Source organism: Peromyscus eremicus, chromosome 5, assembly GCF_949786415.1.
Source record: "Peromyscus eremicus chromosome 5, PerEre_H2_v1, whole genome shotgun sequence".
Taxonomy (NCBI): Eukaryota; Metazoa; Chordata; class Mammalia; order Rodentia; family Cricetidae; genus Peromyscus; species Peromyscus eremicus.
This window is the reverse complement of record NC_081420.1, coordinates 50,356,313-50,478,208: the sequence shown is the minus strand read 5'-3', so window position 1 is coordinate 50,478,208 and position 121,896 is coordinate 50,356,313. Positions and strand designations below refer to the sequence as shown.

Here is a 121,896-nt window from a genome sequence, read left to right as displayed (position 1 = left end):
CAAAAACAAAAAAAAAAAAAAAGGTAAGCTTCTTGTTTAGAGACAGAGACAAAGACAAAAATGAAGTGAATAGAATATTCTGTGAGGACTGTTGGAAGCTTCAGAATCGTACAGTAAGTTCAAAGCTAAACCATCTCATCCCAACTATGATACTACTACAGGATGTCAGTGAGAAAACCACACAGAAAACTACATGCAGACAGGTTAACATTGGTGTGAAAGCTGCAGACTAGTAAAATCATACCCACCTGTCATACCAAGTGAGAACAGGATGGCCCTGCCTGCTCAGCACTCCAGTCAAGAGCAGATATGAGCACATGATCTCATCCTTTTCTTTCTGAGAAATGACCCTCGTAATCCAAGGTAAATGTTGAGGTGAAGAATTGAACAGAACATGCTTATTTTTTTTTTACATTTATGTGTATGAAAGTGTTACCTTCATAATATGTGCACCATTTGTGTGCCTGGTGCCCACAGAGGTCCGAGAGAGCATTTTGTCCCTAGAACAGGAGTTACAGAGGCTGTGAACTGCCATGTGGGAATCAAACTCAGGTCCTCTGCAAGAGCAGCTAGTGCTCTTAACTGCGGAGCCATCTCTCCAGCTCCCCACACTGGTTTAATAGTCCCCACAAGCAACCCACCGCTTTTGAATGACCTTCAGGTCTTATGTCTGGTACATGACACTGGACTAAAGCACATTATTAACAAGAATTGTTGTTGTTTTTTTAAATACATTTATTAACCAATGTTAACACAGTAAATGAAATCTATATATTGCTAGTCAGAGCAGCTTACAAAATGCCAGAATGCATCATAGAACTGGACAGCCACGATGGGTACTTACAATGTGCAGAGTGGCTTAACTCAACACCTTGATATAGCTTTATGATTGCAGAAAATTTTAATGATTCCTAAAACAATCAATTGTAATTTTACCTAAAACTTTTACAAAACCAGGCCACAATCTTTTTTTAATTTTGTTTTTTTTTTTTTGTTTTTTGTTTTTTGTTTTTTTAAAACACACAGTTTTCACACTGTAGTAACTTGGAAATGTGCAGCCGTGTCGACAGAGACAAGAAGCCAAAGTAACAGGAACCTCACTTTCATGCAGCTATCAGGTAAATAGTACATACTCTGGAATGATTTTACACCAAAAATATTCCCACAATAACTTGCTTTCACAGGGTGGATCGAAGTTTGAAAACCTGAAAACAAAGACTGTCAGTGTCCTTGGTTAGGGCAGCGGCACAGCGAGGAGGGAGCGGCGGTGGTGCTGGCTACTGCGGTTACTGCAGAGCCTGGAGGAGGTGATGGCTCCTGGTGGTTTTCTAGAAAAAGAGTGTGCTCCGATTGGCAGTAGTTTGTCAATTAACTTGTGTTACCACCATCTGCACCAGCAGCAGGCCTGATGGAGGAGGTTTCACAGAAGACTCCTTAGCTTTCACTTTAGAGTGACCCTGATGGACCGGAGAAAACTTTTTTAAAAGGCTTTTCTCCCGACTCTTTCACTTCTGTTGTGAGTAATTCCTTTAATAAATATCAAAGGTCTAAATAAATATTTACAAATTATTTCTCTAACCTCAAAAAATAACTAAAGGATAAAGTGGGAATTTGGTTTGGTCTATGATCGGTCTTGGGGGGGAGGAACCAATTGTTTTAAAGAAATTTAATTTTCCTGGTTGTCTTTTATATATCTATGTATATATAAAAATGTTATTCAACTATCGATCCATTCCTACTGGTAATGCTTCTTAACCAGACATCCCGCAAAATACAGACTTTGTACAAATCACGGCATCTTTAATACAAGAAAAGGAACATGCATTATTCACTGTGTACAGCGACGGAGTTCGTTAGTAGCAATGACCCTTCCCTACACACAACGGCTTCTGTGAGACCTAAGTGCTTTCTCTCTCTGAGCAGTAACTTCCACTCGAGGAGACACAGGGAGTAAGGTTAGGGTGGCCCTGGGGAGGGGGCGCTCAGTGAAGAGACTCCATGTCTCAGCTGTATTCCACGTTCTGAGCACAGGTAGTTTTTGGCTTTTGATTTTTGTTTTTGCTGCTGATTTTGTTACAAGCACTCATGTCAGGACAAAGATGAAATGTGCAAACTTTAAAATTTAAATATTCATTTTTCTCTAAGATCCAGCTCAGTAAAAGATTACCCCAGTTTCCCTGCAATTTTAAACTACAAGATCAAAGCTAATAATTTGTTATAAAAGTTATATATTGAAAAGAAATAATGAAAACACAATTGGGAAATATTTAAGAAAAAATATGCAGGGCTAGCCCTGCTGTGTCAACCCTGTTCCCTATATTCAATCACATGCCGCCAGCACGGCCACAGGCAAGGCCTGTGAACAGTGAGCAAGCTGCACAAAACCAGCTCAGCAAGGTCACGGCCAGGTCACGGCCAGGTAGTCTGTTTTCTTCTGAAGCGTCTGCCGCTCTTACATTCAGCTCTGTTCCGTCCTTGTTAGACTCACTCGTATTCACCTGTTGTTGTTGTTGTTGTTGTTGTTGTTGCTGTTGTTTTAAGATGTTGTTTAAAGGTTAAAATCTCTGTAAAACCTAAAAATGCTTTAAAATTTGCTGAAAATGCAACAAATCTTCAATTAGAATTTATTTAGAGTAATACCCTCCATTGATGTTACTTCAGCCCCCGAAAAATGCCGGAGGAGCATTAACAAAAGATTTAAACTACTGTGCAAAATTTCACCACGAAAAGTGTTTAAAGGCTGGTGCAAAATGGGAAGCAAATTCTACACAATTTTGGCTTCTTGGAAAGAAAAACCGCTGCGTGTGAGGGCGGCGAGCGGGCTCATCTCTTCCGGCGGCAGGTGCGCTTGTGCTCGGCGTGCCAGTGCTCCTGCTGGCACTTGATGGAGCAGTAGGATGTGTTCCAGCAGCAGTGGTACATGGCCTCTTCCTCACAGTTGTAGCACTGCAGGGCGGGAGGCACACATGAGACCAGGAGCCGACAGCTCAGGCCCGCTAAGTTCCTAAGGCTGCGCTTGCAAAGCTCTCTCTGGCTCAGGGTAGCCTACAGGCACATGCATGTGCATTGCGAGTAGCACATGTGAAAGGACAGGAAGCCAGGGTGAGGGCTCAGGCATCTCCCCCACACTTCATCCCTGTGTTTCTATAGGCTTGTTCATGTCCACCAGCTCCAGCATCAACTGTCTCCTCCCTCAGGCTGCCCTGACTCCCTAAGGACAGGCATTTGTAGTTCTGTTCTCCCACGATCAATCCCTCCACTGCACATCTATGAAGGAAGTCCTAGCTTGGCCTTTTCAGGGAGAAGTCACTCTTGACACTAGAAGTTCTCACAATGGCCAGCTGGGTCAAAAAGTGCCTAGTGTTGAGGCTAGACCTTTAGACATGGGAGAAGAAATGAGGGAAAGTTCATGCTTGAGTTTTTGTTATTTTGTCTTCTTTTTTTTTTTTTTTTTCAGAGCTGAGGATCGAACCTAGGGCCTTAAGCAAGCGCTCTACCACTGAGCTAAATCCCCAACCCCATGCTTGAGTTTTAAGTAGGGCTGGTGAGCTAGCAGCTGCACTGCTGTAGATGCCTGCAAAGAGGATGAGCAGGAGAGACCAGACTGAGCTTATAACCCACAAGACTATATAGAGTTGTACTCTGCACCCAGGCTGACAGACACGGTGAGGACCCAGAACACTCGGGTTGGTAAAAATTTAAAATTCAACCTTCCAGTTTTCTTTTTGGTTGCATATTTGTTTTATTTTCTGTTGAAATTAGTATTTTGAGTTTGGTGATTTTGCTACATCAACAATGGCAACTTCTACCATATTGCTCCTGGGAAGGTGAAGAGAGTCATGTCTTCAATAAATCTAGCGTCTTATGTAAGACAGAAGTACCAATGTGGTGTCTGGGCCTTCTGGAGCTTGCTGGAGCACACCTTAGCCCCTGTCTAGCCCTGTCTCCCTAGCCAGCAGTTCTGCTCACCAAGCTGTCCATACAGACTTCTGCATATGTGCCAAGATGCCCTTGTCATTTCTGCTAAATCTTTATAACAATTCTTTCTTACCACAGACTTCATGAAAACTTTACATATATATACAGAATCTTCATAATAGAAGCTGGGTAAAAGGAAGAACTATCATGACATGCTATATAGAATATTATTTAAATTGAAACCAAGTTAGGAGCATAAGGAGACTTGTTCCCACCAGGTAGTTCCCTCAGGGCTATGGGGCTCTGTGCAGGAGTCCCAAAAGGAGGAACGGCTTAGGACCAGGACTCAGTGCCACTTGCAGGCAGGTGGAAGGAAGGGCACTTACCGAGCAATGACATGCTCTTATCTAAGCAAAAGGAAGCAATTTCTGTAAGCTACTATAACAGGAAATGTCTAGGACAGGGACATCACTTGTTGGGACACATGTGCAGCTTTTCAGCTTGGCTACCATTAGACATCTCCAGATTGAAGCCGAGACCAGACAACCACAGTGTCTGCGCACTCTGCCCAGGAGGGGTTCTAGTTACTCTTGCAGGGGCCCTTCTGTGTGCACTGCACCTCTTTTTCTAAGCTGACCTCAGCACAGCAGATCACATTCCCAGGAGCAGTGGGGACAGTGTCTACTCACCCACTGCTTCTTCTTGGTCTGAGAGATGAGCTGCTTGTGTTGTGTCGCTAGCTTCTTGATCTCCTCTACAAATTCTTCCTTACACTTTTCCTTCACCTGCTTACACTTTCTGTCCATCTCACCCTGCACGTTGGCTACAGCTTTATTTACAGCTTGTCTCTTTTCTTCTTCCATTTCAGAACGCAGCTGAAATGAAGACAGTAACAGACAGGATACACAGGTAAGTGAGGCCTTCCTGCTGAGATTAGGCTCTGTTCCCACTACTTCAGTACACATAAAAGATGCTGGCAAGAAGGCCTTACTAACTACAACAGTGTACGGAATATTGGCTCAGCCGCTCCTATGAGAGGCTGTCCACTCTCCACCGCCCCCCAGCAATGCACAGCCCCACCTTTTCCAGCGCCTCACGGACCACTCTTTCTGTTTCACGCTTGTGGTCTGACTTCATCCTGTCTTTAAAGTCATTAAAGATTTTGGTGTACTTGTCGTGGCACATGCTCTGACAGACGCCATCACTAGTCGTCTGGGTGCTTCGATGCAGCATTCTTGGGGAGGAGGCACTTAACTTCTTGGTCTGGGTTGACACCGACACCTTCTCAATTGGCTGAGGCATTGTGGGGATTTCCTGGCTGGAACTTACTGCTTCTGTTTCTGGCTCTGGTTCCTACAGTGTTTAGAAGCAAAACAGGGCAATGTAACTCACACAGCACAGTTAAGAGAAAAATTCAGTGTATGTGCACGTTCAAGCTCACATGTTCTCTCTCTCTCTCTCTCTCTCTCTCTCTCTCTCTCTCTCTCTCTCTCTCTCTCTCTTTCACACACACACACACACACACAAATGGCTGTTAACAAGCAAGTAATGCTGGTATCTTGTTATACTTTGTCACAAATAAATCCTCCCCAAACACAACCAGTAAATGAAAAGTTAAACCATTAATAGCTTAAGAAAAGTCTAAACAAAAATTTCATTTATGATTTCACTATATACTTTTAAAATAAAGTTTTTGGTTTATAAAATATAAAATCATTATCAACTATCAACAGATTTCCTAGAATCATAAATCACACCTTACGGAATGTGTCTGGCATGTAGCCAGATCTACAATTTTAAAACATGCTCAGTTCACACAAAAAAGGAAGCTTGACCATGGTCTCCTTGTTTTTAAAGCTGGCATGACGGGCTCATCAGATAACTGCTCTGTTTCACACAACACCATGAAAACCACCAGGTTCTCAGGAACCGCAGCAGCACCCTGCTCGCTCCCCGGACTCTGCTCCACGGCTGCTTACTGGGGACGGAGGAGACTGTGCACTCGTGTGCTGGTCGAGCAGCAGTCCACAACGACAGGAGTCGGGAGACTGGGCCTTAACTTGACGGACATTACTTGACTGTCTTGACCGAACTGTGAGACTCTTTCCTCTTTCCACTGCCACCTGGACACTGTGAGGTGGGCAACTTACTTCCTTTTTGGGCTCCACACTCTGATTACGTCGTCCTTTCTTTGCTCTTGGTTCTTGAGTGACCTTCAGCTGTGGGCATTATAAAAGTAACATCTTATTATTCGGCACACTAGGAAATAGCTCTGTGCTGAAAGTACTTGTAGGGGACACGCAGCAGAGAATGGAGTCCTTCCATCCGCGAAGCAGCACATGCTTCGTTATCGCTGTGGGTTGGTGATCAAAGGGCCAGTGGAGCTGCAGAGCCAAGCAGCACACTTACTCTCCTCCCACCGGCTGGGTCAGGCTCCAAGGTGCTTCTACCCACTCACATCTTTGCACTGGTTTGCTTACTTGGGCAGAGCACTTTACAGATGTTTGTATGAAAGGGAAAGAAGATGTCAAAACCTGTTTATGACAGTGACGAGTGTACACAGAGGTTTCTGCATTGAAAAATCAGAATCAGCAGGACCTTCTTACCGAGACATCACTCACCTGTTCATTACTGGTGGAGGAGATACTGGATTCTGCCTCTTCCTCACCTCGGTCCTCATTCTTAGACTTCCAGAACCGGCCTTCACGGAGGAACCGCTGGTGCAGTTCCAACTCATCACAGGCTTTTTTCCAGCCCATACTGCGCTTCACATGCAGTCGGTGAACATTGACTGTGATATCTTGAATGTTTTCAGAAGGAATCCAGGCCCTATGGGAAGTATTGGGAGGTGTAGTTAGAGACAGCCACTGTGGTGGGAAGGGTTAAGAGCATGGTGTGGACTCTGCCTACTGGAAAGAATATCTGCAACAACAACTTGACAGAGGCTCACACTCAGGCTTACCAAACTCTTAGCCAGTAGACAAGAAGTGAGGAGCCAGTTCCCAGGCCACGGTGATTTACTCACTGTCCTCTTTAGTCACTTCAGCTTGCCATGTTCAGAGAGACATTTGTAAGTCTTTTAAAAAAATATTATCTATGTTTTGGATAATGTAAGCTAGCAGGACCCATCCAGCTACATTCTGATCAGCATTACGGAACCATTTCAAAATGCACATAATTTTTTTTTTTTTGTGTGTGTGTGTGTATGTGTACCTACATACAATGAGGGTACCTTTTATTAACTAAGTTACACTTCTGCTATGCCCCTATGCTTTAGACAAACCAAATTAACACATGGAACTGAATCTGTATTCTTTAGCAATAATGCAAGCCCTCAGAAGTGCATCTGAGTTACAACATGTACCAGAGATTTCAAAGAAAGGAATAGGGGTGTGTGTGTGTGTGTGTGTGTGTGTGTGTGTGTGTGTGTGTGTGTATGCCAGTGCGTGAGTGCATGTACGCACACTGACTGGTAACTGGGAGCATGTGATGCATGCTCCTGATACATAGTGTCTCTGCCTTTATGACTAAGCTAAAGATAAGAGGTGACAGGAGGCAAAGGTGATCTAGAACATGGAAATCATGTGCTCCTGTTGCACAAGAGCAGTCAGCAAAAGTGTGAGAGTATGCTGCTTCAGTGAGGATCCTGTGACAAGGTGTGCAGAGTGGGCTGGTCACCTACCAGGATAGATGCTCCTTCCCTTACATTCTCAACACAATTTAAAACATTTCCATGCATAGGTGTCAGTTTAAATTAACACTGGGTACTCTGAGCTAAAAAAAAAAAAAAAGAAGAAGAAGTAAAGACATCCCACAATTTAAGGCTAGTATAATAAAGTAAAGATGTATGAACTGATTCTGTGACTTATTACAAATTATTCAACGACTTTCTTGCTGGCTGCCTACTGGGGTCATGCCATCTCCAGCAACTTACAGCAAAAAGGTCTAGCTGCGTTAAGGAAGCTGACTGGTCCAAAGCAACTGACCATCTTGCAGATTCTAGATAGATCCACTACCACAGGTCCTATGTACAGGTAACTGGTTTCTTCTGCTGGCTAAGTCAGCTTCACAGTCTAGGTGAAGCGAGTCCAAAATTATTTGCTTAATTTTTTCTGCCTCTCATGTGTAATACAATATACTATCAAAAAACACATCCCTCAAAACTAGCTACTAGTGCCTTCTCATGAGCCATAGTCTTTTGATGCTTAATTCATGATTACAATTTCTGTTTATTTTCAATACATCAAATACTTGAATATAATAGAATTTTTACAGTATCTCCTAAGCAATCATTCATGTCATACTCTATCCAGATCAATGATTCTGCATTACGTGATGGAATAGCAGTCTACTGAGAGACCTATCTATCTGGAAGTTAAAAAACAATTCCCCTTCCCCATTCTCCCTATAGTGGCTTTATAACTCATCACTTTGTGGACTGCCACAACCAGCTAGGTGCTATGCTTATGTCTGTATCAAGCTTGCATGAGGAGTGAGGCCCCAGCTTTGCCAAAGCTCAGAGAGCCTGGCTAGTGTGTCTGGGTGACAGAGTTAGTGCAGAGACTTGGATACACGCTGACAGACACTGACTTACCCCACTGGATGTGTACAGTGCCCCCTTGTGAGAACCTGAAACTAACTAGATGTGATGCATGAAGCTTGTCATGCTAAAATTTACCTATTCATCAAAAGCTAAAATGTTCACTCTGTATTAAAATTGTACATTGTGTTTTTAGTTTATGTTTCTTAACATAACAGTGTCTGCTAGGTGTGTCTATATGAATGAGAAAACAGGCATTTAAAGTACTCACAGGTTATCTAAGACAAATTTAAACCAGGAGGGAAAATACAGTCCTTTGTTTTGAAGCTTCTCGTACTGACCTTTGCTCCAGACACTAAGATCTACGGAGATATTCAGAGTACACGCACGGCTGACTTTCAGCATGATTCCCATTCCTTTCCTATCTGTTACAGGAACCTTTTCTGACTTTATCACTGGACTCATTAATCTGAATCCAATGGTACTTCTCAAAAGTTGAATTCACCTTTCTAATCCAAACTAATGGTGACAACACTTTATGACGATACTGTTAACATCCTAATTTTAATGTTCAATGTTATCAGGGCCATAACTCACACTGAGAACAGTATTGTAAGCATGCCATCCTATAGGTTGGTATCTTTCTATGAAATATATGAAGTAATTTTCTATCAGCTTCTTTGTATGTATTCCGCATATGGAAGTTTTTAAACCTGGGAGTGGAGACGATGCTCTGCAACTGTACGCTGTCTCTCCACACTCACTGTGCTTGTCCACAGTCTTAGACTGATGCTATAATTAAGTTGTTTTTGTCTGTTAAAGGCTTACAGAGAAGACTCAAATATGTGCGCATCTTTACAGTGTGGAATGGACATGCCTGTGGACACCCCCCACCACACACACACACACACACACACACACACACACACACACCACACACACACACGCCCTACATGATGGGTTCAATCTCAGCACAGTGTGCTCCGCTGAGGACCAAGCATCCCACTGAAATGTCCTTTTTACAATAATATTGGAAAACCTGCATAAATTATTACCAGCTCCGGACGTGTGCTGTATTTGAAACAAGCATGGCCCTCACTGTCTCTAAGAGCCGTCAGCACACATGTACGCAGCTCTTGCTACTGCGTGTGTTTGGGATTACCTCTGGTGGTGGTGGCCAAAGAAGCGTACATCAACTTGATTGTCTTCTTTCTGCATGACTTTGGCTGGCCAAAACCCAAAACCTTTCATTTTAGCCCAAACCAGCTCATGATTAGGTATCTGAAAGTGAAATGTTATTTCTTTTAATATTGAACTACTTAAATAGAGAAGCATGGATTAAGTAAGACATAATCCATTTGGATAATATTTCCTTTTAACTCTGAAACACATACAAGTGTTTTATTTTGTTTTCCTTTTGCCATAAAGAAAACCAATTCATATGCTTAAGAGAAAGTAGAATTATGGACTATTTCCCAGATGAGGTAGGAACTAGAATAAGGTCACCTCTAAAGTCAAGGGCCCTGTGCACGACAGCAGTAAACAGGGTGCCCTGACTTTGCTCCTGTCCCAGCATCACCTGGGTACTTGTCAGAAAGAGGAGAATTTTGGGTCCCACACAGACTCTCTGATTGTAAGATCCCCTAAGTCCACCCAATGTCCGTGTCACTGGGGATACTGCCCTCAAATACCCAGAGGCCTTTTTCCATTTCAAAGGAAATGATGGAGCTACAGATAGAAGCAAAGCCACAGGTCTCTTGTTGAAAATGATAAGAAAAGCAAAGACTCAGTCTCCTATCAGAGGATCCAGTCTTACTAAGTACTCTGTTTGAGATTCAGAAAAGCAATTAGTGTTACTTTCTCATGTTTCACTTGTGCATATTCATTAAGACCACATGTACTATGATGCAGAGAACTATAATTCACAGGTATTATCATCCCCAAGGAAACAGGAAGTCAATATGATCAAACAGTACTCTATAGATGAAAATGACAAAATTCCACATACGCAAGGATAGCAGAACCAGTTGTCGGGCCGTGCGTTTGATAGATAGAAGCAGGTCTTGCAAAGCTGCAGCTCATCCAGCTGAAAAGCAAAGCAACATCTGAGCCACACAGCTAACCAGTGCGGCTGCGTGCGACTGACAGGAGCTCTCCGTCAGCTCCTCACTTAATCTAGTATACTTCAAATCTTCTAGGATGACGGAAGGTCCTGCTATGGCTGGACTCTGCCATCACACTGAGCAGCATGTGGAAGCCACGCCTGGGTGACAGTACCCTTCCCTTGCTCTGCCCACTGGCGGATCCCTCACTTGCACACTATTCTCTTCATCACTGTAAAGGTCACTTGTATTTTTTTTTCATATGTCAATATCTCTTCAGAAGACAGCCCTCCATATACCGGAGTCTATACCTACATCATCATTTCATTCCTTCTAACACACAGCCGACATTCAACAAAATATTCATTTAATAACTAAAAAGGAAGAGTCAAATTTGAAATGAACTGAAGAAATCACACTTCTTCTATGAGAATTTTTACAAAAACCGTCTTTGCAGGGGCTTCACTTACTGTCTGCCTATACACTTTGTTCTCTCCTGTACTGGTTTGCCCACTGGTCTATTTATTGGGGGCATGTGTGAACCCCATTCCAAGACGTGGCTGTGGCTGCCACAGAGTGCAGTTTGTTCACATCCTACCATCTCACCAACACTCCCAAGAGCAACTAGCAGTGCTTGAAAGTTACCAAATCTGCCATAACATTCTTTGTCAGCTTTTTCAGAAATATTTTGTTTACTTACTTTCCATGTATGCCAAACATGAAAATCAAATTACTTTCAAAGGAAATGCCACAATTAAAATGTGGCAAGGAAGGCCAGCAGCCTTAAATAAATTTGGACTATAGCAGGTTTAATGATTAGGTGTGAATGGTAAGTACCTCGTGACATGTGTCTTTATATAGCATCCTCGCAATGTCTGCTTGTTCACTGTCTGCTGTAATTGAAGAGAAACAGAAACTATCATCAATACTCAGAAACTGCCACCAGCAAGTCCATGACCCCACAGTCATTTCAGTTTACCAAATGGAGACACATTCATCAAAACACATTTTATAGAATGTTCAGGTGACAAAATAAATTCTACAGGCAACTTTCATTTTCACACTTAATACAACCACTAATTCTCTAGGTAGAGAATGACCTCTTGACTTTAAGAATGAGATCTTAGTGGGAAAGTATCAGACTTAATGAAATGCCTGGATGGACAACCCTGTTAGCCAAGATAAAGCATGTGAATGTAAAGAGTACATTTCACTGAGGATCTAGTTCAGTGGTAGTGTTTAATTAGCATGCACAAGGCCCTGGGCTAGCTCCTCATCCTCAGCACCATTAAAAAAAAAAAAGTGAAAGAATGTTTCCCCCACACCACTGGTCATCACCTCTGTAAACCACACCAGCAAGCAGCCATCAGTTTAAATTCTAACATAATTACTCATGTATGGATAACAAGGAACTGGGACAGATATTCTCAACATGGAATTTAACATTTTCAAAACTATACACAAAAGACAAAAAGAACTGAACCTCCATAGAAAATCACTGTGTTGTGAAGAAGCAGCTGTGCGTCAGCTTTAAATTCCTCGTAACTCCGGTATTTCCCCTCATTCACTTTCTGTGGGGGTAAAAGACAGAAGGACAAATGTGTTGTGAGTGACAGGCCTTAAGGGGACACAACAGAATCTGTCCAGATGACATCAGGACTCTTCCTGCTGGCCCCACCAGAAGTGACAGGGCCACAAGTAGCACTGTGCCCATTGTGCTAACTCCCACAGTGGACTGCACAGCTGCCACACCTCATCTGCAGCAGTGGTGGACTGCACAGCTGCCACACCTCATCTGCAGCAGTGGTGGACTGCACAGCGGCCACACCTCATCTGCAGCGGTGGTGGACTGCACAGCTGCCACACCTCATCTGCAGCAGTGGTGGACTGCACAGCTGCCACACCTCATCTGCAGTGGTGGTGGACTGCACAGCTGCCACACCTCATCTGCAGCAGTGGTGGACTGCACAGCTGCCACACCTTATCTGCAGCGGTGGTAGCAGCTGCTGCTGAGCTTTGTCAGAAAAAGCAGGACCACACATGCCTGCCCTCTTTCTAACAGCTGGATGAAGACAGGAAAAAGGAGCCCTTCGCCTCCACAGTAGTCACCAAACCTCTAAGACAGTGACTCTCAATCTTCCTAATGCTGTGACCCTTTAATACAGTTCCTCATGTTGTGGTGACCCCAACCATAAAATTATTCCATTGCTACTTCTTAACTGCAATTTTGCTACTGTTATAAATCATAATGTAAATATCTGATAGGCAACCCACAGGTTGAGAACCACTGCTCTAAGGCACAGACACTAGCTTGCAGTGAAGTTTTGAGAGTTCCTCTGCAGACCAAGGCAATGCACAGCTTTCTCTACATGGATGAGACACAGAAAAGGACTCCTTCAATGCACTCTCTGTAGCTCTACTGTTGGTAGCCAAAGAGGATTACAGAATAATTTGGAGGGCTTTTCCCTCCTTGTAGAAAGGAGCCCAAACTTTTTCAAGTAGTGTGTATGTAGCTAAGCTACCTGGAAACAGCAAGAGAACATTTCTGAATTCCAGTGATCTTGGCCTAAAAATGGCTTGGAAGGCCAAGGCCAAGGCCTTTAAAGAATGCTCACACCCCATACCCCTCCCGTGTGCCTCACCTCTTTGCTCCTACAGCTTCTTTCCTGTATAACCCTAGTTCAACTGCCCTTCCTTCAGTGAAGATTCCCACTTCTTACATCAACACATCACACGTGAAGTTACAGGCCATGTGGCACATCCCAGCTTTGACGCTTGCCTTCCCTCCTTACATTCCTGCCTCTGAAAAGCTGGGGTACATCAGCCTATACAGGGCCTTGCCCAGGCTAATAAGTACCTCCTTACAGCACCCCTAAAGTGTCTCCTGTTGAGTTATGCTCTGAACCATGATTCATATTTTGGATTTTAAACTGATAAAATCATAAAAATCTTGTCTTTCTATTAATTTTCCTTTCAGGACTTCTCATTTTATGCAAGGCCAAAGTATTAAACCAGCTAGCATCAGCCCATTTCACAGGGAGCCTTACAGGATCCAGAAGCCCTCGGGGAGGGATGATGGCAGTGGGGTCTAGAGGGTTTTGGCAGGAAGGAACTATAGGAGCCCAAGCACAGGGTGTGTGGTGGTGGTGGTGGGGCTGTGTCTTTACATCCTTATACCTTATACTGTAGCACAAAGACAAGACCAAAGCCCAAGATGTATGGGCAGCACAAGTTGGACTTGATGGGTTTTTAAAGAAAGGAGGGTATAAAGTTGGGTGGGTGGAAAGAGGGGTTAGGTGTGAGAGGAGTTGGGGGAGACGGTGAACATAGTCAAAACTCACTATTTGCCATTCTCAAAGATATAAGAATTACTTCTTTTAGATTTGACTCTAGTTTTGTTCCTTTTATGGTTTCCCAAGATACTAAATCGATTCTACATCCTAAGTCTGACCTAAAACTCCCAAGCACACTGCTAAAATAGAAAGGCATGTTCAGAAATCATACTTTACATACAAAATGTCAAGCTGCCCAGGCTGGAATATCTTCCTGTAATCAACAAATATCAAGAAGCTAGCTGTCAGTGGTGGAAAGTCTTGTCTTTTAAAATTTGCATTAGAAAGCATGAATGCACAACATCATGACACCACAGCCACCTCCGCTGTGCCATGACTTCCTCTCTAACCTGACAGTTAAAGACACACGGACATGAAATAAAAGGAGCCAAGTTACCTCTTGTATGGTAGGGACGTCAACAGCTGAATGGACCAGCCTCCGGTACATGGGATGTTTACTGTCCTTTCCTTTTTTATTAAGGTCTATAGCCTAAAAGGTTGTTAAATACATAAAAGGATATGTAAAGCATCAATTCCTAAAACTCAACATATCTTATAATCTCACAAGATGTCCTTTATAATGAATGGAGAATGTGTACAGTTAATGTAATGTGGCATTCTTCAAGGTTTGACAGAACAGCTATTTGAGAAATTCCATTTCACTTTAAGTAGCAATAACCAAAGCAAATGTTTGTTTGATAAATTAATTTTTAAACTGTGTTTTAACTGAATGTCGTCAACAAAATGCTTATGTCTAACAAAACAAAACACAGAGTCCAGTCCAGTACAAAAACATTAGTTGTAGAAAATGAATAAAACAGCAACCAAATTTGGTAGTACAGGCCTATAATCCCAGCACTCAGGAGACTGAGGCAAGAGGGTCACAAATTCAAGTCCACTTCTGGGCTACCAATTGAGACCTTGTCTTGGAAACCAAGTTAGATCAAAGCCAAATATGCCCTCAGAAGTTGCTATGGTTCCCAGTGTGAGAACCACAGTGCGAAGAGCCAGACCAAAGCAAGCCTGGCAAGATGCCGGGACTCAGCAGCACTCACCCGCTCCTTCATGCGGGAGACAATGAACCGCAGGTAGGTGCCCATCTCCTGCTTGTTTGAATGCTTCTTCTTAATGCTCTGGGGAAGAAAGAAGAGGCCAAACAAGTCCATCATTTATGTGTCCATGTGTAAAAGACAGGAAACTAAAAAGGACTAAAGACTTTGTTAGATTAATTCCAACATTTGATAAGGTCTGTGGTATTTGCATAACATGAGTAAAATTTCTCTCAATAAGGAGGGAATTGAAAAATATGTTGTCCTTGACATAATGCTTAAGAAATGAAAATTTTATCTTTTCTTGGAATTTTAAAACTTCAAAGCATTTTCTCAGAAAGAGAAATAATATATGTAACAGAGAATCTCTAAGTTTACTAAAGATCAGTGGTTAAAGTCTTTTAGGGAACACTGTAAATTGATACTACCAAAGAGACAATTTCAATATATCATATTTGTTAAAACATTAAAAAATAATCTGTTGATGAACTGCGCATGGTGAGTACACTAACATATCTGTTTTTCATGCTATAGACATGTTTATCTCATATGCCAGATTAATGGAAATAGAAATGATTGCTAATTAGAATTGATTTATCTCTCGAGAAAACCGGATTTCACATTTCATGTCCTTTCTAGACAGCTAAGATACTAAGACAAATGTCCCTTTGTCAGAACAAAGGCACATGCCAGGCCAAAGGTGGCACTGTTACATCATACTGCAGAGAGATGAATGGGTCTAGCTCTATTTTAATGGATGTCACAACTTTTCAGCCACTAGATTATGATTTTTCCACAGTTAATATCATTTCTACTGGAAAGCTTTACACACAGGAAGTTATTTACACACAGAAAGTTATTTTAATATGCTAAGCCTGGAGAGAAAAACAAATATTTTCAGATTCATTACATATGCATATTAAAATATCTAATAAAAAGTTGACAATTTACTATCTAGAAATAATCTCAGATAATTCTTCCATTTCTTGACATAGGGCCTCATTATATAGATAAGATTGGCCTGGAACTTGCTATGTAGCTAGCCTGGCATTGGTACTCATCTGACTGAGTGCTGGTATTATAGGCATGTGTCATACTTTGCTCAGACATTTACCACTTAAGACCTAGCTTTCCTTCTATTTACGTTTCTCACCTGGACTCTTTGGCAAAGAGAAGGCACACTCCATGTTTCCCCTCTCAGCCTGATGGACTATGCCATCATCTAACACAAACAGATGGTAAGTGGTTAGATACAGAGGTGAAGAGGGGAGACAAGTGCCTCTTTTCCCAGCATGCAGGCAAACAAGTCTACATCCTTTAAAAAGAAGGGAGCATGGAAACACGTGCTCCTAGCCAGGTACCCTGTCTGGTCTTCTCTATACACCATGGACACATCATTAACACTGCTGAACTCAAATGAGAAACGTCCATACAGTCATCTACAATAGCAGCAGATACCCGACAGAAGTCTTGAAATGCTATTGACCAGATTACAGTCTATAGGCAGGTAACTCATTTCAAGGAAATACACATTCAACCCTTCATACAGTACTAAAATACGCTCACTGAATACTGAACCTAGCCTTGCACAAACCAAACATCTGTCCTCTTTGCACCCTCCTTTGAGTTACTCAAGCCCGACTGGGCTGTCTGCGGCCACCTGGCTGGCAACAGTGGCCTCGGCTCTTTGGACTCTTAAGCACCTATGTTCTAAACATAAACCAATGGTATGGTTCACTCTATTGGCTTGAAGCTCTTTTGATGCCAGTGCTGCACAAAATAAAGTAATACAATGTTTTCCTATGTGCAAAACTCAGATGGAACTGGAATATCACTACAGCTGAAACATCTCCACCAGATTCTTCTGTCTCTAAAACACTTTGTAACAGCATGGGAATCATACTGAGGCTCAGGGAAGTCCTTCTCCCACTTGCTCCCATCATCACCTAGCTTCAACAGAATCTGAGTTCAGTTCTTTCTGGCTTTATCTGGGAGATCAGGGCTACTGATCTGCGCAGGCCATACACAGCAACATTACTGGAAAAAGAATGGGAGTGTGGCGCTTTCTTGGAATACACAGTAGGACAGAGGGTGACAACTAGTTCTTACACTGTGAAAGTTTGTTTGCAGCCAGGTGGCTGGAGGACTTAAGTGCAATTACAAGTGCAGATCTCATAAGCCTAGAAAAGTAACTATTCCAGAAGAGTGTGACAGGAAATAGCTAAATGGCTTCCCCTCCTTAGCTATGTCCAGTGGAAACTGGCCAAATGCTTTAAATACAACCTTCATATATTACTCCAAGAAACTCTTACCCTTGCCTGAAAAGTTCTTCTTGGGTTTAGACATTCCACTTTAGTCTATCACATGAAAACCAGCTAGAAGCCTTGAGAAATGATGCCAGTGTGCATTTCTATGAAGTCCTAGAACAAGTAAACTCTCCAGTGACAGATGATGGGAAGGGACAAGAGCCAGCTGTGCTGAAACATGCCCCATGTGGTCCTCAGATGCCACACAGGGACCTGTGTGTGCCCTTCTAACATAAATCTTTCCTTTAATGACAACTGCCAATGTCTATAAGCCACTCCCAGGGTTCTGATCGAGCTGGGTGAAGGACAAGACTTAAGTGGTCACAGTCTATAATGCTGTCCTGTGTGACCTACTGCCTAGGCTCATTAAAAAACAAAACAAAAACCAAAAACAGTAGGCACATACTGGGGCAGCAATTGAAATTTCACTTTTTGCTGCCCTACTGAGTAAGTGTGAAGTGGTGAGTCTTCAAAAGCTCCTTTGGAAGGTTACTTCACAGGCCGCCTGAGTCTGTTTTTTTCAATCCTCACCCAGCTTCTTCGGTGTGCTGCTCATAAAAGGAAGTGCCTCCTCTCACTGTGTGCATCAAATCACTGTGGAGGTTGGTTATATTTTAAGCATTTGTGGCTACTATGGCTACAGCTTCAGTGTCCTCAGCCATATGGGACTGACCCAAAGGGATTTCACAGGCAAACCAGGTCAGTTTGTGGAGTGTGTAGTTTTTACTGGAAACTCAAGCCCTCTTTTCTGCTGACAAACAGGGAACTCTGCTCCAGATCCTGAAGCTGCTGTCCAGCCTTCTGCTGCACATTCCCACTCCTGCTGGTCATTGTCTGCTGCTAGTGACCACAGAGCTGTGTCTGGACCCAGAGAGTGATGGGATCTCCCTCCCACAAAAGAGGCCTTCTCAACAGAAGCAGAACCTCTCTTGGGGATGTATGAGAACAAAATGTGGGCTGCAAGATATTTTTATACCTGAGGGGCTTGTAGGTTTTCTCCCATTACCAGGTATATTTCAGATTTACTATTTCATAAAAGAAACCCACAGAAGCTGTGTGTGGTGGCACATGCCTTTAATTCCAGGACTGGGGAGACAGAGGCAGAAGATCTTTGTGAGTTTGAGGAGAGCCTGGTCTACATAGGGAGTTTCAGAAGGACAGCCAGGACTATATAGAAAAACCTTGTCTCAAAAACCAAAAGAAAAGAAAAATCCACAGAGCAAGACTTCTGGGGTAGCTTTAGGAAACAGAGAGGGCTGCCCACTAAGGCACAGACACAGTGTGGCAGTGTGTGACCATTAGGCCATGCACAAATCTGAGTAGCCTGAGAAAAGCTACTCCAACCCATGGAGGAATAGCTTTTAAAGTAAGCATGATTGTCAGAATCACTAAACAGACAGCTCCTGACCAGGTCCAAGTACTGCTGAGCCCAACACACACCAAACACAGAAACACACACCCAACTCAGAGTGCCACCTATCCCAACACACTACACACACACACACACACACACACACACACACACACACACACACACCCCTCAACTCCTTCACAGTTTTGAAGATTATGCTTGTTTTCACTGGCAGGCCTTAGCCTTCTTCAATTAAAATGAATTAAGAATCCATGGGCATGGCCTTCCCTGGTCAAGAGGCCAGTCCTGCCAAATTATCAAACACAGCACTAACACACAGAGCGATTAAAGGATAACTTAAGAGAGTTAGTTCTCTCCCTCCACCATGTTAGGTTCTAGAGATGGAACACAGGTCCCTAAGCTTGACAACTGAGCTCTCTTGCCAGCCTTCCTTTTCTGTTTTGTGCCAAGGCACACCCAACCACTTGTCCTGTTTTTAAGAAGGAAAGCATGCAGACAGTGAGACTTCTGTCCATGTAGTTCCACATCCCTCCCACCCTATACCATGTATTTTACAGTGTGGACAAGAGGAAATTATATACTTTCTGTTCTTCAACACTACAAAAACTAAAAAGTTTTGCTTCAGATCATACCCATCTGTACAGGAGTCAGCCTTGTTCAGTCAGTCAGTGTTCCCTTCTCAGATCTTGAGCATTATAATAAGCTTCATGGGGCTCAGTGGTTTTCTTTATTAAGAGTTTTTATCCTGGTAAGGACCTGGGTTTGATTCCAAGGACCCACATGATGGCTCACAACCATCTGTAACTCCAGTTTCAGGATATCCAATGCTCTCCTCTGATATCTGTGGGTTCCAGGTATGCATGTGGTGGGTGTACAGATATACATGCAGGCAAAACACCCATATGTACTAAATAAAAATAAATCTAAAAAGTTCAGTTAAGTGCTAACCAGCCTCTGAAAGAAAAGTCACAAGAATCTAATACACTACTGCCCAAAACATGTTACACAGGCATCAGTCATTTCCAAGCCTGTTTACTGTAAAACTGTTACATTTACCACAGAAATGCAATATAGTAATCATGCTATTTCTTTTCTTATGGGGTGGGCTTAGGTAGCTTCTACAGTGATTAGATAACTATATGCAGGATTTTACAGTTTCCGTCTTGGACTTAATTTGAACAGCTTCTTCATTTTCAGAGTTCTCATTGCTTTTTTGTATGGCTAAGCCCATACCAAGCAACAAAGTCACCTGATGACAGTACATGGTTCAGGCAGCATCATGTTAAAAGTAAATTTCTACTTCTGTTTTAATTAAATTTATAGGATGCTGGTGTCTTTAAAAACAAAAATGTGACCAATGTTCATTATTTTCAGTATTATGATTACTTACCATTAAAAAAATAATGTAAAAGTCAAATTGATAAGGCTTTTGAATCCCCAGTTGTGAGTTTATCCACCAATGCAATAAGCCAAATCGAGCCAAATTAAAAGTCCAGGTTTAATGAGCAAAGCATTCCCAGGTGATCTTGGGGAAGGAGAAATCACACGTCTGCTCCCAAGGAGGGGCCTTAAAGACCCTGTAGGTGAGGTCTTTGAGCAGCTCCAGAGGAGGAGCCACTACTTGGTGGGCTTTCTGAGGGCGGGGTCTGGAGAGAGAGGAGTGGGGCCCAAGCAAAGTTCCCAGCTAAACACAAATCTCCATTCTACATTTGTTAATATGGAGCTTGAAAGCAAAGGTATTTACTTTAGGGTGAAGATATTAATAAATTGCTCATATTCATAAAAGTGGACTAACCAAAGAACAAGAGTAGCTATTTCAAAGCAGACACATAAAAGAAATTTGCATATAAACCACTTTCACTTATCATTTGGTCTCATTTCATTATGAGCATTAATTGCATACCACTCTACTTCAGGAATTAGAAAACACTATACATCCCCAAAGCATGCAAAAAGTACAGATGCAACCACCAACTCTTTCCGTGAGACAGCTTCCAAGTGCCTCAACGCTGTAGTCAGTGTGGCTTACCCACACCAGGTACTCTGAGCAGTCAGTGACTCCCTGATGCTCCCTCATGTAGACACTCTGTGGTTAGTTTGAATAGTAAACAAATTCTGTTCCTTTGATTTCCATCTACCTAATGGGCACACTGCAACCCGAGTGGGACAGAAAAAGCAGCAGGGGCTGGCTTGACATAGGACTTAAAAGTTAATTTTAAAAGGCTGGTGCCTGAGGAAGCCAGAGACACCAGGTGCCCTGGAGCTGGAGTTGCAAGTGGCTATGCTCTGCCTAGATGAGTGCTGGGAATTGAACCTGGATCCTCTGAAAGAACAGTATATGCTCTGAAACACTGTGCCATGTCTCCAGCTCTTCACTAAGTTCGCTTCTCAAGTCTTTGTCCATTTGTTTGGTAAACCTGTCCCTTCTGTGCACATTCAGAAGAAGCTTGGGAGACTTTGAAAGCCATTCCCACAGGACAGAGGCCTTAAAAGGAGCTTTCTCAGACCTCAGTGGACTTTTTAGAGGTGAGGTCAAGGGTCAGGGAGTCACATGCTACAAACCTAAGAGTGCTTTATAAGCCAGGCCCAGGATATTATATGATGATGATATTCTCCAACGTCCATCTTTTTTTGTTTTCTTATCTGTATTTCCTATGTATCCATAATTTACTACTGAGCTACATTCATTCACCATGCAATTCATACACAAACATAAATTTTTCAAAGAGAAAAATGCCACGTGGATATTTGAGAAGGGACGAATATTTTCCAGTTTTTAAAAAGACATACTGTAACAATTGTATCTTTTGTTGCTTAAGAGGATCCTTTCACTCAAAAGCAGTGTGTGATAAATGTGGTGTGTGTATATAGTGTCTAGTGTCTGGTGTGTGATGTCTGGTGTAGTGTGTGGTGTCTGATATGCTTGGTGTGTTGTGGTGTCTGGTGTAGAGTGTGTGTGTGTGTGTGTGTGTGTATGGTAATAGTAGTAGTAGTATGTATGTGTGTGTGTGTGTGTGTGTGTGTGTATGAACACCACATGATATGTAAAGTGATGTAGAGTTTAGTCAGATGAGGTGATGAATAGTTATGTGGCACTGTTATTATCCCTTGTGGGCAAAATCTCAGAGCGGTATTCCACCTGAGGCCCAGATAAAAAGATGAGAGGAAGGGACTCACCATGACTTCTAATTATTCCCTTCCTGAGATTCACTGACTATGCAAGCGTGGTCACACTTGGTGTCCTAACTGCTGCTCATGGTACATTACAGTCACAGATGAAAACTGTATGAATTTAAACTGGCACTAACATGAATCTACAACTTGTCCATGTCAAAAAACAAAAACAAAACAAAAAACCAAGACAAAACAAACCTCCCCCGTAGAGGAGGGTGAGCACAGTGAAGGGAGGAGGAGAAGACGGGGCCCACTCTGGAACCCGGTCTCTGTCATTCACTGGCAAGTACCGAGTGTCTGGAAAGGAGACATTTCACTTGCTTGATGGTTCTGCTCCCCTTGTTAATGTTCTGATACTTTATGAGGTATTAGAGAGCAAATGTCACACTCTCAGATATTAAAATCACTGCTCTCACAGAGAGGGCTTGCTACAGAATCTGTACACTGGGAAGAGGAGGTCTGTGCAGACCATTCCTTTAGAATTCTTAAAGTAATAGCAGAGTCTGACGAGGAGACAAAGGCTAAAGCACTCTGATGAAGGTGACATTTTACATTGGAAGATGCTTCTCTTGGGACTGTACAGGGTTCAGAATATGACTTTTGAAAAAAAACACTGTCTGCTGTGGTAGCCAGAGCTACATGTGGCTGGAGGTTCACACTGGACAGCACCAGAGACCACCACCACCACCACTACCACCACAGAATGCCAGGGAACACCATGCCAAAAGGCAGCATGGTGCCACCCTAGCAGGTGGTTGTGTAGTTTTAATAATAGATGACCTTGCCTGTATGTTAAAACAATGCTCAAAATTTCCTTATTAGGATCTCTAACTATCCTATATTTTTTTCAAACTTTAAGAGGAAAAAGTAGACTGGAAAGTTGATTCTGATTGTAAGCATAATTCCTGATTTTAGGCTAATGATTCCCAATTCTCTTAGTCCAAGAATAATGTTCACAGGTATCACTCCAACAGTTCTGTGATTTTTTTCCTCCCCCAAAGCTTATAGGCTAACAAGAATGCAGTACACGCACAGACACGGACACACACGCGTACCACAAACCCTGACACCAAGAGGTACATGACTTTGCAATCTGGAACCGACATACCAACATGAAGTGAAGTAAAAATGAGACACGTGACGAAGTCCAAAGGGTCAATGAAAACAGCTGCCGTGCGCTGTGATGTGAGTGGGCGGGCGCTCTTTGAAGGGCACGTGGTCGTCTTAATAAATAATAGAAATGTCTATACTTGTCATATTGAAGAATTGTAGTCAGTGAACTCATCTTACTAGAACTGACCAGACAGAATCATGCATATACACACAATACAATACACACACATGCTTTTCGAAAAGTACCATGAACTATGTTATATTTTAAAGGTACTTCCTTTATGTAAATAAAATCTTCAAAGGAGTTTTCAAAACAGGATTTTTTTTTAAGTTTTGCTTAGTAAATTCATGATCATTTCATGAAAATAAAATGTAAATCAGCTTCATGAAGAAATAAATAGGGAGCACAGTCTTCAGAAGCTGAAACTGGGTATGATTTCAAACACAGCACTGTGAACGTCATCTTTGACAAGCTGTCAGTGGAGAAAAGACGGGCAGCACATGAATACACATTTAGAAGAATTGGTCAGGTGAGGGACCCGTGGCTTTTCTCTACTGTAAGGTGTACAAATAGGATGTCTAGGACACAGCTGACTGGAGACAAGCTGACTGTATCAATAGTGCATGTCACTCACATACAAACACATATGCACAACACAAGAAGCCTGAAGAATATTCACCTACAGAAAAGGAATTCTATGAATTTGCTTTTCTTATTTTACTTTAATTCTTTACAACACAGTTTTTGAAAATATTTTCTAAATTAGTAAGTTCACAGGAATGAGTATATAACGATGAGGATACTTTTCTCAAAGTAAAATCTACTTAGATATCCATGGGCTACTCTTTAAAAACAATTAGCTGTGTCTGCAAAGATACATCCATTGTTTGGAAAGCAGGCATCTAAAGGGGTTCTTGGCAATGCGAGATTCCTAAAGTAATCTGAAAACTGGGAAATGACTTTGGCTGGGAAAGGTGCACATTGTCCTCTCAACCTTCAGACCTGAGACACAAGGTGACTGGTGTGACAGTGAAGTTCACAGCGGGGAGAGAGCAGTGTTTCCAAACACCTGGGACCTATAGCAGAAAAGTCTTTAGCTCTCTACCGGTTATTAGAGCATGTTGCTTTAAACTTCAATTTTTGTAAGGATGACTGAATTGTCTGCTATTTTTGCCTGACTGGAAATAAGGTTCTTTTCTACAAAATTCTTTGTCTGTATACGTAACTATCCTACTTAACTGTCCGACATATTCCACAGAGGGAAAGAGACTAGGAAGTTTATTCTAATCGGAACCACAGTTTTAGTCTGTAACCCACGCTCTCTTAGTCCAGGAATATTTCAATAGGGATACTCATTTGTTAAATATTAAAGAAGGCTTTTATTGAAATTTATTTTGTTTTAAAAACTAAATTTCACCTGATACACATTTAAAATTCCATTACAACTTTCAGGTTATTATTTCTTTTCATACTAGAGAAAGAATCATTAGCAATTACCTTTTCTTGAACATAACTATTAAATCAACAGAACAGACCTAACTTAACAAATGATGGTTTCTTTGGAGGCTTCAGAGATGAAGGTAAAATTCCCCATATTCAGCCTCAAACACAGGCTTTCTGAGTCTTACTGGAGGCTAGTTCATATACTATACTATACAAACACAGTTTAGGTTTTTTTATGTGACTTACAGTATCATTTGCATAAGTACAATTATGTCCTTGTATCATAAACACATCCAAACTGAATAAGGGAAAACAAAAGAAAAAAATGGGATGAGGTGGCCATGCATTTGAGTCAACTGACAATGAAATATTAAAAAAACAAAAACAAAACAAAGAACAACAACAGAACCTAATCAGAACCCAGCAGAGCAACTGTGAATGAGAAACAGAAACAGAACCTCATGCATACTATTTTCTTTAAAGTATGATTCCTTTTCTATCTCTTGTATGAATAACGCAAAACCCTGACTGTGTTCACCCTGCCTCAAAACTCTCAGTCTTTTACTTCAACTCCTTCTAGGAAGTAAGAACTGAACATCAACTGTAACAACCTGAAGGTGTGGGTGGGTGTCCCGCTCCCTTGTTCCTGGGGTTCACTGGTGTGCTTTCACTTTTCCCTCTCTCAGGGATTGAATCCAGGCTCTCCCACATGCTAGGAGAGCTGGTCAGGAATCTACTGCTGAGCTATATATACAAGTCATCTTTAGTTTTTTACTTGCTTGCTTGTTTTTGCAGACAGGGCCTCTCTGATTTTTCTAGTTTGGCCCTGAACTTACTCTGTAGCCCAAGCAGTCCTGAGTAGCTGGGATTAGAGGCCTGTGCCACCAGGCCCAGCTCTTCCTCTTAAGAGATCAAGTTTTTACTTCCTAGAATATAGGAGAGATGTATTTGCTTTTAAGAGGCATGATCCAAATCTGTGAAAACAGAACACAAGTGACTCCAGCCCCTGCTCAGAATGGTGACCTGCATGCCTGTACTAACTCCACGTGGACATCACATGCTGCTGAAGATATAGAAGAAATCTACAGCCTCAGCTTTGACACTGATGCAGCCAGATTTATTTATTGATTCTGTCTCACCTTTCCCGATAAGTCACCTGAAACAGGTCTCCAATGTTGTCCTAATTGCCTTTTGTATACTTCTTAAGCTAAGTGGGCTCAGGTAATCAAGACCTCAGTTCCCAAGGGAGGACTGGGTAGAGAGCCCATTTAATTCAAGCCCTTGCTTACAAAGTGACAACCAGGTGAGGTGGGCTCAAGTAATTCAAGGCCTCAATTAGCAAGGAACCTCTGGGTGAAATGGGCTCAGGTAATCAAGACCTCACTCAGCTCCTAAGGAAACACTGCACCAAGTGTGCTCAGGTAACCAAGGACTCAGCTACTATGGAGGATAGGTCTGGACATTCACTGATCATGCCCAGATGAAGTCTTTGACTGATATTAAAGAGGAGAAAATAACATAAATAAAATTTTGAGAAATTAAACATTCAAATTACTAAAGCATTATTTAAGACATACTCAGAATCTGAACTCATGGGTAACTGGGACAATGTCATGATTCCAGCTAAGTTGCTGAGTAATACAAATTATAAAACAATAGTACGTGCAACCAAACAAGTTCGTACCATCACCATCAGTGCCCTGTGAAATGCAGTATTTAGTCAGCACACATCGCTCATATGCAGACGCACTACAATCTCACAGCATGCATATTCTTCAGTGAGAAAAATGAGGGAAAATTATTGTGCAAATATGTATTTTACCAACCGCACAATGCATTTTACAAGTAATTGGAATTCTTAATGTGCAAATGTCCCATCCTTCCACCCTCCACATAAAGTATAAGCAAAGAATAAACTAAGTCATGATGACAGAAAAGTAACTTCCACAGCTCTAAGACAGGAAGCTCATCACGAATACTCCCCATACTCTGCCTTTTGCCCATGTGTATTTTCAGTAGCATCAACTCTGCCACAAACTACAAGATCATTATTGAACAGAACTCCATGTGGCAAGTAGTTCATATTTTGAAAAGCTATCCTTTTAAAGCAGTCACATAATCTAGAAATAGGTGTAAAATATGGGAAGAGAAGATATTTTCATGTGACTAAAATTCTCTGAAATGTAAACCCTGAAACATGGGGTATGCTTTGTATGTGCATTTATGAGTGTTGTGTTCATTTGTCACAGTAATTTCAGCAGATAACCCCCACCCTCCAGGATTTATCTGGGGTATCTTGGTGACACTATATTCATAAATTTCAACCCTCTGACCAGCACATGAAAGCTCATAGGTACTCACCCTGCAAACTGGGCACTGCCAGTGACTACTGCTGTCTCTAAGCCTGAACTCATCAGACAAACACTTGGAATGATACACACGAAAACACAGGTCACATATCAACACCTCTCCAGGCAAATGGCATTCAAAACAATACCAGTCATGAGTTTCTGTTTCCCAGTCCTACAAAAAATACAAAATAATTTCGTATGATATTTTGTCAATATCTTCAATAACTAACAACAAAATTGAAACTAAAGTCCATCACAAGTTAGGCATTATAAACAATTTAAGACATTTAATGTTTTAAAACAAGAGAGAAAATATCTAGAAATTGACTTCTTTAAAACTTGGATTCTCTCCTATGTAGTATCAATACTCAGAAATACCTTAACGTGATCTGATAGCAAACAGCTCCAAAGTGAATTATGCCCAAAGCCAAACCCAGGTCTAATATTATCTTTCATTTAAAACTACAATATAAGAAATGGTGTCTTTTATAAGCTGAGTGCCCCACACCAACTGGCAGCTTAATATTTCAAACAGACAAACCTGTGTTTTGTCCTGCTTTTTACAGATTATAAACTGAGTGCTGCCATACTGCGGGGACGGGGTGCATAGTCCTGAGTGGTGGAGCTCACTGTGCTCGTCTCTCATCCACAATATTTGATGCTTAACTGAAAATAACAACTAATCAAAATGCCCAAGTCCCGACAGGTCGCCAAATATTCAGGGTCTGTTGAATTTAGAAAAATAAATTGAAAATATGAAACTAAAGGTTTAGTCACACTATCTGAAAGAGATTGATTACCATATGAAACAGAAGGAAGCAGGCTCGCTTCTTGATGTGGCTAGTCCTAGCAATCAATGAACACAAAGGCTTGACGAGCATTCTTCAACAGGTCTGACTAGTGAGGTCTCTGAATAGCCAGGGCAGGCGGAGTAGAGACAGAAAGACTCAGACTTGCTTTTAGCTTAGAATTCATTCTTTCTAAATGTTACTCTTCGCTTTTTCTAAAGTATACTTCAGAGTAAAGGTTAACTCTTGACCTTCTTTTGTAGATGTGGAAGTCAAATGAACAAAGGGAAAACTTAACAACACCAAGGCTACTTCCAGTGGGGATCCTGACATTCCACATTTGGGTTTAGCTAGCCATTATTTTTATGTATATCCACACTCTTTCCAAGGTTGAGTGGCTTCCTCATTTTCTCAGATGCTAATATTATCCCAGCAAATGGGGTTCAAGCTAGTATTCAATAAGCATTGATTACTTCAACCACATTTGAATGCCAACATCCACTCACAAAGAGCATAGTCAGTCACTAATGTTCACAGTGTATGTCCAACCCACATCCAGAGCCATGGTGAGGACAGAGTAGTCAATTCTGTAGAAATCTAAACTTTCTGGGTTAACATTTCATTAAGAAATTGATGGTCTTCACTGACCAGAACAATAATGTACACTCATCTGATGGAGCGATCCATTTGAACTGCAATCATGAAGTACTAATTTTACATAAAACTCAGAAAAAAGTATCTACACTACCAAGTTTGACTGAGGTACACCAAAGACATGTATGTGGTGCTTAGCTGAATTAAAATTAAAGTGAGAGTCACATTTCAGATAGACAGCTTATACACACATTGTATATCAGCTATTTCATTTTCATATTCAAAATTTTTAATATAAATAAGCTTCAGAATTCTAGTCTATTTTTTAATTAAAGAACTTGCTCTAAGCAGTTAGACAAATATTTTATTCTCATGGCTGTTTGGAAATATTTTAAAGGACATTAATGATTTATATATATTGACTAATAATAGAAACTGCCATCCTTCATGATTTAATTTCTTATTTTAATTCATCTTCACATGATGGGTCAAACAGTAGTTACTGGGATGGTTAAAAGGGCAGGAAGAACACAGTTCCAGCTCGTCCACATCAACGCCTTCCTCTTTCCACTGCATGCTTTTTACCTACTTATGAAATGGATACTGAGATGAATCTGTCCTTGTTGTGTGCTTAACTCTACACTTTGAAAAATATTTGCAGGAATGCAACCATAACTTAAGTGAAGCAAAGTACAGAAACTTTTTAAATTAATTTGCTTGATATTATTAACTTTTTTTAAAACTACTTTTGTATTTTCTTTTATAAGATAAGTTCTCACTAGCAGGCCTGGAACCCACTGTGTAGACCAGACTGGCCTGGAACTCACTGTGTAAAACATCTTAGCCTGGAACCCATAGAGATATGCCTCTCAAGTGCTAGAATTACAGGCGTGTGCCTCTGTACCTGGATTGGGTATGTTTTTCATATGGATATCACTAACTCTGTCATCACATGGATTAAAGAAGACAATGCTTCTTGTTATTTTAATCATGGCAAGAGCTATTCATAACACACCAAACACACAAACATCACTAATTCAGAAACTATGAAAATTTTTCTGAGGTGTAAATGAGTCATGTGGACCATGACCAAGCTGCCTCCAGTTTGTCTTTAGTGAACAGAAATTAAATAGTGAGGCTGACACACATCTGTCACTATGCCAATAAGCCAAGTTTACATTTGAACTGGATGTCACCAGAAGTCATCAGCTGCTCTAGATACAGCCTAGTTAGCAGCATGTGTAAAATGCTATTTCAGAACAAGAATGCTTTAAAAAGCAAACCCACTAACACAAAGTTCAAAACTGGAAGCAGTGTAAAGACTTTACAATTTTCACAAACAAGTCTAGCAAGAGTTAACTGAGCTAACCTAAACAAGCTAGAACTCCATTACAAAAAAAAAAAAAAAAAAAAAAAAAAAAGCAGAATTAAAATAAAACACCATAGTGCAAAATTAGTTCACCTTGTCTGGGGCTGCTGTCCTGGAGAAAGGCTGCATACTGTAGGCCTTTCAAAATAAAAACAAGGTCATCTTGGTCTCTCTACCACAATTTTGCTCATATCAGATAATATACAGGGCTAAAGGGATTTCACACATGGTTTATTACTTGAAGTACAATTCATACTACTTGGCTGACACTATTAACAAAAGTCTATTCATGAGCTCATCATTAATGAGAAGATGGTAGCATGCAAACTTAAGAGTTGTCACTGACTGTAGAAGAAGGTTATGGATAGACAATGAGAAATCTCTCGGGGAACTCATGTGCCATGAAATGTACAGTCATGTCAGGAAAACATCTTACTAGCAAAGTCTGTGCCACCCATACCTGTACACTACCAGGAATGCATGTCTCATTGGTCTGAAACTGGATTACACTGAACTGTTTAAAAATCAGAATAATGGATGTGAGAGTGGTAAACTCAATCTCTCACCACAGCATGAAATCTATACAGGCTGCCCTCAGATCCTAGGAGCAAACACCAGCAGCAGCCTGATACACATTCGGTTAGCACACTGGAACCAGGCTGGTTCAAATCCTAGCCCTGACACTCATGGCCATATAGTCTTGGGCAGAATGCTTAGCTTCTCTGTATGTCATTTTCTATCTGTAAAATGAACAGAATGACAGTACCTGTTTCCTGTGGCTTGGTAAGAATCAAATGAGTTCATATGTACACAGTGCACAGAAGAGTGTCTGGCACAGCCGGATCACTCAGGAGATGTCAGCCAGTGTTATTATCTATGTATTGCACAAAACAGGAACGAAGCTGCCACAAATGAATAACATGCTTCTAATCACATGAGTATATTTCTCTCCAAGCACTTCAGAACTCATTATCATATCTGATTTTCACAACATTTCTCTGAGCAAGGCAGAACAGAAAATATAATTAGCTCCAATTCAGGGATAAAAAGGAAGCTCAGAAAGATGTTTGGCCATGTACCAAGGGAGGCGTTTGAAGAACTGTTGGAAAAAAGATATTCAAAATTCTGATCAAGGCTCTTCAATAATCAAAGGCAATTTTATCTTTTGAACTCCCTATGTCTTCATGAGCAGACCCACATTACACTACTAAGCATGCGTATGACAGTGTGCTTTAATGCAGATACAATGTGAAGTGAGTCCTCCACCATTCTAGGTTTAATTTAATTCTGTTAACAAATTCAGCTAATCATTTACATGGGAGGATATGATGGTTACATATCTTTAGTGATTTTAAGTATAGAAAATAAGTTACAATATTGCTCAGTGAAACAGACTTCAGAAGGAGAAAGGGCCAAACAGCAGGAGCTCACACACACAATCCACCAACACATGAGGAGAAGGATAGACCCACCCAAAATGTTTGCTCACCCACTGAGCAAACAGACTCTTAACGGAGTCACTTCTCAGTAAATCACGGCTTCAAATCACAGAATACTCTAGTGTAACTGGTTTCTAGTTAACAATCGCCAGCATTTACTTACTAGTTAATAAATAAAGGACTGTTTACTTCTTTTTGTAACCAAGGTTGGGAATGAATATTCAAAGAAAAAAAATATATATAATATACATACATAAATGACATAAAGATAATAAAAACATTTCAATTTTTAAACACAAACAGCATCAACGTACACTGAAATTTGTGTTTAGGGTATTTAAAACAACGAACAAGACAGGCAGTGGTGGCGCACGCCTTTAATCCAGCACTCAGGAAACACAGACAGGTGGATCTCTGTGAGTTCGAGGCCAGCCTGGTCTATAGAGCTACTTCCATAGTTCCGGGACAGCCAAGACTACACAGAGAAACTCTGTGTCAAACCCCTGCTCCCCCAAAAAAGAAAAATGAAACAAAAGTCTAATGACAAATATAACTATAACAAAAAAGGGCAAAAATCTAAATTGTTTTTAAAATTAATTCTTAAATTTACATACTTTATATATGCAATGTACTGGAATGTCTAGTTAGGTTGAATTCAGCAGCCTCTCAACTTGTTTCCTCAAGAATGAAGCCAGGGAAGCCCCTCTTGCTGTGGCTTCAGGCTGTAAGGTCTGTGAGGAACAAGGCCATCAATTCTAATCCAATGTTTTACCTAAGAGGCATGAACTTAGCTAAATTTCAAGATAAATATAAATCAACCCTTCTTACAAGCTGGCATTTGAGTTGGAAATAACAGATGATGGCACTCCCTCAAAGCGTCCATCTTGCCCCACTGGGGGTGGGATTTCAGCCCATTCATTGCTAAGATAATATGCTCATTTCTTTAGGAAACCACAAAATACGTATTTCCATTAATTATGCTTTTAAAAAAATATCAAAAACCTAAGACAATTGAGAAGTGAAAAATACAGAGAGAAAAATGTAGACTGCCCCTTTTCATTTAGAATGATGCTCTCAGGCCCGAGAGCAGCTTGAAGTCCTGATGTTAGGAATGATTCACTTGAAAGTGCAGCACTTAGTCTGGACTCACTGCAGGAAAACAAGAGAGCAGAGGATTCTACATAAAACTGCAATCTGTGGCTCTCAGCAGATGCCTGATCCCTATACTGCCATGAACTATGAAAGAAATGAGGTCCTGAGTCCAAATCCAGCAGGTCCATAGACAGAGAAAGGAGTTTTACAAGCAACATCATTTTTATAAAAGATTTTTAAGCCATAGTCAACACTAGCAACCAATTCTTTACTATCAGATCAAAATCACTTACAAATAAAAGTGTGGCCTTGTCCTGGGAACTGTCAATAAAGTTGGAACTCACCAACAGTTCATAATAATCACCTGGTTTCAAGATACATTTGTATATATTTTATCTGCAAATGATCCAAAACTCAAGGTTGCCTGCTTCCTATGTTAAAATAAGTATTATGGAAACACCTTCCTACCCTTGCTGAGCACTTTATAAACCAAAGGCTAATTTGTAAGACATTAACTTATTGATTACAAAGACAACTCGTAAATCTTAAACTTCGGTCCTCTAGCAAGTGGTAAAACTCTGCCCAAGAAATATAGTTCTCAAAATTTAAGAATAAAGGGGATGTAATATTGGAAATATGGCCTCCCATCATGTGTACTTTAGAGTAAGCAGATGATAAAGCATTCTATGAACATGAGCATGTATGCATGCATGTATGGCATATATACATTCAAGCATGTGTGTGTGTGCATGTATATGTATGCATTCATTAATTATTTTGCAATACTGGGCCAGTCTTGCATAGAATGCCAAAAAAAAAAAAAAAAGTGCACTCTGCTAGCTTTAAAAACTGAAAAGAGAAAAGGTGTCGACATGACAAAGTATTAAATGTTCAGACAGCAAAAAGGCACTCCATGTCTTCTCACCAACAGAACTTCAAAAGCTAAGAAAACCATGTTTATAAGAACTACTCAGACCCTATCAGTTAATGTAATGTTATTACCAGTCTAGGAGTTTTCAGATGACCACAAAAATTCCCATGTGTTTTTCAAGTACTGTGGATATGTCATTTAGAAAACAGATTGATGTGTATACTTATTTATCGACTACTGTGTAAGCAGGCCATTTAGAAATAGGAGTAGTCTTGTTGTGAATGATTGCTGTTTTATTCCACCACCTCATATACACATATGGGAATCAACATGAAGATACTTAGACACTAAACATTTTGACCATAGTTTCTCCAACAGAATTGGGCTTACACAGGGAGTTGCAAATTGTGTATGAGATCACCAATGAAAAACGGCTGAAAATATGCTAGAAGGAGGAATTTTAGTAACACGGGGCCTCTGCCTTTGCACTATAATATACTGGCTTCCTCAAAGACAGATATAGTTTCATATAGGACAGGGAGCTTTTAGGACATGATTGCTGTACTTAATAAAAATCATGGTGCAGAGATGCATGTTTTTTGATTGTTTCAAGTTCTAAAATTGACCATTAGAGAAAAAGAGGTAGTAGGAGTGTATTAACAATGTAATACCAACAAACTGACTTTTAAGCTCCTTTTACCATAGCTGTGTTGGAGAAAGGAAAACTATACTAATTGGCTTCTCTTTCTCCACACATTGATGGGAGTAAAGACAAGCATCGACCAACTCCTGCTACAGAAAGTAATTCAGGAGACAAAGCCTGTAAGACTCAAGAATTAATCCTGTTTACCCACTTCCAATACTACAGCTTCTCTCTTCAGAGGAATAAGAAGAAGAGCATTAGCACCTATTCTTAAATAACAGAACCCCCTCACTAAAGCCTATCGTAACCTGAACGATGTGTTCAACATACACACTGCACTCTAAAACTCAAGTTTGTAGGGCACCAAAGCAACTGAAACCACAAAGTGGTGAAACTATAAAGCCCCAAATGCCCTGGCCCACAGAACTTTGTATAAATTAGAAAAGGTGGCCCTTCCTTCCATCAAACATTCTTGAGGTATACTTTTTATTCAGGAGAGAACTTTTAAATAACGTACATAGCGTTTGTGGTGTGGAGGGCATTTACTAACTTGTCAGTTCACAGTTTAGACCTGCCTCCTGCACAGATGACAGAGTTAATTAAAAAAAAAAAAATACACAAAGGCTGGGCAGTGCGGAATCTCCTACTGTGATATAGGTGACACGGTTAATCACATGAGCTTGTGGGGTATCACAGGGCATGAGGACACTTACTGCCAAGTCAGGGGTGTTACCAGCCCAGGTAGGAAGATACTCATTTCATCAGGCAGCTTCACTGTTTTATACCTTCAACAGGAGCTACCTTTTCCAGGGCAAGCTCTTCACAGTATTTATATTGGAGAATACTGTTACAAAGTAAATAGTATAAAAAGACTGCTTATAGCTAGTAAAAAAACCTGATGCTTTTACTTTACTGTCTACAGACACTTATTTTAATCATTTTAAAGTTTTAATTTTTAAGTAATAACTACAACTTTCTAGGGTAAGTGTGATGCCTTGATACATACACACACACACACACACACACACACACACACACACACACACATATATACATATATAGTGGAATGACCACATTAGGCTAATTAACATATCCATTTAAAGTCCATTTCTTAGCTGTTTTGAAATATACACCATATTATTATTAACTTTATTACCTTTCTGCACAAGAGGTCATTACTAAGTATACTTATTTACTGGTCAAAACACTTGCTTTGAATATATTTGTGTATATATTCACTGCTGAATGAACATATTTTCATTTAATCCTTGTGGTGGTTTGAATGAGAATGGCCACCACAGGCTCATATATTTGCACGCTTGGTTCCCAGTTGGTGAACTGTTTAGGAAGGATAGGAAGGTGTTGCCTTGTTTGAAGTGTGTCACTGGGGGTGGGCTTTGAAGTTTCACAAGCCCCCACCAGGCCCAGTGTCTTTCTTTGTCTGCCTGTCTGCCTGTGAGTCAGGATGTAAGCTCTCAGCCCCTTGCTTGCCTGCCTGACACCATGCTCCCTGCCATGAAGATAATGGACTAACCCTCTGAAACTATAAACAAGCCTCCAACTAAATACTTTCCTTTATAAGAAAGCCTTGTCTTAGTCATGATGTCTCTTAATCTTTGATTAAATGAAATAAATATTAATATGCCCACATTACAGCTGAGGACTGAATCAATGATGTTTAAACAATTCTAGACATGTAAGCAAGGAATGCTTAAGATGGACATTATCTCATTCCACATACTACTTTATCCTTGAGTCTTTATGGTTATATATTTTATAACGTAAGCAGAAGTTTGACATACTCAGTTATATTACATGTGCATATTGAGTATAAAACTGCTGTGAATAAGGACTAATTAGCATTAAACCTGTATAGTTGCTGTTTAATATACTTTAAGATTTCATTTAGTAAAAAAGAGATGGAAAGACGACTATAAATACGTGCAAAAAACCATGTACAAATAAAAAGAAATATAAAGTCTAACACTGTAGGAAACATTTAATAAGCTAGTTAGCTGCTTGAGGAATTAAAGAAATTTTAGTCTAAGGAAGAACAAAGTATATAAAAAAAAACCCACCAATTTTAAAGGAGCAAACAAACCCAAAGGAATGTGCACATGACCCACAACTCCAAGCCCTGTGTGTCAGCTCAGTCATCAGTTACACTCCCATTGCACACCTTCTCTGGGTCTACTGAATTTCTAAGTGTCCACGTGCTTGGGACAGGATATACCATCTTATCTGGACTGTGCCGAGTCACTGGACTCTCACTTTCTACCTTTGCTCTATCTTGGCTAAAGCCATCTTGGCTATTGCACCGACGGACGAAGCTTCCAGATGCAGCAGGGACTGGAAAGGAAACTGCTCTGGTGGCAACAGTTACACTTCTCAGGAACAGTTCCGGTGAACAAACTAATCACACTGATACAAGTAATAACAATACCCCCAGGTTTTCTGAGGCTTTGACATATAAATAAAATGGATAAAACTGTCAGGCCTGGATAGCTTCCTACATTTAGAATTATCAGAGACACTTGGTGGTGGTCCTTCAGCCTCACTGAACCCATGGGTTTGTCTGTCATATCACCAGAAAAATGAAATGAAGCAAAAACTTTCAGGAAATTTTCCCACAATGAACCAGTTTTTAAGATTTTATGAAATTTTCAAAATTTTAGATTTTAGAGAATTATTAAGTCCCCCAAAACATACATTTAAAAGCTATTATCTGAAATGATGTTTATTATAATAACTAAGACATTTCCAATTAGTTGGTTAAAATATCAAAAAATATAATGGGGAGACAGAAATACCACACATGAAATCAATCTTTATGCAAGAAGAAAGGATTTCTCTATGTGCTTCTCAAGCATAAAGCCATGTCCTGAAAGGACACAATCATGCAAAGCACACCCCTATAAGAGACATCACAGCTGGAGCTAAATGAAGGTACAAAAGAAGTAACTTTATATCCATCCTGATTGACTTATGCTTAGGGCCGGAAGCCTGCCAGTAGTCACTGGTCAGTGTGGACCAGGGCCAGTCAGCTAACATCTGGGACCTTTGTATTGTGCATGAAAACTCTGCCGTAAGCCTGAATTGGGATTTGATGCCATCCAAGTGAGCATTCCTAAATAAGCAATGTGTCCCTTTCCATCTATCTAGGCAGTATAAACACTGTCCTGCACTGAAACATTTTTTAAACTAATATTAGTTGAAGAAAGCACCAAAAGTACCATGATTTATATGCACATTTAGTTTTATTTTTTAGATGTAAGACAACAGACAGAATAGCAGGATTTTTGTAAAAGTTAGTTTTCTCCTAAGGAATCACAAGGAAGCTATCAATACAGAGCTTTAGTGTTAATAAAAATGTTAAGAATTGTTAAATTTCTGACAATGGATTTCTATAGGTTATATTAATATTCAAAAAACCCAAAAGTCCAAATTTCTGAATTTATCAAATTAAATATACTTACAATCTCATCACCTGGTAACCAATATCCTTCTTGCTCAATACCAGCTTTTGAGCCTTTGCAGCCCACTGTTAGAGTTTCGACAATAAGACCATCTTTCACAGCTAAGCTCAGCTGACGGGTGGTCTCTTTGGGATGCATACCGTGGACTCGGGACATATACCTGAACACAGAGGAAACACAAAGTTAGAAATTTCCAGAGATGCCAACTAAAAAGGAGTAAAAACAAGAAAAGGAAGGACCATTTGTTCCTACTTTATTATGACATATATTTATGGAAGGAACAAAGGAAGGGAAGTAGAGAAGAATGGGGGAAGGAGGGGAAGGCAGGGAAGGGAGGAAGGGAGGGAGACAGGGAGGAAGAGAAGAGAGGAAGGGAGGGAGGGAGGGAGGGAGGGAGGGAGGGAGACAGGGAGGAAGAGAAGAGAGGAAGGGAGGGAGGGAGGGAGGGAGGGAGGGAGGAAGGAGGGAAGGAAGGAAGGAAGGAAGGAAGGAAGGAAGGAAGGAAGGAAGGAAAGAGGAAAAGTATCCCTCAACTCCATTATGCTATTTTTTTTTCATGGAAAATGATGAATTAGGCAAAGATTTTATTTCCAAGCTCTTCAAAGATTATTACAAACACAAAGTTTCCTTCTAAGTGTCCCAAGTTAAATCAAAAGCACATCACCCTAATAAAGTACTTGTGACATGAGTTGTTTTAGGTTGCAATATTTTAACATTTTGTTTTTAGCCATTTGCAATGTTCTGAATTACATCACAATTTAAACATTTTCAAAGACATAAACATTTTTTAAAGGTATAAGTACATTTTTTTAAAACTACAAACACAATTATAAAGTAAAGGAACTAGAGGAAAAGATCAAATCAGCTTCACCCAAGATGGGGTAATTTAACAATCCACTGGTCCTTTCAGATAGGCTTGCTAAGGAGCATATGGTACTGTATGTTTGGACCAACAGTGGCTCAAAACAGTCCCAATTAACAATACAAATCACTGGGCAGACTTGGGTCAAACAAGCAATTTAATTTTTGCATTACTGCCTTTACTCTGCAGACTCTAAAGACAGGTTCTCATAATCCTCCATCAAAGACTTTAGAATACTTTTAATACTTTTCAAAAGAACTTATACTCAAAACTCAGGAAATGGTGCTAGTGAGTGTGTGAGATTATATGAATGGTTGTTAGACAAAGAACATGGACACACGCCATCACCAGAAACACAATGTACACACTTATGGAAGTCCCCACTGGTACCTGTCAGTGGAGATTTCTCCCAGAGTCCAGAATAGATGCTATCAGCGGCTGAGAATTAATCTGAGGGATGTCAAAAGAATCTAAGCACATCGAGCTCTTTAGTCCATTCACTTTATTCTTCTAGGTCAAATCTACCTACATAGCTTCTTTTCTGTTCTCATACTTAGCTCCTCTCTGTCCCTTCTGCTGCTGTTCTCTCATTGTTCTTAGTTCTTTGCATCTTTGTTCTCCCCATCTTTGTTCTCCCCCTAGTCTCTGAAGCTTCCAGTTTATATACACATACAATCACCAATTCTCTGGCTGCACCACTTTCTAGTAGGGTAGGGGAAGTTTACTCAGTTGCTAGGAACCTGTGTCACAATGTGTAGTATTTGGTTAGTAAAAGCACTTTCACTCTGAGTTAACTGCTAACAGGGGAATCTTTAGAACTAGGAATAACACCTGGGCTGAGATAAAAGAGGGAGGATTAAAGCTTGATTTGCACAAGAAACGAAGCTTGGCACCTATCATCTACCTGGCCTTGTTGTAGTCTCCTTGGATCAGTGGAAATAATTACCTTATTTCAGTAACTAGCAGATGTCCAAAACACCATCTCAGAATAGTAAGTGGTAAATCTCTTAAATTAGGGTCTTGTGTTAATAAACTGGGGTGAAGGTAAGGAGTTAAGAATTTAATTGTCAGTGGTTATTTTCTCTTATCTGTAGGCAAGATGAGCTAATGCTTATCTTTCTGCAGTTTGTCCTTGGATGTAGGAGAAGTGTCTCAGATGAAATACTTTTGTCCAGAGAATGGCCCTGGCCAGATGTTTGCTAATGAATAATAAACACAGCTGGGGAATGTTATCCAAAATACCCCAATAATATAAGGGAAGTTGTGCCCAGTAAATGATCAAGCACATTGTTAGAAGTTCTTGGGGAAAGAATCAAATGGGAAAGTTATAAAACACACAAGAAATTCACTGCAGGAAACTGCTAAGACATTCAAAAGCCAGTGTCACCAGTACTTCTTGAGTCTTGGCTTCCCTCTGGAAGAGTCCTTGACCCTTTCAGGTAATAGCTTTGCCACAGTCAGTGGAATTCCTACTTCATATTTCTGTGGCTCGCAGCACACACTAGTGCTAACTGATTTACATATTTATGGTATTTTAAAAATAAAAGGTAAAAAGGTGAAACATTATAAACCTCCCCTGAACCACAAAAAATAACAGTAGTTCCTATGCTATGTTCACCAGCTACACTTACTCCAACATTTCACTATTTGCTTATGTCCATCTGTACTTCATTTGGTTTAATCTTTATTATTGGTTTTATTACAAACAAAATGCTATATATTTCTTCTATTTTTATTCATTTAAAAAAGAAAAAAAACCAGAAAACATCAACATTTTGTTTCCCTATAAATTAGTGGTCTCCAAAGAGCCCTTTGCCAATCTAGATAAAAACAGAGCACATATGGATGCTGTCCTGTAATCCCAGCACTCAGGAGGCATCAAGAGTTTGAGCTCAAGGGCAGGTTGGACTACAAAGCCTCCACAGCAAGTATGAAGCTAGCGTAAGGTACAAAGTGAGACTTTGCCTCAAAACAACAACAACAAAAAAAAATCAAATTATGAGACAAATCAGAAAGGCCTCAGCATCTTCCCAGGAATATCCTATGTAAGAAAAGAAAGTAACACAACAAATCTTAAGAAATAAGTAAAATAAAATAAGAGAAAATAAAACAGGACATAATACATTTTATCAGCCAGGCAGTGGTGGCGCACGCCTTTAATCCCAGCACTCGGGAGGCAGAGGTAGGCGGATCTCTGTGAATTCAAGGCCAGCCTGGTCTACAAAGCAAGTTCCAGGACAGGCTCCAAACCTACACAGAGAAACTCTGTCTCGAAAAACCAAAAAAAAAAAAAAGAAAGAAAGAAAGAAAGAAAGAAATTTTATCATGATTTTGAAAATGGAAAAGAAAACTACCAAAACCCAGCATTTAAGGACCTTCTTGATTCAAAAGATGAATTTTTGTCTTTTTTTTTTCTGGGAAAGCCCAGATGAGCCCAGCAAAAGATGTTCTGCCAAGCCCTGCATTTTCAGCATGGGGAAGATGGTGACTTTCTGTTTAGGAGGCAGCTAACTTACAGATTTCCTTTTTCTGTCATAAAATTAACTGAAGGACTAAGACAGAAAGATATGGAGATTATGATTAGAGAACAGAACAGAACATTAACTCTGACAATGGAGACGCTGTAATTAACAAATAAGAATGTGTCAGGGAGGAAGATGAAGTGCGAGCATACTAATTCTGCCACATTCTCAGTCAACAGCTTTTAAAAGCAACCTTAGAGATTATTTAAATTTATAAATAACTTAGAACAAAAAAGTCTCTTAATTATCACACAAAACACCATATATAGTGAAACACAAAAACAAAAGAATCAATAAAAATGGAAAGCACATCCAATGTGACAAGATGAAAAACAAGCACTGCAGAAAGACGGAAAATGAACGCAAAACACACTGCAGGAGATCTGGGAGGAGAAGGAGGGCGGGGCATAGGTCAAAATGCAATACACAAAATTGTCAAAGGATAAAATACTTTAAAAATTCAATACAGAATAGTCATACAGTATAATATTGCCAGACAATTAAAAAAACAACAATGATGTAAAAACATAAACATGAGTAAGATCAGGGTCTCAGTGTACAGGATTTGGAACCTGGAGCAACTGCGCTGAAAAAAGTCGTTAGAAACTCTCAAGACCTAGACAGGTATAATACAAAACCTGTGAGGAATAAATGAAGTGCTGGCAAAAATAGGGAGCTGGAGACATTAGTTCCCTTCTCTGAGTTCACACCTGGGAAATATCTACAGAAAACAGAACATGGATCTAGAGACTTAACAGATCTGGGACCTAAACTAAATACGAACAAGGGGTGCACAGGACTGAGTACAGAGATGGCCCAGGTAGATTCCAAAGGTGACACACTTTGTCAGTCATGCAGCTGGAACAGACAATGGTAAAACAGGAACATCACAGAGATCCCAGTCAGGCAAGGCTAAGGCCACTGAGTCAGAAGAACAGCCTGAGAGTATTAACTTAGAAGTTCTTTCTTGGGAAAAAACACAAAGACTTATGACTAGCTAATTGAATTCACAGTGAAGAACCATGCAAACCAGACCTATCTAGAGGGCACAGGCACACACAAAAAGGAAATCCCCAGAGTCCTAAGCGGCTACTTTTCTCAGGTCTTCACAAATAATAGATACTATAGTCTTCTAAGAAAATGTTAAATGACCAAATGTAGTTATCTGATCAATTAAAATATCCAGTTTCCAAAGATATAAAGAAAAAGTGAGCAAAAAAAAGCTTCCTTGGAAAAAACACCACTGGGGACATGGTCAGAAGTTGACTTTGCCATACTTTCAGTGACCAGATTCTCTTCTAGCCCATAAGTAATAAAGGTAGGCAAGGGTACTGGTATATAATGATTATTAAAAAAAAAAAAACCTTACAAAACAACATGCAAAATAAAAACTAGTATACCAAAGGAAAGCTCATGCACAATTTTAACAAAAGATATTTGAATATACAGTCTAATATTATATCTGTTTGTGCATGTTAACACATTTATATAATTCAAATATCAAAAGCAAATACCACAGCCAAATGTTCACTGAAAAGTTAATATTGAGAACTATAAATACAAAATTTATTTATTAAGAGAATAAAAGTAAAACAAATCATTAAAAATGTAACTCAGGGGGCCAGAGAGATGGCACAGTGGTTTAGAGCTCACGCTGCTCTCTTGGGGAACCCATATGGTGGCTCACAACTACCTGCAACTATGGCTCCAGGGATCAGAGGCTTTTCTGGCCTCCATGGGCACCTGTGCTCTTGTGTGCATCCCTACACCCAGACACACAACCTAAAAAATGTAATCCAGGTTGAAAGGGACTTAATGAAATTCAACACCCAGCCCCGTCAGGACATAGGAATGAGCAGGTACTTCTGTAATGGGACCGGCTATGCAAGACATCTCCTGCTGCTGCTGCTGCTCTCCAAGACACTGAAAGGAGAGAACAAGACAGCTGAAAGGGCCCCAAAATCCAACAAGGGTCAACAGAATCTTCATTCACAAACCACATCTTTAGAACCTAGATATTCAGCTGACAAACGAAGTACGTTCACAAATTCTTCTGGGAAACAAATGAAGATATTAAAAATAGAAGAATTGATATACCACAATCAGGTGTTTGTTTTCATTAGTTAGTCGATGGGTCAGGTATTAAGGGCTGACTAAGTACCTTGTGCACGCCCAGCCCACACTCTAGCAGTAATCTAAACCTGAGTCCCAAACAGTGAGAGTTAAAGAGTAGTAGCTGGTGGATAAGCACCTGAAATACCACTCAGGAAGATGAGCAAAACAAGAACTGAGAGAAACAGAAAAGTATGAATCAGGACAATTTTGACAGCCATGGATACTAAAGATAGCATGTCAGGAATGCAGGCTATGCAAAGGAGCACTCAGATCACTGGTAGAAAGGTCAGCTATCACTGCATGGCCTGAGGATACCTGACTGCTGGGATGGGGTTGGAGGAAGAAGCCCTGTGTTCATCTGTGCCCATAAGCAAATCCTAACAGATCAAGTTTAACAGTCAAAACAAAACCACCAAGCATTCAAAGAGAAACACTAGAGACTTTCTTATACTGCTGTGAGAATACCTTCTAAGCATGGAACAAAGCCACAAGTGACACTACCAATGGACAGATTTACACAAAAGTAGCCATTTTAACATGGGGTTGGGAGGGGCACAATAACCTCAGTTAAAATGTAGCATATAAGCTGGGAAGCAACGTACATCCTAAAGACCTAGTGTGTCCTACACAGTCCTAAGAACCCCCGCACATACATGCTGACCTCCCTTTACAAAATGCTTAGGACAAGAAATAGTTCGGATTGTACTTTTTTCAGACTGTGAAATACTTGCACATACAGTGAGAGTCCTTGGGGATGGAACTCAACTTGAACAGGAAACTTTTCTTTTATACATATGTGGTCTAAAGGTAATGCATGCACTATTATTTGCAGTTAGTGCACCTGTGTTCTAAACAGAGCCATCTCATGGGATCACATGGAATTCTCCACTGTGCCATCATGCTGGCAATCAGAAAGACTGCCCTTAGAGAAGCAGGTTTGACTTTACATGCCATGTAAACTTTGGCTAGTGTTTAGGTCTAAACTGAGCAACAGCCATTCTGCTCAGATTTGCCTTCACTACATTCATCTGCCTGGACTTCTGTAAACTATATATCTGAGGTGGCAATAAAGCCTTATTTTTGTGGGGGTTTTGTTTTTGGGTTTCGAGACAGGATTTCTACATACCCTGGCTGTCCTGGAACTCATTCTGTAGACCAAGCTGGCCTCAAAATCACAGAAATTCACCTGCCTCTACCACCCAAGTGCTGGAATTAAAGGCATGTGCCACCACTGCCTGGCGACATTTTTGTTTTTTTCAGGAAATTCTTAAACTAGCCACCATGCCACAAGATGCTGGAAGATGGCTACTGCACAGTGGCTGTATGATGCCAGATAGAGGACATTTTCCTGAGGATTTCCCTTTTCTGGTCCCAGACTGGTAAGAAGAACATTTTTGCATCTTATTATTTCTTGATACACTCTTATCCATGGACTTTCACCATAAAAATAGGTTTTCTGAGCTGCTTTGTCCTCAGACTGCTTTGGGGCATGGGCTAAAACACCTAAGCGTTTTACTTTTTCCTCAGTAATTGAAGCATCTTTGGTTACCAGCTCTCTATGCTCACCCCTTTCCTCCCGTTCTGTAAAACACTAACTCAAGGACTGATTACCACTTCTCTCAAAAAGTAAAGGAAATGGCAAGAACTGGGCCAGAACAAAATAGTTCCTATACAGAGAAGTGATGTCTTAGCCCAAGTACTGTTAGCTTGAGCATGCTCAGTAAACTTGCCTTGACAAGCTGAGAAGCCAGGTGATGCACAAGGAGCTGCTGCCACAATGGAACTATCTTGTAAAGCATTGGGCCTTCAGAGTTCATTTGAGGGACAGTCACAGACACCTTCTAGTCCTCTACTGCAATTTGACTCAGCATAACAAATCATCAGTGTAGAAATGTCCAATTACTTAAAGGACATATTTAATTTCTTTGAACATTTTCAGTACATTTCTTCATCTTTCCTATTCACTTCCACTCCTGCAATCTTCCTCCCACTGTCTGGGGCCCCAGGATACTACTTTGCAGCTGTTGTGATACATTCAAACAAGCTGTAAAATTCTTAAGTTTCATCTCCCCTGAACCAATTCTGCATGTTGAAGACCCTCTATCCCCACAAGAAAAACAAACATATACAGTTAAGTGTAACAGAAACTACTTATCACTTTTAGGAGAGTTAGAACTTGTATAAACCATTTCTGACTTATCATTTACCTATGAACCCAATGACGAGTCAGTCTCAGAAACTGTACCGCATCTAAATGAATACTGAGAACTGAGCCCAGAGATGAAAACAATGGCTTCACCCAGGAGAAAATGGCTGCCAGGAAGTGTAGCAAGGCTTCCTGCCCATCAAAACTCTAATTCATGGCTGCATGCCCTCTCACTTCTTGTGAACAGCTCCACACTGGTTATAGGTTCTAAAACCTGAGAACAGTCACCATTCTGGTAACCACGTAACACTTTATTCCAAGTGTATGCTGGGGAATCTGGACCAACACTTAGCTCAGGGCCTCCCATGCCCAGCTGGTACAGGTTGCTACTGGGTTGCTCAAAGAGGCTTGGAATCAACTCCCACAAGTTGTCCTCTGACCTTCACATGGCATGTGGATGCACAAGGCTTGCACGCACATATACAAAATAAGTATATTTTTTCATTTTAAATTAGAATATAATCTTTTAAAATCACATATAGTTTGATAATTTTAATTTTAATCTCATTTATAAAAAATAGTCACAGAAAATTCATATATCTTATCTAACCTATTGGTGAAAGAAAGAAGCAAAATAATTAGGCCTTCTGTTTAAATTATCTGTAAATCCTCTTGATCTCATTTACCACAATTCTATTCCCAAATCTTAGTAGACTGTACTTTCCACAAGAGGTAGGAATGTTCAGAAGCAAAGCATTAAAAGGACATAATTCCCATACAACTGAGATACTGTCTTCAGTTTGCTAATTTGGCACAGAAAGGTCTTCAGTAGAAAAGAGAGAACTAACTATAAATGATAAGTAATATTAAATGATCTGGATCCTTAGAGCAGAGTGCAGTGGGTCAACATTGTCCCTAGCAAGCCTACTGGGGACAGAAAGACAAGACAGCAAGGGACAAGAGGGGCAGAGACATGAACCTGCCCACTCTGCCTACCCTTCTTCATCACTTAGCTCCCAAACAGACTCTTCCTTCCTATTTACTTCTTTTTAAAGTTCTGTTTTAACTGTTTAACTGTTTAACTGCACACACACACACACACACACACACACACACACACACACACACACGAGGAATTCAAGCCAGAGTCTGGTACATGCTAGACATGCATTTTAGCACTGGGACACGTTCCTTACAAGCATGTTCAATGTTCCTGGTTTTGAATGCTTCCATAATGGAGTCACAGTACACATAGTCTCTGTAATTGGAATCCTTTCTTCAGTATTATCTGCTAATCTGGATGGACTAATGATACTGCTCAGTATAACAACCTGCTATATGAATATATGACTGCCCTCTGTATAGCTCTGCTATTACTCCTAGATTTGGTTGGTGTTCTAGTTGCTCTAGCCTAGTTCTCTTTTCTATGTTGAGTGTTAGTTTTATTTTTTACTAGTACTGCTTTAACTTTGACATTTATCAAGACTATGGTCACAATTCCCTTTTTATGTATCATAACTTTTACTTGCATTTCCTTTATCCTATGGCCCTCCCCGCTCCCATCCCCAAAGTAAATCATGAAGGAATTCTCTAAAAAGAAATCTTGAACCCGGCTGAAAGGTAAGCAGCCCTAGGCCAGGTTGTTTGCATTTCTGGGCTTCAGGTAAAGAGTCAGTGGGGTGCAGAACTGTTGCACTGTGTAAGTGACATCTCAAAATTTTTCTTTTTCCCATTAGGAAATACTGCTAGCTCTACTATCATATGCTAAATGTGGATATCTTCCTGGAATGAACTACCAATATCTTCAGCAAACTGATCTCAAACCACACTGACCAAAAATAGTTAACCATGAAAAAGAACATACAATTTAAACATTATCAGAAATGCTGGTAGCTACAAATGATTTAGGCCTGGGGAATCTCTGCCTAAAATTTACAGCTGAGCATCCCTTGCTGTTTCAAGTCTGAAATGCAAACTTGTTGAGTACCACTTTGAGGCTTGAGACCAAAGATCATTTTCAATTTGCCTTTTCAGACTAAGGATGCTCTAGGATGTTCAACCTAGAGCAAGCTAGGCAATCACCAACGTGGAAAGCAAGGCACCGGTTGTCTTGTGTTAGTGAGGAGGACAGGGAATGTTGCCTAGCCATGGAAATTCCCTAGTTTCTACTAAGATACTGGGTGCAAAGGGGTGCTAGTTTTCAGAAGTAAGGAAATGACTTTCTCTATAAAACAAAACAGATAACAGCAGGGCTAGTAGGAGGATTTGTACAGTTCATCAAAGATCTAAGGTTTTCAGTTGCTAAAGACAAATCACTGAGTAAAAAGAGTCTATACACCTCAGTGTTTAGCAAATGTCACTGAAGACTGCTGAGTGTGTTGTGTCAGTCATCAGCTCTGGGTATGAGATTAACTCAAGCCAAGAGAAGAGTCTGTCACCCACAAAGGGGGCACAGCAGTGGAGAAGGCTGACTGCAAATAAACCACCCCATGATGGGTGGCCACAGGTCTTGGGCTTTTACAATCTTGTTTTGTTTTTTACAAGAGTTTTGTTTGTTTGTTTGTTTGTTTGTTTGTTTGTTTTTACAGTTGTGTCTAGATCCTAAAGAAGGGAGATTCACTATAGAGTGAAATGAAACTAGCTAGATCCTAAATGGCCATAGAAAACAGGTGGACTAACACCGAACTGAGAGAGAGGTACAGCTGTTACGATAGTAAAACTAAGTGTAGAGAACATTCTTGTAGATGTCTTAAAAAAAAAGGGGGGGGGGAATTCTGGGCTGGAGAGATGACTAAACAGTTAGAAGAATCTAATGGTCTTCCAGAGGACCTGAGTTCAAATCCCAACAGCCACACTAGGTGGCTAACAACTGTCTGTAACTCCAGTTCCAAGGAATCTGATGTCCTCTTATGGCCTCTGCACACATCTGGACTCATGTGCACAAACCCATGCATATACTCACAATAAAAAATAAAATAAACCTGTTTTAAAACAGAAAAACAAATTATTTTTTCTTATTTATTTGGTTTTTTGTTGTTGTTTGTTTGTTTGTTTGTTTGTTTTGAGACAGGGTCTCTCTCTGTGGCCCAGGCTGACCTCAAACTCAAGGCAATCTTTCTACCTCAGTCTCTTGAGTTATCATTCTTGGTGAATACAAGAAATTATTAAATAAAAATTCAAAAGCACAAAATGTCAGGGGAAATATTGGATGCAGTCGCAGTAATAAACACTAAACGGGCTCCCTGGTACAGTGGTGCCCACTTGGAATTCTAGCACTTGGGGAGCAGAAGCATGTGGATATCTGTGAGTTTGAAGCCATGCTGGTCAAAAGTTGAACAAATGAGAACTAAAAGACAAAAACATGTTCAGAGAACACACAATTCCTGGAGGAAATCATACCTAGAATAAGACCATCTACAAGCCAGTGGAGAAGTGCACACCACCAATGGAAAGTGAGTCGCTCACACTCAGACTTCTGTTTTGTCTCCAACAGCTGGTATAGTGCTACACAACTTCCTTCACTCTCCTTGGCTTCACTGTATTCGTCAGTAGTAAGTGGGGGGACAGAGAAGGGGAGTTGTGAAACCCAGAGTTGTGAAAATTAAATACCACTAAATGAAGGCTCCATGCGCTCCATTACTATAGCTCTTCTTGAAATTACTTCCTCAGTTTAGTGCAACTAAACAGCTCTTAGTATTCTGTGAGTGCGCATGCATATGTACACGGCTGTGCAGTGCTGGAGAGAGACAGACAGAACCCACAGCTTCAAACATACTAGGCAAGAACTCAGCCACTGAGCTTCAGCCCCAGTCCAAACACTCATTATTATTACTGTCCCAACTGCTGTACTTGCCACTCACATTGGTAAGCGTGAATGATGTAATCTATTCTTTTTGTTTGTTTTTGTTTTTGTTTTTTTTCAAGACGAGGTTTCTCTGTGAAACAGTCCTGGCTGTCCCAGAACTTACTCAGTAGATCAGACTGGCCTCGAACTCACAGAGATCCGCCTGCCTCTGCCACCCAAGTGCTGAGTGAGATTAAAGGCAAGTGCCACCACTGCCTGGCATGCATGAGTAATCTAATCTTAAAATACCCACAGTCCACAAATATTTTTTAAAGTTTCTAAGAAACTTTAACAAACGATAAAAATGAATTTAAGCATATTACTATGAAAATAGAGAGAACAGTTATAGTTAACTATATCAAAATCAACATCTTCAAAACTGCGTGCAGCAGGTCTTAAAAGGATGCACATGACAACATCACATGTTCATGAATGGGGGAAAAATACAAAATACAGATCTGTGATATTCTCACATACCCCAGGACAGTCTCTGGTGAAACACCAAGTGGGAAGAGTTGCATATAAAAGAAGACATGATAGCTCTAACTGAGAAGGGCTTTGGATTTTATATACAATTGGAATCAAGAGGATTCTAAGAATATGATCATATATGAAAACTAGAGAAGTGACTGAGAAGTGTGGGGCTGTGGAGGGAGAACAGAAAGGAGAGCCTGGGAGTGTCATCCCAGGCAGTGTGAGGCAGCCAGGCCTACAGAGAGCCCAGGGCTTTTAGAGTACAATGGGAGTGAGGCAGCAGGAGGCAACATAGGGAGCCATGCAGAGATAGCAAATGAGCAAGGTGCTGGCCATGTGGACTCCATGAGCCACGAGAGAAAGGTTGGCAAGAATATGGCACATTGATAGTTAGTGCCACCTCAGAAAAGGTAGCACTAACCCAGTGACAGCAAGAGGCAGGAGGACTACAACACAGTCAGGAAAATGCAAAGCAACTAACTCCAGAGTAGCATACACAAAAAGCAGATGCTTAAGACATAGGGAACCATTCAACCTAGCTTGGAAGGGGGAAATGAGTGTGCTTTATCTTAACTCTATATTTTAAAGCCCTGCTATTCCTCTCTAGCTACTGGTTAAACACCCCGGTGCAGGTATTAAACACACTCCTAACCTGACCCTTTCAGCCATGTCTCTTCAAATCTACAGATTTACATGACCCAGACAATCTACATTTTGACTCTCTGCTTCAAGGCCTTCCAAACTCTCTCTGCAACTTTCCCTCAAACCAAGTCTGCAGGGTTATACATTACTACCTTCTAACCCATGGGAGCAAGCTGTCATCTGGGCCATACCTTTCTCTATCCTCCATACTGCTGTTTTACTCCTTAGTGGTTAGTTATGCTCTCAGGTGCCTTGTCTTTTATTCATAGAAGTGCAAAGAAATGTCAAATTTATGCAAACTGACAAGCTTCTAAGGCAAGATGAGTGGCTTAAAATCGGTCCTCGGGAAGAAGCAACTGTGGACCACAGCATCCATCATCACTCCTGTAAGTCTGCCCAATGAGAAGTCAAGTCATAATTATAACAGTGATAAAGTGTGTCTACAAATCTCTCAGGTACATGAAAAGAGTCAATGGAAACTAAGATGAGGATGCAGAAGTGACACTGTAAGGACTCCGGAGACCCCATGAGCAGAACAGTGGGGGTAGATGGCAGTTTTTAAAGCTAACATTTCTAAAGAGCTTGTTTAGGCAATGCTCACTCTCCTCCTCTCTGATAATCCCAAGAGAATAAAATCTCACAAAGGGAGATACGGCTAAATTTCACATAATTCCCAGGAACTGGGTGTGACAGAACCTTAGTAAATAAGCAATGTGCATCTACTTATACCTTCATAGGAAGCCTAGGCACAAGGAAGGAGGACTTACAGTTCAGGTCTACCTATGTCTGTAGCGACAAGAAGTTCAGAAAGACTCAGAAATGTCAATGCCAAACATATCACAAGAGGTCAGAGGCCACACTTTCTAACTGGGATTTGACCCTAAAGTAAGCAATACATTGTGAACTCAGTGGACTGAGCTCCATCAATCCAAATAACCGTAGAAATGCAGAGCCAAGTGCTCAAGGCAAGGGAGAAACCTGGCCAGTGACTACTTCAACTGTCTCTCTAGCAGGCAGTAGAAAGTAAATGTTCCACTATAAGCATCCTGCCTAGCCAGAGAGGCCAGGAAAGACAAGTATAATGTACACTAACTTCATCAGCACGTGTGTAAACTATCTCTAATAACCACTGGAAATAATATGACCCTCTAATACTGTGTTATAACTATCCAAAGCATATGTGAGTACTCTGTCTGGATTAAGGAGAAAAGCAAAGTGACCTGTGCACTTGTTTTTCCTGCAGCATATAATGCCCACAGCATTTGAAGTCCCAAGAACAATGAGTTAGGAACCGCTACAGTTCAGAGGTTCAAAGTCTAAGTTTTACTTCTGTGACTGCTTCTAGTCACAGGATTCTTCATCCTTTGTGTCTTGATTTAACACTAACGCACAGCATCTTAAACACATAAATGTTTTCAAAATACTTGTTTAATATAAATGTTAGAGGCCAAATGTTTCCAAGCTTTGTCATAAAAGCATCTATCCAAACTACACAGAAGAGGTCCGTGCACATATACCTACTATCCCATACAGTTACAGATACTGCAAGATGGAGAGATATCTTTCCTAGCAATCTTCTCAGATAATCTAAACTCTCTAGTCTTATTTATAATAAAATAACAATTCATATGAATTTTATGATAATTAAACATCAGTTCCTACAAATGTAAAAATAGTTGTATTGACAGGTCAAAGTTTACTTGAGATTATACCTTGACAGCATCTCTTCCGAAGCCCCTTTCCATTTCTTAGAAACAGGACAGAATCTGCCTAAGCAGATGATGACAACTTCCCAGAGTTACAAATGCACTTGGCACTACCAGCTATGGAGGATTGCCCAACAGGATGGACAGTCAAAAGACTAGAGGGATGGCTCAGTGGTTAATAGCTTTTGTAGAGTACATGGATTCAGGTCTCAGCATCCATGAACCAGTTTAACTCTAGTTCAGGGGATCTGGGCCCTCTTCTGGCCTCCACAGACACCAGTCATGCCCACAGAGTACAAATATACCGCAGGCAGAAACTCATATACATAAATAAAGATAAATAAATCTTTAAAAAAAATACATGATCTAAGTCAATAGCTTCTCATTACAAAGCCAAGGACAGTCTCAGAAGAGCAGTGACAACCAGAGGGAATTTCACACACTCACAGAGAAGGAGAATAAATAATTTGTACTGTTTATGCCCAAATTAAATAGCTAAAGCTCCCTTCTAGGAAAAAGCCCCATGTTTAGTACAATGCTAGGAATTAAAATACCAACACTGATGGAGTCAGGTAAAAAGATTTTCTGTATGTGCTGTGGAGACCATATTTCAGTCAATTAAAAAATGGCATGAAAAGGAACTTCAGAGACATACATCTAATGTAAATTCAAGAAGAGATTCAAATCCAAATGAAGCACTGTGGCTAAAGAGGTAGAACACAGTCAGAATAGTCGCCTGCAAAACAGGAAAACCATAATCCACTATTTCAAATGCAAGGTAAGACAGGAAGTCAATAAGCTACAAAAACTGTCAATCAGAAGTAGATAAACCTCAAAAATGAGTCAAAAACTTAAAGTAAATGAAAAGCACTTCAGAAGTAAAGTCCAAGATTCAATGATCAGCATTGCAAAGAAGTCTAAACAAAACAACAGAGCAAGAATGAAAACCTTAGACATAAATCTAACCCAGAAGGCACGCATAGGCATGAGCGCAGGAACAGAGAGCAGACCACGTCACTGCTAGACCAAGTTGCAAAGCAGAGAAATATCAAAACTAAAATAAAAAGAACAAAAGAAATCACAGATACACTACAGAAAGACAAAATCCAGCATACTAAATAAAAATAAACCATGGTATTTTGCAAGCATGTACAGAAGTGTATGATAACATTAGGTTATAAGGGGTATGGATGGAAGCATGTCAAACATTTGGTGTATGAATTCCAAATGGCTCTTAGGAAGTCCACAGTCATCTACTAAGAATGCCATTTTTTAGGGGCTGGGGAGATGGCTTAGAGGTTAAGAGCACTGGCTGCTCTTCCAGAGGTCCTAAGTTCAATTCCCAGCAGCCACATGGTGGCTCACCACCATCTATAATGAGATCTGGTGCCCTCTTCTGGCATGAAGGCATGCATGCCAGTAGAACACTGTAAAATCTTAAAAAAAAAAAAAAAAAAAGGAATGCCATATTTAGTTGGGCAGTGGTGGTGCACACCTTTAATCCCAGCATTCAGGAGGCTTAAGTAGGCAGATCTCTGAGTTTGAGGCCAGCCTAGTCTATAGAGTGAGTTCCAAGATAGCCAGAGCTACACAGAGAAACCCTGTCTCGGGGTGTGTGTGTGTGTGTGTGTGTGTGTGTGTGATCTTTAAAAGCAGTAAAGTGAAACATCCTTTTCTGTGGTGACCTATGTATGGCAGCCACATGGCAGACGCAGGGAAGCTTGTCCTGAAGAAAGTGCTCTAGCTGGAAGACTCACAGAGATAAAACAGACTATTACCACTATTCCTAACTTCTCAGGTCTAACATGAATGGCTACAAATGTCACAAAAGGAGAAATAATTAACATGTGCCTCCTACAGTAGAGCACAGCATCACCTACAGAGTCTGCCTACAGTCTCTAGATACAACTCTTCCCATTCCATGACATTCAGGACTGGGGTCACACTTGAGTTACTAGACCATAGTGATAGGACCAGCACGACCAGAGCATGGGAACTGCAGAACAAGTAAACAGTTTCCTTAGTAAAAATCCCAAGGGAGAACAACAATAAAATGATGGCTGTGGAATTTATAAATTAATAAAAATAAAAAACAGGCAGAACCACGCCATTACGTAGAGTTAGACAAGATACTTAAGAATATACCAGGCCATAAGGCAGTAACCTCAATGGTCGTAACACTTAGTGTATGACTAAATAATGGAGCTGCTCACCAGTTAGCACAGATAGAAAACAAGGTCTTGACGAGAACTCAGCTATGGGCTTGGGCAACCTAAGGTAGTTTCAAAGTTTAAAAGATACCTGCGTATTCTGACATGAACTACGCCAAGTAGCTTGATTTAAACTTTATGGAAAGTGTAAGAAGTCCGGACCTAAGGGTGCAGAGCAGAAGTCCCAGACCACACAGCAGCAGACCTACTTTCCATCACCACCAATGGCACTTTCCAGCCAACCTCAGGCAAGGGGACATCAAGGGAACTGGCATCAGCCAAGAAGCAAGGGCACTAGATTGGGCAATTCCTAGGTGGTCCTCTGCTTCCATCTTCAGATCAGACTTATAGATCCATGACCAATTGACAGGTAAGCAAATGTATTCAAATTTAAGAATTATAGAACTTAAGAAATAAAGAAAAATATGGCTTGGTCACCAAAGTTACACTGATGAAGAAAGGAGAAAAGAGAAATCTTGTCAATGATCCATAGTGAAAAGGAGATGTGTGAGCTCCCAACGACCACCTCTGGGTCTTTTGCTAGTTTCACATATGCACACATATACACGCACAGGTCTTAAGTAGCCAGCAGATACATGCGCCATCAATACAGGCATTAATCTTCTTCCTCCTACATCAGCAGGTCACCCAACCCAGCAGCAGCACTCATGATACTCCTGAGGTTCTTGGTAGGTCCCCTAAGCTGCTCAACAGACACTCCATAGAAGAAAAAGAAGTATTGTCTGAGAAACTGAAATTTTTCAAAATTACATGCTTTAAAATTTCAATTCAAACAACAGTATCTTTTTTTCTAATTTCAATGCTCTGCTACAAACATTTCAGCTATCTCAAGGACATATTTAGTATTTTTCTTTTATTCTTTGAGATTTATTTCCCAGTGAAGGGAATTGAAAATAGGCCTTGCTGGGCAGGGGTGGCGGAAGCTTTTAATCCCAGCACTCGGGAGGCAGAGGCAGGCGGATCTCTGTGAGTTCGAGGCCAGCCTGGTCTACAGAGCGAGTTCCAGGAAAGGCATAAAACTACACAGAGAAACGCTGTCTCAAAAAAACAAAAACCAAAAACCAAAAAACAAAACAACAACAAAAAAAATAGGCCTCACCTTTGAAAGGTATGTGCTTTTACCACTGACCTATGTTACAGACACAGCCTGAGATTTTTTTAAAACTCATCATCCTATTCTGTACTTAATTACCATACCTCAAAATGGTTGCTTTTTAAAAATAAACAACAATTAGGTAATAATTAAAGCAATGTAGTATTTATTTTTGGAAATTGTTTTTTATTTTAGCCCACAGGAGGCAGGGCTGCAGCTGGCTTCCTGCCAATCTCCTGGCCCTTCCATCTTAGCTAGCCTCATTGTCTTCACATCTGGGGACCATGTAGATGTGCATGGGGCTCAACTGTATTATGTATTAATAATGTCCCAAAGCACTATGGAAGTCAGTCTTTAGAGGTCAGCTGGCCTTTCATTTTTACAGACACCATCTAGTAAATGGAGGGCAGGATAAGCATAAAGAAATTCTATTTCAGTTAACATGTAAAAATCAGATAAGCTTTTAAAAATGTAACATTAGCTTTATTTTTTAAAAAGCATCTGGAGAAATAAATACAATCAAATTCCTAACTGAAGACTCCTTCACAGTACAAAATGAGTAAAAAGAAGATCTATTAGGTAGTTTGGTTTGGGGTTGTTGTTTTGCTTTGAATCCTGGTCTACTAAAACAAATAGCATTAGAAACTAAGAAGAAAGGGGAATTTTCTTTTTAAACTGAATGTGTATTCAAGCTAATTTCTGCTAGTGAGTTAAAAAGTACTCAAAAATAGTATTTACTAGAAAAAAGCATGTTCATCGTAACATTGAAATAAGCCATGAGCAATAGATTTTATTTAGACAGCTTCACTACAATAAAACATGTTACTAACAAGCTTTTTAAATAAAAGTTTCTAAGAGCCAAAAAATATATAATTGAAAAACTACTATAAACAGAATAGACTGATCTTTTACTTATTTATCTAGTATTTATTTACAAGGCTTCTAAGTACAAATTGTCTATACATGTTTCTGTTATTTTTCCTTTTCTGTATTCTTCTGGAAGGCAAAATGACTTTAGTTCTTATAATGTATAAATAGCATAAGAGATAAAGGCATTTGGGAACTTTTACAGTTACGTTGTTTGTTTAAATTTACTTACTTTGTAATACGGTCAATGTTGGCAATTTGCTTCTGATTCCTTATAATTTCAATGGCTGCCCAAAGATGTTGGATAGCTTTTGTATCCGCCTGTCGTCTTTTTGTTAAACGTGCCATGACCTGTTTACTTCTTTAGCTGTAGTAATACACAAAAACATAAGGTAGAAACCATGAATTACAGAGTGAATTTCCAACACAAGAAGCAACAGCAGCAGCACCTCCTGACACTGGTCATACTGATGTGAGACGCAGTGTTGCAGCTTTCCATTTTCTATCTTTCAAATTACATTTCTACTTAAGAAAAGCAATCATTCACTTGGTTACCTGCTAAAGTCTGGTGTTCTAAAATCCAAAACACTTGAAAAGGTCTTTCTAAGAAGTCAACTTTATATCAGTGTCAAAAAACAAAGACATTTAATGTTAATTCTAAAACACATAAATATTACAAGATAAAATTTCAGTTTTAGGTATTACACTGTGTGAAATATGAGCAATACAGAATGGCATTTACATGTCCTAAATGGACATGTATTTCAGCTTTTTTATTATCAGAACCTTAGAGATTCCAGAGTTATATACAAATGAAAACAATGTTTATAAAAAACGAACACTAGTCATATGTGGCAATGGCATGTGGAGCTGCACACCTGTAATCCCAGCACACAGGAGGTAGAGCAGGAGGATCAGCACAAATTCAAGGTCAACTCCATCTACACAATGACTTCCATGAGAGTCAGAACTGCATAGCAAGACCTTGTCTCAAGAAACAAACAAACCATTGACAGAGAAGCCAAGTTGTTCTGAGGTAAAATACAAAAGGCCAAGAGCTAGGACACCAGATCGCAAATGATCAGTAATGATCCAGCTGCCAGAATAGGGGTTCATTTCAGAGCGAATAATTACATTATTGGGAAATAGCATTACTATTTTATTCAAATTTTAGTATTCTGTATGGGATGAAGGGAATAGCTGTTAAGCTTCCAAATACCCTTCCAGCTGTCTCCAAGCACGAAAGAACAAATGGATGACAGCCCAGTGTCTGGTGGGTGGCAGTATTAAAGAAGGCCCACTGAAGCTTTATTTCATGCTCATGGAGAGCCCAGTCTTAGGGATCCAATGAAACATACAACCTACACATCAGTGTGCTAGGCCCTTAAGTGCAAGGCAGGAAGGCAGGCATTGGGCCAGCTCCAGCTGGCTACTCCCTTCAAGGAGACAGCAAGTGTGGAGCCCATTCTAATACTTCAGTGTACTCCCTGAAAGGCCAGAGAAGTTGCTGGAATCTCACTTTTCTCTCCTTCTGTCTTGGCCCATTTGGCCTCCTTCTTTCTCTCACCAACCTGAGTGAGACTTGTAAGTGCCACTAGGGTTCATCTTAACCAGACTCAATGGGGAGCCTGGGGCCAGCCAGATCCTGGATATGGTGGCTTCCAGCACTAGAGAGCCAAAAGAGCATGAGTGCTCTGTGGAAGAGCTGAAGGTATTTCTGGATGGCCTACTTCTAAAACAATGCTAGGCTAGGGAGATGGCTCAGTGGTTTACAACTCTTGATGCACACATGAAGACCTGAGTTCAAATGTCATAGCCCTGTGAGCCTGTGACCCCAGCACTTGGCAAGAGGTGGGAGGAGAGGCAAGGAGATGGCTGGGACTTGCTAGCCTCCACCCTAGCTTAGGTTCAGTAAGACATGTTTCAGGGAATAAGGTGGAGAGTGAGAGTAGAACACCTGTCATCCGTTAGCCTCCTGGCACATATTCAACACTCTACACACATACATGTTTGCACATGCATGCACATGCACACATTACACACTCAAAAAAAAAGTTGGTGTTCAAGTTTTAAAGGAATATCAGTTGGTTCTGAATAAACTTAGACCCGTAACTAAGTGATGATAAAAATGACAACTATGATTTATGATGCTTCTGCTGTAGAGTGAGTACACAGACACCTGGGTTTCAATGCGCTTCTTCAGGAGTGCCAGCTCAAGGATGGAACAAGCCATGGGAAGAAACTGCAGGAGCCGCAGCAAGGTTCAGCCCAGTACTGCTGTGTCGTTCACACACAGGAGCACAATCCAGCCATCTCAACTATCTACTGAGTGGCCAGTGCCTGCCTTGTTCATATTGCTGTGGCTACTGCAAGGAGATATTTAAAATGTAATGAACGGCAATCCTTGCCATAAAACAGATTTGACAGAGAAAATCTAGTGTGCACAGTGTAAGGTCATAGAGAACAAACATACAAATGCTCTAGAACTTCCTGTGAGATTCAGAAAAGGGTCATGCTGCTTCTTGCCTAGGTAAAGTTTAGGCAGAAATAAGTGAAAAAATATAAGAAATATGAGAAAATATAAATATCAATGTTGCTCTTAATTTATTTTAAAAATAATTGTTTAAAGCAAAAAGAAAAATAATTAATAGATGTCGTTATGTTTATAATATATGCAGAAGTAAGGTATATTATGACCATAACATAAGGTATGACAGCATCATAGTAAATAAAGTAGGATTTCTGGTAAAATCAGGAGCACACTGTGTTCTATATAATAGAATAATACAAGCAGATATAGTAAACATATAACTCATCTGCAAATTATTCTTTCCAAACACATGGTATGAGCTAGACCGAACAGTGCAGTCCTGTAATCCCACTACCCGGAGACTGCAGCGGGCGCCCTGTAAGCTCAAAGATTGTCTGGGCCACAGAGTTAGCTCCAAGGCAGCTCAGGCAACCTAGAGAGATGCCATCTCATAAATTAAGCAAGAATAATTATCAGATCTATAGACAAATTTAATAGAAAATCTAACTTTTGAGAATACTAGAATAACAACTATAATTATTATATAACAATCATACTAATATAACGGAAACTAAGTAGCAGAAATGCTTCAAGTGATATTGCATTCCTAGAAATTATTAAAAATCAAGACTGAAAAAGGAAGTGAGCTACATCTCAGGAAAGCAGATGCAAAGATACAAGCAGGGACTTCTGAGAGCCATGGGCATGTGACAGATAGCAGACACGCCGTCATTCAAGTTCCACCAGACCTGGGGATGATCACTGGTTATGGCAGTCAAAGTGGAACACTGGCAACTGAGTGAACGGTGAAGTAGGTGGTACATCTTCAAAGTGCCAAAATAATTAAGCCTATTAAGACTATTCCTATTTCATTAAAGTACAACCATTCAATTAGTTCTGGGTAAAGAGAAATTTCAAAAAGTAACATAGTAGTGGAACTAAACCCAGAACTTCAGAAATCCTCAGCAAGTGCTCTACTGCTGAGCTACAGTTCCACCCTTCAAGCTCCCCTTTCTTAGGATATCTGTGTTCACTCATTTCACACACACTCCGATGTATTCTGCCTGTAGAAGAGCCACTCCTGTACTGTGCGCAAACAACAGGCAGAAAAAACAAAAACTCTAATCTAGTAACAACATGGCTGGATACCGGAAAACAATGATAACTAGGCACGAGTCAACAAAAAGAAAACATCTTTGGAATCTGGTTTCATAGACTCTACATAAAAACTAGTGGACACTCAAGGTCTGTGCGAACATGGAAAAACCAAATTCTGCAGTCCACTCTTCTCTGGGTGGGGATCACTAGGTCCCTGCCCCCAGTCTCATTGAGTGGGGATCACTAGGTCCCCGTCCCTGGCCTCTCTGAGTGGGGATCACTAGGTCCCCGTCCCCTCTGAGTAGGATCACTAGGTCCCTGTCCCTGGCCTCTTTGAGTGGAGATCACGTGGTCCCACAATTGTTCTTAGTGCACTAATGGTAATCTGTTCATAAAATTAATTATAAATTCCTAAAAATAATTCTTTAATTAAACTAAGAAAGTTGTCTCATTTACTTTTACATATAATGTTTTTCTAGGTGCCTAGGAGAGTTGCAAACATGCTAACCTTTCCATATAAAAATACTAAATTCAACTCTTCTAGCTATGCCATAAGACCCTAGAGTGGCCCTTCATTTCAAAAAGAAAGATATGTAGAAATCACTATGACAGTCTTTTCCAACATACATGAGGAATGCAATATACTCCTTTTGGTAAAAGCTACACAGGAAACAATTTTCAAGAGGCCTGTAGCTTAAAAAATAAGCAAAACACTTCAAGTAATTTTAATAAGCCCCTAGCTGATGCTGATATTGTCCTTGGTTAATGTGGTTAATCCAGATTAACCACAATTCCATTCTATAGGTACAGTCCTGTCTCATCACAGCACTACACAAAAAGAACACAGCAAGCCAGGAAAAATTAACGAGCAAAATTTAAATAACGCATCATTTGATGGCAAATGCATATGTATGGAGGCTGTGTTGTAATGAGTAATAAAGCACACAGTAAAGAGAGCATGGGTGAGGGAAAGATAAAAGACACAAGACTGCAATCAGCCTCTGCAGTGAAGGAGCTCTATTTACTTCTAGTATAGGTTTATGTGTGAAGGTTTGGTTTTATTGCATAAATATTCAAATATTTACACCAGATATTACATAAAACTTAAAAAAAAGTCCTATTGCTTCCATGGTTTACACTGTAACTTAGATATGTATGAAACTTCCTTATCTATTAGTGATTTTACTTTATGATTATACATTTTCACCATCCTCCCATTTATATCTTAGCTTTTGGTATTGTTTTTTTTTTTAAATTTGGGGGACAGGGTCTTACTCAGGATGGCCTTGAACTCACTATGTAGCCAAGCACAATTTTAAACTTCTGATCCTCCTGCTTCCACCTCCTTATTCCTGGGATTATAGGCAACACCACTATCTCCAGCTTTAGTGTTTTTTTTATGTATTGTTATTCATAAAATACTTTTCTCTTTGCCTTTTAATAAGCATTAAATAGAATGATGCAGAAATCTAGACATATGTTCCTTTATAATTACCTTTTTGATAAACACTTCTACACTCAGATCAGACAATTTTTAAATCCTTTTGGAGAAGTTTTAGGTCGATAACAAATTTCCCACATACATCCTGTCTCCACATAGGCACTGCTGCCATCAACACCTCCCCAGGACGGTGAGACCTGCTATAGTCAATGAACCTATATGGACATCACTGTCAAACTCAGTGCATAGGTTAAGGTTTTGTGCACTCTTTAGGTCTTGGCACATGTCCAATGACAAGCAAGCAAAATTGTGACATCACACACTATAATTTCACTGCCTTACAAAGTTCTCTGTGCTTAACCTACTGCTGTCTTCTCCCCTCTAACCTCTGGGAACTACTATTCAGTGTTCCCACAATTTCGCCTCTTCCAGAATGACATGCAGTTAGAATCACAAAGCCTTCCTGCTAGCTATCACAAGCTAGCTTGATAGCATCTGCCAACATTAAATACTATTCCAGTGGTTATATGAAACAGTTTATCTACCCACTCACCTACTAAAGGCTGCCATGACAGCATACAAGTTTCATCAGCTATGGGGAAAATCCTGCTATAAAATCTACATGAAGATTTTTGTAAGCAGACAAATTTTTGGCTCATTTGGGTAAATAACAAAGGGCATGAAAGCTGAATTTTATAGTAAAAGTATTTTTAGTTTTGTAAAACATCAAAAGCTCTGCCCGACTGTCCTCTAAAGTAGGAGGACATTCCTCCCAGCAAGGCATGGAAGCTCCTGCTGCCTCACAACCCTGCCAGCAGCCAGAGCCAGGACTGTGGATTTAAACAGTAGGCATGTACTGATTGCTGATGTTTTGACTTTCTATTTCCTAATAGTTTTATTGAACATCTGTTCATTTTTCTTACGTTTGTCACCTTTTGCATCTGCTTTAGTAAGGTGTCCACCCAGGGGGTTGCCTTCTTAACTGTTTTTTTTTTTAAATAATTTGTGTATTTTTATTTTGTGTGCATTGGTGCTTTGCTTGCATGTATGTCTGTGTGAGGGTGCTGGATCCTGGAGTTACACAGTTGTGAGCTGGCATGTGGGTGCTGAGAATTGAACCCAGGTCCTCTGGAAGAGCAGTCAGTGCTCCCAACCAATATGCCCTCTCTCCAGCCTGCTTACTGGGTTCTCTTATTATTGAATTAAAGCTTTATTTTTGTATTACTGTATTTGAGGGGTGCAGATGCATGTGCATCTGGGGTATCAGTCCTCAGGAGCATTATCCTCCTTTTTTGAGAAAGCATCTCTCACTGACTTGGAACTCAGCAAGATTAGGCTGGCTGGCCAGTGAGCCCCAGGGACCACTTGTCTCCATATCTCCGCACTGGGGTTATAAGCACATGCCACCACAGCTGGGTTCTGGGGATCAAACTCACATTCTAGAGCACTTTACCTATGACCAGTATACCTGCTCAGACCCTTTGCAAATGTGATTAAAAGTTATCAAAGGCATCTTTTGGAAACATTTTTCTCTTAGTCTGTAGTATATGTTCTTATTCTCTACACTATATGTCACTCACAGACAAACACCTGGCAATCTAAAGTCCTGTTTATTAATTCTCTCTTTCACTGACAGTCCCTTTGGTGCTGTATCTACAGTAGTATCAGCAGAGCAGGAGCATAAAGGTTCTGCTGTCCTGCAAAGTTTAGCAGTTCTATATTTGGCATTGAGAACTATGATCCATTTTCAATTAATTTCCAGTAATGTCATTTAAATTCACTTTTATAATCAAATGTTCATCTATTGCAGCATGGCCTTGACTCCTTGGCTGATGCTCAGGTCTATCTCTTGGTTCTCTATTCTATTCCATCGTCAGTTCTTTTGCCAAAGCTGCATCATAACTGATTGCAACATCTTCATAGTAAGATTCAAGGTTGGCAACCATCAACTTTTTTGACTTTGTTCTTCTGGGCCTTTGCCTTTCCATATCAATTTCAGAAAGGGTTTGTTGGTGTCCATGTACCAACTGACTCAGGTTTTGACTGATGTTGCATTAAAATTACAGATCAAACTGAGAAGGTGGGACATCTTGACATTAATCTTCCTAGCCATGAGTTATCTTTACATTAATTATCTAATATTAGAGTTTTGTAGTCTTCCTCATATAGACCTAGAACATATATTGTTAGATTTCTATCTAAACATTTCAATTTTGGCATGTTAATGTAAACTCCAATATGTTTTACCTTAAATTATACTGTTCATTGCTGGTACATAAGGAATTTTTATACATTAACCTTATATCTTGATCTTACCAAGGTATTTCCTTCATGCCTTCTTTCAAGATATTTTGATGTGTTTTATGCTCGAAACTTCATTCCTTGGTGTGGGTCTGGTGACACTGTCCCTCTTACTGTTTCTTGTACTTAATGTCTTAACATTTGGCAAAATTCTCTAGGAAGTGTTGCCTCAAATACTGTTTCAAGTTCTTTTTCTTTCTTATATTACCATCACACATAAATTACATATTTTTGAGGTGCCCACGGCTCCTGAATGTTCTATTCTGAAGCTATCTACCCCATATTTTTCTTTTGCTTTTCAGTTCAGAAATTCTTCCATATCCTCAAACTCAGATTACTTCCTTAACCCAGCCCATCACTGACTAACTCCTCCAAGGCATTCTTCATTTCTGCTACACTGCTTTTCTCTAGCACTTTTTACTCTTTCTTAGGACTTTTGACTCTGCTTACATGATCCACTCATTATTACATTCTGCCTACATTTTGCCCTCAGCATTTTAACCATAGTTTTAAATAATGCACTGTCTGATTATTATCCAATATTCTTATTACATTGACTGTTTCTAATGTTTGTTTAGTCTCTTCAAAGTATACTTCCACCTTTTGGTAAGCCTTATGGTCTTTTGCTTTTGGGAGAAAATGGGCATGGTGTACTGAGCAAATGGAGCCATGATGGACAGGCCTTTAATCGTGTAGTTGAAGGGGTGGGGGAGGGGGAGTCATTCAATCCTATGACTTCACAGCAACCTTTGGAAAGTCTTTGTTACTGGACTGCCAGTGTCACCAGCACTTCAGGTTTTCTCTCTCTCACACATGACAGAGTGTGAGAAGGAACTGAAGCTGCCTACTTCCTTCCCCCAGATTGGCTAGGTTCTGGTGAAACACAGCTGGTAAGGTCACACAAAGGAGCCTCAGGCCTGCAGACAGGTCTTACTAAGAATGGAGCACTCTGCAGGGCAGGCAGTAGTGGTATGCCTTTAATCCCAGCACTGGGAAGGCAGGCAGAGGCAGGTGGATCTCTGTGAGTTCAAGGTCAGCCTGGTCTACAGAGCACATTCCAAGACAGCCAGGGAAACACTGAAGAAACCCTGTCTCGAAAAACAAAACAAACAAAAAAGAATGGAGCACTCTGGCACATCGGCTAGCCTCTCTTCCTCCGGCCTGTTGCTGCCCAAAGCACAGGGCATTTCTCTGATACTCACAGTGAGATCCTGATTAAGGCAATACTTGGACACATAAGGAAGCCATTTTCTGGGTTTCCCTGGAGTCCTCTCCTATTTGTCCAGATTTAAAATTCTGACAGTCTATCAATCCTACCATGGCTTTTGTTCCCACGCACAGTCCTGCTCATACACTTCAGCTCTAAGAAGCCTTAGCTCTTTCTACCAGCCTATCTCAGTTTTCCATGTAGTAGCTTGCCCCTCATGGCCTCACTTCTCTGAAAGATCCAAAAAGACTGATTTTTCTTACTTTTTCTTTCTGCTCATCTTTTTAAATTTGTTATTAACATAGAATAATGCCAATGCCAACTGGAAACAGTGGAATTTCTTTCTGAATGATTGTAAATGAGATAATATGATGTTTTACCACAGAGGAAACCAAATGAATTAGCATGATTTGCTGGAAATTTTCTCTGTTCTACAACAAAATGTGATACTTCTAAATATGTATTTAATTGTTAGGAATACTAGAATTAATTTCTTGACTTTGTTTAGCCTGTTTTAGTGTCTCACAACTGTCATTATTAAAACCTGTATGCAAGCTACATATGTGAAATTATAAATAAATACATTGTCGAGTCCTACATAATTATTTTACATGGACTACCTGCCCAATACTATCAGTTTTGAATTTCTTATTTAATTTAGTTCTTGGGTTTTCTGAAATGGAGGTCTTGCTATACAGCCCAGAATGCCCCAGAACCTGTGATCCTCCTGCCTCAGCCTCCCATATGGCGGGATGACAGGGGTATACCATTATCCCAGCTTATCAGCTTTTAAAGCACACCTCTTTTAAGCTTTCCTTATGTCGCTGCCCAGCTTTACCACAAACTAGATATGAATAAATGCTTCCTGGATGAACATTCCTCCCCAGTTAATTATTGTGATATGTTGCAATGAGCCTGTGGCTGCCAGGAGCTCAGTGTGAGGGGATGGAGAGCTGCAGCTTACTGAGTTGTGGGTGGGTGGTGAGGACAACTGTGCAGTACTGCAAATGCCTTTACACTGAACTATGTGCTTGAAATGGTTAAACTTTATGCTAAGTGTATTTTACCTCTATTTTTAAAATTGAAAAAAAAAGATAGAGAAAGCATAAACTTAGCCCACAATAATAATAAAGGTTTGTTACTAGGTCTTAAGAGGAGTAAATCTCAAATACTCCACTAAGAACCTCCAAAACAATCAGATGGCATCGTTCCATGTGTGTGAGCAGCTGGTGTGGAGGGATACAAAGAACACGGAGTGGATGCCTGTTAGTTCTTTGTCTGCACATCAGATTGAAAACTAGAAACAACCAAGGCTCCTGACAACAAAACACACCATACAAGGCTTTTATTTTAAAGTTTGGGTTTTTTTTTTAATGGTTCACTTTTTAACTCTACTAGCTTGAGTCTGTTTTCCACTGTGGCTAGCACAACAGCACAGGCTAGGTAAGTTACTTACAAGTGTATTTTGGTTAATTGTTCTGGTCCAAGTAGAAGGCCTGTGCCTACAGATTGCTTTTTGGTAGCAGAGCTCCTTGGTAGCATTGAGCATCATAGGGTGATCATAAGTTGAGTGAACTAGTAACCCCACACCTGCATGTGAGGTCTCTCTCTTCTTATAAAGCCACCAGTATTTAATTCAAGGGCCCAGCTCTGATGATTTTACTCACAAGCTCCACTTTTGAATAATTACGTTTCTCCCTTTTTAAGATAATATCAAGTTCCAAAATGAGTTTCAGAGGATAAAATCATTTTCTGATATTCAGATCACAGTAATTTGTGTGTCCAAAGGATGTGTCCAGACTAAGACTTGTTTGTAAAATGAAATGACAAATTAGAGAACTAACAACGTTTTCTTTTTCAAACAGATTTGCTGAGCTATAAAACTTAAACCATTCAACTCACAAATGTACAATGTACAGCTTACTGGAGGTGGGGGTGAATGTAGCAAAGATATTTCACAAGTAGAATCCCACAGTGTGTGTCTTCCTGCATCTGGCTTAATCATGTTTCCCCAGTCCATCTCTTACAGGATGTAGCAGATCTTCAGTTCTCCTCATACCTCACAGCACTCCTCTGAATACAACAGGTGTTACACTTTGTTCATCCATCATCTATTGATGGACACAGGCGGTTGCTAACATCTAGCTAGCATCACCACTGGCAGATAAGTGTATGCTTTCAATTCCTTTGGACATGTACCCAGAAGAGGAACTGCTAAATCACATAGTAAATCTGTTTAACCTTTGCAGCAATGAGAAAACTGCTTTCTATAGCAGCTGAAGCACTACACCTTGATCAGCAAGGTTCCTCCTCCTCCTCCTCCTTTTTAAATCTCAGCTATTTGGGTAGGTGCAAATAGTCCATCACTGTGGTTGTGATTAACTGATTTCCATGACTGGTGATGTTGAATATCTTTTCATATTTTGCTGGCTTTTTGCTATTCATTTTCTTGGGAGAAATATCCTTCAAATCCTTTGTCTTTGTCCATTTTAACTGTTATTTAGTTGGTGCATAGGGAGCTTTATGTATCCTAGGTATTATCCCCTTTTCAGAGGTGCAAGTTTTACAGGCAATTTCTACCTTTCTACATGCTGCCTCTACCACTTACATTATGATTTTCTTGTCTCTCTCTTTCCTCCTCCCTCCTACTCAGTCAGATAGGCTCTTAGTATGTAGCCCATACTCAGCCTTAGGATTTTTCAATCTTCCTGCCTCAACTTTCCATGTGCTGGTATTATCGGTGTGTACCACTCCTAGCTCTATACTTTTTTAAAGTAATGTCCTTTGATACGCAGAAAGGTTTTAATTTTGTTGAAGCAGAATTTATTTATTTAGTTGGTCATGTTTTGGTGTCTTATCTAAGATTTTTCTAAGTAACCAAAAGTGAAAAAATTAATTTATCAATTCTCAAGAGTTTTCATATTCTGGCTCTTTTATGATGGTCATTGGCTCACTTTGCATTAGATTTTCAACTTTTTTTAAAGTGTGGTCATCAAGAAACACCTGCTCCTAAGACGATTCTTTTCACAGCTGAGTAGACTTGGCATCCTTGTCCATGGATGTGCAGGACAGCTACCTTAGACTGGCTGTCAAGGCTGCTACAGTAATCAACAGTGATACTCACCCAACAGTTCTACCTGTCTCAAGCATCACCACCACTGCTACAGTTCCCTACTGCTGCAGTGAAATCAGGTGTGGCATGTGTTCTGTCTTAGTGAGGCCATGTGGGCTGCATTAGGTGAGGTCAACTGTCCTGGATTAGGCGAGGCCACGGGGGTTAGATTAGGCAAAGGGAAGTAAAAGTGATTTATGCCACTTCTACTTAGAAAGATGTAAGATTCGCAATATAAGTTTTCATGATATCATTAATGCCATGCATGGGTGAGGGTGATGTCTCTGATGGTAGCTGCATTCTCAGCCTGCATCTCAGAAGAGGACAGTACAGTAGAGCTCTAGCTAAACTGTGATATCTAATATGAGCATGAATCACTGCTTTAAGCCACTGTGATTTCTGAAGTTGCTTATGAAAACTATCATAAAATGTTAAAGAAATGTGCCCCTTATCCTGAATACTTGGAGCCAGATACATTTCAGATGTTTTCAGATTAGGGGAGATCTGCACATACATAATCACGAGATATCTCAGGACTGGGGCTCAATTCTAGGCATGAAACCCATGAAGGTTTCATGCACACTCTAAAAACACCCTAAAGGTAGTCTTATACAATATTTTCAGTGCACCTGCTTTTGACTTTAGCTCATTACATAAAGGCAGGTCTGCATTTTCCACTAGTGGCTTAAGAATGCTATGTGCTGTGTGAGGTGGTAGTTGAATGATGGAGAAGTGTATCTGGAAAAGAACTCACCATGTTGGAGGCACAGAAAGACTGGAAAGGACAAAGTGAAGAAAAGCAGAATGGAAACAGGACGGGGGTAGACTGACAACAGATAAACAGGAGCTAACTAGCAAGCAGTTTGATTTCAATACATGGAAATTGAGAAGCCTTCACACTTGGGCAGGCTAGGGGCTAGGAAAGGACAAGTACAAAATACATAGCATGAATGGTTGGCAGTCCCTTTCCTACACCAAATTCTAGACACCTGAATTCATGCTCTGGCATGAGACTGAAAATCCAAATAGTTTCCTACCTGGAAAATCAAATGGTTCCAGAGAAAGGACCTTCAGACACTGACATCTGAAGGAAGCTAAAGAAAATACCACCTGGCCACCTGACATCCCTATAATGCTCCTACACAAGACCTGTGATTAGCTCTCTGGAGTCTCCCCCTTAAATATGGAAAGGCAGCCAAGAATCATTAGATGTTCAGAAGTAGCTTCTCAACAAGAGGTCACATCAAGCAAAACAAATGGAAGCAGGGTCTCAAATCAGAAAATGCTAGTAAAGATTTTTAGAATATAACAGTATCACGGAAAAGTAAGAAATAGAATTGTATCTGTAAGCTATAAATAGGATAATGCAAATAGGAATGCTAATGAAATGTTAAAATAAGGCTGAGTTTGAGGCTAGAGAGATGGCTCAGTGGTTAAGAGCACCAGGGGCTCTTCTGGAGGTTCTGAGTTCAATTCCCAAAACCACATGGTGGCTCACAGCCATCTATAATGGGATCTGATGCCCTCTTCAGGTATGCAGACATACATGCAGATAGAGCACTAGTATACACAAAAATAAATAAATCTTTAAAAAAAAAATAATGCTGCCAGGTGGCGGTGGCACACGCCTTTAATCCCAGCACTCAGGGAGCAGAGCCAGGTGGATCTCTGTGAGTTTGAGGCCAGCCTGGTCTACAGAGCAAGATCCAGGACAGAGAAACCCTGTCTTGAAAAAAAACAAAATAATAATAATAATAATAATGAGCTGAGTTTAAATGGTTTAGTGTTGAAGTTGATGCAATTGTCAACCAAGTTAAAAAATGTACAATGAGAACAAAAAAACCTGTGGTATAGTTTAAGCAATGTCCCAAGTCAGAGGTGCAAGCAGGTAGGAGAGGTTTCCAAGGGGTTACAGGTCAGGAAGTGGGCTCAGAGGACTGGCCACACTTCCCATACCTGTCTTCTGACTGAGGAGAAGCTCTATTCTACCTACATTTGTAGCAAGAATCTTAAAAGTTTATTAATAAAAATAAACCTGGAGCCAGGTATTGGGGTGAAGCTGGAAGGTCAGAGAACCAGAACAGGCCACAGCTACCTCACCTTGCTAGTTTCTCAGCTCATCCTGTTTCCTCATATCCTAATGGCTCTCAGTTGAACTGCTGCTAGAAGCCTGAAAGCTTAACCAGCCAAAATGCTTAACCAGGCCAAATGCTTCTAGTTCCTGGTCCTCACGCCTTAAATATCTTTCTGCCTTCTACCATCACTCCCTGGGATCAAAGGTGTGAGTCACCAGCTTGGCTGTATCCTTGAACACATGGATTTCTGCCTAGCTCTGCCTCCCAAGTGCTGGGATTAAAGGCGTGTGCTACCACTGCCTATCCTCTATGTTTAATATTGTGGCTGTTCTGTCTCTGACCCCAGATAAGTTTATTAGGGTGCAAATATTTTGGGGAACACAATACCACCACATCTGGCGCCCAACGTTTGTGGTACAAATTCATGAAAGCTGCTTGCCTGTGGCCTTATGGGCCCCAGGTCAGATCCGAGCTACCCTCAGCCGGTTGTAGGATTTGCTGAAGGAGGCAGAGGCAGGAGGATCCCGAGTTTGAGGCTGGCCTAGGAGGCTTGCTAAGGAGAAGCTGCGGCCGGGACCCAGTGACAAACGGGTGGTGGGACCATGGAGGCAGCGACTGCTGCTCCAAATTGCTGGCTGCTTCTCATCGTGTTGGTGATGCTGCTGTCTGGGACGAAGGGCTTACTGCTGCTTGTTCAGAGAAGAATTACCAGGACCATTGTGTTACCAGAAAGCATCGGCAAAGGTCAGTTTGGAAAAGTTTGGCAAGACAAATGGTGGGGAGAAATTACTGTGAAGATATTCTCTTCTAGGGAAGAACATTCGTGGTCCCAAGAGACAGACATTTATCAGACTGTGTTTGCTCCAAACCACAGAGGCGGAAAAAAAAAAAAAAAATCTGCAGGGAACCATGACCACGCCTAACAGCAACTTTGAAATCTTCAAAAGGAAGATGGGACCCCACAACGATGATTCCACATGGACTATGGTAAAGCCATTAAGCTGATTAACACCACGGAAAGATTGACTTTGGACTACAAACTGCTCAGGACATTTTGAGAAGGCTAGCTGAGATGATCCAGCCTGACAGACTACTTGAACAAGGACTTGAAACAAGGCCTGCACTTTCTCATTATGTAGCGACTAGACAAATGATACAGGACTTGACAATTAACCCAAAAATTTTCTTTTCAAAATTCCCTAAAGATATCTTCACTCCTAGAAAGCAAAAAGAAAGAGACTATAGATATGAGATAGATCATCGCATCTACTCTGAGAAAAAAGATAAAGAAATGATACGATAAATGGGTAGATCACTGAATCTACACTGAAAGAAAAAGGGGAAGATATAAAAATGACAAAAGGTAGATTATTGAAACTTCTATGAAAATATGAATATGGTAGGATAAAAAGGTCAGTTTTTGAATCTACTTTTAAAAAGGAACTACCTGTTTTAAATAGGATAAGTAATGAAAATTTTTTGAGTTTATCAAATGTTACTGGGAGTTTTTTGTCTGAATCTGTCAAATGTTAATGGACTAGACATCGTTAATGTAATCTTGACTGTATATATTATATATACTTACTGGATATAATTTTTCTTGTATTAGTTATAAGCTTTTTTTAAATTTTAGACAAAAAAGGGGAAATGTGGTGGTATTGTGTTCCCCAAAATATTTGCACCCTAATAAACTTATCTGGGGTCAGAGACAGAACAGCCACAATATTAAACATAGAGGATAGGCAGTGGTAGCACACGCCTTTAATCCCAGCACTTGGGAGGCAGAGCTAGGCAGAAATCCATGTGTTCAAGGATACAGCCAAGCATGGTGACTCACACCTTTAATCCCAGGGAGTGATGGTAGAAGGCAGAAAGATATATAAAGCGTGAGGACCAGGAACTAGAAGCATTTGGCCTGGTTAAGCATTTTGGCTGGTTAAGCTTTCAGGCTTCTAGCAGCAGTTCAGCTGAGACTCATTTGGATGAGGACTCAGAAGCTACCAGTCTGAGGAAACAGATCAGCTGAGAAGTTGGCCAGGTGAGGTTAGCTGTGGCCTGTTCTGGTTCTTTGACCTTCCAGCTTCACCCCAATACCTGGCTACAGGTTTGATTTTATTAATAAGAACTTTTAAGACTCCTGCTACATACATTTCTAAGCCATCCAAACAATCAACTGGAGGTTGACAAGAGACATTTCCAGTCATTCAGCTAGCCCACAACTAAGCAGGGCTCACAGAGACTCAACTGACAATCAGGGAGCCTGTACGGGCCTGACCTATGTCTTCTGCATATGTTATGGTTGTGTTGCTTGGTGTTCCTGTGGGACTCCTAACAGTGGGAACAGGAGCTGTCTCTGACTCTTTTGCCTACTTTCAGGACCCTTTTCCTCCTACTGGGTTGCTGCATCCAGTCTTAATATGAGGGGATGTGCCTAGTTTTATTATAACTTGATATGCCATGTTTGATTGATATCCCTAGGAGGACTGTCCTTTTCTAAAGGGAAAGGAAGAAGAGTGGATCTAGGGAAGAAGGGATGTTGAAGGAGGGACTGGGAAGAAAAGAGAGAGGGGAAATCGAGGTTGGGATGCAATACATGAGAGAAAAAAATAAAAAATACATATTAAAAAAAAAATAGCCGGACAGTGGTGGCGCACGCCTTTAATCCCAGCACTCGGGAGGCAGAGCCAGGTGGATCTCTGTGAGTTCGAGGCCAGCCTGGGCTACCAAGTGAGTTCCAGGAAAGGCACAAAGCTACACAGAGAAACCCTGTCTCGAAAAACCAAAAATAAATAAATAAATGAAAGAAAGGAAGGAAGGAAGTAATGTAGCATGCAAGATCAAAGGCACATAAGGCAAAAGAGTTAAATGGCAAGCTGGATAAGGAAACAGATAAGAAACATTGCCAACTGCGCCACAAATGAAAGACTAAGATCCCTAATATTTAATGAAACTCTACATTTTTCTTAAAGCCAAAAAAGAAGAGGAGGAGGAAGAAGAAGAAAATGAGCAAAACATAAGGAAAGGCGAAAACCAGAAAAAGCTTGCAAACGGGTTATAAACATATGGAAAGATACTTAATTTCTCTTACAATTAGAGAAATGAAACTTTAAAATATCATTTCTACATGTGAGGCTAATGAAACTGGTATCTGGCAATGTACTCTTGTCAGGACTGTAGATAAATAAGCCTTCTCCACATTAATGATGGGAAAACAAAAATCAGTGTGAGTGGAGGGGAATGTGGCAATAACCAGAAAAAATGCACGTGCACTTACTCAGCCCCAACATTCACACAGGTAAAAACATCTACACTGCCACTTATACAGTACTGGCTAAAAGCAGTTTGGGGCAGCCAATAATGAAATAAAACCAGCTATTTTTTTATTGCTACAATGAGAGGTTGCGTCAAAATGCAATCTTTACTATTTTACTTGATCAAAGCAATTATTGATTATCAACTTAACAAAGTACTTTCAAAAAATAATTGCTGAGTGTTAGGTGTGGCTCTCCTTCCTTTCTCTGACACTTTACAACCACCTTTTTAAAAACTAGCTATTAGCTGGGCATGGTGGCGCACGCCATTAATCCTAGCACCTGGGAGGCAGAGGCAGGTGGATCTGAGTTTGAGGCAAGCATAATCTACACAGTAAGTTCCAGGACAGCCAGAGCTACATGGTGAGAAAACACACACACACACACACACACACACACACACACACACACACTAGCTGCTGTCTGCTTTGTAAGTTCCAGGACAGCCAGAGCTACAAAGTAAGACCCTCTACGTACACATATACACACACACTAGTTGCTGCCTGCTTTGGTTATTAATAACTTTAAAAATTAAACTACAGTAATAGGGTTGGAGAGATAGCTCAATTAATTGGTAAAGAGCTTGCCACACAAGCTTGAAGACCTGAATTTGATTCTTAACACCCATATATTACATCTATATTATATACTTGTAATCCCAACACTGGGGAGGTGGAGACAGGTGGATCCCTAGGGCAAGCTAGCCAAAAGGCTAGCTGATCTCTGCAAATTCAAGGCCAACCTGGTCTACAAAGTGAGTTCCCAGACTGTCAGGGCTACATAGAGAAATCCTGTCTCAAAACATGAAGCAAAAAAAAAAAAAAAAAAACTGTCCACACATGAATACGTGCATGCACACAAGCACACACACAAATTACTATCATTTCTAAGCATACAAAGGTGGAGAGAATTATGACTCTTTTGTGATGTAACAATAGCTTTGCTATATATGTTTTCTTATATTTTTCATTTTATTTTTATTATTTTTTAATTATGTGTCTGCGTCTGTGGGGGTGGGGGTGGGGGGAGAATGTGCACATGTACAGGTGCCCTCAGAGGCCAGAATAGGACATCAGATGTCCTGGAGCTGAAGCTAGAGTTACAGACAGTTGTAAGTCACTAGTCATGGGTGCTCAGGACCCAACTTTAGTCTTCTGGAAGAGTGCACTCTGGAAGAGCCATCTCTCCAACCCCTTGTAATACATTTTAAATCTCATCATTTTCTTCAAATTCCAAGACCTACATAACAAATGTTCAAGTAACTTAACCTTAATAACAGAAACTAGCAGTGCATAGTGTAAATTATAATTTTCAATTTAAAAATATATTTCATCCCAAACTCTCAGGGCTACCATTAATGTCAAGAAATCAGAATGACAGAGTGAGCTCTGAAGACCTTCGAGAAAGTCATCCCTACATCATCCAAAACACTAACAGAGCACAACTCCTGCCTAACTTTAATTTAGCTCTTAAATTATCTTTTGCTTTTCTTCTAGTAAGTACTCAGAATCATAATCTTGAGCTTTATGAGAACTCAAAGTAAACCACCAGAAACACCTCACTCTGTAAGCATGTTGCCTCTCAAGTACATAGGATCTACCAGTCTGTTCCCAAATTGACTGTTTCTTATCTGAAAATAGGCAGATAGGGATTTTTGTTTTGTTTTGTTTTGTTGTTGTTGTTTTGCTTACTAAAAGCTTTTAAGCTAAAGCAATAGCAATATTTATCATTAGAAATTAAGCTAAAAATCATTATGTTAAGCAAAGTAAGCCAGGCTCAAAATGATTAATACTTTGTGTCTTCTGTGCAGAACCTAGCCCTAAAATTCCATGAGGTGTATATATATTTAAACACTTATGTACACAGGTGAACAAGCTTGAATGGGAAGTAGAAGGTAAGAGAGGGCAATGTAGAATATTACTTTAAGGTGGGTTACTTTTGCTTATGTTGCATTTGTTTAACTCTGTGAAGCTGTTACTGTGCCTGTATAAAACACCTGACGGTCTAATAAAGAACTGGCCAATAGCAAGGCAAGAGAAAGGACAGGCGGGGCATGCAGGCAGAGAGAATATATAGAGGGAGAAATCTAGGAGAAGAGGGAGAAGGAAGCAGCTAGAGAAGGACAACTCCTCCAGGGACCAGCTACACAGCAAGCTACGGAATAAGAGTAAGATTTACAGAAGTCCAGAGGCAAAAGGTACATGGGATAATTTAAGGAAAGCTGGCAAGAAAGAAGCCAAGCTGAGGCCGGACATTCATAAGTAATAATAAGCCTCCTGTGTGATTTATTTGGGAGCTGGGTGGTGAGCCCCCCAAAAAGAGTAAAAAGAAAAACAACTGGCAACAGAATCCATGTGCTAAGAGAGCAGAACAAGCAGCTGAAGGTGTTACAGTCATGGGGAGGAGTGAAAACAAAGAATGGCCCATCTGGAAGAAGAGGCCATGAAACCTAAGGAAACTGATGAAAAAACAGAAACTAAAGCATGTAGTACATATATGCTAAAAAATCAATCATAACTGACCTACTCTGGTGATGGGATGGCCAGACACCCTAATTGTCGTGCTAGAAACCCCATCCAACGACTGAGGGATCTGGATGCAGAGATCCATGGCTCTGGGAGTCCAATTAGCGAGAATTGTTGAGACCAAGGTTGGATAAAGCACAGGGACAAATAGCCAAATGAATGGAAACACATGAACTATGAACCAATGGCTGAGGGGCCCCCAACTGGATCAGGCCCTCTGAATGGGTGAGACAGTTGATTGGCTTGATCTGTTTGGGAGGCATCCAGGCAGTGGGACCGGGTCCTGTGCTCATTGTATGAGTTGGCTGTTTGAAACCTAGGGCCTATGCAGGATCGCTTGGCTTGGCCTGGGAGGAGTGGACTGGACCTACCTGGACTGAGTCTACCAGGTTGATCTCAGTCCTCGGGGGAGGCTTTGCCCTGGAGGAGGTGGGAATGGGGGGTGGGCTGGGGGGGACGTGAGGGGGGGCGGGAGGGGGGAGAACAAGGGAATCCATGGCTGATATGTAGAACTGAATTGTATTGCAAAATAAAAAAAAAAATCAATCATAAAAACATGGCAATAAAGACTTGTTAGCAAGTTACAGGTACATGACTTGTACAAATAAGACACTAAAATATACTAATAATTGATTTAACCCAATTTAAAAGTATGATGTTCTAAAAATTGAACTTTCCAAATAAATGATTTAAGAATTAAATAATTCAGCCAGGTGGTGGGGCTCACCTCTCATCCCAGCACTTGGGAGGCAGAGGCAGGGGATCTTTGTGAGCTGGTGGCCAGTCTGTTCCACATAATGAGTTCTAGGACACTCTGGGCTAAATGGTACTGGGAATATCCATACCTGTTGTACTGTTATGTATATGTATACTGTTAATGCACTCTTTAATAACTGGATTGTCCCAAACAAGAGTTTTGAGCCAAAGCACTAAGTTTCAGAGGGGCTTCTTGTGCCCACCGTGGGGTCTCAACATGAGAACTGTCTAGGCCACACGATTCTCAGACGTGGAGCAGCATCTCAGCCTACACTCAGGTAGGAGTGTGTGCCTTTACAGAACATAACCATGGTGGAGATCAGTTACAGGATAATAAAATAGTATGCTAAATAACCATACTTTAACAGTATCAACATTCTGAAACCAGGTTAAAGAGGTGTATGAAGGAAACGAAAATTTTCTGAAATGTTGCCAGCCAGCCACAGTCAGCTCTGAGTAGTCAGTCCCCCTGTCTGAACCAGAAATCACTCTGACCTTACAATCTCAAAAGGATCCCCAACAATTAGTGGAGATGAAATAACCCCTGACTCCCAGGAACTTAGAAATCTAAGAGGCAGAACATGCTGGCATTTTCTTCAAGTCTATTTAACTAGTCACTCATGTGTTATGTGGCAACTACTCCAGTCTACACCAACTTAACCAAATGTTTTGTTTCTCAAATAGTTTTTCAAGAAGGATCTTTCATAATTTGCTGACTGTGTAACATTAAATTTCAAAGCTAAAGAAGGCGGCAGCAATTCCGTGCTTCAGAATTGTGACTCACTGGGACACATTCATAGCATGATGAATGCACTAGAGGGGAGAAACAGGGAGGAGTGAGTCAACTGTTAGATACAAACAGCTGTCACTAACTAAACTAGTACTGACCTTTTATTCAAATCATCTTCTAATAAATTAACTTTTATTTTTAAATTATTTAATAAATCTAACACAATTTCAATTTATGAAATTAGACCAAAAATGAACTTTTTATTTTTAACTACATGAAAATTACCATAATTTATACTCTCAATTACCATTCTATATAACAGATACACTATAAGGTTAACAGTGTTTCATTTTGTTAAGAATATGAACAAGAAAGAGGACATAGTACTCAAGCATGATACCAGTATTTTCTATACCAAAGAGCAAACACATACAGGGCTGAGGGGCATGTCACCAGGGCTCCTCCCTGCAGCACCAACAGCAACATCACCCAGAGTCACAAAGCATGCTTTCAGCTGACAGTCAACTCCTGAGCAGGTCTGAAGAACACAAGTTTCCATCTTATTTTAGTTTTGGTATTGTCTTATTGAATTATCTTAAAATGTATAGCATTTTTGGAAACATGAAATATAATTTGAAATCTTACAATTATTGCACACCATCTGAAATGTCAGGTAACTGTGCACATAGCAACAGCAGACACTGACAATGTGTGAGGGTTTAACTGCCAACTACCACTGTCCTGCAGTTGGGGTTCAAAGCACTCTGGGCTGTGATTTGGCTAAAATGTGTTTCCTAGAGTGGTAGTTTGAATATGTATGGCCCCCAAAGAGTCATTGTTTGAATGCTTGGCTCATAGGGATTGATACTATTAGGAGGTGTGGCATTGTTGGAGGAAGTATGTCACTGTGGGGGTGGGCTTTGGGGTCTCTTATATGCTCAAGATCTACCCAGTGTAGGACACAATGTCTCCTTCTGTTGACTGTGGATCAAGATGGAGAACTCTGTTACCTCTCCAGTCTCCACGTCTGCCTACATGCCACCATGTTTCCTACCATGACAATAATGGACTAAACCTCTGAAACTGTAATCCAATTTCAATTAAATGTTGTCTTTTATAAGAGTTGCTGTGGTCATGGTGTCTCTTCACAGCAACGGAAACTCTAAGACACCTACCATTGAAAGGGCCACCATAGGTCTGGCCCCATTTTGCAGTTCTAACCCATTTGCAATGGTTGGCTGCTAATGTCTATTTAGGGAGGATCCTGGAGCTGGCTGGGGGGCAGGGGCGGGGGGAGGGGGTGAATGTGCAAGTTTAGAAGAGGAGAAAAGAAATCAAGTCTCCCAAGCAACTAAATATGTCTAATTATTGTGTCTTATGAAGGCATACTGTTTTCTAAAACAATTCTGTCTTAAAAGGGGCCACAGCCCACAGGCTGATGAATTTCTAAATCTTGCCAGGACAGCACTGATCTAGCTCACATGCATACCACTTTCAAGAAAGCCTGAGGTAAACCTGGGAAAACTGCCTGTACTTTGGACTACATTTCCCAAACTGTCTCCCCAAACTGTCTCCTTCACTATTTTTGAAGCTGTTTGGGGCAAGATAACTAAGGAACATTCTATTGTCTGAGAAACATGCTATTTTATTAGACTGTCAGTCTTTCTGCCCCTCTCCTAAGTGACATCATGTGAAATTAAGTGTAATACTTGATAAATCATAAAATTAGTTCCCATATAAACTGAGACAGAGGCTGGAGAGATGGCTAAACCATTAAAGGCTAGGCCCACAACCAAAAAACTAAACTGAGACAGGCCCAGAATTTAATGCACAAATATCAAAATAGTAAGATGACATCACATGTAATGATGCTTTACTATGACTTCCTTCTTTGAAAAGTACACTATAGATACCAACATTTAAAAAACAGTGACCCAGTGAACTAACAAATGCTATCTGAGCATAGCCAGCATTGGCTTTACTCCTGCTTGGTCTGGTAAAGGGCAGTTTATAGCTATCTATGTACCATTGTGTCTCAATTACTCAAAAATACAATACTCAGTCAATCAACTGATCAACCTATGTTCATACAAAATTACAATTTGGGGAATTTTATGTACAGACACTCTGGGAGCTAATTATACTGGAAAGAGGATCAATGCAGGCTTCCCTAACTCAGAGATCCCCCAGGATCGTCTAGTGTAAGCCAGTGAGATCACACCATAGAAAGACTGTAGGTGTGGAAAAAGGGACCGGTTTATTGAAATTTTTTAAGTCACTATAAAGGACGTAGGATGCAAAGGGGAAAGTGAAATCACTAAAGAGTTTTTGATTAAGTGATTGAACTGCCAGCAGCTATGGGCCTCACACGGTTAGTCTTCAGCCATCCTGGGAATCCCACTGTCCCTTTCTGCAGAAAATCAGCAACTGCCCTGTCAGTCAGGCGAGAGATGGATGTTAGTGGTACTTTGAAATCAAAACTTCTAAAATGTCTTAAAATGGTCATTTTGTTCTCCAAATAGTGCTAGGTCTGAATGTGATGCCCCAAACGGCTGTGGCTACCTTGCCACCTTGAGGGGACTAGCCTTAGAATAAAGCATATGCTGAGAGTAGCAGAATAAACAAAGGAAGAGTGGTCCTTTGAGCTACTGAATGCATTACTTAAGAGTCCATCCTCCCTTTGGATTTCCAGGACTATGAGATAGTAAGAATGTAAAGTTTAATACTGGCTTGAGTCAACGAGCTCTGTCTGTTCAAGCTAAGGGTATGTGGCTGGTTGCCTGAACTCATAACCAGGGATGTAATTCTGAAGGGTGACAGTCAGGGAAAAATTAGAGACTTGGTGCAGAGCACGATGCCAATCATTTGCAATTTCAGGCTGCAGAAGGTTCTGAGAGCAGTCGAAAGGTTATAAAGAAAAGCACAAAAAGTGTGGCACTAAGGCAACAAAGGATGCCCCCACCCCCACCCCCGCACTGGGAGGGATTAGGCCAGCAATCTCCATGCTGCTGGCAGCAGTGATCACCTATCTAGTCTATGAATGGGAGCGGCAGGGGCAGGGGCTGCTGATGAATAAGGAAAGCAGAGAAAAGAATGATATGCTTTAGGTGAGTATTTACAGATGACAGACATTTGTAAAAGATAGAAAAGAAACCCATAGAAATGGGCATAGAATTCGGTAAAGATTTTTGTTGTTTGGTTTTATTTCTTTGCTTTGCTTTATTTGATAAGGATGGGAAGTGTTCTAGTATTTTCTGGAAGCAAATGGAAGGGGACAACATTTTTAGAAAACAGGCAAGGAGTTTCTGGAGGGAATGCTACCCAGAACACAGGTGTGGGTTCTGACAGCTGGAGGCAGGTTTGCAGATTGCAGTAAAGCATGTTACTTCCCAATGGCAGTGTCTCTGGCCCCTGAGAAGGTAGCTCGGGTTGGCTCCAAGAATGGTGGGGGTAGGGGAGTGTGAGAATACAAAGTTTAAAACACTGTGGGAAGTGGAAGTATGATTTCAATCAGAGAAATAAGGGAGGACTGGGAGAACCCAAGTGGGCACACACACTGGTGTCCAAGATCCCACTGCTGTACCCATCCCCCTCCACAGTGTTTCCAGCAGGTTGTGGGCAGAATGACAGATTCAGGGTTTTGCCTATATATAATGGGCACTGGAAAGACGAAGAACTGATTCTTTTGGCAACATCTACATTCATGTAACCCTCCTATTCTACAAACAGCACCTTGAGTATGTTTCCCTTCTACTCTACAAACAGCACTTTGAGTAAGCTTACCTTCTAGTCTACAAACAGCACCTTGGGTATGTTTAAAAAATTTAAAAGTTGATGTGCTCAAGTTAAGGAAGCTAGACAGTGACAGAGAGAAACCTTAAACAGTAGGTAATATGGAGGCAGGAACTCTGTAGAGGTAAACAAAGAAATCAAATCACTGAGCTGATGGCAGTAAGAGGGAGAGGAACAGGACAGTGACATCAAATGCACACAAACCTGAAGCAATGCATTCACTTTTTACTTTCCAGAATGGGGATTGAACCTAGTACCTTGCAAATGAAAGACAAGTATTCTACCACTGAGCTATATCTTCAGCCCACTCACAAACTTTAAATCCAATTTTTAAAGTTTTCATTTAATATAGCAGTGCTAATTGCACATGGGAGAAAAAGCTTATTGAATGACTACACAGAATGACTTGGTTGACACTTAAGAGGGAAATGGAAACTTAAATCAGAAGGCTGGACTATGACTAAATACCCTAAAATGTCCTAATAGGATTATCACCTCAAGGGAAGGACAGCGAATGTGGAGAGCCTCAGTCTACTGCCTTGGAGCACTTCCCATCCCACAGAGCAGTGACAGAGAGAGAGGCCCAAGTAGTCTGTGGTCCATCTTCACCACGGTGACAGAAATTGGATTGGTGTGGCCACTCTCCAGGGGAGCCCTTCTTCTCACAGAGTGCCAGCTATTGCAAGTAAGCCAGACTGTGAGCCCAGCCTCAGGCCCTCTTCTCTCCTCACAGCACTGAGTGCTGTCCATGAAAAGCACCTGGACCTACAAGCAAATACGAACTCCGACAGTACTGCCATCTAAAATGTCTGTTCTTCAAGTTCAAATTTTGTAAAAAGAAAAAAATCTCTTTTGTAAAAATACTCTTTTGTAATATTTCCATTTAAATGAAATTCTAGCAGCAACAAAAAGAAATAGAATTCTTCAATGTATATGATCTAGAATACAGGAATATTTTTATACACAAAAATATGACATGGTGCCCTCTGGAGGAAGAGTCAGAACTCTGTGCATGATTACAGAAGACAGTGGTCTGTAAATGGGCCACACTATACAGTCAGAAGAGGAAAAGGTTGCCACACTGTGGTGAGTGCAGTTATAGAAAGTGGCACTGGTCCGAAATTCCTTGTCTCACTGAGGTGAAGCCCATCTACCATGCACCTTGACTTTTGTGGAGCTGGAGGGAGAGTATGAACACTATATTCAAGAAGAATCAGATATGCCTGTGCAAATGACCAAGTACTGCCTAGTTCCTGGGATCCTGTGAGCCTCAGAATGCCGTGGCAATACAGCAGTGGAGGAGAACCTGCAGACACGGCTACCGTGGCTGCTGCAACAGTAGGGGCATATAGCCCAGAGATTTCTTCCTGTGCAAAGAAAGTAAGCCAGACATTTCAGATACTCAAAGGAACTACTCCTATAATCCATGTGGGTACAGCAAACTACAAGGAAGGACCTGGAATGAAGGGGGATAAGAATTCCTCAAGCATATATAACTAAAGGCTAGGGCTGAGGGGGGAGATGGCCAGAAGAATAAGAGCTTGAATGCTTCCTCAAATGCCCACACTACTGAAAGCCGAACACCCAAGACAGCTGACATGTCTGCCCTAGGGAAACCATGCTCTTAATCTGAGCAATGAGGAATCCTGGAGAGCTCATGTGGAACAAGAATGCTGCTGCTTTATGTGCATATTAGAGGAACATCCAAGCAGCATGGAACCCATTTTTCTGAGCCTCCTTTATCCCCAGATATGATGCACAGTAACTGATGACTACAACTATATCTGAGACCACCAGGGAGTACTAACTCCTTTGGACAATCATCTTCCAGATCTAGTACAGTGGCAATATTTACATTTCTGAGACATGGAAAGACTTCAGGCTTTCTTTAGCGATAAATTTCTCAGGCTACTTGATTATTCTGTACCTATGGACATTCGATTCATTGATTTTTGGTTCTGAAGTTAAAACCTGGGGCCTCATGCATGCACTCCTAGCAGATCTGATTCTTCAACAACTTCTGAGAAGTAGAGCTAAAGGTCCGAGGATACATCATTTTCTGTAAGTTATCCCAAAAAGCATTTTCCAAAGGTGCACATGCCTCAATTGAGCACCACTATGATAAACTATTCTTGGTTCCTAATGTGAGTCCTATAGCACAGTCATCTAAAATCACACTAAAACATTTAAGAAAAAAGGAGAGGTTCCAGTTTTAATTTAAGCAAGGTTTACATAATATAATCCTTATTAGCATTTAAAATATACAAATGAACAAAGGAAGAGTCTAACTTTGAGTTGAACTAATATCTAATTAGCTTTTAATTACCATGGTGAGAAAAACTAATTTTATTTAAACAATTCTAAGAAATCTTTATTTTGAATGATTCAAATAATTTCGCATCTGCAATGTCAATCAGAAGCAAGTAACTTCTTAGTACGTGTAGAAGATTTCATATATATATATATAAATATATATATATATGTATGTGAGAGAGATGCAGAGTGGTAAAGTATGTAGGAATTTTAAAATAAAAATTTCATCACTTTGATAATGATATTTAATTTGATAGTTCTGTACATATAAGAAAAAATGCTAACTTATGAACACAGTAGAAAAGTTACCTTAGACTTTTTTCCCTTTAACTTAAGATACATCTCCAATGGCAAACTACCCCCCAACAGGTTAGTCTCACTTTTTTAACTGTAAAATCCAAGCAGTTAAAATAGATGTCAATTGACCAAGGGCTCCATGTAAAATTCTGATTAAAAATTAAGGACTTGCTCTCTCAAATAGTTATTTTCAGATGCAGTTTGGAGACAGAAAAATACTAAGCAGATAAATCCAGAAGAGACAAAAATAAAACTTAAAAAAAAACAAACCCAATAGCTTTCAAGTTGAGAAAGCTTCCCCATAATTAGCCTTCATTAAGGGACTGTTTCTGTTTCTTTCTGAGAACTTGGGCATAGCTACTAACTGAGAAAATCGTATTTACTATCCCACTGCAGCATCACTGCTATGACTGCCTGGAGCATGCGACTCTGGATGCCGTAGTGCTGCTCATCTCCTGACAGCATGTGTGCTTCTCATAGAATCATACCTTCCATTGTGGACGGCAGAACACACCCTGCAGAAATCTGAAGGCTAGCATGCAGAGCAGCTTTCCAGAAGGTAGAATTTCAGTCCAAATGAACTTAGCCATTTGAGAGACGGCTAAGATCCAAGACAAAGGTTTCCCTCCCTCCTAAGACAGCAAGACTTTAGCACTGCAGTTCATGCCAAGTATTTTCAAGCATGTTTCTCCTGCTATAAACACTAAAATAAAGATTTAAGTATCCCCACTCACTACTCTTGAACCTGAGCCAAGTTGTGTCTCCATAATATGAGCTGCTATGGCAACGGAAAGAAAATGAACCAATTATCTATGCTTGTTCTTAGATTACTAGCTGTCATTAACAAAGAAACTGGAACTAACCTGAACTTTATTTATGGAATGTTCTGATTATCAGTTCTCTAATCATCTTTTCTTTCCAACTACTACTTTTTCAAGTGAGCATGGTCTCACATTCCTATCTTATGTACTTTTCTCTCTCTCTTTCTTTTTTTTTTTTTGCAGATTTATAAAGGTGTTCCAGGAGAAGTGAATCAGTACAGAAACCCAGAAGGTTCATGGAACTTGGAGAGCTTGAGAACAACCAACTGTATGTTTGGTGCTCCTCAGTTTGCATTCAAATCAATTGATCATATCTCCGTGACCTTGAGCAACAGGAGCCACCATTCAAGGCCTGCTATCTTATTATGAAACTATACTACAAGACACTGCTGTGAGGGATACATGAAGTATATAATTTGCCTACTATGGAAAATGCTCACTTACTAACGCCTTAAAAAATAATGGCAATATAAAAAGGTGCTGCTATAGGGCCATATTTATTTTAACTTTCCTTTTATTTATTCTATGTGTCTTTCACATCATGCATCTTGATCCCATTCATTTCCCCATCCCTTTGCATCTGCCCTCAGCCCCTGCAACTCCCCCACCCCCAATAAAACAAAACTTACAAGCAAAGAAAAAAATTCTCATCCTGGAAGCTGCAGTGTGACACAGTGAGTCACACAGTAAACCCCTTTGTCCATATACCTTTATAATTGAAAGTATTCATTGCAAAAAGAGTCATTGGTCTGGTTTGAGGCCTCTGGCTTCTACTACACTATCGATACTGTGCCCTCACTGGGACTCTCTTTGGATATCCTATTGTTGACCTGCGTTGTGAAGATCCTGCAGTTTTGGATCTGTGCTCCAGTAGATCATAGATGGGGTTAGATATTGGGGTGGGCCAATTCACAACCCTGGTTCTGGGCCTGAGTAGCTGTACGGTTGATCAGCCCTCTAGTTCTTCCCTATCCTCACCACCAGGGTGAGCTCTCCAGCACTGCTTGCTAATTCACCCCTTGCAGCAATGAATGAGGGGCGTGGCCAGTTCTCCTCGGGAGCCCTCAGCGTAGGCTCTCCCACACCATCAGGGCCAGCTTCACTGTGTTGCCCAGGTGAGGTACAGGGGCTAAAACTCTGGAGGACTGCAGCTGGTAAGGGGCAGGGACAGCCCTCCCGCTCCCATGACCCCAGGGCCAGCTCCTCTTCCTGTCCCAGATGTTGACGGGCAGAGATTGGGGGGAGAAGGCATCTCTCCTTGGCCCATGCCACCAAATGTCAGATGAGTAATGAGGGCAGCCTCCCCTGCTCACAACATCTGGGCTGGGTCATCCACACCTTGGACAACAGGCCCAGCGCTGCTGTGCTGCATAGGCCAAATTTATAAGGAAAGCCAGCTTCCCAAAAACTGTTTACAAGGGAGACTTTTAAAGTAACTTAATGTGCAAGGTAAAATGACTGAGCCCAGTTAGGGTCATCCTGATTTTAAAAAATGGTTCAAAACCCGTAATGACAATATTATGTTACAGACTCTCAACAGATACTCATTTTAAAATCTGCATAGATCTTTCATGTTCACATTATAAGTGCTAAAACTAGGAAAAAAGATCCTCCTTCTTCCCCCTGTCCCCCAGACAGGGTTTCTCTGTGTAGCCTTGACTGTTTTGGAACTCCCCTCTGTAGATCAGGCTGGCCTCGAACTCACAGAGATTCACCTACCTCTGCCTCCCGAGTGTTGGGATTAAAGGCGTACACCACCACCCAGCAAGATCCTCCATATTTTACGCTATATTTTAAATTTACTTAACAGACCAAAGTGGTTGAGGAAAGTACTAAAAACTTTCAATGAGTCTACCTTTCTTTACCTGCTCAGATAGTATCTGGGGAAACTTGTGCTTGGTGTTTATTCCAGCTCTGCTTTTCAACAGAGGAGTGTTACCAGTCAGAAGAAAGTAGCTTTTAGAAACCACAAATGATTCGTGTAGTGTATCTCGAGGTTACAAACTAGCATAGATAAGACATCTACAAGACCTCATAAGAATCCCAACTCAAACACAATGTATCTCAACTGGTCTTCACTGTAGCACTTTGGACTTACTTTTCCTTTACATTTTATTTCACTGGCTTGGTAACTGTTACTCTAAATTCTCAAGCAGGAATCTTTTTATTTTATTCACCTTAGAATCTAGCAAGTATCTGACACATAGCAAAGTTTCAATAAACAATAATGTATTAATAAATATAACAAAATTATACATATTTTATACAAAATACAATATAACATTTCAATGCAGTCTTAAGTGATGCTTAACTATGGACTAAGTTATTAAAGTATGCATTAAAACAAAACTAATTTGCTTCTAAAATATTGTTTATAAAAAAATTAGACAAGTTGTCAGCAACACACACTTTCTAATTCACCTGTGGCCTGTCCATAAATCAATCCTTCCCATATCTGAGGAATAAACAGATACTAGTCTATCATTCACTCATTCATTTATATGGTTTCTCTGTGTAGCCCTGGCTGTCCTGGAACACTCTCTGTAGACCAGGCTAGCCTCAAACTCAGAGATCTACCTGTCTTTGACTTTCAAGTTCTGGGGTTAAAGATGTGGGCCACCATGTCTGGCTTACTGGTTGGTGTAACTTTTAAATGTCTAAAAACTCTGACCTAACAGTATTCACTACTGTCTACTTTTCTTTCCTTTTTTTTTTTTTTTTCTTTTTTAAGTTTTACACAGAGTCAGCAAATAAATCACTTAAGCACTTGGACATAAGGGATTTCTACTCCTCTTATCAAACGCACCCCGAGGTCTTACCCTGCATTTCACTGTGAAAATATTGTTCCAAACACTAACTTCCCTTTAAAGAACGTGACTTAAAAATCAGAAAACTATTCTCAAATAGAAGGCATCATCAAAAAATGGAAGATTAAGTATCTGACTAACCTATTATTAATAGTCCAACTGTTAAGTAGCTAATTCTAACAATTAGTTTATCTACTCAAATAATGGACTGGGCAAGCATTTTTAAATGCTCAAATGTATGTTTTACTTTACAGATTATTGCTTTGTATTTACAAAGCAGTAATTTTGATTCTGATTCTTATAGAACGTTTTCACAGTGGAAACTAACTAGAATTTTCTAAGTGGAAAAAAGTCAATAGCAGCAGGCGCATTTCTATTTCTCCCTCCCTCCCTCTGCTTACAACTTCAAATGGTGCCCATTTCATGCACATGTTTAGAGTTAGACTATTCAGAAAGACTGCTCTTCGAGGAATTTCTATAACATGCTCTCTTTTCTGCAGCTTCCATTCCTGTCACTCAGCCATCATCCCAGGAGTTCCTGACCTTTAATGTTCCAGATCACATCTTTCTCAAAACACCTGGACTGCCACTTCCCCTGCAAGTGGTTCCAGTGCACAGACATGAATGCTAGGATGGGGAGCACACTGCTACAAGGAACTCAACTTCGCACAACTAAAAGACTGCTATACTTTTAGGATGACAATCTATCATTTTTTAAAGTGGGCCAGTGTAGGTGAATAGCTGCACAGGGGTGGAGACACAGCAGACAATGTTTTACTCTCCTGCTACTCACTTCTGTGATTACACTGCAGTTCCCAAACATTTCAATAGAGAACCACAGGAAGCCACAGGTCCCTAGAACCCCAGGCACCACAGCATAACCGAGCTACACTTCTTGGGACAATATGAGAACAGGCACTACAAGCAGCTCGCCATGTGGGAATAAAACCAGTTACCCTTCATCTCTTGTCCACTATTAGGACAACAGTTAGGAAAACTGAGGGTGAGGAATGGAATCTATTTCCAGAAGGAACTAATGAACGGACAACAGTGGTTGCTCTCTGCAGGTCTGCTCTGTACACAATATAAAACACACAACCTGAAATGTTATAGATAGGGTAATGTAGGTGAGGACAGTATCAAATTAGAGCCAACAGTTAAAAGTAACTCTCAGATAGTGTATTTCAGCTATTTACTATTTGTCAGGGATGATAAATACCAGGGATTAGGAAGTGATGAATTAAAAAAACAAAAAACATCGTTAAAATTGCTTCAGGGAGCTAGGTATAGTAATATATACACATATACAGATAGATAGATAAATAGATAGATAGATAGACAGACAGACAGACATCATCCCTCCTTCTATTCTTTATATGATTTGTAAACAAAACCAAGGGGCAGGGGGACAACAGCAGGAAGGGTAACTGAGAGAAGCAAAGTAGCAATATATCAAAATGCAAACTAGAAAGCTGTGAGCCAGCGAGATGGCTCTATCCGTAAAGTCACTTGCCACAAAAGCCTATTGATTCTAGTTCGCTCCCCAGGATTCCTTCAAGTTGTCTTCCGACTTCCACACTCATGTCACAGCATGCACTCCCATACACACTATGCATACACACACATAATAACAATACATCTAGAAAGTTTTTACACATAATTTCCACCACTGAAAACAAAAGTTCAAAACAATGAGGAGTGGGGTCTCAGATTTCATTTGACCCATGCTCTGAGCTAATGGGCTTTCTAAGCCAGGCCTATGATACTTGACCTGTGCCAAAATGACCACTTCTGGGAAGTAGCCAGCATATAGGCACCTTTTACAAACTATACATGGGTATATAATCTGCAGTCTTTCTTGTATCCGAATCAACAAAACTGATCAAATACATTTTAAAGGAACAGGAAACAGCATCTTTCTTCCATGTTAGATAACTCAGAGCTAGACTTCAACTAGCAACACAAGACGCCAAGATGAGAGTATTGGTTGTGGCTCTCCACACATCCTACATCAAGAAGGAAACCATGCACTGTAAGGACCTCCACTGTGCAAACCTGTGCTCACTTTTCTCATGTGAGCCTGGCACTGCTTCAGAAATGGCCTAACATTCACAGGAACTGTGAGGCTGGCTCAGTTACTCCGTTCTTCCTAGCCTAACCTGCCAAAAGTTAAGTAATTTGCCAAGAGCCTACTAAATGACCCAAGTGAGACTCAAACCCAAGTCACTGGGCCTCAAGGTCTGTGGTCTTAAATCAAAACAACAAAATTAATCACCCTGAAAAATAGTAATGTTAAATTGAGTTGACGGTTTGCAAGCAGTGAAAGAATAAGGTTCACTGCTCTTTGATAGCTTTTTTTTTCATAACACATTCTCTTTGCTTAGATTTAATGATGTATTTTTTTTAAAAAAGTCAGTCAATGGAAGGCTAAAGAGGGTAATAAAAATCTTCCAGCAGCTGGTTAGGGTTTTAAGCAACCACTGTCCTAACAGCATGTGATAGTTCTGTTACAAATGTCAAAAATCTTTACTCCAATTAGCATCTCAATTAAGTTATGCCGGGATATGAATGCCTCTATTATTTGCTATCAGAACCGTCCTAAAGGGAAATGGAAAGAGGGTTACAAAAGGGTGAAGGTTCAAATAAATCTATGCCATTCAAAGAAACATGCAAATAGACATCCACCAGAGCACCAACTTTAGGATATCTGAAGAACAGTTACGAAGAACTAGAGCACAGTTCTAACACTTTAAATCCACTTTTCTTTATAAAGAAAGCACTCATGTGTATATTTGTTTAAATGCCTTGCAATTGCTAACGCAAAAATCAAACTGTCCACTTTGGAGAATAGAAGAGTTGCTGATTTCACATGAACAATCTCTATGGGGAAAGATAGTGTATAAACTACAGCAATTCTCTTAATCCGAGTTCAACAAGAAAAATTTGATTTGATCATAATCACTTTTCATGTCCTCTGATCTTTGATTCTCTGTCCTTTTATCTTATAGCGTTAGCTGAAATACTGACTTCAATGTAACCGAAGTACTTATTACAATGTAACAAAGACCAGGAAAGTAATGTGCCTGGACATAAATTCACATTGCTTCTAGCCCAGCAGTTCTCAACCTGTGGGCGCCAGAGGATCCTTTCACAGAGGGCGCATATCAGATATTACATTATGGTTCATAAGAGTAGCAAAATTACAGTTATGAAGTAGCAACGAAATAATTTTATGGTTGGGGGTCACCACATAGGAACTGTATTAAAAGAGTTGCAGCATTAGGAAGGTTGAGAACTGAACACATTAGAGATTGTAAAAAGTACAAAGACCATCTTACCTACCAAAAATCACTCAAACTTTTAGAGTACAACCAGACACTCTCTAATTTCTAGCCATCAATTGTAATCAATGACAACCGTCCCATCATTTGAGGTTTGTATCCCACAATAATCAAGCTAAAGAGTATTCCATTTCTCGTTTTCTTTTTAAAAAGCATTTACTTTCTGCGTCTCCCAGTGACTATTTTTAATGCTTTTGCCGGCACATAACACAATGAACTGTAGGAAACTTAACTCCCAGGTGAAGCAGAGAGAGGACGTGAGTGAGACAGACTCACAAAAACCCCTCAAACTGCCTACTGCTTTGGGGGTGACTTCCCCTGACTGCACCACCTGGCCACTTCTTTCAGGCTCAAAAACATAACGATGCCAGTCATTATGTACACACCAAACGAAACCAGCAATTGAATCCATACCACAAAAGACACTGGGTACGGTGTATAACTCCTACTAACATGAGTCCTGTGTAAATACTACGTGACACTAGTTACTGTGCATACAGCTCTACAGGAAACCAGGTAGTGTGTGTTTACACAGTATAAGGCACTGGTCATGCAAAGCTTATTAACAACACCAGATACTCTGACATTTTATGACACTGGACACCCTGTACAAAGACACTGCACACACAACTGCACACAATGCTAGATACTATGTGCACATCTTTCTTATCCCTCCCGGGATCGAGCGCACAGTTCAGCTGTGCAGCGGCACAGTCTGGTGTGTATACAGATTAGAGGACACTTGGGTGCATACTGCCTGTGACAAACCACATAGGACAGTCAGTACCACGGACACACGGCAAACACTAAGTACCACAGACACCAACGACAGACAAAGTCCCATGGACACACCGCCAAGCACTCTCGGCTCGGCCCGGGAAAAAGGCATGAGGGGAGACAGCCCAAGTGAAAGTTCGGGCCACAGCCCCACAGGCAGCGTCCCCATCAGCTTTTCTCCCCAGCTCTGCGTGGGCACAAGGCGGCTGATCCGGCAGGACGGCCGGGAGGACCTGTTGAGGCAGCTGAAGCCTCGCAACCCGCTCGCCCGCAGCCCCCGGGAGACCGACGGCCACTGGTCTCGGGTCTCGGGAACCGCCGCTTTCATCGCTCCCCTCCGCCCGCCACACGTTACACGCAAAGGGCCCTCGGGCCTGGCCAGGCAGGAGGCGCGGGCACCCGGCGGGAGGAGCTCACAAGACTCCGCGGCTTCGCGGCGCCAGTAGGCCGCGCGCGGTTCTCCGCGGCCTCCACCCGGGCCTGCTCCTCACGGCTGCCTGAGGCAAGAGGCACCGGACCGAGGGAAAGCGCCCAGCCCGCAGGCCTCACCGGCCTGGGGCAATCCCCGAGGCCACCATCAGCCGCCGCCCGCCCGAGAGGCCGCGGTCCGGGCAGCCGCTCAGCGCAGGCCGCGCCACCGCCACGGACGCCTCCGCCCGCCCCGCCGCCCAGCCGCCCCGCCGCCGCCGCCGAGCTTTCCCCACCATTATGCTCCGCTCCGCCGCCGCCGCCGCCGCCGCCGCCGCGCCCGGCCCTCCCTCCGGAGCCGCCTCCTTCCCGCCGCCCGGCGCCTCTCGGGCCTCAGCCGGCGACGGGCGCGGGGGGCGGGGGGGACGCAGGCCGCCGCCTCCTCCTCCCCGCCATCTCCTCCCTCCTCCCCGGCTCCCCCCGCTGGCTCGGCGCGGAGGGTTCGGGGCTCGAGGGGCGCCATGTTGGCGGCGGCTTTCACCACAGAAAATGCCTCAGCGCGCGCCGGGGCGAAGCCTGGTGAGGCGGCCGGGGCGTCGCGCGCCGGCTGGAGGCCCGGACCGCCGCGCGCACTCGCTTGTTCGCTCGCTCGCTCGCTCGCTCTCTCGCTCACTCACCGCGTCTCCTCAGCCCGACGGCGGCGCGGGGCCTGCGGGGCTGCAGAGGACGCCCGTGGGGGAAAGTTGACGGCCCCCACTAAGCGGTGGTTCCCATGGTGCGGGCGCGGCGGCCGGCCGGGCTCGCAGCCTCCTCGGAGTTCATTGTGTGCGCTCGAGTGTTTCCCCGCGCGGGGCCGGGCCGGGCGAGCGGGGCCTGGGCCGAGCCGCGCACGGGGGGCTCTAGCGGCGGGCGCGGGACTTGCGCGGCCCGCGCTGCCTCCCCGCCCCGAGGCCGGGGGAGCCCGCCGCACCCGCTCCTACCTTCCCTCGACCTGTCTTCGGCGCCTCTCTGCGAAATCGGTTTCAGCATATTCTAAGGGGTCCACACACGAACTCCATATCAACACACACGTGCAAGCTACGTACGTGCAGGCGCGCTGGAGCCCAGCACCGAGACACGAGGGTAGCATTGTTAGGATCGGGCCAAGCCCGGTGGGCTGCGATGCGGCTCGCGGGGTGGACCCGCTCCACACGAGGCTTGGTTCCTAAGGGCTCCGTGTTGGACCAGCACTCGCCCGTGTACTGACTCGAGTAGGTAAGATAGTCTCCCTCTTTTTCCAACCCTGTGCTCAAAAAAAAAAAGAGTTGCAAGACACCCAAGTTCCCCCGTCCCGTAGATGCACAAATGGACCATTTAGAAAGAATGGACCACCCTTTACCACCCTGGCTAGAACATTACAGATCGCTGTGAGAAGCAGGTTATCTTTTTTAGTGAGTAATTCTAGATCTAATCAGAAGAGATCCCTTAAGCTATATGGCTTTAAAAAGTCTTGGGGGTAAAAGTCGCAGAGATAAAAGCACATACAGATGTCATACATTGTCCTAATAACCTTTGCCTGCTAGGAGTTTAAAAGGGAAACCCTACTCGCCAAAATTGCTTGCCCCTATTCTCATCGGATATATGTGCCTGAAAAATCATTGGAGACGCCTCTAGAAACCTGGGGTTCTTAAGCAAATTATCCACCTGTTTACAGAGCTACGAACTGAGAGAATGGCATTGAGTTGGCCTTTGAAGTACACCAGTCAAACATGGTCTTTCAAACCGTTAACAGCCCTGGCACTGATAGCCAAATCTCCGAGAGTAGTGTTTGGGTGTTTTGTTGTTTGTTTTGTTTCTGGCTTTTTTTTTTTTCCACTTCAAAGATCATGAGATATTTCGATTCATTCAAATAACAAAATAAGGCATGACTGGGCAGCAAGATTGCTCATCAGATAAAGGTGCTCACCACCCGACAATCCAAGTTCAATCCCCAGGACCTGTACATATGGTGGAATGAGATTAAAACTAGATAGAGGGAAATCATGCCATATCTGATTGGAATGCTGGGCTGGGAACCACCTGTTTAAGTGAATCACCTTTTTAAAAGGTCATATTTCAGCTATAGAGGAAAGCCTACTTCTATATTTTTTTTATGTATTTTATAGAGGCCACTCAAGCATGTCTCTCTCTCTCTCTCTCTCTCTCTCTCTCTCTCTCTCTCTCTCTCTCTCTCTCTCTCTCTCTCTCTCTCTGTGTGTGTGTGTGTGTGTGTGTGTGTGTGTGTGTGTGTGTGTTTGAATCATACCTTTTAGGAAAGAAAAGGACTGTATAATCCCCCCCCCACCTTGCACCCCAGTTATACCGAATAGAAATCACTTCTTTTTTTGTGTACACTTCTCTTAGATAACCTGTCCCTAAGATTTCCTATTCCTTTGCTCTGGTTTCCCAGCCTAACAGCATCATTAACTGCATTTGTCCTTCAGCTGGGCAAGTATATGAGAGTGGGTCAGAAGGCCAGTGGCTAGAGGTTAGGAGAAGGTCTGGAAGACCAAAATAATATAGTTGTTTCCATGCAGCCTGTGACATACTCTGGATTTATGTACTGGGTTGTGAAAAAAAGGCAAAAGGTTGAGATTCTGAGGGAAGAAACTGGGGACAGGAGGAATGGTGGGCTTGAGGGATAATTTGCATCCCTCCAGATGTGTTTCACAGACTGTAGGAACACAGCCCTTCCTTGGCCCCAACCAATAAACTCTATGCCTCATAATATCTATTCAGCAGATTGCTTTTTTCACATTCTACTTAGAGAAAAGTCATAGACATACAGTAAGCAGCAATTCAAGCAATTAAAAGTGAAAATTTTGTCCTTTGAGGAATTACATTCTTACCTTATATAATACTCTTTTTTTTTTTTACAAAGTCCAAATGACTTATGTCATATAAAAACTGAAATATTTTCCAAAGCTAGGAAAAACATACAGATGAATATTTGTGAGATTTTGAGTGGAGAAAAACTATCCAAAATTCTCCAGGAATGGGTTGGGGTGTGTGTGTGTGAAAGAAAGTCACACCCACTCTGGTAGACTAATAAATTTGATTCTATAAAAGTGTATAAAATCATGTCCAAAAAGTGTGGTCTCTAAAATATGTCCATGAGAAGTTCTTTCTTATGTACTTTCTCCTGGTTTCTCTCATAGTAATTAAAGCTGTGTCTGTGTGTGTGTGTGTGTGTGTGTGTGTGTGTGTGTGTGTGTGTGTGTTGGAACCCCAGAAGAGTCATACTCACTGCCATCGACAGTAGAAGCCTCTTGTGACCTCCTGAGAGTTCCTGGCTTGCTAACTGCTGACTGTTGTAATAGTTCAGGCCCCTGCCACTGAAATACAGTGTTTTCTGTTTTGCTTTTACTTTTATTCTTGGTTTTAAATCTGTTTTGTATTAAGGATGAATGACATAAAAACTGAGATATCCCTCCTCCAAAAGCATAGACTGAGGGCATAGTGTAGCACTATCTGTGTAAAGCCCCAGGAACACAGAAGAAAAAAAAAAAGCATGTTGCAGAGAAATAAGTGAACAGAAAGCATCAGGTTGTGGTCAGGTTACTAATGTAAAACGTCATTCTCTGCAACGAAACTTTCCTGAAGCTCAATCTAAAGAGATCTTCCCTGGATCTTTCTCCAAACCACAAGCTAATTTATCATGCTACAGTTACACACATCTAGGTACACAGTACCCATTAAATGAAAAATGCTGCAGGGAAAGTTGCTAGTCTCATTTGAAAGCAAAATGCTGTTAAGATATAGTTTTAATAACATAATGCCAGTGGCTCTGTCATTTAGGTATTACACTTTTTTTTCTTTGGTGTGTGTAGGTGTGTGGTGCATGCATGTGTGTGGGAAGGTATACAAGCACATGCTGGGCAGAGATTGACTTCAGAATATCTTACTCAATTGCTTCTCCACCATGTGTTTTGAGACAGGGTCTCTCAATGAACCTGGAGTTCACTTTCAGCTAGGTAGGCTGACCATTAGCCCCTGGGACCCATGTCTCTGCCCACTCTCCCAACCCCCAGTACTGGGCATAGAGACATGCTGCTATGTTCAGCTGTTACCTGGGTGCTGGGGAGCTGAACTCAGGGCCTCATTGCTTGCACAGAGAATACTTCACCCACTGAGCCGTCTTCCCTGCCTGTAGTTTTTCTTAATGTATAGTAATTAAAATTCCATGGCAAAAGGATTACGTGATGTTTAGGTATACTGTGACTATTATTTGTACAATAGTAGCTAGGGATAGTAAATGAACTAAGGATTGTTAAATACACAACACCAGGCAAGCTCTGCCCTATCCCATCCTAGAGTCAAGGAGACAGGATACTTGAGGACACAGGCTGCTCCCTGAATGTCCCAGGTGTATTTCCAACTCCTGTGGTTCCCTTCCTAACAGCCAGGTTTAGAGCAGATTTCCGATCCCCTAACTCCAGGCTAATTGCTACGGGAGAAGAGCTCCAACCGTTCCAGCCCTCGTGCACACCTTTAGGGAGGCCTGTTAAAACTCCGCTCTCAGCAGGCAGCACCTTGGACTAGTTAAGTAACTTTTGGCAAGTAGCAACTTCTCCCCATGTCAGCGCCCTCTGTAATTGAAGGAGGGTTACTAATTGCATGTTATGTTCCCATTAGCACAGACTCTTATGAACTTCAGAGTTCCGGAATCATTGGTCCTCCAACTCCTACTGTCTGATTGGTGGTGGTGGTGGTGGTGTGTAAGTGGATGGGGGTATTTGGTCACATGCATGCACAAAGGTACATGTAGAAACCAGCACTCAGTCTTGGGTGCCATTCTTCAGGCCACTTGGTTTGCTGAGATAATGTCTCTTACTAGCCTGGAACTCAACAAGTAGGCTAAGCTGGCTGGCCAGCGAGCCCCAGGCATCTGAGAACTGTGATTGCAAGCATTTGCCACCACACTCATTTTTTAAAATGTTGGTTCTGGGGACCAAACTCGTGTCCTCCTGCTTATATGGCAAAGACTTTACCAACTGAGCAGTCTCTCCAGCCATCTGCTCTCTTCCGCTAGACTCTTCTAAGGTCCTTTGTAAAATGCTCTTCGCTGGGACAGTCACACGTGTTCTGGGCGTCTTAGTTCTCTTTCTCCTTGGCTGCCTTCTGTCTCTCTCCCTGCTTCTGTTTTGTTGGGGGAGTTGAAAACTCCCATCATATGTGATACTTCTCAGCCTCTGTACCAGTGCTGTGGGGCTGGCCATTCTGTGTTGTCGAGCCTGTCACCCCGTGTGAAAGTAGGTGCTCCTGGAGAGACTCAGTCTTGGTTTCCAACTCCTTGTTCTCTTCCTGTCCAACAGCCAGGACAAGAACAGATTTCATGTGGATGTCACTGCCACATGTCAGGAAGTTCTTGTCTTCGTGTAAACGTTTTCACAGAGGAAGACGGGCTTCAGAGGTTTCTCAAGGCAAAAAAAAAAAAAAAAAAGGCAGCGTGCCTTTACTCTAGGTGTCCAAACTGTTGAATCGCCAACGTCTCTCACAGATCCTCCCTACGGAGAGCCCCTGCCGGGGCTTGGCTTTGACTCAGGTCATGAAGTGAATGACCTGCAAGCAAGAGGATTTGCAGTTAGACTCCTAGAATCCACAAATCCTCTGGAGTGGTGGTGTGCCTTTGTAATTCTGTACCGAGGAGACAAAGACAAGAAGACCCCCAGAGCTCACCAGCCAGCCAGTCTACCCGATCACTGAGCTGGGTTCAGTGAGAGAGCCTGCGTGAAAAGACAAATCAAATGGAGAGTGAGAGAGGAGGTTGCTTCAATGTCTGGTCTCCACGTGCACATGCACAAATCCACACACCACACACAGGGGCACACACACACTCACACACACACACACACACACACACACACACACACACACACACACTCAAGCACAAAAAAGAGAGAAAGAAAGGAAGGAAGGGAGGAAGGAAGGAAGGAAGGAGCCTGAAGCCTGGCGGCGGTGGTGGCACATGCCTTTAATCCCAGCACTCGGAAGGTAGAGCCGGGCGGATCTCTGGGAGTTCAAGGCCAGCCTGGGCTACAAAGTGAGATCCAAGACAGGCACCAAAACTACACAGAGAAACCCTGTCTCAAAAAAACCAAAAAGACAAAAAAAAAAAAAAAAAAAAAGGAAAGAAAGGAGCCTGAAAGTTTGCCAGTCAATCCTTGTTCTTAGAGCTCTGTTCTCAGAAAATAGGGCACTGCCTGTGCTCTTTGGATGATTCTTGGACATTATGTTAGAGAGGAGTCTTGGCTTTGCATCTTCTAGGATGATCTTTCCACAAGGAGAGACTGGTTTTCATACCTGACCCAGCTAGGTCACAGGTGATTACCTGGAAGACAGGTCAGCCCTGCCTTACTGGGCACATCTTTGTGCAATGCATTACTGAGCACGTCTTCCTGCAACTTTCTAGCATGGGCTACCTCCCTTCAACTCCTGAGCCCACATTCCTATGACATTAGGCTCTATTTAAGGCACACCTATCTTTTCCCCATGTTTTTATCGTGCAGTCTATTTTGTGTTCTCTTCTATACTTCCTTTGACTTCTTTTCAGGATGTTGTTTCAAGTTTGAGGAGGAGAAAAGTGGGCAGTCTGGCTGTTCCATTATGAAGGACTGTTTGTAGTGAATGGACATTAAAATAAAAGATACCCAAGCTGGGGAGATGGCTGAATGGTTAAGAGTGTGTACTGCTGTTCCAGAGGACCCAAGTTCAGTTCCCAGCAGTCCTGTAGGGTGACTCCCAGCTGCCCGTTCCTCATCTTCCAGGGGGATTTGATACCCTCCTCTGGACTCTGGGGACACACACATTCACATTAAAGAGAAAGGAGGGAGGGAAGGAAGGAAGGAAGGACACATGTACTTAACCAATATTGCTATCTGACCACAAGGATTCCTTGTGAATGTAACATTTTTACAGAAATCGGTTATATAGCAAGCTAGAGAGCATTCTCTACTATCATTGTCTGTGGTAGCAAAGGAGAATATGTGCCTTTAAAACCCACTACAGGGGGCTGGAGAGATAGCTCAATGGTTAAGCACTGGCTACTCTTCCAGATGACCTGGGGTCCAATCACAGCACCCACACAGTGGCTCACAGCTGTCTGTAATTCCAGTTCCAGGGGATCTGATACCCTCTTCTGAATCTCTCCGGAACAAGGCATACACATTGTGCAACAGACATACATGCATACAAAACACTCATACACATAAACAAAATCCAACCCAGTATAGTGCACTGTGGCTATAGCTCAGTAATAGAGTGCTTGCCTAATATGCACAAGGCTATAGGTTTAAATCCCAAGAAGAACAACAAAACTACACACTATTGTGGTTATTGTTGCTGTATTTAAGGTTTCATTTTTTATTCTCTTCCTTAAGCTTAGTGGTAGTTGAGATTTAATTTTCTTTAAATGTATATGAGTACTTTGCATGCATGTCTGTGTACCACTTTCATGCCTGATATTCTCAGAGGTCAGAAGAGGGTGTCAGATCCCCTGGAACTGAAGTTACAGATAGTTGTGAACCACCATGGATGCTGGGAATCAAATCTGGGTCCTGTGAGAGAGCAGCAAATCTAGAGTTGAGATTTGGTAACTAACTGATAATTACGATCCCATAGAAATTTGTATTTCAGATGCCATCAGTCAGTGAACTTTCTTTCCATGCCTTTGGAATTATTTCTTGTTTCAAAGGATCCTCTCCTCTTTTAAAAATATTCATAGACTCTGCCTTTCACATATGGATACTTGACAGGAAGTTAGAGCTGATGCTGTCAGTGAACATGGTTTGGATTTGTAATTCCAAAGTATGGGGAGAAAAAAATTTAAAGCCTGAGGGAATAGGGACATTGAAGGTAGCAAACCTAAATAGTTTATTTTTTAAATTATCCTCTAGAAATTACCAAGCATATAATGTACATTTACAGTCCTGCTTTCTCTTTTATGATTTGAAAGAAATTATATGTCTAGATTAATTTCTTAAAACATGAAGAATAAAGTTTACTGGGGGGCTGGAGAGATGGCTCCAGGGGTAAGAGTTCTTGCTGTGCAACCTTGAGGATCTAAGTTCAAATCCCCAGAACCCATGTGAAAAACCATCAGGCATAGCTGTGTGTGTAACTTCAGGAATCTGGAGCAGAGACAGCTGGTCCTGAGAGCTCCTTGGCCAGCCAACCAAGCCCAAACAGTGAGTGTCCAGTGCAGTGATATCCCCACTCTCAAGGCAATGAGTCAGAGAACAGAAGACTCTCCACATCCTCTTCGAATGCTTACATAGGTGCATTCACCTGCACATTCATGTGCATGCTGCACACACTCATACCACATACATATACACAAGCAACACACACAAATAGGAAAAGGAAATTAAAAAAATAAATACCGTCTATGAAACAGCTTAGATCTCCTAGGTGAAATATCAGGAAATAAAAATCTAGAGGAAAAATTAAATGAAAAATCATTGAGCTGGATTATACTTCCTTAAAAAATTATTAGTCTCCCAATATTTCCTAAGATATTTGGCTTTAACTCTCACAGATTGAAAGCTCAGTTCATCTCTGTGTCGTATTGAGATGAAGCCAAAGGTAGAGAGCCCTTTGTTCTTTTTTCTTTCTTTTTTTAATCTAACTGCTCTAAGAATCTCAAACACAGGAAGTTGTGTCTTCAACTACCAAACAGAAAACTTGATGCTTCTGGGCCCGTGTCAGCTGCGGAGCAACCTCAGGCAGTTCAAGTACTTTCTACCCTTCCTTCTGCCTTGGAAAGCCCATGTTAGTTTTACCTACGAGTGTTTTTTAGGGGTTAATTGATTCTTTTATTAAATTTTTGCTAGTTTATCTTATCTCTGTTTGAAAACACACCCAGAATAGAAGTGAAAGTAAAAGTGAAACTCGGTACATTTTTGGTTTTTAAAATTAGTAGTGGTATTTTCATTTTTATTAATTCATAATTTATATGTATATATGTATGTATGTATGTATGTATGTATACATGAAGGGGTGGTATGTGCACATATGTGGGGGCCTCCAAAGCTCAGAAGAAAGCATCAAATCTCATGCAGCTTTTGAGACTTCAAATATGAGTGCTCAGAACTGAACTCTGCAAAAGCAGCAAATGTCCCTAAGTGTTGAACCGTCTCTCCAGCCCCGTTTTTTTTGTTTTACCTTCTTCTATTTTGTATGTATGTGTGTATGCATGTGCTCACATGCCATGGCACCTGTGTGAGGGTCAGAGAAATCTAGGGAATCTGGTCTCTCTACAATGTGGATCCGAGGAATAAAGCTGGTCATGAAGGTTAGTGGCAAGTACCTTTACCTGCTAAGCTATCGCGCTGACTCTCAATTGTAATAGTTAAAGAACCACTGTGCAAAACGTTGATTGAATATGTAGTTTAAAAAACTGAGAGATACTATATAACTTACTTTATACTTCCTAATGTTCTAAATGCTAGTTATCAAAACACTTTAGGAGCTGAGGACGTAGCTAAGTGGCATAGTGCCTCATTAGGATGTGCCAAGCTCCAAGTTCAAGTCTTAACCCTACAAAACAAAACCTCTGCTTATTTCTAATTAGTACTTAGCCAAGGGTTTCCATTATAGAAGCTTAGTTGTCAGGTGTTAAATACAAATTGGAATCCTTTATTAAGTGACATATTATGTTGGCAAGGTGATATGTAAACTTTACATGCTTGTATGTAAAAGCAAAGGTGCCAACAAAATGGTTCATCAGGTAAAGGTGCTTGCCACTCAGCATGATGGTAGAAGGAGAGAATTGATTTGTCTTCGGACATCCTCAAATTTGAAGGGGCATGTGTGTGCATACATACACACACACTTGAGTTATAACTTGTTAACATAGAAAATGTGTGTAACCATTAGGGGGTTATCTTATAAAGGTTATAGTGCCGTGGAAATGAAAAATTAGAATATGCATTATGGAAAATGATTATACCATATAGAAATGACCATACACACATGCTAGAAAAAAAAACAGATGGTAATATAAAATATTTAATAGGTTAACCTCTGGCAAATAAGACCTTATGATTTGCTTTTTCTTCTTTTTTGAACTTGTATTCATTTTATAACTCTATTAGCTTGCCATAACATGAAATATTGGTTTTTAGAAAACTTCTATAACTAAATTATGTTCATTTAGTAATTCAATTTTCCTCAACCATACCCTATAATCCAGGAAAATATATTTCTGATAAAAATTTCTATGAACAGATTCATTCTCTTAAGAGAGGAATAACACTCTGGTTGTAAGAGTCAAGTTGAAGTCATTTGTGTCAGTCAAAGAAACCAATTCTCGGTGTTTTCTCATGGTTCAGCCCAGCGACATCAGTTTTAGATTTTATTCCTGTTCTCCCTCTAGAATGGTGAAACTCGGTCTTAATTTCTCGCTAACTCTTCTTATCTCTACATTGGAACATACCCAAACATGACCCACCAAAGTAAGGGGACAGGCCCAGAGACCTGAAGGTAGGTGTGGGCTAGAGATGAAGCCCACGTTAGAGTGCTGGAGTGCTTGCCTCACATCCACAAAACCCCTGCTTTGATCCTTGCACATCTGTAACCAGCAGTTGGGAAATGAAAGCAGGAGGATCAGAAGTTCAAGGTCATTCTCAGCCACACAGCACAGTGAATTGTAGCCCAGCCATTACAGTGGTAATCTAAGAATATGTTAGGTCTTCAGAAATCCCTCAGAATAGCATTTCATGTAAATTCTGTGAAAATAAAAATAAAACCACCAGGCAGACATCAAATGAGCTTTTCGCCACAGAGCAGAACACCTCAAAGGAAACAGGACACATGCACACGCAGAGGAAGTCTGCCCATGTAAACGTTTGCCATCTGTACCCTTTGACTGCAGGCATCTGGAGCCACCAGATCACTATGCTTCGGCCCCAAAAGTAAGACATGTGTCAAGAGGTTATCCAACCCTGACCTAAGGATATTTCCCTACTTACCGACATTCTTTTCTCTGTCATCTATTTGTCACATACAGCCTTTGTCACATTGGCTCTGTCTTTCTCAGCTCTCAATTAAAGTTCCCTGCAAAGGAATTTTTACTGCTTTGCAACAAGTCAGCACAGCTGACCCCTATGGACCCCCACTGTCCCTGCCTCCTTTGGAACAGTCATCCAGAACTGTCTATGTGTATGCCTTGTGAATTCCAGTCCCAGAGATCCTTGGGTTCTGTTACATTTACAGTTTCCAAGTTTAAATCGACAGGTTTCCCTCAAACAACTTTTAGGGCAATCAAGTTGGCTCAGTGGGTATAGGCACTTACTTCCAAGAAGGATGACCTGGGTTCAGTTCCTGGGATCCACATAGGGAATGGAAAAACCAACTCATTCCTCTGACCTCCACATGCATGCCATGCCATGCCTGTGCTACCCCAATAAATAATAGACAACATCCCAAAGTCAGGGCAATGCTTGATATGGGCAGATACGTTGGTGTTACATGATACAGGTCATGAAGATAAATTCTTTATGTGTTGATGAGGAGTGCATTATGAAAGCTTATTTCTGCTGGACAGTGGTAGTATGCACCTTTAATTCCAGCACTCGGGAGGCAGAGATAGACGGATCTCTGAGTTTGAGGCCAGCCTGGTCTACAGAGCAAGTTTCAGGACAGCCAGGGCTAAATAGAGAAACCCTGTAAAGAAAAAAAAAGAAAGGAAGGAAGGAAGAAAGAGAGAAAGAAAAGAAAAGAAAAAGAAAGCTTTTTTTCCTATCAGTTAACTTTGATTGTTAAATCTCTTGCACAATTAGAGCCTGCATCCATAGAAGTGAAGTATTCTGAGCACTGTGTAGTGGACACTAGCTGCCCTTTGCTGTGTCAGCTCGTTTGAGCCTCAGTGACAGAACTTTCACTTGCATTGCATTCATGAAGAAATTTAGTTGGTGTGTGTGTGTGTGTGTGTGTGTGTGTGTGTGTGTGTGTCTGGAGGGTTTATCTTGTTTTTTGATTATCTGAGGCAGGATTGTATTCATGTATCTTAGATTGGCCTTGAACTTACTTTTTGGCTATAGAGTGCCTTGCCTCCCAAATGGTGACCACTGAATCTGGCTTAAAACTGATTTGAAAGATCAAATATTTTATCTTGATTCAGAGGTGGCAAATGACCTAACTTAGACCTGTCTCTTCGATTCCAGGAAGTCAGGAAGTTTTTCCTTCTGTCATTATTCCCAGTATAGAGTATCCTCTAGCTGTAGTCCTCAATTAAGAGCCCATTATTATAAATATTCTTTAATGCTACATGCCCACATATACCTCCCTGTTTTGTATTAAGGGTTCTATTCTTCTGGTCTGGGAACATAGCTCAATTGGTAGAGTGCTTGCTTAGCATATACATGGCCCTGGGTTCGAGTCTCAGCACCTTCTGTCATCCCAGCACTCAGAAAGTGGAGGCAGGAGAGTCAAGGGTTCAAAGTCATCCTCTTAGCTACATTGAAAGTTTGACAGCTTGGAATACATAAGACTCTGTTATTGGTGAAATTATTAAGGCCACTCCATGTAGTTAAAAGGGAGGTTTATTTTGTGGGGTAACTTACAAGTGAAGGGATAGGTAACAGGGTCTGGGAAAGATGTGGCACATCCCGGCGGTGTTCTCTGGAGAACTCTGCTTGGTCTAGCTCCAGCGTCCAGGGTCCAGGAACCAAGAGAGCCCATGCATCCGGATCTTGGGTCTTCAGCGTCCTTTCTCAGCCCTGTCTTGTAGGCTTGATTGTTACCGAAGCCTCAATGGGGGTTGGAACTTCCAGGTCAAAGCTGGAATGGCTACCCACTACACCCTGTCTTTAAATGAATAAATAAAAATCAAAACAAATAAATAAAAATAAAATGTCTGCCCATTAGAACAAAATATTTTAAATTGCCTGAAAAGATTATAGGCCTTTATAGGGCCATGGAGATGGTTCAGTGAGCAAAGGTGTCTGTCCCCTAGCCTGACCACCTGAGTCCCTGACATGCCCCCGCCACTCTGCATCCACACAGTGGAACGAAAGAACCAACTCTTGCAAGTTGGCCTCTGACTTCTACACATACATTGTGAAATGTATGCACCCCTCAATAATAAATTAAAATGTAATAAAAAACAGGCCTTTATATACAAGGGAAAACAAGCAAAAATCTTAAAACCTCAACTAAAAATAGTATTTATATTAATCAAGCAACATAAAAAGCAAAAGCAAACAACTCTCTCAATCATTTACTCATGAGGGCAGTTGACTTCCCATTGGTGGTTTCATTTGTTACTCTTTCAAAGAGCTCCAGGGGCCTGGCTTCTAGTCAGGAAAGATGGATGGGCTGACAATGCAAATGAAGAGAGGAAGAGTGAAGTACAGCCAGCTTTGTGGCCTACAGCTTTTGGCAAGAATTCTTTTGTTTTTATTTGCTGTTGTTGTTGTTTTGTTTGTTGGTCTGTTTTTCAAGACAGGGTTTCTCTGTGTAGCCCTGGCTGTCCTGGAACTCTCTCTGTAGACCAGGCTGGCCTCGAATTCAGAAATCTGCCTGCCTCAGCCTTCTAAGTGCTGGGATTAAAGGCCTATAGCACCATGCCCAGTGACATCATTCTTTCATCAAAACAATTTCTCCTAGGTGACATTTTGTTTCAATTACAATTAAAATAAAAACATTTTGTTAGTGCTAATTTTACAAAGTCACGTTCATCTTTGCATGTGTGACTAGGTGACACATCCAACTTTCTTGCCAGAAATGGTGGCCTGGTTGCTTCCATAACATTCTTTGTTTTTTTTTGTTTTTTTTTTGTTTTTTTTTTTTTTTTTTTAAAAGATTTATTTATTATATGTACAGTGTTCTGCCTACATATATGCTTGCAGGTCAGAAGAGGGCATCAGATGGTTGTGAGCCACCATGTGGTTGCTGGGAAATGAACTCAGGACCTCTGGAAGAACAGCCAATGCTCTTAACCACTGAGCCATCTGTCCAGCCCCGCTTCCATAACATTCTACACATAGAGATTTGTCAAACTTGAGGATGAAAGTAATAAACTAATATTCAAAAAAAAGGCGAAGTCAGAAACAATTTAGTATACAGCCATTATGGATAGATAAACAAAATCATTACAATCATTTTTTCTTATTCTATTAAACACAATTTACTATATTTATTTTTTTGTGTGTGTGTGTGTTGTTTGTTTTTTTCCTTTTTGTTTGAGACAGAGTCTTACTCTGTAGCCAGCTGACTTGGAACTCCCTATGTAAACCAGGTTCTCCTTGAAATTATAGAAGTCCACCCACTTCTGCCTATAGACTGCTGGGATTAAAAGTGTGCATCGACACATCCTACCTAAATTTATTCTTAAAGGTTGCTGTATCCTGGGGTTAGAGAGATGGCTTCCCAGATAGGCTCATACTGTTCTTGCACAGGACCTGAGTTCAGTTCTTCTCACTCACATCTCCAGATGGACCCAATGCCTCTGGGCCTGTGAGCACCTGCAGTCATGTGCACAGACCACAGACACACACACACACACACACACACACACACACACACACACATTCGCACACACACTTAAAAATAATAAAAATAAATATTTTAAAAAGAGGCTGAAGAAGGAAGATTACTGCAAGTTCAAGGATATCCTGTAATGCATAAAGAAACCTTGTCTCAAAAAACAAACAAACAAAAAAACAAAAAACAAAAACAAAACACCCCACTGTTGTAGAATATTAATTTAAGGTGTATTACTTTTGTTTATGTTGCATTTGTTTAACTCCGTGAAGCTGTGTTACTGTGCCTGTCTAAAACACCTGATTGTCTAATAAAGAGCTGAACGGCCAATAACAAGGCAGGAGAAAGGATAAGTGGGGCTGGCAGTCAGAGAATAAATAGAAGGAGAAATCTGGGAGGAAAAGGAGAAAGATCAAGAGAACAAGGAGAGGAGGATGCTAGGGGCCAGCCACCCACCCAGCCAGGCAGCCATGGAGTAAGAGTGAAAGAAAGATATACAGAAGTAAGAAAAGGAAAAAGCCCAGAGGCAAAAGGTAGATGGAATAATTTAAGTTAAGGAAAGCTAGCAAGAAACAAGCCAAGCTAAGGCCAGGCATTTATAATGAGGAATAAGGCCGGGCTGTGGTGGTGCACGCCTTTAATCCCAGCACTCGGGAGGCAGAGCCAGGCAGATCTCTGTGAGTTCGAGGCCAACCTGGGCTACCAAGTGAGTTCCAGGAAAGGCATAAAGCTACACAGAGAAACCCTGTCTCAAAAAACCAAAAAAAAAAAAAAAAAAAAAAAAAAAAGGAATAAGCCTCCCTGTGTGATTTATTTGGGAGCTGGGTGGCGGGACCCCCAAAAGAGCAAAAATAACCAGCTATACACCAACAACAAAATGTTGCTGTGTCTCTTTCTGGCTTTGCGCGCGCGCGCGCACACACACACACACACAAATGTGTCCTTTTGCTATTTAGATTTTGCAAACTATTTTGGAACTCTATATTCATTTGTACTTCCTCCTTCCCTTCCTGTCTGTTTTTCCTTTACCTCACATGATCTTTTGTTTTCTAGCTCTCCTTTAAAGCTAGAGAGCTGGGGATATGCTTTATTTGGTAGAGCACTTGTCTGGCACACACAAAGCCCTGGGTTCAATCTCCAGTATGGCATAAATTGGCTGTGGTTATACACATCTGCAATACCTGCATTTAGGAGTTTGACACAGGAAGATCAAAGTTCAAGGTCATCCTTGGTTACTTAGCAACTCCTGTTTCAAAACAACAGAAAAACAAAAATCTATTCTATTAGCTAGAGCCCTCTGCTTATCCTGAATATATATTTCTAAAATAGTAAAGTAAAAACTATACAGTCTGACAGAAAGCATCATGTTCAATGGAGGTAATAAAAGTCTCCAAACATCTACTGGTCCAAAATTCTAACATTTGACCCATGGAAGGATGGGAGGAAATTGGGTCCCTGGAAACATCCTCAGAGTCCCTGGAGCTGGACAGAAATGAGAGCTAGAGGAAAGGTAGGTAGTTTTGACATACAGTCAGGAGGTAGAGAACCTGCCTGGTAGTGCTGCCATTTGGGGGCATGGAAGTCTGGAGCTTACAAGAAGGGGGAAAGAGGTGCATTTGGGAATTGACATCTTATAAATGTTACATGTTATGTCTAGCTATAAGACCAGAAAAGGCCTCCTTCAGAGCATGGGGTGGGGGCAAAGCCATACCCTGTAGCTTTCTAGATAGAACAGAAAGTCAGTGATGGAGGTGGAGAAGCTGGCATGTCAAGGAGGAAGCCAATGCTGCCTGTCACAGAAACACATGAAGAAAATACCATTTTGACTTTTATAACATGAAGGCTCATGCTAAATCCATGAAGGCAGATGGGCACTTCGGGGCTTATTGGTGACCAATTTGTTTGCTGGACTGAGTTATAGCCAACATGGTGTTTCATTACTAATAAGTTTCCTTACTTCAGAAGACATCTGATGTACTGTAGAGGTAGAGTAAGAAGATTGTTCCTTTGAGGCTAGTATGGGCTGTAGAACAAGACTTAAGGAAAGAAAAAAAAGGAAAGACAGGAAGGAAGAAATGAAGGGAGAAAGGAAGGAAGGGAAGAGAGAAAAAGAAAGCAAATTTGATATACACATTTTCCTGTTTGATAATGATCTTTGTCAACAGGAAGTCGAGGTTATGGGAAAAGGTTTTGATAATGGAGACTCAGGACTCAGTTCCCATCCACTTAAGTCAGGATTGTGTTGTGGATAAACCGTTTAAATGAAAGTGGCATCCCACTTATTTTGCCATTCTTAATATCCACTTGTGTTTTATTTATGCACCTATTTCCCTATTCATTTGAGTAATGGAAAGTAGTGTCTGTCTGTGCATAGAGGATACTTAAGACAGCGCTAACAATGTACTTGTTGAGTAACAGATATTGTTCTTTATAGAGACTATCCATGTAACATAACATTTAAATCTCAACATGGGGCTGGGAAGATGGATTCATGAGTAAAGTGCTTGCAGTACAAGCTTGAGGATCTGAGTTCAATAGCCAGAACCCATGTAAAAAGTCAGGCATGTGGAAGGCGCTTTTAATCCCAGCATGGGAGGGAAGCAGAAACAGGAGGATTCTGGGAACCTGCTGGCCAGCCAGTGTAGCCAAATTACTGAAATCCAGGTTCAGAGAGAAACTCTGACTAAAACAAAACAAAACAAAAAACCCCAAAACCAGTGCCTTGTCTCACTGCAACAGGGCTGGTTGATATCCATGGGAAGCCTGCCATTTTCTGAAGAGAACTGGAAGGGGAGTGGATAGAAGTGGGGGGAAGGAGGGAGGAGGAACTTTGGGATGTAAAATATATATATATATATATACAAGAAAACAACAACAAAACTGGAGAGCTAGCAACCTAACAACTGAGGATGTCACCTGGTATGAACCTCTAGCGCGCGTGCGCGCGCGCGCGCGCGCACACACACACACACACACACACACACACACACACACACACATACATTACCTACACACATCTTTAGAGGAAAAAAAAAGCCACCACCAACAATGAAAACCAGGCTTGATTCGTAATTATTTATTAATCTTATTTTAGGTGTATGTGTGAGCACCTGAGTATAGGTCCATGTACCACACGATTGCAGATACATGCAGAGGCCACAGAGGGGGTCAGACCCTTGGATCTAGAGTTCTAGGTGGTTGTAAGTTACCCAGTGTGGGTGCTAGGAACTTAGCCTGGGTGTCTGAAAGAGCAAAATGTGCTGTAAACTGTTGAGCCATCTCTCTAGCCCCTGCCCTCGCAAAGATTAAATAAGCATCGGGAAGAATTGAACAGGAGATGGTGGATTAACTAAGCGTGGCGGTTCTTGCTGTAATCCTAGTATTTAGGAGAATTGTGAGTTGGAGGACAGCTTGGGCTATACAGCCAGACTCTGCATAGAAAACAACTAAGAGTAGGTGAGAATGGCAGAATGGGGTAGACTTGGAGAGTAGATCTGAGTTTGAGTAATTTCATTAATCTGACGATAATCCCAGTGTAGGTCAGTGCCCACCCTGGCATGTTGCTGTGTGCCCAGGGCAAGGAAGCTATCCATGTTATATGTAACTTTGTGCATGCATCTCATACATGCCCGGTGCCAAATCAGAAGTGGTGTTTAGGATTACTGGGATTATCTAGGAAGTGCTCAGTAAAGATTTGTATTTTGGAAAGATGACAGAATAACAAACATTTTATTAACACACATGCTTTTATTTCTCTTTGAACTGATGGGTTTCATAATGACATTTTCCTTCAAATATACCATGTACTATGACTATTTCCCTATCACTAGTCCCTTCTTCCAAGATATAGTTTGATATTTGTCATAAATATATATATATACACACATGTGTATATGTATATACACATATATTCCATCCAATTTCATTCTTATAGAAGCAAACTCAGCGGCAATTTCTAGTCTTTTTTTTTTTCCACCGATGAGAGTTTACATGACAAGATAGAAGTATTCATTGCTTCTTTGTTACGGCATGTCTTCCACAAGGCACTTTGGCCCTACAGTGAGTGTCGCCTCAAATTGTAGACAATATAGGCACAGCCTGAGCTAGGGCTGTTCTAATCTTGGTACTTTCCTTTCTGGTTTTTCAATGAAAAGCTTTTTCCATTGTTGTTGTTGTTGTTGTTGTTGTTATTATTATTATTATTATTATTATTATTATTATTTTATTTAGTTATCTGAGATAGGATCTCATTTGCCCAAGCAGATCTTGAAATTTGGTATGTTGCTCAGGACTTTGAACTCCTGATTCTCCTGCCTCCATTTCCTAAGTACTGAGATTTCAGGTGCATGCCACCACACCAGCTAGAATCTTTTAATGTACGTAAATCCCTCCCATGTATGAACTAAAATACAAAGTGCACATGTCTAGTAAACACACACAGAAATATTTATCATCCAATTTAGTTACTCCAAGTTCCCATACAGCTCATTCATTCAACTGCATACTAAGAAATTGTCTACAAGAGCGGTTCATCTCAGGATTTTTTTAAGTGCTAGTTTGGGGCTTGAGAGAGGGTTAGCTTGCTGCCCTTTCAGAGGCTCAGACTAGGATTCCCAGCACTCAAGTTGGTGTGACTCACCACCATCTGTAACTCCAGCTACCGGGGAACGGTGCCCTCTTCTGGCCTCTTCACACACACACACACACACACACACACACACACACACACACTAAAATAAATAATAAAAATAAATAAAAGTGACAATGCTTAAAACCAACGCAGTAACTTTTAAACCCCATTTTGTGTAATCCCTTAAGTCAGTGAAATATTTTCACTTGTTTCCCTAGAGAAAGCAGAATTTGAATGATTTTTATTGGGAAAGAATAGTAACTCATTTTTGCAAACAGTAGAAAGCAGTATTAGAATAAAATGTTACAAAGTTGAGATGCCAGTGTATAGAGATACACAACTTTATATAGGTTTTAAAATAAAAGTTAAATATATTTTTCTATAAAAGCATCATTCTGATAACTGAGCTGAGAATTCTAAAACAGCTTAGAATTAGAATGCCTGAGGGGAGTAAGAACTAATATAAGGCTTATGAGGTGTATTTTAGTATTTCAGCAAGGCAAGTTGTCTCTTTCTCCATATATACACAGCAAACCCTGTTTCAACTCGGGCACATTTTCCTTACACTGTGTCCTACTTCCTTTCCCTTCCTTTCTCCTTCTTTCTTCTCTGTTCACCCTCTCCCTCCCCACCCATCTCCTTCTCTGAGACATGGTCTGGTCTCAAACTCACAGCAATCCACCTGCCTCTTGGCAATCTTATTCTGGAGAAGGCAGTGACGCTCAACTCCATTGGTTATAGAATCCAGAAATACCATTGTTGGGGACTGGGATGATGGCTCAGCAATGCAAGTGTGGGGACCCCAATTCAAACCCCAGAATCCTTGTAGAAAAGCTGGGTGTGGTGATGTGCATTTATAAATGGAGCACTGTGAAGGCAGAGACAGGAGGATCCCTGGGTCTTAATGGCCAGCTGGTCTGGCCTAATTGAGTTCTAGACAAAGTGAGAGACCCTTTTTAAAATGAGATGAACAGCACCTGAGGTCCTCTGGTTTCTACCCTCAAGTGCACGTGTTTACAACCCCCTTGCTTTCATTCACACCTACCCATATACACATGCCCACATGCATGCACACATATTATTTTTTTTCAGGAAATCTTTCTTAAAATTTTGATAATCTAATGATGTACAGTAGAAACAAATTCTTATATTTGACCTGACTCTACTTAACAATGATTTTCCCCCTTTTTATTATCTCTTCCCTAGAAGAGACAGGAGAAGTCACTGTCTTTAAAAATTATTTATGGGGCTGGGGATATGGCTCCGTTGGCAGAATGCTTGTCTATCATGTGTGAAGTCCTAGGTTTGACCCTCAACACCACATAGTATCAGACATGGTGGTGCACATCCTAGTCCTGAGGATGTGGACAGGAGAATCAGGAAGCCATTCTTGGTTACACTGTCAGTTCAAGGACAGACTGGGATACATGACTGCCTATCTGAAAACTGATTATGTTTTATATTTATGATTATGAATTGCCCTCTACTTTGTCATCCTCAGCTGTTCTCCTTCATTGATTTTTAAAGATCTTGTAGATTGAGAGTGCCCAGCTCAGATTTTGTGGAAAGTGAAGGATGCCCATCTCCAGTGAGGATCCAGAATGTTCATGCAGAAACCACCTGTGACCCCTGTATTCAGCAGGCATTCCCCCATCCCAAGGACGCAATGTATGAGAATTGATTGAAAAGCATCTCTCTGCTAAGATATATACTTGTCACATAATGCCTCTCAGAAGGACGTGACAAATATACTTGTCTTGTATGTTAATACACTTTGGTAAGGTTTAGGTACTTCATGTGAAAGACACTACTATGAAAGGTAAGGTTACTAGATCTGCTTAACCCTGGAAATAGATTCATTAACGGATCTTGGCATATGCTGGTTGCCTGTCAGGAGTTTCCACTGCCAGAAGGCACTGTCTACACCACGTACTGTAAAGAATTCTCTCTTTTGATACCCTGGGGGTCTTGGTTACATGGGCTCCAATTGCAACCATTAAACAACCCCCTTGTACGTTAGGCCAGTGTTTTTATGCCTGGCTGGAGGGAATAATAATCTACAGCCACTGCAGCCTGCTGTGTGGTTGCTGGGAGAGTGGATTAGCTATGCCTGTTTTGATTTTGAATGAATACACCCCCTGGCAAGCTGTGTGGCTGAAATAGTCTCTTAGGTGGTAAGCTCATCACTACTATGGAACTGGTGGCTCGCCTGTATAAATGCCCCGAGTGTCTTCGGGGTCCAGATTCCCTTTCCTAATAATGCATACACAGAGAGAAGCAGAATCCCAAAGTCTTGCCTGTTTGGTTCTTGTTTTCATTCTTCTTCTCTCTTCACCACTCCTTTCTTCCTTGGCTCTTTTGAAAGAGGGGAGGCACGTAAGGACATGTCAACCTCCTTCTCACTGTTTTATTTCTTCAGGAAAAGCTGACCGATTAGATGATAGAAATTACCGACTTCAGGAAGGTGAGAATCAGGGGAATTGGCTGACCCTGAATTTTGTGCTCATTGCACTGCTTCCACGTGAAGAATTTGCTAGAAGTCTTTGTGTAGTGTTCTCTCTCCTTCCCTCCCTCCCTCCCTCCCTCCCCTCTTCCTCCTCCTCCTTCTTCTTCCTCTCTCTCTCTCTCTCTCTCTCTCTCTCTCTCTCTCTCTCTCTCTCTGATTTTCTCTAGTGGAAATGCTTAGTGGGTGCTTTAAAGATGTTTGCAGGCAGTTTATGTTTAGGCTTCTAAGCAAGAAAGGGGCATATGGTTTCTGTCTGCTTCCTAGAGTTTAAGATTCCAGGATAAAAATTCCAAGGGTGTCAGGGACAGGCTGGCTCTGCCAGGTAGTAAAATGAGATAGCCTGGATCTCAGCAAATTAACTCCCAGGTCTGTCTGTGAATCAGTGGACCTTCTTTGTGAACTGAGATTGTATGTCTGCAGGTCTGTAATCATGTCCTACAAGAAGAAAATCATTGAGGATGAAATCTTTCTCAAGGAGGTATATGTCTACTAATGAAGAGAGACTAGAAAAAAAAAGATAAAAATTAATAGCTAGCATAGATCAAATTCCTACAGTGCCAATTTAATGAAAATAATTCTGAGGCTGGGAGCAGCTCCATGGTTGAATCACTTGCCACCCAAATGTGAAGACTGAAGTTCAGATCCCCAAAACACACATAAAAGCTGGGTGAATGTGACGGCCTACCTGCAATTCCAACGTTAGAGGTGGAGTGAGATTCCCAGAGCTGGCTGACTAGTGAGACTAGCCGTATTGATTGGTGAGCTTTGGCTTTGATTGAGAGACCCCACCTCAGTAAATAAGACAAATGGAACAGTGATTCCCTGACATCAACTTCAGGCCTCCACATTCACACACAGTTTTCACACACACCCCTACATGTACAAAATTGCTTATGCATATATGTATGTGCCACATACACATGAAAATGGAAACAAAATTCTGCTAGTAAGTTTCCACTGATTTTTACAGAGAGATGGAAGAAGGACATGGATTTATTGCTTAAACAAAGAGCAATGGGGGGAAGCTATTAATAAGTATCTTACTGATGATAGCAATTTAATCAAGAAAATCAGGAATATATTTATGTATGAGAAAGTTCTAATTTCCAGAGGGTTTGAAGGGTCAGAACTCCATTTATTTTTATTAAGGGAGAAAAGTGCCAGAAATTACACTTGTCTTTATTTCTCATTTTCTTTTTCACAAAGGAAATATGGTTTTTATTTCTTTTTTCTTATTGCACCTGTCTTCTTGGCTTCTTGCCAGGTTTATATTGCTGATTTCTACTTATTTTCTTTGTTATATTGTTCTCTCTGTTCTTAACGCCAGACAGTGATTTTATGATTCCTTTCTGTTGAATTTAGGAATTCAACAGAATAGTCAATGTTCTAGGAATGAGATGAACTAGTTATTAGAACATTTATCAGTAAATACAGACTTCTGGCTCCGGGGAGACAGCTCAGTTAGTAGTGCTTGCCTTGTAGTCATGAAGATACGAGTCTGATCTATAGCACCCATATAAAAAGCTTGGTACAGTGGTGCACATTTGAAATCTCAGTGCCAGAGAGTTAGAGGCAGGTGGACTCCTGGAGCTTACTGGCCAGGCAGCCTAGCCCAATCCATGAGTTCTGTATGCAGTGAGAGACCCTGCCTTAAAAAATTAAGTGGAAGCTGGGCATGGTGGCAAATGCCTTGAATCCCAACACTCAGGAGGCAGAGGCAGATGGATCTATGATTTTGAGGCCAACCTGGTCTACAGAGCAAGTTCCAGGACAGTCAGGGCTACACAGAGAAACCCCTTCTTGAAAAACCAAAACAAACAAACAAATAAATAAAGTACAAACTTCTTTTTTAAGTTTTCATCATGTTTGCTTGCATATTATCATTTACTTAGAGTGGAAATTTTTATATTTAAATGGGTTTGATTACCTTTTTAAAAAAATAAGAGTGCTTTTAGGGCTGAAGAGATGGATCAGCTATTAAGAGTTTGGTTCCCAGCACCCAAGTCAGGGTGACAATCACCTGCAACTCCAGCTCCAGGCATTCCCTCCTCTGGCCTCCTGGGGTCCAAGTACTTGGGTGCTCATATGCAAACACAGACACACAAATAAAAAATAAACCCTAAAAAAAAAAGCTTTTGTCTGGCAGTAGTAGGAAAATAAATGTAATGTTTTGACTTTTAAGTCCAAATCATTTTATTGTAAAATTGTTACAGATTGTATATCATTTCCTTTAAAACATGCATCCTCCCCATTCTTGTTGTTTTACTGAAACATCCTTGTCTTCTCTGAATTTTACAGGTTTTAGCTAATGTACGTTTGCTTTACCCTTTCTCAATATCACTGTGCCTGTTAGAACTTGCACAGTCATTGTTTTAGAAAGTGATGCTTTGTCTGTCATGTAGCAGGTTGGATGACGTAGCCCCGACTGTCCTGGAGCTCAGTTTATAAATTACAGGCTAATGCTTGTAATCCCAGCACTTGGGAAACTGAGACAGGCTAGTCTCAAACTCAGAGATCTGCCTGCCTTTGCCTCCCGAGTGCTGGATTAAAGGTGTGCGCCACCACCACTGCCGGGCGGTGGTGGCGCACGCCTTTAATCCCAGCACTCGGGAGGCAGAGCCAGGTGGATCTCTGTGAGTTCGAGGCCAGCCTGGGCTACCAAGTGAGTTCCAGGAGAGGCGCAAAGCTACCCAGAGAAACCCTGTCTCGAAAAACCAAAAAAAAAAAAAAAAAAAAAAAAAGGTGTGCGCCACCACACCTGATTGACAGAAAGTTTATTGATGGCATTTGCTGAAAGAGTCCATAGACATTTAGGAGACTGGTAATTTGGACAGTGAAACCTCTCCCAAACTCTGACAGTGAGAAATGATGGATGAAACCTAGGTCCACACTGAGAGCTAGCCATGTCTTCCTTCATTGTCCCTCTTCCACATTTCCTGTCTATTTTCTTTTCGAAAATAGGCTTGTCCTTAGAGCAGCCATGCCAAACAGCTCTCTTTGAGAGCATGGAGGTGTTCTACATCTGGGCTATGCAATATGGTGGCCACTAGTCACTGTGGCAGCTGAACACCTCACATATGGGTCACACAATTAAAGACCTGAAATTTTAAGTTCCCTACATTTAAATTTTATATTGGCTACCATATTAGATACTATCGACTTGTTGCTCTGTGCCTCTGACTGCATCAAAAATATGTGTCCCTAAGCATGAAAAAAATGGCTAATGCCAGTAATCCCAGCACTTAGGAGACAGACAGGACAATTGTCTTGAGTTTAAGGGCAGCTTGGGCTACAGAGTGAGATCCTGTTTCAACAAAGGAAAGAAAAACAGGAGGAGGAGGAAAATGGTTCTTCTCAGACTCAGTTTTCAAAAGGTTGTAATCCCCTCCACGACAAAGAAGACTAATAGGAGGCAATTATTACAACTCACAAATTTTTATGCTTCATGTTTGTGTAGTTTAATAATTTGATCTCAGTTTAATAATCTAACCTTAAAAGTTATCCTCAAGTCTAAGCAGGATCTCAAGAACATTTTCATTCAAAGGAATGTACATTCTGCTTGACATACAACATTACATGTTATTTGAGATAAAAAGGATTACGATCACATTATTATGCTACAGTCATAGGACCGACATAGATTGACATCACTGCTATTTATTGCACATAAACGTCTTCTGGTTAGCTCACCTCCCATTAGTTGTTCTGTATGTGACTTTTAGAATTTGTTAGCTCAGCAGTTTGGTGAGCCTTAAATACAAGCCTCTGCCATTTAGTAGTCCCCACCCCTACCCCCTTCATAAGGAACAACCCCCCTCCTTTCTTAAGACCTAATTCTTTGCCAAGCATTGTTGATCTTGCCAATTATTTTCAGCCTTTATTCTATAAAAACATAACTTCTTACATTGCAAAGAGACACAGAAGCACTGAGTTTGGCGTTTTAGTATTTTAAATGCAGCTCTAACAGAAACACTTTGTTTGTCACAAATGATGCAGCCTCGTTCTGCTGGGAAGAAAACCTCAAGCTGTCAAAACTTAGGATCTGTTCTCATCCTCTGAATGGATGTGCGGCTCACAGGATGTCACCAAGTTAACCTCTTTCTCTTACAAGATCAATTCAGCTGCCAAATCGTATACAGACTTGGGGGATGGGGGAGAAATGATCAGAGGAAAATCCGGGGGGGCAGCCGGGCCAGCAAAGGAGTGCATAAAGGAACAACCTACTTGTTGTGGTAACTGCTCTTCCCAGAGGGAAACACTGAACCCCAGGGGGCTACTTCAGTGTCTTTGCTATTGAAACCCGTATTGCAGTCCCCTGGCAACAAATGGATGGAAGCTCTGCTGAAAACAGCACACATGTTGGGCAGCGGGGCCCATAAAGGGCTGGATTGTCAGTGGTCCGAACACCTCAGCAATAATCGCAGCTGCACTCCGAGATTTTAGGGGTCTTTGTTCACCAGGAAGGGGTTGAGAACAACCGCCCCTCTGCCTGGGCATAAATCTCCATGCGGTCTGCGTTTCCCTCAGACTTTTTATTTTATTTGAATCTTTTTGGGGGAATCGACAGTTTCTATTGTCTGTTGCATTTTTCTTTAAATCTTTCAGTGGAGAAACTTTAAGGATTAAAGCACTGAGGATTATATCCTCTGGACTCCTGTGTCATCGTGTGCATTTTAAATAGCTTTTATGTCCCTGTTAATGTCAGCTCACATCCTTTTTGTCCCGATTAAGTACCTTAGTGTAAGGAAGACTTCCTGGAAATCTATTTTGTCTATGTAACAAGTATAGATATACACAAAATAAAGAAAAAATTCAAGAAGCCCTATAAAGGGCATAATAGAGAAGGTAATGAATGAACAAATTTAATTAGTATCATATATCTGATATATAGATATAATTATTTTGTTATATATAATTGTTTTGTGTTAGATATAATTATGTTGTTAATTCCGAGGACAATTGGGAGAAATGGGAGAAATAAAGTAGTATCTTGGGCTGAGGGATGTAGCTCAGTGGCAGAGGCCTCACAGAGCTCTTGCAAAGTCCAAGTTCAATTCTCGGCACCACCAAGAACACAAGAAAACAACAGTATCTAATGATGTGAAGACTCATTTACGTCGGTCAGAAGTTTTCTGTTATTTAAAGCAGCTCTCAAAACACAGCATCTGAAAATGATCTAGTTCTTCATTTTATTTATTTATTTTGTTTGTTTGATTTTTTTTTAACAGCCTTTGTCAGAAAATGTCACTCTCATCCCTCATCAAAGAAGCTTCTCTGTGCAGTAGACAGAGACCATTGCAGAAAGACACACTGGTCAAAATGCAAAGAACAACTGTGTGTGTGTGTGTGTGTGGGGGGGTGACCTCAGTTGATACATCTACAGCAGAGCCCCTGAGGCCCAGGGAACGTCACTGAAGGTGGGCAGAAAGATTATGACAGCCAGAGGACCAGGACATCTGCTGCAGGACAGTGTCTCCTACATATAACAGAGAAGCTGCACTCATGGACTTTCTAAACAAGACCTAAATAATGACAGCACCAATTGACACGCCGGTGTGGGTGGGAGAAATTCCTCGAGGCCACACCCCTAGATGAAGACTATAGGTGATTAATGACTATGGAGAGAAGGGAAGCAGTCTGCTCCAGGGATGAGCCCTTAATGGGTCATCCAATCTCAATCACTCAGCCCTAAACACATATGCATATGAGCAACACCAAGTGGACTTAGCAGGTTGTATTGATAAATTTATATGTATACATTGTATGTGTGTGTGTGTGTGTGTAAAACAATACTTAAAGAATAAGAGATAATTTGAGGAGGGAGTGAGGCAAGAGACATGGAAGAAGTTGGAGGGAGGAAGAGAAGGGAAATGATGTAAATACAGTACATATTTATGAAATTCCCAAAAATAAATAAAAGGGTTTTTTTTTTTAATATCCAAAGGACAATCTCATTTATCATTCCTGTTTTAATCCAACTTGGTTTTGCTGTTGTTGTTGTTGTTTATTTTGTTTATTTCTTGAGACAAGGTCTCTCACTGGCCTGGAAGTTGCCACGTAGGCTAGGATGGCTGGTTAGCTAGTCACAGGATCCACCTGATTCTGCCTTCCTAATAGTAGAAGCCCACTAACACGCCTGGCTTTTTAAAGATTAAATGGTGTTATTATTACTACATATGTTTGTGCATGATACATATGTTCAGGTACATATGTGGAATTCAGAGGACTTTTACATGGTTTCTGGGGATTGAACACAGGCCCTACTGTTTGCAAGGTTACTCTTTACTGAGTCCCATGCCCACCTCCACCCCACCTCCACCCCCAGCTATCTGATTTTATATATTACAGGAAGCAGCAACATCTTAGTTTCTTTACACCATTCAGAAGTCTTGAGAATGGATCAGTATTCTTTCCTATCATGGCTGATATGTTGTTATTGTTTTGGTTCTTGTCTGTTCATTTGTTGGAGATGGGTCTCACGATATAGCCATGGCTGACTTGAAACACATGATCCTGTCTAAGCCTCCCAAAGTGGTGAAATTACAGGCATGTACCACCTCCCTGGTTTACATCTGACTTAATTTTTTATAATAAGAATGAATTATATTGATAAAATTATGTTATTGGAAATTCATTGTAATGAAAATGAGATCTATCAAAGGGAAATAGTATTTAAATGAAAATACTCAAAGTTTTGAAAAAACTTGAAGCCATTAATTAGCTTCCTGCAGATGTCAGGAACCATATGGAAGTGTCTAGAAGCCCTGACTACTGGAAGAGGAGCTGCATGTGAGAGCACGGGACCTGGCTGAGAGCTCAGAACAGTGGCTCCAATCCAAGCCACTGGCAGTGCTAGAGACAGGAAGGAACCGTTTTCCACGAAGGGGTCAGAGCTTCTTGTGGCTTCTCGCCCATTAAACTAACTCACAGATAAAAGCAGGATTCAGATCGTATCATGGGTTTCTGTGCATAGTGAAGAGTTTGGATATGTAGTTCCTAGAGACAATATAGATTTGCACCAGTGCCTGTTTTTATTGATGATCAATTCAAACACCATAGTTCTCGGCATTAAATTCTTTCTCTTAGTAATAACAAGCTAACACTTAAATTTTTTACATTTACTTATTTAATGCGTGCGCGCGTGTGTGTGTGTGTGTGTGTGTGTGTGTGTGTGTGTGTGTGAGTGTGTGTGTGTGTTGCATGGCATGGCTCATGTGTGGAGGTCAAAGGACAGCTGGTAGGAGTTGGTTCTCTCCTCTACTATGTGGGTTCCAGGGATTGAACACAGTTCCTCAGGTTGGCAGCAGGTGCTCTCACCCATTTAGACATCTCCCTGGCCACCGAGCAACATTTGTTTCAGTGAGCACAGTTTCTTAAGGCTCAGGGTGCTCACCAAGTAGATGTTATCATCCATTTTACATAGAACATCTAAGTGGGCTTTCCAAGACCATTTCCAAGGTATGCCTCTCTGTTTGTATCATTACATTTTATCTCCGGAAACTCTAGCTTTGATAGATAGAAGAGGGGCTGGGTTGAGGAACCCTCCTCCACTCAGATCACTTTTAGTTTCATAAAACATGCATGCATGCTCTAACACACTTAAGCACCGTAAATAATGGGAAGTTAAGAAGGCGCTTGCCTGGCGTACAGATTGTGGACTATCTCTATTGTTTTCTTAACCTTTCCTCTTTTGCCACACATCCCTCCCCTCCCCCACTTGTAAGCCAGAAGAGTCACGGGGAATTAAGTGAGTTGATAACTGATAAGAGACTTGCTTGAAGTAAAGCTGATTGGACAAAAGGGTAGACTGTGTGACACACCTTGGCTCCCAACGCCACCAGGACCAATGAAAAGGGGCTGGAGAGGCAGGAAAGATGGAGGATGGAAGAGGGTTGTTGTTTGTTCTTGTGTTTTTCTTTTTGTTTGTTTGCTTGCTTGTTTTGGTTTGGTTTGATTTTTAAAAAATTTTCGTTTGAGGGGCTGCTGCAGCGGGGAGGGGAGGATATGGGGGGACTGGGAAGTGAGCAGAATTGGGGTGCATGATGTGAAATTCCCAAAGATTCAATAAAGAAATTATGTTAAAAATTAAAAAAAAAAGAAAGACTTGCTTGAGAAAAGGCATGTGAAATGAATCAGGTTTGATAGAATTGTGTAGTTTTTAGAAATTGCTGTACAAGGTATTACATATCCCTGTGGCATTTTGAAATAGGGTATATTTTAGCCATTTTCCCTTTCCATTACCGCCCCCCCCATGCTCCTGTAGCCTCACCCCAGACACTTCTCCTTCTGTGCCTCAGTGTCCCTTTATCCACCCATCCTTCCGCATCACTTACTATCACCCTGTCTCGGTCCACTTTACAGGCTAGGGTCTTCTGGCAAATACCCAGAAGTCTCCATTTCCTGCCACAGGGACACTTTGCACATCCATGCATACTGCAGCTCTATTCACAAGGGGATGGAGCCAACCTAGAAGTCCTTCAAGAGATGAATGCATAATGAAGAAGTGCTATCTACGCACAATAGGACTTATTCAGCAATAAAGAAAAATGACATCTGCAGGAAACCGGATGGATGCAGAGTTTTAATGCACTCACTATTATTAGTCTACTTTGTTCTGTAATAAAATCCCATATCCTGAGTTGCTCAAACAGAGGAAATCTATTTTCTCGTAGTTTGAGAAGCTAAGACGCCAGAGATGAACATGCTGACCGACTTGGTTTCCCATAAGCTTTCTTCTGGTTTCCTGTCTTCTTGCTGTGTTTTCACATGATGGGGTGAGGAAAGGCAGAAAAAGCCCACTAGCATCCCTTCCTGCATAGACAGGACCCCTTGCTATACAAGAACCCCACTGTTACAAAGGCTGTATGTCTAATGGACTTATATAGGGGCACCCAGTTTCACATAAATGTAGGGAATTCAGAATCTATTTGTGTGTATGTGTGTGGGAACGCTTTTTTATTTATTTTTATTTTATTTTTTTCTGAAATGTGGTCTCATTACAGTTGCCCAGGCTGCCCCTGAACTCCCTCTGTAGCCCAGGCAGCTGTTGAACTTCCTTACATCCGGCCTTAGCCTCCGGAGTAGGCAGGGTTGTGCATGGAATAGATTTTGGTTTTGTTTTTCTGTGCAGATGTGTGTTTG

General features: G+C 41.1%; 1 protein-coding gene across 9 annotated transcripts; it reads right to left on the bottom strand.

Moving 5' to 3' along the window:
• Positions 1 to 1,254: 1,254 nt before the first annotated feature.
• Zmynd11 (zinc finger MYND-type containing 11) lies at positions 1,255 to 92,216 on the bottom strand. 9 transcript variants are annotated; one of them, XM_059263416.1, is made up of 15 exons: positions 92,098 to 92,216; positions 55,708 to 55,842; positions 36,974 to 37,133; positions 26,712 to 26,873; positions 14,948 to 15,025; positions 14,290 to 14,382; positions 12,044 to 12,131; positions 11,398 to 11,453; positions 10,467 to 10,544; positions 9,621 to 9,739; positions 6,540 to 6,747; positions 5,898 to 6,137; positions 4,999 to 5,271; positions 4,608 to 4,793; positions 1,255 to 2,946 (listed from the first exon to the last, which is right to left on the bottom strand). In XM_059263416.1, the coding sequence occupies exons 2-15, from the start codon at positions 55,821 to 55,823 to the stop codon at positions 2,824 to 2,826; spliced, it is 1,980 nt and encodes a 659-aa protein (XP_059119399.1). In that variant the 5' UTR covers positions 55,824 to 55,842; positions 92,098 to 92,216; the 3' UTR covers positions 1,255 to 2,823. The 9 variants fall into 9 exon arrangements, with proteins under 9 accessions (XP_059119399.1, XP_059119397.1, XP_059119404.1 ...); XM_059263414.1 differs by lacking the exon at positions 92,098 to 92,216 and adding an exon at positions 91,795 to 91,961; XM_059263421.1 differs by lacking the exon at positions 92,098 to 92,216 and adding an exon at positions 91,795 to 91,960 and having other exon boundaries at positions 6,069 to 6,137; positions 11,398 to 11,450.
• Positions 92,217 to 121,896: the final 29,680 nt, after the last annotated feature.

Coding starts and splice junctions, on each gene's coding strand:
- Zmynd11 (XM_059263416.1), bottom strand. CDS start 55,823: ATGGCACGTTTAACAAAAAGACGACAGGCGGATACAAAAGCTATCCAA. Junction 14,383..14,947: donor TCTCCCGCATGAAGGAGCGG/GTGAGTGCTGCT, acceptor ACAACCTTTTAG/GCTATAGACCTTAATAAAAA. Junction 10,545..11,397: donor ATAAAGACACATGTCACGAG/GTACTTACCATT, acceptor TTTGCTTTTCAG/CTGGATGAGCTGCAGCTTTG.